The sequence below is a fragment of the Dryobates pubescens genome, chromosome 18, assembly GCF_014839835.1.
Source record: "Dryobates pubescens isolate bDryPub1 chromosome 18, bDryPub1.pri, whole genome shotgun sequence".
Classification (NCBI taxonomy): Eukaryota; Metazoa; Chordata; class Aves; order Piciformes; family Picidae; genus Dryobates; species Dryobates pubescens.
In genome coordinates, this window is record NC_071629.1 from 23635842 (window position 1) to 23760284 (window position 124443).

The following is a 124443-nucleotide window of genomic DNA, read 5'->3' on the forward strand; positions in this document are numbered from 1 at the left end:
AATGTGTCCCTGCCTGGCCCTGGGGAAGCTGAGCTTTGGATTTTTATACTCATGCACTTTTTTTTTTAAGCAGCTAGGAAGAATAAGCAGCCAAGAGCTTTGTCACTGCTGCAAAGCAGACCTCCACCAATCTCTTCTTCCCTCCCACAGGTAAGGGCAGGCAGCCCAGGCAGTGCTGCAGTGCTGGCTCGTTCAGAGCTGAGGTATCTACAGCATTCCAAGCCCCTTCAGCTGAGGAGCAGCTAAGGAGCCGGCAGGCATCCTGCTCTGCTCAGCCTGCAGTGTGGGGCAGCCAGGGCAAGGGAGCTTAGGGCAGCAGATCTCTGCTTGCTGCAGGTCTCTCTCTGCTTGCTGCAGCCCTGCAATTCCTCCCTGGGCATCTCCCAGGTTGTTGTGCCCTGGGCATGGCTGCCCCAGGCTTTCAGCTTTTCTTCTGCTCTGTACTGGGCAGTGTGCAAGGCAGGAACTCCCCTTCTGTCTTTCTGGAAGACCTGGAATATGGCCTGCATTCTTCACCTGGAAATAGCAGGCATGGCAAAGCAAAGGCATTGTCTGAGTGGTTTTATGGATGTGCTTCTGCTGATATTGTATCACAGCATCACAGAGCATTAGAGGGTGGAAGGGACCTCCTGAGACCATCCAGTCCAACCCCCTGCCAGAGCAGCATCACCCAGGGCAGTCTGCACAGGAACACATCCAGGAGGGTTTTGAATGTGTCCAGAGCAGGAGACTCCACAACCTCTCTGGGCAGCCTGCTCCAGGGTTCCAGAACCCTCACAGCAAAGAAGTTTCTCCTCATGTTGAGCTGAAATCTTCTTTGTTCAAGCTTGAACCTGTTGTTCCTTGTCTTATTCCTGTGCACCACCCACAAGAGCTTGGCCCCCTCCACTTGCCCCCCAGCCCTCAGCTACTGATAGACATTGATCAGATCCCTCTCAGCCTTCTCCTCTCCAGACTCAACAGCCCCAGGGCTCTCAGTCTCTCTTCACAGGGCAGATGCTCAAGTCCCCTAAGCATCCTCCTGGCTCTCCCTTGGACTCTCCCCAGCAGGTCTCTGTCTCTCTTCACCTGGGGAGCCCAGCACTGGACCCAGGATTGCAGCTGTGGTCTCAGCAGGGCAGAGCAGAGGGGCAGCAGAACCTCCCCAGCCCTGCTGGCCACACTTCTCTTGCTGCCCCCCAGGACCCCATTGGCTCTCTTGGCCCCCAGGGCACATTGCTGTCCCATGCAGAACTTGCTGCCCACCGGCACTCCAAGGTCTTTCTCCATGGAGCTGCTTTCCTGCAGGGCAGCTTCTAACCTGTCCTGGTGCCTGCTGTTGTTCCTCCCCAGATGGAGGACCCTGCACTTGTGCTTGTTGTCCTTCTTCTACATGTATCTCCTGCCTTGTCAGTTCTGTTCCCACTCTTACTGCTTGCTAGGTGAGATAAATGAAGCAGGCTTGCAAAGCAGCATCTTCAGCAGGCACAGCTCATGCCAGGACAGGCTTTGTGGCAGCTCCCCCTCCCACAGCCCCACAAGTGAGTTGTGTGCGGCCTCTACAGGACCTGGAGCAGAATCACAGAAAGGGAGGGGCTGGAAGGAGCCGCTGAAGATCACCCAGTCCAACTCCCCTGCCCTGCAGGCTCAGCTGAAGCAGGTCGCACAGGAACACATCCGGGTGGCTCTTGTGATTGTCCAGAGAAGGAGCCGCCACAAGCTGCCTGGCAGCCTCAAAGGCAAGCAGCTCCTTCTCATCTTTAGATGGCAGTTCCTATGCTCAAGTTTATTCCCATTGCCTCTTCTCTCATCACTGGGGAGCGCCGAGAAGAGCCTGGCCCCATCTCCCCGATGCCCACCCCGTGGCTATTTGTAAGCCTTGATAATATCCCCTCAGCCTCAGGGTCCTGCTCAAGAGCTGCTCCGGATGAGGGGCAGGGCACCAGCGTGGCAGGGGGTGGACAATTCATCCACTGCCACCCCCCTGCTGTGGGCAGTCATGCACAGGCTCAGACTGTGCACTTCATTTTGCATCTTGAGCAGCAGGAGTAAAACCTGCCACTGTGGCAGGAAACACAAAAAGAAAGGGGAAAAAGAGAAAAAGAAAAGGGGGGGAGAAAGAAAAAGTAATGGGGAGGGGAAAGGCAAAAAGGAAAACCCAGAGAACAAAGGAAGGGGAAATAAAGGGAGGCATCAACAAAGAAAAGAGAAAAAGGAAGGAAGGAAGGAAGGGAGGGAGGGAGGGAGGGAGGAAGGAAGGAAGGAAGGAAGGGAGGGAGGGAGGGAGGAAGGAAGGAAGGAAGGAAGGGAGGAAGGAAGGAAGGAAGGAAAGGAGGAAGGAAGGAAAGGAGGAAGGAAGGAAGGAAGGAAGGGAGGAAGGAAGGGAGGAAGGGAGGGAGGGAGGGAGGGAGGAAGGAAGGAAGGAAGGAAGGAAGGAAGGAAGGAAGGAAGGAAGGAAGGAAGGAAGGGAGGGAGGGAGGAAGGAAGGAAGGAAGGGAGGGACGGAGGGAGGAAGGAAGGAAGGAAGGAAGGGAGGAAGGAAGGAAGGAAGGAAAGGAGGAAGGAAGGAAAGGAGGAAGGAAGGAAGGAAGGAAGGGAGGAAGGAAGGGAGGAAGGGAGGGAGGGAGGGAGGGAGGAAGGAAGGAAGGAAGGAAGGAAGGAAGGAAGCATGGCAGTATGGGAGGGAGGGAGGGAGGAAGGAAGGAAGGAAGGAAGGGAGGAAGGAAGGAAGGAAGGAAAGGAGGAAGGAAGGAAAGGAGGAAGGAAGGAAGGAAGGAAGGAAGGAAGGAAGGAAGGAAGGAAGGGAGGAAGGAAGGGAGGAAGGGAGGGAGGGAGGGAGGGAGGAAGGAAGGAAGGAAGGAAGGAAGGGAGGGAGGGAGGGAGGAAGGAAGGAAGGAAGGAAGGAAGGAAGGAAGGGAGGAAGGAAGGAAGGAAGGAAAGGAGGAAGGAAGGAAAGGAGGAAGGAAGGGAAGGAGAAAGGAAGGAAGGAAGGGAGGAAGGAAGGGAGGAAGGGAGGGAGGGAGGGAGGAAGGAAGGAAGGAAGGAAGGAAGGAAGGAAGGAAGGAAGGAAGGAAGGAAGGAAGGAAGGAAGGAAGGAAGGAAGGAAGGAAGGAAGGAAGGAAGTCTCTATTTTTCAAGCCCAGACTGATCTCTTTATCAGTTTATGTTCCCCCAAAACCCTGAATCCAGGTAAGACTGAAAGCTGTAGCACGCTGTGTCTCTCACACACACACCCCCCTGGGTCATTTAGAAGCGGTCTCGCTGTGGTGCTCAAGGATGTGCTGTCCTGATGGCCCTAGCAGAGTTTGCTGATGGTTGGAGTTGATGATCTTAGAGCTCTTTTCCAGCCATGGGGATTCTATGATCCTGTGAACACAGAATCCAAACTGGCTGATCAGGATGAGGCTCCTGGGTCCAGTGCTGTTTAACAAAGGCTGTGGCTATTGTCTAAAGGCTGTGGCTATTGTTTAAGGTATTGTCTACCTAGGCTCTGGGAAAGCCTTTGACACTGTTTCCCTCAGGGTTCTCCTGGGCAAACTGCCTGCTGATGGCTTGGCTGGCACAGGCTCTGCTGGATAAAGCCCTAGCTGGCTGGACAGGCCCAAAGAGTGGTGCTCAGCGGAGCTAATGCAGGCAGTGGCCAGGCAGCAGTGGTGCTCCTCAGGGCTCAGTGCTGGGACCACTTCTGTTTCACATCTTTATTGATGACCTTGATGAAGGCACAGAGTGTGCCAGCAGTGAGTGTGCTGGTGGCACCAGCTGAGGTGCAGAGCTGATCTGCACCAGGGCAGGGAGGCTCTGCAGAGGGGCTTGGAGAGGGTGGATCCATGGCCAGCGTTCCCAGGAGGAGCTTCATCAAAGCCAGGTGCCAGGGCCTGCACTTGGGTCCCAGCTGAAAGTGGCCAGAAAGTCCAACAGTTACTTTGGAGAGGAGGGGAAGCACTCAGGCAGCCCCCTCCCTGCCCCTCCAAACTACAAACAAATACCCACCCCCCCATTTGCAGAAGTGAAACTTGGTGCCAGGGTGAGCAATGGGCAGGGAGCGGCAGGACGGCCCCGGGCGCGCTGCTCTCGCCAGACCAGAGGGCACAGGGCTGGCGTCATGTGCAGCATGCAGGGGGCTGCTGTGGCTGTAGGGTTTGGGTTGAGGTGGGATCCCTTGTTTTGGCGGGGGGGCTGTTGGAATTGCGTTTGGTCTGTGGTGATTCGGGGTGTGAGTGGGTGGGGGGCTCCTTTGCTTGGCTAACTGCTGTTTACAAAGCTGTCCTAGCGAGGTGGGGGTTGGGCTCTTCCCCCTAGCAACAACTGACAGGAGGAGAGGAAATGGCCTCAAGTGGCCCCAGGGGAGGTCTAAGTTGGACATGAGAAGAAACTTCTTCCCTGAGAGGGTTCTGGAAGCCTGGCACAGGCTGCCCAGGGAGGTGGCTGAATCCCCACCCCTGGAGGTGTTTCAAAGAGGCAGAGCTGTGCCGAGCTGAACTCGGCAGAGGTAGAGAATGGTTGGACTGGATGACCTTGACAAGCTGCTGTGACTGTGCCCACAAAGCGCAGCGCGGCCGGCAGCGGGCAGCGCAGGCAGCGCAGGCAGAGGGGAGCGCAGGCAGCCGAGGGAGCGCAGGCAGCGGAGGCAGAGGGGAGCGCAGGCAGCGCAGGCAGAGGGGAGCGCAGGCAGTGGAGGCAGAGGGGAGCGCAGGCAGCGCAGGCAGAGGGGAGCGCAGGCAGCGCAGGCAGAGGGGAGCGCAGGCAGCCGAGGGAGCGCAGGCAGCGCAGGCAGAGGGGAGCGCAGGCAGCCGAGGGAGCGCAGGCAGCCGAGGCAGAGGGGAGCGCAGGCAGCGCAGGCAGAGGGGAGCGCAGGCAGCCGAGGGAGCGCAGGCAGCGCAGGCAGAGGGGAGCGCAGGCAGTGGAGGCAGAGGGGAGCGCAGGCAGCGCAGGCAGAGGGGAGCGCAGGCAGCGCAGGCAGAGGGGAGCGCAGGCAGCCGAGGGAGTGCAGGCAGCGGAGGCAGAGGGGAGCACAGGTAGCGCAGGCAGAGGGGAGCGCAGGCAGCGCAGGCAGAGGGGAGCGCAGGCAGCGGAGGCAGAGGGGAGCGCAGGCAGCGCAGGCAGAGGGGAGCGCAGGCAGCCGAGGGAGCGCAGGCAGCGCAGCGCTGTCTGGAGCTGACACTGGGGGGCAGGAGCCTCCCGCGAACAGGTCCTGCCTGGGCCGTCCCTTGCCGGCCTGTCGCCAGGGGGTGAGCTCTCTCTGCACCCCCTGGGCATGCCCAGGACCCCTCACGCACATCCGGCCACCCCCGCAGATGCCCTGGCACCCCCCGCGCACGCCGAGCCCCCGCCCCACGCGTTCCCGGGCAGCTGGCAGCCCGGGGGGCTGGGTGTGCAGCTGCGCCCACGGGCGGGCAGCGCTGCTCGGGCGTGCAGCTGTGCGCCCACAGCACGGCCGGGGCTGGGCAGGCGAGCAGGGGGAGCGCCCCTCCAGCTGCTCCAATAAACCGGAGGTTGTCTGGCCCGGAGGGATTGGCAGCTCCAAGAACTCCTCAGAGTAGAGGACCTTCCATCTGGGAATGAGCCAAATCTGCAGCCTCCTGCCAAACTCCTGCTCTCCCCACTTCTCCACTCAGCCACAGCCCTGGTCCCAGACACCGAGTGGCACCTGGAGAGACTTTGGTCAAGGGGCAAAATGCAGCCCAAGGGTGAGAGGAGAGTAGATGGATGGATGGAACTGGAACAGCAGAAGTTCCATCTAAACCTGAGGAATTTCTTTAACTTTAGGGTGCTGGACCCCTGGTGTGCAGGCTCCATCTCTGGAGACATCCCAACCCCTCCTGGATGCATTCCTGCGTGACCTTCTCTAGGTGCCCCTGAGTTGGCAGAGGGCTTGGGTTTGATGATCTTCAGAGGTCCCTTCCAACCTCTCCCTCACCGTGATGCTGTGATGGGGCCCTCATGGTGTGCATGAAGCCAGAAGCCACCCATGGATCCATCTCTTTTTAAGTGACTGCAGTGGCTGAAAGTTGCCCATGGCTGCATTAGGCCAAGAGTTCGCTGCTGCCAGCAGCAGGTCTCTTGTTCTGCTTTGCAGAGAGGGCTCTTGCAGTCCCGTTTCAACCTCTTCTACCTGGCAACAGCCAGCCTGTGAGCTTCAACACAATCTGTTTTCTTTGTTTCACTGAATCTGTGTTTTCTAACAAGCAGGACTGAGCAGGCTGTGGCCTGGGACCAGCCACTCTTGGACGTTTGACCACATGCTGCACCCTGCTTTAGGGCTCGCAGGAGCTGGGATGCTGCGGTCACGCAGCATGTGAGAGTGAGGAGCCCCCCCTGCTGCCGCAGCTGGCAGGTTACCTGTGCACCGCGGCTTCTGTGCTGCGTTGAAAATCGCCCCCAGCATCAGACTGCCAGAGCAGCTCTGCTGCAAGCAAATGAAGCACGACTGCAATCTGCAAGGAGATGCAAGGAACACCTACAAACCACTCTGTGTTTACAGGTACTTAAAACTGATAAGCAGCACAAGAACCCCCCTGGACAAACCAGGGGAGCCAGCAACAGCTTCTCCACTGCCTGCCCGCTCCCCCTGTACACAAGGGACAAGACAAAGAGCAGAGGGTTGGTTGTTAAGATACTGAGCCACAACAAAGAGCACAGCCAAGGTCAGCAAAGCCAGCAGAAAGCACAGGTTAGTGGCTCCCAGAGCGAGGAAGCTGAAAAGAGAGAAAATTCATTTACCTATCTAAGTTTTCTGGCAGATAGCTGTCCAGAGGGATTGTTCAGAGCTGACCATCAGTTTCCTTTTCACACCCAAGAGTAATGGATTTGTATTCTACTACCTCCTGTTCAGCATCTGTGGAGCATTCTCTAGGCACAGCCTAAAACTACCACAGCTTCCCACAGGGCTGTGGACATGCAGTGCTGGCACCTGGAGGAACACAAAGGGGATTTCTGCTCCTGCCAGGTCAAGAGAAATCAGTGCAATGGGACAGATAAATAGGAAAGAGCCCGGGGCTGCTGCACCTGCACAGCCTGAAGTGGTAAGGACAAAGCACATGGGTGCCATGGATGGACCCTTCAGTGGTTACAGAGCTGGCTTGGTGGCCACACCCAGAGAGTGGCTGGCAATGGTCTGTTCCAAGGGGAGGCCAGGGACAAGTAGAGTCCCTCAGGGATCAGTGCTGGAACCAGGCTTGTTCAGCATCTTTGTGGGTGCCATGGGCAGTGGCACTGAGGCTCCCTCAGCACCAAGCTGTGTGGTGCTGCTGACAGCTGGAGGGAAGGATCCATCTAGAGGGACCTGGGCAGGCTGCAGAGCTGGGCCCAGGACCACCTCAGGAGGTTCAACAAGACCAAAGGCAAGGTCCTGCAGCTGGGGCAGGGCAATCCCAGGCACTGACACAGGCTGGGCAGGGACTGGCTGCAGAGCAGCCCTGCAGAAAAGGCCTTGGGGGTGCTGGGGGAGGAGAAGCTCAGCAGGAGCCAGCAGGGAGCACTTGCAGCCCAGAGAGCCAAGCAGAGCCTGGGCTGCAGCAGCAGAAGTGTGGCCAGCAGGGCCAGGGAGGGGATTCTGCCCCTCTGCTCCACCCTGCTGAGACCACAGCTGCAGCTCTGGGGCCAGCTCTGGAGCCTCTGTGCCAGGAAGGATCTGGAGGGGCTGGAAGGTGTCCAGAGAAGGGCCACGAGGAGGAGCAGAGGGCTGGAGCTGCTCTGCTCTGGAGACAGCCTGAGAGAGTTGGGATTGTGCAGGCTGCAGAGGAGAAGGCTCCCAGGAGACCTTCTGATGGCCTGCCAGGATCTGCAGGGGGCTGCAGGAAATCTGGGGAGGGACTTTGGAGGGTGTCAGGGAGGGATAGGACTGGGGGGGATGGAGCAGAACTAGAAGTGGGGAGATTGAGATTGGCTGTGAGGAAGAAGTTGTTGCCCATGAGGGTGGTGAGAGCCTGGCACAGGCTGCCCAGGGAGGTGGTGGAAGCCTCCTGCCTGGAGGTGTTTGCAGCCAGGCTGGAGGTGGCTGTGAGCAACCTGCTGTGGTGTGAGGTGTCCCTGGCCATGGCAGGGGTTGGGACTGGCTGAGCCTTGAGCTCCCTTCCAGCCCTGCCAGCTCTGTGAGTCTGTGACACTGGGGAAGTCCCTGAGGGCCAGAGGGCCTGTTTGCAAGCCTGAGATGCCAGGGAAGGGTGCCATTTCGTTCATCAGCCACTAATCACCATCTCTTTGGCATTTCCTGCCAGCTTCCTGGGGTGGCTCTGCCCTGCTGCCTGTTGGGGAGCTCTGATCTCAGCCGCCGGCAATGCTGCCCAACCGGCCCGACCGGCAGGGACTGAGAGTCAGCTAATCTGCTGCCTTATCTCCCCTCCGCCCCCGAATCCCCATCCCCTTCAGACATCAGAGGGAAGCTAATTGACTCTTGAGCTTCCTTTTGGTGCCCAGACACCTCGGGTGACTTGCTCAGCTTCTCTGGGCTTTTGTTTCCTGAGCTCCGGCTCCAAGGAGGCTCTGCAGCAGGTGTCCCTGCTAGCTGATAAGCATCTGCCAGAGGGAGAGGCTTTGCCTTGCTCCACCAGGTGCTCTCCACCTCTTCCAGACATCTGGCTGCACTTCAGCTGCCTCTCCCAGCTAACCACAGCTGGGCAGCCTGCTGCCCCAAGTCCCTTTCCCCTTTTTCCCCCAAAGCAGAGGAAAGTGGAGACCTCTGGGTGGAAAGGGACCTTGTGCAGTGGTTTCCAGGGGCTGGGCCCTGTGCAGGGACGTGCAGCGTTCCTCAGAGGAGGTGTCCTGGGAAGGGCAGATCTCTATGGGGGTAGTGCCCTGCTTGGGGACTACCCCACACAGGAGTGCTTCCATCTCCATCTTGCCTGACTCTGAGTAAGGTCTGACTCTGACCCTTGCTCTCCTCCAGCCTACAGGGTGCTGGCCCAGGCTGTGTTTTCCTTTCCCAGCTTGGAGATGCAGCAGACCTGTGGAGGAAAGTGGGACATACTGAGCTCTTGCCCTGGCATCAGCTGGGGCAAACTCAGCAGTGTCTGGTGACTGGACAGGGGGCAAAGGACACAAAGTGGAACACAGAAGGTTCCTGGTAAACCTCTCTGGGCAGCCTGCTCCAGGCCTCTGCCACCCTCAAGGTGAAGAATTGTTTGCTTATGTTTATGTGCAATCTCCTGTGCTCCAGTTTGTGTCCATCACCACTCATCCTGTGCAAGGGCCACTGCACAGCCCCTTGGTGCTGTGGAGGGGACAAGGAGATGGGGGAGAAGCAGGATATGCTGCCAGTTGCTGTTGACACTGCCTGTGCCAGGAGCAGGAGGGACAGGAGGCATATGGGCAGGGAGAGCAATAGGACTGGCATGAGGAATGCCGGTGCCCTGGCTAGTGCAAACCTACAGCCCCTGTGGAACAGTGCCATGGTCTCTGCCAGGGGTCATCCACAGCTGCTGGCCATGTCCCCAGTCCCTCTACAGCCCATCACCAGAGAAAAGATTTCCTTCCTCTTTGACCCTCACAGCAGGGAGAGGTGACAAAGCACTACAGACCAAAACACAGGGCAGAGGTCTTCCCTCCCTGTGGGATAACAGGGCTTTGGCAATAGCAGGCAGGTCAAACCCTGCTCATCAGGTTGGCATTTTCACAGGGGCAAACCATAACAGCAGCTATGAACCACCAAAGCACAGCACTGGAAGATGTGCCACAGAAGGCATCTAGAACAATAAACAGCCCAGGTGGGACCTACCCAACCCCTGGGGGCATCAGAGCAACTATCTTCATGGTTGGGCTTGTTCTTCAGGGCTTGGTACTGCCCTCAGCAACTCACAGGCTGAGGAAAGCCTGTGGGAAGCAGCTGAAGTGTGAACCTCTGCAGCCTGGAACCGAGTTGGGCCAGCCTGGGGACATGGCTTGGCCTTTCTGACCTCACACTTGCAGACCTGTGTTTTTCCCTGAGAGCTGGCAGGGCAGGCAGAGCACTTTGCAGGGTTTCCCCTTCCTGGCAGCATGATGTGGGGCAGGGAGGACATTTGGGGGTGTCTGCTCACCCTGCCCAGCAACATGTGTGCCAGTCCTTTGTCCCCGTGGCAGTGGCATAGGTACAGGCAGCATGGATGGACAGTGGAGCTGAGACATCAAGTACACCACATTCCCCTTACTGGGCCCCACTACCCAGGCTATTGCCTCCTGTCACCACCAGATTTTCCATCATGGAATCATAGAATGACAGAGTCAGAAATGGCTCAGATTAGAAGGGACTGGGGAGATCATCTACTCCATCCTCCACAGGCAGGGAAACCTCTCAGCTAGCCCAGGCTGCTCATCCAATCTGACCTTGAACACTTCCAGGCAGGAGGCAGCCACAGCCTCCCTGGGCAGCCTGTGCCAGAGTCTCCCCAGCCTCACTCTCAAGAACTTCTTCCTCAGCTCCACTCTAACCCTGCTCTGCCTCAGCTCCAAACCCTTCCCCCTTGGCCTGGCTCCAGACCCCCTCAGCAAAAGTCTCTCTGCAGCTTCCTGCAGGATCCCTTCAGGTCCTGGCAGCAGCTCTGAGGTGCCCCTGGAGCCTTCTCCTCTGCAGGCTGCACAGCCCCAGCTCCCTCAGCCTGTGCTCCCAGCAGAGCTGCTCCAGCCCTGGGAGCATCCTTGTGGCTCCTGCCTGGTACTCAGCCTGCTTCTGCAGTCTCTGCATTTGATACAGGTCTACGTGGTCTGTGCCAAACATTTCATCCTTTTGGCCCATACAAACCCTGTCAGGAGGCTCTCTTTGTCCTCTTCTCTGTCAGTTGATGGAGAACCAATTTTGTTACTCTCTTTCTGCCTTGGCTCTGTTGCCCTTGAGCCTTCCCTCTTCTCCTCCCCTGATTTTTTTGTCATTCTCTCAGCATCTTCCTCGACTTGCTCTGCCAGGAGCACAGGCTTTTCAAGGTGCCACTGTACTTCATGTCCACATTGTCTGGAGTATGTCTGGAAAGTGGAAAGATCTGCTGGGGAAGGCTCCTGTGCAATCCCAGGCATTTCCCACACCATCCATAAGCTGCCATGGCAGCTGCAGAGTCTTGGTTCCCTTTCAGGGCAAAAATGAGAGGGCAAGTGCAGGAGAGGTGCAGTGGAATCACAGAGTCATAGAACTGTTGAGATCACCAAGCCCAAGCTCACCCAGAGCTCACAATCCACCACTGCTGCTGAGCCACTGCCACTGCACCACAGCCCTCAGCATCACCTCCAGGGAGCCTGTGACAGTGCCTGAGAACCCTTGCTGGGAAGACATTTTTCCTAACACCCAACCTGAACCTTCCCTGGCACAACTTGAGGCCATTTCCCCTTGTCCTGTCACTTATGTGTGAGCAGAGTCCAACCCCCACCAGGCTCCAGCCTCCTCTCAGGGAGCTGCGGAGAGCAATGAGGTCTCCCTCAGCCTCCTCTTCTCCAGGCTGAACACCCCCAGCTCCCTCAGCTGCTCCTCCCCAGCCCTCTTCTCCAGACCCTTCCCCAGCTTCATTGCTCTTCTCTGGACCTGCTCCAGCTCCTCAATGTCCTTCTTGGAGTGAGGGGCCCAAAACTGCACCCAGAGTCAAGCCATGGGGGGGCCCAAAACTGCACCCAGAGTCAAACCATGGCCTGACCAGTGCTGATTAGAGGGGAACAACCACATCCCTAGAAGTTGTGGGCACGGTGTTGCCGCTCCAGGCCAGGATGCCATCGGCCTTCTTGGCCCCCTGAGCCCAGTGCTGGCTGCTGTTCCGGCGGGAGGAGCTGTGCTGCTGCAGGGCCTGGCGGCAGGCAGGCAGGCACGGTGCGGGCACGGTGCACACCCAACCTGCTTTCCTCACGCTGCCAGCAGCAGAGTGCTTCGTGCGCAGCTCTGCCAAGCTGCTTTCCTCCTCAGGGTTACAGGAGCTGCCCCCAAGGCCCTGTGTGCCCCTCGGCGGCGCAGGCACCTCTGTGTTCCGCCGGCACCGCTGTGTTCCGCCGGCACCGCTGTGCTGCGCCGGCACCACTGTGCTGCGCCGGCACCGCTGTGCTCCGCCGGCACCGCTGTGCTGCGCCGGCACCACTGTGCTGCGCCGGCACCGCTGTGCTGCGCCGGCACCGCTGTGCTCCGCCGGCACCGCTGTGCTGCGCCGGCACCGCTGTGCTCCGCCGGCACCGCTGTGCTGCGCAGGCACCGCTGTGCTCCGCCAGCACCGCTGTGCTGCACAGGCACCGCTGTGCTCCGCCGGCACCGCTGTGCTGCGCCGGCACCACTGTGCTGCACAGGCACCGCTGTGCTGCACAGGCACCGCTGTGCTCCGCCGGCACCGCTGTGCTCCGCTGGCACCGCTGTGCTGCGCAGGCACCGCTGTGCTCCGCCGGCACCGCTGTGCTGCGCAGGCACCGCTGTGCTCCGCCGGCACCGCTGTGCTGTGCAGGCACCGCTGTGCTGCGCAGGCACCGCTGTGCTCCGCCGGCACCGCTGTGCTGGACAGGCACCGCTGTGCTCCGCCGGCACTGCTGTGCTCCGCCGGCACCGCTGTGCTGCGCAGGCACCGCTGTGCTCCGCCGGCACTGCTGTGCTCCGCCGGCACCGCTGTGCTGCACAGGCACCGCTGTGCTCCGCCGGCACTGCTGTGCTCCGCCGGCACCGCTGTGCTGCGCAGGCACCACTGTGCTCCGCTGGCACCGCTGTGCTCCGCCGGCACCGCTGTGCTCCACCGGCACCGCTGTGCTGCGCAGGCACCGCTGTGCTCCGCCGGCACCGCTGTGCTCCGCCGGCACTGCTGTGCTCCGCCGGCACGGCTGTGCTGGACAGGCACCGCTGTGCTCCGCCGGCACCGCTGTGCTGCGCCGGCACCGCTCTGCTGCGCCGGCACCGCTGTGCTCCGCCGGCACCGCTGTGCTGCGCCGGCACCGCTGTGCTGGACAGGCACCGCTGTGCTGCGCCGGCACCGCTGTGCTGCGCAGGCACCGCTGTGCTGCGCCGGCACCGCTGTGCTCCGCCGGCACCGCTGTGCTGCGCCGGCACCGCTGTGCTGCACAGGCACCGCTGTGCTCCGCTGGCACCGCTGTGCTCCGCCGGCACCGCTGTGCTGAGCCGGCACCGCTGTGCTGCGCAGGCACCGCTGTGCTCCGCCGGCACCGCTGTGCTGAGCCGGCACCGCTGTGCTGCGCAGGCACCGCTGTGCTCCGCCGGCACCACTGTGCTCCGCCGGCACCGCTGTGCTGCGCAGGCACCGCTGTGCTGCACAGGCACCGCTGTGCTCCGCCGGCACCGCTGTGCTGTGCAGGCACCGCTGTGCTCCGCCGGCACCGCTGTGCTGCACAGGCACTGCTGTGCTCCGCCGGCACCGCTGTGCTCCGCCGGCACCGCTGTGCTGCGCAGGCACCGCTGTGCTCCGCCGGCACCGCTGTGCTGCGCAGGCACCGCTGTGCTCCGCCGGCACCGCTGTGCTCCGCCGGCACCGCTGTGCTGCGCCGGCAACCCTGTGCTCTGCCGGCACCGCTGTGCTGCGCAGGCACCGCTGTGCTCCGCCGGCACCGCTGTGCTGCGCAGGCACCGCTGTGCTGCGCCGGCACCGCTGTTCTGCACAGGCACCGCTGTGCTGCGCAGGCACCGCTGTGCTGCGCCGGCACCGCTGTGCTGTGCAGGCACCGCTGTGCTGCGCCGGCACTGCTGTGCTGTGCAGGCACCGCTGTGCTGCGCAGGCACCGCTGTGCTCCGCCGGCACCGCTGTGCTGTGCAGGCACCGCTGTGCTGCGCAGGCACCGCTGTGCTGCGCAGGCACCTCTGTGTTCCGCCGGCACCGCTGTGCTGCGCCGGCACCGCTGTGCTGCACCGGCACCGCTGTGCTGCACAGGCACCGCTGTGCTCCGCCGGCACCGCTGTGCTGTGCAGGCACCGCTGTGCTGCGCCGGCACCGCTGTGCTCCGCCGGCACCGCTGTGCTCCGCTGGGAGGTTCTGACGGCGGGAGGCCTCTCGGGGAGCATGCTGCAGCCTTTCAAAGGAGCGCCGAGGCTGCCTCTTTGCAGCTCTGCTGTGCCTTTTGTCCTGCATGCCCTAAGTACGGCTTTGGGCAATAAACTTGGTGTGTGGGACAAGGTTAGCCACAGGACTTCCTGGCAGGGCAGCTCACAAACAGGCTTCCCTCACTTGCCTCTTGGGAAAGCTCAGCCCTCTTCTGCTGCACTGGCTTCTTCGTTTCCCTCTTCTCCCCTTTACCCTCCGGTTCCCATTCGTGTCTGAGTCAGCCTGGTACACATTTCACCCTGTGGCAGCCTCTCCAGATCCACCAGGAAGATCAGGCTCCGGGCTGCACTCTTGACGCTCCCGGGGTTCCTTCGGCACTGGCCGCCGGGTTGTGTCGCTGTCCTTCCTCGCTCGCACATCGAGAAGGGGGAGCCGACGGCCCAGGTACTCCGCAGCTCATTAGCAGTGAGTGGTAGCAGGGCCTGCGAGGCTTCCTCTTCTCTCCCCTTTCTCATGCATCCTCCCCACAGTTTAACCTTCCTAGTGGCAGGCTCCTGGGCAGAGAGTGCTGATCAATACCTGCTGCTAGAAAGCTAGGTCTGACCGTGGAGAAGGGGCAATGGCTTTGGGCTGGGAGAGGAGAGATTGAGACTGTTCAGCCTGGAGAAGAGAAGGCTGCATCCTAGAGCAGTACCTGAAGGGCTCCAGGAGAGCTGGGGAGGGTCTTGTTACAAGGGCTGGGAGTGCCAGGCTGAGGAACAATGGCTTTGAGCTGGGAGAGGGGAGACTGAGCCTGGAGATGAGGAAGGAATTGTTGAGAGTGAGGCTGGGGAGACTCTGGCACAGGCTGCCCAGGGAGGCTGTGGCTGCCTCCTGCCTGGAGGTGTTGAAGGCCAGGCTGGATGAGGCCCTGAGCAGCCTGTGCTGGTGGGAGGGGTCCCTGCCCATGGCAGGGGGCTGGAGCTGGATGGTCTTGAAGGTCCCTTCCAGCCCAAGCCACTCTGTGGTTCCATGACTGTTTCAGTGAAAGCCACACACCCTTTCCTGGAAGCAAAGGTGTTCCTGCAGCAGCACACACAAGGGACACTCCAAGTGGTGTCCTCTAGCACATGGGTCACCCTGGCACCACCAGAGCATTTACAGTCTCACCAGTAGCCTTGCTGGCCTCAAGCCACATATTTATGTGTGACCTGATGGCTAAGTGTACATAGCAGTTGGACCAGAGAGAGGAGAGCTCCCAAAGCAGCCTTTGGAGTGATGTGCACTTATGAGTCATCTGCTCTTTGGTTTGCTTCTAGCTGGCAGAAAAGTGACTCTGTACACACAGGGCAGTAGTGGAAATTTCCCTTCCTTGCTGCAGCCTCTGTCGGTGAAGCCACTCAGGTCCACACAGTCCAGGGTGCTGGTGCCTTGGAGTCACACAGTGACCTGGAGAGCCCCTAGCCCTTTCCTGGAATTACATCTTACCTCCCAGGCTTTGCCTGTGCTGGTTGGATGGCTGAGCCTGGTGTGAGGCTCCTCACCCCTGTGGTTGCTGCCTCTGCCCCCAGCTGGCTGCAGCAGCGCTGGCAGCTGGGCCGGTTTGCAGCCTTGCTTGAGGCTTCGTCTCCTAGAAGCGAGAATCCTGACGGCAGGAAACCTTCCAGCTCACCCACTGGTGTGTTCACATGGAGATGGACCCCTGGCAGACCTTTCCTTTTGCCCTCTTGCTGCAAACCTGGCACAGCTCTGGGCTGCCCTCACCTCATCTTCACGCTGCCCTCCCTTGCCCTCTGGCTGTCCTGGCTGAGGTCTGGAGCACCTGCTGATGCCCTCTGTGCAGGAGCCACCACCCGTGATGGCCATGCAGCACACCCAAAGCTGGGTGCTTGCTGTTCCTGTCAAGTGCCAGCCTGGCTGGGACACAGATGTTGAGCCTCAGTTCCCACAGCCCAGTGGCTTTTGGACACTTTCCCAAGAAATGTGTTCCATCCTCCCCCCCTGCTCAAGCTCCTTTTTAACAACCAGCTCCACTCACTGCAGCTTTCATGCACACAGTTGTTTCCTTTGGAAGCTCCCAGTGAAGGCTTTGCTTGGCACTCTGGGAGGGTTCTGAGTGAACTGCACTGGAGGCAAAACCCTTTCTGTCCCCTCTGCCTAGGAAGGTATCAGATTCCTGCATTTCATCTGCAGTTCTGCTCTGAGCAGGAGCTCAGCAGCAGCAGTGCTATCAGGCTGCCCCTTCACCTTCACCCCTGCCTCAGCCATGTCCAAGCCACTCACTGAAAGGACTTTGTGCCATCATTACTAAGTTCCACCTGGAGGCTCAATCAGGTGGGTCTCCAGGAGCCAGGCTATGGCTTTGCCCCCACCTAAGGCATCATCATTGATGGCAAAGGCTGTGCACAGCAATGCAGTGCTTGGCTGTGCTGGCTGTGACAGGGACACCATCCCAACAGTGCTCAGAGCTCACTGCCCTCTTTGGACACAGCTCAGTGCTGTGTCCTGGTGCTGTTCTGCAGGGCTACCCGAAGGCAAAGCTACAAACAGGGAGGAGAGAGGCTTCCATTCAGAGTCCCAGTTTGGCCAGTACTGGGGACAGACACCAGTGCTGGGCAGTGACACCAGTGCTGGGGAGAGACACCAGTGCTGGGGAGAGACACCAGTGCTGGACTGTGACACCAGTGCTGGGGAGAGACACCAGTGCTGGGCAGTGACACCAGTGCTGGGGAGAGACACCAGTGCTGGGCAGTGGCAGCAGTGCTGGGCAGTGGCAGCAGTGCTGGGCAGTGACACCAGTGCTGGGGAGAGACACCAGTGCTGGGGAGAGACACCAGTGCTGGGGAGAGACACCAGTGCTGGGCAGTGACACCAGTGCTGGGGAGAGACACCAGTGCTGGGGAGAGACACCAGTGCTGGGGAGAGACACCAGTCTGGGCAGTGACACCAGTGCTGGGCTGTGACACCAGTGCTGGGGAGAGACACCAGTGCTGGGGAGAGACACCAGTGCTGGGGAGAGACACCAGTGCTGGGCTGTGACACCAGTGCTGGGGAGAGACACCAGTGCTGGGGAGAGACACCAGTGCTGGGGAGAGACACCAGTGCTGGGGAGTGACACCAGTGCTGGGGAGAGACACCAGTGCTGGGCAGTGACACCAGTGCTGGGGAGAGACACCAGTGCTGGGGAGTGACACCAGTGCTGGGCAGTGACACCAGTGCTGGGCTGTGACACCAGTGCTGGGGAGAGACACCAGTGCTGGGGAGAGACACCAGTGCTGGGGAGAGACACCAGTGCTGGACTGTGACACCAGTGCTGGGGAGAGACACCAGTGCTGGGCAGTGACACCAGTGCTGGGCAGTGACACCAGTGCTGGGCTGTGACACCAGTGCTGGGGAGAGACACCAGTGCTGGGCAGTGACACCAGTGCTGGGGAGAGACACCAGTGCTGGGGAGAGACACCAGTGCTGGGGAGAGACACCAGTGCTGGACTGTGACACCAGTGCTGGGGAGAGACACCAGTGCTGGGCAGTGACACCAGTGCTGGGCAGTGACACCAGTGCTGGGCTGTGACACCAGTGCTGGGGAGAGACACCAGTGCTGGGGAGAGACACCAGTGCTGGGCAGTGACACCAGTGCTGGGGAGAGACACCAGTGCTGGGCAGTGACACCAGTGCTGGGCAGTGACACCAGTGCTGGGCAGAGACACCAGTGCTGGGGAGAGACACCAGTGCTGGGCAGTGACACCAGTGCTGGGCAGAGACACCAGTGCTGGGGAGTGACACCAGTGCTGGGCAGTGACACCAGTGCTGGGGAGAGACACCAGTGCTGGGGAGTGACACCAGTGCTGGGGAGTGACACCAGTGCTGGGGAGAGACACCAGTGCTGGGGAGTGACACCAGTGCTGGGGAGAGACACCAGTGCTGGGGAGTGACACCAGTGCTGGGCTGTGACACCAGTGCTGGGGAGTGACACCAGTGCTGGGCAGTGACACCAGTGCTGGGCAGAGACACCAGTGCTGGGGAGAGACACCAGTGCTGGGCAGTGACACCAGTGCTGGGCAGAGACACCAGTGCTGGGGAGTGACACCAGTGCTGGGCAGTGACACCAGTGCTGGGGAGAGACACCAGTGCTGGGGAGTGACACCAGTGCTGGGGAGTGACACCAGTGCTGGGGAGAGACACCAGTGCTGGGGAGTGACACCAGTGCTGGGGAGAGACACCAGTGCTGGGCAGTGACACCAGTGCTGGGGAGAGACACCAGTGCTGGGGAGTGACACCAGTGCTGGGCAGAGACACCAGTGCTGGGGAGAGACACCAGTGCTGGGCTGTGACACCAGTGCTGGGGAGAGATACCAGTGCTGGGGAGAGACACCAGTGCTGGGGAGAGACACCAGTGCTGGGCTGTGACACCAGTGCTGGGGAGTGACACCAGTGCTGGGCTGTGACACCAGTGCTGGGGAGAGACACCAGTGCTGGGGAGTGACACCAGTGCTGGGCAGTGGCAGCAGTGCCGGGCAGTGCCTGCAGTGCTGGGGGCAGTGCCGGCAGTGCCTGGGTCAGTGCCGGCAGTGCCTGGGTCAGTGCCAGCAGTGCTGGGCTGTGCCAGCAGTGCTGGGGGCAGTGCCAGCAGTGCTGGGGGCAGTGCCGGCAATGCTGGGGGCAGTGCCAGCAGTGCTGGGGGCAGTGCCGGCAATGCTGGGGGCAGTGCCAGCAGTGCTGGGGGCAGTGCCGGCAATGCTGGGGGCAGTGCCAGCAGTGCTGGGGGCAGTGCCGGCAATGCTGGGGGCAGTGCAGGCAGTGCTGGGCAGTGACGGCAGTGCTGGGGGCAGTGCTGGCAATGCTGGGGGCAGTGCCAGCAGTGCTGGGCAGTGCTGGCAGTGCTGGGCAGTGCCAGCAGTGCTGGGGGCAGTGGCAGTAGTGCTGGGGGCAGTGGCAGTAGTGCTGTGGGCAGTGCCGGCAGTGCTGGGGGCAGTGCCAGCAGTGCTGGGGGCAGTGGCAGCAGTGCTGCGGGCAGTACCAGCAGTGCTGGGGGCAGTACCAGCAGTACTGGGGCAGTGCCGGCAGTGCTGCGGGCAGTACCAGCAGTGCTGGGGGCAGTGCCAGCAGTGCTGGGCAGTGCCAGCAGTGCTGCGGGCAGTACCAGCAGTGCTGGGGGCAGTGCCGGCAGTGCTGGGGGCAGTGCCGGCAGTGCTGGGGGCAGTGGCAGCAGTGCTGGGGGCAGTACCAGCAGTGCTGCAGGCAGTGCCTACAGTGCTGGGGGCAGTGCCAGCAGTGCTGGGGGCAGTGGCAGCAGTGCTGGGGGCAGTGCCAGCAGTGCTGGGGCAGTGCCGGCAGTGCTGCGGGCAGTACCAGCAGTGCTGGGGGCAGTGCCAGCAGTGCTGGGCAGTGCCAGCAGTGCTGCGGGCAGTACCAGCAGTGCTGGGGGCAGTGCCAGCAGTGCTGGGGGCAGTGCCTGCAGTGCTGGGGGCAGTGGCAGCAGTGCTGGGGGCAGTACCAGCAGTGCTGGGGGCAGTGCCAGCAGTGCTGGGGGCAGTGCCGGCAGTGCTGCGGGCAGTACCAGCAGTGCTGGGCAGTGCCTACAGTGCTGGGGGCAGTGCCGGCAGTGCTGGGGGCAGTATCAGCAGTGCTGTGCAGTACCAGCAGTGCTGGGGGCAGTACCAGCAGTGCTGGGGGCAGTATCAGCAGTGCTGGGGGCAGTACCAGCAGTGCTGGGGGCAGTGCCGGCAGTGCTGGGGGCAGTGGCAGCAGTGCTGGGGGCAGTGCCTACAGTGCTGGGGGCAGTGGCAGCAGTGCTGGGGGCAGTACCAGCAGTGCTGGGGGCAGTGCCAGCAGTGCTGGGGGCAGTACCAGCAGTGCTGCGGGCAGTACCAGCAGTGCTGGGGGCAGTGCCAGCAGTGCTGGGGGCAGTGCCTGCAGTGCTGGGGGCAGTGGCAGCAGTGCTGGGGGCAGTACCAGCAGTGCTGGGGGCAGTGCCAGCAGTGCTGGGGGCAGTGCCGGCAGTGCTGGGGGCAGTGCCGGCAGTGCTGGGGGCAGTGGCAGCAGTGCTGGGGGCAGTGCCTACAGTGCTGGGGGCAGTGGCAGCAGTGCTGGGGGCAGTACCAGCAGTGCTGGGGGCAGTGCCAGCAGTGCTGGGGGCAGTACCAGCAGTGCTGCGGGCAGTACCAGCAGTGCTGGGGGCAGTGCCAGCAGTGCTGGGGGCAGTGCCTGCAGTGCTGGGGGCAGTGGCAGCAGTGCTGGGGGCAGTACCAGCAGTGCTGGGGGCAGTGCCAGCAGTGCTGGGGGCAGTACCAGCAGTGCTGCGGGCAGTACCAGCAGTGCTGGGGGCAGTGCCAGCAGTGCTGGGCAGTGCCTACAGTGCTGGGGGCAGTGCCTACAGTGCTGGGGGCAGTGCCGGCAGTGCTGGGGGCAGTATCAGCAGTGCTGTGCAGTGCCAGCAGTGCTGGGCAGTGCCTACAGTGCTGGGGGCAGTACCAGCAGTGCTGGGGGCAGTGCCTACAGTGCTGGGGGCAGTGCCGGCAGTGCTGGGGGCAGTATCAGCAGTGCTGTGCAGTACCAGCAGTGCTGGGCAGTGCCTACAGTGCTGGGGGCAGTGCCTGCAGTGCTGGGGGCAGTGCCAGCAGTGCTGGGGGCAGTACCAGCAGTGCTGGGGGCAGTGCCGGCAGTGCTGGGGGCAGTATCAGCAGTGCTGTGCAGTACCAGCAGTGCTGGGCAGTATCAGCAGTGCTGTGCAGTACCAGCAGTGCTGGGCAGTGCCGGCAGTGCTGGGGGCAGTACCAGCAGTGCTGTGCAGTACCAGCAGTGCTGGGCAGTACCAGCAGTGCTGTGCAGTACCAGCAGTGCTGGGCAGTATCAGCAGTGCTGTGCAGTACCAGCAGTGCTGGGCAGTGCCTGCAGTGCTGGGGGCAGCTGCTGCCTCTCACGCCTGCCCCCTGGCGGTGTGTGCAGCCCGGCCGGCGGTGGCTGTGAGCAGCCTGCTGCGCTGTGAGCTGTCCCTGCCCGCGGCAGAGGTTGCGGCTGGCTGAGCCCTGGGGTCCCTTCCCGCCCTGCCAGCTGTGTGATGGTCGCTGTGGTTCCTTGGGGCTGTCGATTGTCGCTGTGGTTCCTTGCGGGGCTGTCCTTTCCGCCTCCTCTCCGTTCCCCGGTGCTGTGCTCTTTCCTCAGCCTCTCTCTTTTCTGTGCATGTCCCTCTGCAGCCCTGCCTCGGTGCTGCAGCCGCCGGCGCTGGGAGCAGCCTGCCCCTGCAGGCAGCCTGCCCCGGCCCCGCCTGGGGCTGTCAGCCTCTGCCTCTCTGGAGCAGGGGCCGTGCCCTTGCAGGAGCTGCAGCCTCTCTTGCTGGCTCCTTCATGCACAGAGCTGTGGATGCTCAGAAACCAGCCAGACAAACCCCACACCCCGCCAGGCCTCAGCTGAAGAGCAGGAGTGGTTGGGGCAGCTTTGCAGGGGCAGACTGCCCCTGGGGCTGGCATTCTGTCTGCCCACTGGCAGGGCCTCTCTCTTGCTTCCTTCGCCCCTTCCACTCCTGTGGCCAAGCTATTTCTGGTATGTGCAGCGTGCAGGCTCTGCTGAGCTGCTGGTGTCCTGCTAAGGGGAGCCTGGAGCAAGGAAGAGGTCTTTAGAAGAATGAAACCTCTTTGCCAGCAGGAAGCTATGAGGTCATTGCTGAGACAGGCTCCAGGCTGTGTGATGTGAAAGCCCCTGAAGCTGGACACAAGTCCTGGAGGGGTTGGTTTGTCTCACAGGTGGAAGTGTAAGTGGAGTGTGTTTGTAATGGGGAAGTCAGAAACATAACCCCAGCCCCACCTGCTTACAGGACCAGAGGCTCACAGAGTGCCAGGGCTGGGAAGGGACAGGGAAGAGGTCCTTCTGACTTCCTGACCCCCAGCCCTCAGCTATTGATAGACATTGATCAGATCCCTCTCAGCCTTCTCCTCTCCAGACTGAACAGCCCCAGGGCTCTCAGCCTCTCCTCCCCAGGCACTGCTGCAGTCCCTTCAGCATCCCTGGAGCCTCCCTTGGACTCTCCCCAGCAGATCCCTGTCCCTCCTGAGCTGGGCAGCCCAGAGCTGGATGCAATACTCCAGGGGAGGTCTCAGCAGGGCAGAGCAGAGGGGGAGGAGAAGCTCCCTGGCTCTGCTGGCCACACTCCTCTGAATGCCCCCAGGACCCCCTTGGCCTCCTTGGCCCCCAGGGCACCTTGCTGTGCCCTGCAGAGCTTGCTGCCCAGCAGCACTCCCAGCTCCTTCTCCTTGGGGCTGCTCTCCAGCAGATCCCCTCCCAGGCTGTGCTGCTGCAGTTTCTTCTTCCTGCCCAGCTGCAGGACTCTGCTGCTGTCCTGGTGGAGCCTCAGCAGGTTCCTCTCTGCCCAGCTCTCAGCCTGCCCAGCTCTCACACAGCCCTCAGGTGTCTCAGCCGAGCCTCCCAGCTTGGTGCCATCAGCAAACCTGCTGAGCAGCCTCTGTCTGTCTGTCTGTCATTGCCATCAATGCCATTGATGAAGATGTTGCCCAGGACTGGACCCAGCACTGATCCCTGGGGGGCTCCACTGGTGCCAGCTCTGCAGCTGGGCTTGGCCCCACTGAGCACCACCCTTTGCACTCTATTTTGTAACCAGCTTCTAACCCCTCTCAGTCTGCTCTTCCATCCCACCCTTCCTGAGCTTGCTCCCTTGGCTTCCAATCTTAGAAGTACAGGACTCCCCTACAGGAGATTGGCTTCTTTAAGCCAAAGACTATATGGAAACAGAAAGTCCACTAGGACAAGGATCTGTTTTTGCAGTGAAGGTGAAAAGCTTGCCCTTGAACTTGTGAGCACTCCACTCAGTTTATCACAGCCCTTAGTCAGGCAGTGACTCACCAGTCACCACACCAACCCAACACACACTCGATGTTAGCTTAGCACCTGTGCAAAGACAACTCATTGGTTTCTTTATTTTTCATGTGATGGAAAACTAAAGGTTACAGCATCACAGGACCACAGGATGCTAGGGATTGGAAGGGACCTCTGGAAATCTTCCCCCTGCCAGAGCAGGAGCAGAGAATCCAGCACAGGGCACACAGGGACACAACCAGATAGGGCTGGAAAGGCTCCAGAGCAGGAGACTCCACAACCTCTCTGGGCAGCCTGCTCCAGGGCTCTGGGACCCTCCCAGTGCAGAAGTTCCTCCTCCTATTCAGGTGGAACCTCCTGTGCTGCAGTTTCCATCCATTACCCCTTGGCCTATCCCAGGGCACAGTGAGCAGAGGCTGTCCCTGTCCCTTCCTTCGTGACCCAAAGCTCTCAGCTATTGAGAGACATTGACCAGATCCCTCTCAGCCTCCTCCTCTCCAGACAAACCACCCCCAGGGCTCTCAGCCTCTCCTCCCCAGGAACTGCTGCAGTCCCTTCAGCATCCTTGGAGCATCCTTGGACTCTCCCCAGCAGATCCCTGTCCCTCCTGAGCTGAGGAGCCCAGAGCTGGATGCAATACTCCAGGTGAGGTCTCACCAGAGCAGAGCACAGGGGGAGGAGAACCTCCTTCAAAGAACTCATCCATGAAGAACTCCCAAGAAAGAAACAAATCTGTGCTGTGGACTCACCGAGTGCCATGGGCACTAAGTCTGCTTTCCCTGTCCACTGCTGCAGGACACTTCTCCCCAGCAGGGATGGGTACAGGTTGGCCACATCTGAGCCCTCCAGGGTGGAATTTGAACAGAAGGAGTCAAGCATGTGAGAACACAACCTGTCTGCCACAGCAGTGGTGGGATTAGGAGCTCCAGGTGAACAGTTAGACTTGGTGATCTCAAAGGCCTCTTCCAACCTCAACAGTTGTGTGTGTCTATGGTTCCATGGCTCTGTGCTTGTATGACTCTAGGTGCCATGGCTGTATGTGTCTATGGTTCCATGGCTCTGTGCTTGTATGACTCTAGGTGCCATGGCTGTATGTGTCTGATTCCATGGCTCTGTGCTTGTATGACTCTAGGTGCCATGGCTGTATGTGTCTGATTCCATGGCTCTGTGCTTGTATGACTCTAGGTGCCATGGCTGTATGTGTCTGATTCCATGGCTCTGTGCTTGTATGACTCTAGGTGCCATGGCTGCATGTGTCTGATTCCATGGCTCTGTGCTTGTATGACTCTAGGTGCCATGGCTGTATGTGTCTGATTCCATGGCTCTGTGCTTGTATGACTCTCGGTGCCATGGCTGCATGTGTCTGATTCCATGGCTCTGTGCTTGTATGACTCTGGGTGCCATGGCTGTATGTGTCTGATTCCATGGCTCTGTGCTTGTATGACTCTAGGTGCCATGGCTGTATGTGTCTGATTCCATGGCTCTGTGCTTGTATGACTCTAGGTGCCATGGCTGTATGTGTCTGATTCCATGGCTCTGTGCTTGTATGACTCTAGGTGCCATGGCTGTAAGTGTCTGATTCCATGGCTCTGTGCTTGTATGACTCTAGGTGCCATGGCTGTATGTGTCTATGGTTCCATGGCTCTGTGCTTGTATGACTCTAGGTGCCATGGCTGCATGTGTCTGATTCCATGGCTCTGTGCTTGTATGACTCTCGGTGCCATGGCTGCATGTGTCTATGGTTCCATGGCTCTGTGCTTGTATGACTCTAGGTGCCATGGCTGTATGTGTCTGATTCCATGGCTCTGTGCTTGTATGACTCTAGGTGCCATGGCTGTATGTGTCTATGGTTCCATGGCTCTGTGCTTGTATGACTCTAGGTGCCATGGCTGTATGTGTCTGATTCCATGGCTCTGTGCTTGTATGACTCTAGGTGCCATGGCTGTATGTGTCTGATTCCATGGCTCTGTGCTTGTATGACTCTAGGTGCCATGGCTGTATGTGTCTATGGTTCCATGGCTCTGTGCTTGTATGACTCTGGGTGCCATGGCTGTATGTGTCTATGGTTCCATGGCTCTGTGCTTGTATGACTCTAGGTGCCATGGCTGTATGTGTCTGATTCCATGGCTCTGTGCTTGTATGACTCTAGGTGCCATGGCTGCATGTGTCTGATTCCATGGCTCTGTGCTTGTATGACTCTAGGTGCCATGGCTGTATGTGTCTGATTCCATGGCTCTGTGCTTGTATGACTCTAGGTGTCATGGCTGTATGTGTCTATGGTTCCATGGCTCTGTGCTTGTATGACTCTAGGTGCCATGGCTGTATGTGTCTGATTCCATGGCTCTGTGCTTGTATGACTCTAGGTGCCATGGCTGCATGTGTCTGATTCCATGGCTCTGTGCTTGTATGACTCTAGGTGCCATGGCTGTATGTGTCTGATTCCATGGCTCTGTGCTTGTATGACTCTAGGTGCCATGGCTGCATGTGTCTGATTCCATGGCTCTGTGCTTGTATGACTCTAGGTGCCATGGCTGTATGTGTCTGATTCCATGGCTCTGTGCTTGTATGACTCTAGGTGTCATGGCTGTATGTGTCTATGGTTCCATGGCTCTGTGCTTGTATGACTCTAGGTGCCATGGCTGTATGTGTCTGATTCCATGGCTCTGTGCTTGTATGACTCTAGGTGCCATGGCTGCATGTGTCTGATTCCATGGCTCTGTGCTTGTATGACTCTAGGTGCCATGGCTGTATGTGTCTGATTCCATGGCTCTGTGCTTGTATGACTCTAGGTGCCATGGCTGTATGTGTCTGATTCCATGGCTCTGTGCTTGTATGACTCCAGGTGCCATGGCTGTATGTGTCTGATTCCATGGCTCTGTGCTTGTATGACTCCAGGTGCCATGGCTGTATGTGTCTGATTCCATGGCTCTGTGCTTGTATGACTCTAGGTGCCATGGCTGTATGTGTCTATGGTTCCATGGCTCTGTGCTTGTATGACTCTGGGTGCCATGGCTGTATGTGTCTATGGTTCCATGGCTCTGTGCTTGTATGACTCTAGGTGCCATGGCTGTATGTGTCTGATTCCATGGCTCTGTGCTTGTATGACTCTAGGTGCCATGGCTGTATGTGTCTGATTCCATGGCTCTGTGCTTGTATGACTCTAGGTGCCATGGCTGTATGTGTCTGATTCCATGGCTCTGTGCTTGTATGACTCTGGGTGCCATGGCTGTATGTGTCTGATTCCATGGCTCTGTGCTTGTATGACTCTAGGTGCCATGGCTGTATGTGTCTGATTCCATGGCTCTGTGCTTGTATGACTCTAGGTGCCATGGCTGTATGTGTCTATGGTTCCATGGCTCTGTGCTTGTATGACTCTGGGTGCCATGGCTGTATGTGTCTATGGTTCCATGGCTCTGTGCTTGTATGACTCTAGGTGCCATGGCTGTATGTGTCTGATTCCATGGCTCTGTGCTTGTATGACTCTGGGTGCCATGGCTGTATGTGTCTATGGTTCCATGGCTCTGTGCTTGTATGACTCTAGGTGCCATGGCTGTATGTGTCTGATTCCATGGCTCTGTGCTTGTATGACTCTTGGTGCCATGGCTGTATGTGTCTGATTCCATGGCTCTGTGCTTGTATGACTCTAGGTGCCATGGCTGTATGTGTCTGATTCCATGGCTCTGTGCTTGTATGACTCTAGGTGCCATGGCTGTATGTGTCTGATTCCATGGCTCTGTGCTTGTATGACTCTGGGTGCCATGGCTGTATGTGTCTGATTCCATGGCTCTGTGCTTGTATGACTCTAGGTGCCATGGCTGTATGTGTCTATGGTTCCATGGCTCTGTGCTTGTATGACTCTAGGTGCCATGGCTGTAAGTGTCTGATTCCATGGCTCTGTGCTTGTATGACTCTAGGTGCCATGGCTGTATGTGTCTGATTCCATGGCTCTGTGCTTGTATGACTCTAGGTGCCATGGCTGTAATGTGTCTGATTCCATGGCTCTGTGCTTGTATGACTCTAGGTGCCATGGCTGTATGTGTCTGATTCCATGGCTCTGTGCTTGTATGACTCTAGGTGCCATGGCTGTATGTGTCTGATTCCATGGCTCTGTGCTTGTATGACTCTAGGTGCCATGGCTGTATGTGTCTGATTCCATGGCTCTGTGCTTGTATGACTCTAGGTGCCATGCCTGTATGTGTCTGATTCCATGGCTCTGTGCTTGTATGACTCTAGGTGCCATGGCTGTATGTGTCTATGGTTCCATGGCTCTGTGCTTGTATGACTCTGGGTGCCATGGCTGTATGTGTCTATGGTTCCATGGCTCTGTGCTTGTATGACTCTAGGTGCCATGGCTGTATGTGTCTGATTCCATGGCTCTGTGCTTGTATGACTCTAGGTGCCATGGCTGCATGTGTCTGATTCCATGGCTCTGTGCTTGTATGACTCTAGGTGCCATGGCTGTATGTGTCTGATTCCATGGCTCTGTGCTTGTATGACTCTAGGTGCCATGGCTGTATGTGTCTGATTCCATGGCTCTGTGCTTGTATGACTCCAGGTGCCATGGCTGTATGTGTCTGATTCCATGGCTCTGTGCTTGTATGACTCCAGGTGCCATGGCTGTATGTGTCTGATTCCATGGCTCTGTGCTTGTATGACTCTAGGTGCCATGGCTGTATGTGTCTATGGTTCCATGGCTCTGTGCTTGTATGACTCTGGGTGCCATGGCTGTATGTGTCTGATTCCATGGCTCTGTGCTTGTATGACTCTGGGTGCCATGGCTGTATGTGTCTGATTCCATGGCTCTGTGCTTGTATGACTCTAGGTGCCATGGCTGTATGTGTCTAGGGTTCCATGACTCTGTGCTTGTATGACTCTAGGTGCCATGGCTGTATGTGTCTGATTCCATGGCTCTGTGCTTGTATGACTCTGGGTGCCATGGCTGTATGTGTCTGATTCCATGGCTCTGTGCTTGTATGACTCTAGGTGCCATGGCTGTATGTGTCTATGGTTCCATGGCTCTGTGCTTGTATGACTCTGGGTGCCATGGCTGTATGTGTCTATGGTTCCATGGCTCTGTGCTTGTATGACTCTAGGTGCCATGGCTGTATGTGTCTGATTCCATGGCTCTGTGCTTGTATGACTCTAGGTGCCATGCCTGTATGTGTCTATGGTTCCATGGCTCTGTCCTTGCATGACTCTATGCTTCTGTGGGTCTATTTTACAACTCTCAGCTGGTATGGGAGCTCTGGTCCCCTGCTGTTGTGTTTGTTACCCCTTGTGTGGCTCTTGTTGTTAACCCTTGAGAAACTGAGGCATTGCTCAGGTGAAAAGCTCTAGTGAGAGAGGAAATCCTGTTTCAGCTTTGGATTTCCCTCACACAACCTTTGCTCTCAGCTGGTCATTGCTTGGCTGAAAGCCTTAAGGTGTCTAAGGTAAGAGATGGAACTATGCAGCTTCTCTCCTCTGTGCAGTCAACCACTTGTGAAGCTGCTCCTTTTCTGGGGAGAGGATTTGATGAATTCACCTCTGGCATTTCCTGGAGAGGAAGAGGCTCAGAGGAGACCTCATTGCTCTCTAGCTCCCTGGAAGGTGGCTGCAGTGAGGTGGGGGTTGGGCAGGTGACAGGATGAGAGGAAATGGCCTCAAGTTGCACCAGGGGAGTTTGAAGTTGGAGGTTTGAAGACATTTCTTCACTGAAAGGGTTCTCCCAGCCTGCACAGGCTGCCCTGGGCTGTGGCCGAATCCCCACCCCTGGAGGTGTTTCAGAGGCAGAGCTGTGGTGCTGAGGGCCAGGGCTTGGCCCCAGCCTTGGAAAAGTTAGAGAGTGGTTGGACTGGGGGAGCTGAAAGGGCTTTTGCAACCCAAATGATTCTGTGGCTCTCTGATAAGGAAATTATTCTGTGGCTGTGTTAAAAGCAAAATGTGCCAGTCTGGGCTTTAAGCTGCCTGATCTCTGCTCCCAGTTCAGCCTTGCCTTGGATCTCTCCTGATCTCTTTGTCTTTCTGCTGACATTTGAAACGTCCCCGGAGGTGCTCAAGAAACCTGGCACTTCAGGACATGCTTTAGTGGCCACGGTGGTGCTGGCTTGATGGTTGGACTCAATGATCTTAGAGGTCTCTTGCAACCAAAACAATTCTCTGGCTCTGTGATGTTATGATGCTATGATCTCCGAGGACTTCTCCATGCAGCAGGGGCTTAGGGGAGCATCTGAGGAGGGAGTGAGCAGGGGCAATGCCTGCGCTGGCCTGCAGGGATTTCCAGCTCACAAACTTCCTCAACCAGAGGTGCTAGTTTTAGAAATGGTATTTCCCAATGCTGAATGTATCCCCTTCCATTACATCATCCAGGCACTTTTGGCCTGTAGGAAGGAGCTCACCAGCTTAACTACCCCCTGTGTGAAGAAGTGCCTGCTGCTGTTTGCTTTGAACCTGGCACCTGCTTGTTTCAGTTAATGATCCTTAGTCCCTGCACTGGATGAGATGGTGAAGCAGCATCCCTCACCCATGTTTTCCATCCTAGGCATTTACCTCAGCCTGATGATGTCCCTTGAAAGCACAGAGAGTGTCAATTAAAAAATAGCTCAGCCATCTCTAAGAAGATCTCTGGAAGATGCATCATTTTGCCCTGCTAAGAAGTAGCATTTTGCCCCCTTGCTTGCGAGGGAGGATGTGGAATGTTGGTAAAGTCTTCATCCTGGTGTCAGGGATGTGCCAGTGCTGACTCCTGGGGAAAATGCACAGGCTGCCCACAGGGCAGGAAAATCTCCATTCCTGAGCAGCTGCTCGACCCTGGCAGACTCTGGCAGGTGAATTCTCTAAGCCTTTTGTGCTGAAGGAGCTCCCTTCACCTGCTCCAGGAAAATGGTTGAGCTGGCTCCTCCAGGGGAGCCCAGAGCTGGAGAAGGCTTTTCCCAGCTAATTCTCCTTGTGGCACTGGGCTGCTGTCACTGTGCTGAGAATCACAGAATGGTCCAGACTGGAAGGGACCTCCAAAGCTCATCTAGCCCAAGCCCCCTGCAGGCAGCAGGGACATCCTTCATCGGATCAGGCTGTGCAGTGCCTTGTCCAGCCTCACCTTGAATATCCCCAGGGATGGGGCCTCAACCACCTCCCTGGGGAAGCTGTTCCAGTGTTGCAGCAGCCTCATAGTGAAGAACAACTTCCTGATATCCCACCTAAATCCACCCTTCTCTAGTTTGAAGCCATTATCCCTGGTGCTGTCCCTGCAGGCCTTTGGGAACAGTCTCTCTCCAGCCTTCCTGGAGCCTCTTCAGGTACTGGAAAGTTGCTATTAGGTCTCCCCAGAGCCTTCTCTTCTCCAGGCTGAACACCCTCAGCTCCCTCAGCCTGTCCCCAGAGCAGAGCTGCTCCAACCCCCTGAGCATTTTTGTGGCCCTCCTCTGGACCCTCTCCATCAAGTTCATGTCCTTCCCATATTAGAACAAGGAAACCCTCTGCTTTCTGTCCTGGCACTCACCTGCATGCTCCCAGGCTGCAGGAGACCGAACAGCCATGCCATATCTCCCTGGAGATATTCAAGGTGAGGCTGGACAGGGCTCTGATCTAGTTGAGGATGTCCTTGCTTACTGCAACGGTGGTTGGACTGGATGAGCTTTGGAGGCCCATTCCAGCCCAGACCATTCTGTGATTCTATGACTCTCTAATTCTATGACTCTCTGATTCTATGCTAAAGAGCAAGGACAACAGGGAAAGTCAGGTGAGGGGAGGCAAGGGGGGGTGGATGTTGAGCTTGGGAAGGAAAGTTGTAGGCAGAAGTGGCTGAACTGTGGCACTGCTTCTAGTCCAGCTGGAAGGGATTCTTATTTCTAATTACTAACTGGCAACAGAAATATCAAAGCTGTAAAACAGGGGACAGCTGTCAGCTACATCTCCCTCCCATGTCAGTACCAACAGCATCCAGGGGTAGTGTGCAGAATTCTGCAGCTGCTGGATAAGTTGTCTCTGAGACAAAGTGATTTCCCTACTGCCAGTGCATCAGAGACTGATTTATGTTGAAGAATGGAGAAATTGTATCCTTGCAGAAATATTTCCATTCTTCCTTTTCTCTCTCTGATGTTCTTGTTAATAAAATCAATTTGCAGCCATTTTCCTCCTGATCCCAGCCAACTCCACAGCTGCTGTGGCAAGGTGTTTGAATGCAAAACCATGAAAGGCCTTGAATGTTACCAGTTTGGGAAGGTATCTTCCACCTCTGTGTGATGACCTATTAGCTGTGCTGCTTGTGTTGAGAGAAAGGGGCAGGGAGAACTCTGGAGTTGCCTCTAAACTCATTGCATGGGACTGCATCCAAAGCAGTGTGACCAGCAGCACAGGGAGGGGATTCTGCCCCTCTGCTCTGCTCTGCTCAGCCCCCACCTGCAGCACTGCCTCCAGCTCTGGGGCCCCAGCACATGAAGGACCTGGAGCTGCTGGAGAGGCTCCAGAGGAGGCCACCAAGATGAGCAGAGGCTGCAGAACCTCCCCTGTGGGGCCAGGCTGGGAGAGCTTGGGCTGTTCAGCCTAGAGAAGAGAAGGCTCCAGGCAGACCTCAGAGCAGCCTGCCAGGACCTGAAGGGCTCCAGGAGAGCTGGGGAGGGACTTGTGACAAGGGCTGGGAGTGCCAGGCTGAGGAACAATGGCTTTGAGCTGGGAGAGGGGAGACTGAGCCTGGAGATGAGGAAGAAATTGTTGAGAGTGAGGCTGGGGAGACTCTGGCACAGGCTGCCCAGGGAGGCTGTGGCTGCCTCCTGCCTGGAGGTGTTGAAGGCCAGGCTGGATGAGGCCCTGAGCAGCCTGTGCTGGTGGGAGGGGTCCCTGCCCATGGCAGGGGGCTGGAGCTGGATGAGCTCTGAGGTCCCTTCCAACCCAAAGCATTCTCTGATTGCCTGGTTCTATGTCACCACGAGCCTGGGTCAGTGCTGCATCAGCCAGCTGAGCTTTGTCAGGAGGCACTAAAGGTTTCAAACCCAGATGCACCCAGATGTGTGTGCACTGGGCATCACATTCCCTAGGCAGATGTGTGACTCTGATGGGATCTTTCCTAATGTGAGTCTGCACCAGCTCTGCTGGCAGCAGATCAGACTCCCTCCCCTCACCCCAGCAAATCACTGGGAGGAGTCCCTGGAGCCCACAGCTGCCAGGGGCAGCATTTTTCTGTTTAGCAGTGTCAGTAATTTAATTTTCTTCATTCAGGTTTGGAAATTTGAGAGCAAGGAGGTAGGGCTGAGCAACTCACCTGCTGCAGGCTCTCTCACAGAGCTCAGTGTGTTTATTAGCTGCTTGCAGCCTTCTGGTGGAAAAACAATTCTATTTTCACACCAGCAACACCAGAGTGGGGGTAGTGAAATGCAGGAAACAGCAGGAGGTCTGCTGTGGGTCACAGTGCTGCTGCTGGCCCCTGAGACCTGCCCTGGGTGAGTGACAGACACATTCTAAGCCTCGGAACACAGCAGCAACAGGTGTTTACACAGAGCAGGATGCGAGGGGGTAGGGAAGGTCTTTCCCCCAGCAATATCAGCAGCTGACCCTCAGAGTGTCTTAACACACCAATTAGAGCTGGCTAATGACAGAGTGGCAGGCAACATTACAGCCCTTTCCTGAGAGCTTGTGGTGCCAGCCTCCCTCGCTTCACAGCCTGGCTCCATGATTCAGTCACTACGTGACCGGCTGATTACCTAAGGTTCTCTGACAGATCTCCCTCCCTGGCTCTGCTCACCACATCATCCTGAGGCTTTCTGAGCCGCTGTGGCCTCAGCAGCACTGCCCTGTGCAGACACTGCTGTTTGCTTTTGTCCCTGCAGTGCTCTCAGCCAACCTGCCACGGTGGCAGCTAACTACGGACACATACACAAATCCAGGCTGGGTGAGGAGTGGCTCAAGAGCAGCCTTGAGAAGGAGGCCTTGGGGGTGTCAGGTGGTGACAATGTCCCTAGGAGCCAGCAGTGGTCCCTGGCAGCCCAGAGCCAGCTGTGTGCTGAGCTGCAGGCAGAGCAGGGAGAGCAGCAGCACAGGGAGGGGATTCTGCCCCTCTGCTCTGCTCTGCTCAGCCCCCACCTGCAGCACTGCCTCCAGCTCTGGGCCCCCAGCACAAGAAGGACCTGGAGCTGCTGGAGAGGCTCCAGAGGAGGCCACCAAGATGCTCAGAGGCTGCAGAACCTCCCCTGTGGGGCCAGGCTGGGAGAGTTGGGGCTGTGCAGCCTGGAGAAGACTCCAGGGAGACCTCAGAGCAGCCTGCCAGGACCTGAAGGGCTCCAGGAGAGCTGGGGAGGGACTTGTGACAAGGGCTGGGAGTGCCAGGCTGAGGAACAATGGCTTTGAGCTGGGAGAGGGGAGACTGAGACTGGAGATGAGGAAGGAATTGTTGAGAGTGAGGCTGGGGAGACTCTGGCACAGGCTGCCCAGGGAGGCTGTGGCTGCCTCCTGCCTGGAGGTGTTTCAGGCCAGGCTGGATGAGGCCCTGAGCAGCCTGTGCTGGTGGGAGGGGTCCTTGCCCATGGCAGGGGGCTGGAACCAGATGGTCTTCAAGGTCCCTTCCAACCCAACCCATTCTATGTCTTTATGATAATTACTGGAGAACACCTTATCACATGCATAGCCATTGCTCTGCTCTCACTCTGTTCCACACACTTGCAGGAGTCCCTTCCATGGGATATTAAGGCTGCCTGCAAGTCAGATATACATAAAATCAAAAGCCAGCAGCATTTGGTCCCAAACCAGGAGGAGTGGATTGGCAATTAGCACTCCCCTGATACACAGCAGTCAGGTGCCTTGAGACTAAATACCTGAGGGCGACTATAAAGTGCAGACAAGCCTGAGGTAAGCAGTTAGCAGGATCTGGGGAGAAAAATCAAGGTACCAAATGGACAGAAAAAGAAAGGCAGAGCCTCAGGGACAGAAGAGGAGCAGAGGGAAGCTGATGCATTAGCAGAGTGAAACAAAAATGCTCCTGTTTCATTGCTCAGGATGTTTTCAGGGGTCATACTCCAAAGAGCATTAAAAAGTAAGCTGAGAGGTGATTTAAGTGTGTCAGCTCTGGAGCCCTCAATGCAGGAAGGACCTGGGCCTGATGGAATGGGTACAGAGGAGGCCATGAAAATGATCAGGGGGGTTGGAACACCTCTGCTACAAGGACAGGCTGAGGGGGCTGGGGATGTTCAGCTCTGGGGAGACCTAATAGCAGCCTGCCACTATCTGAAGGGGCTACAGGAAGGATGGGAGAGACTTTTTACAAGGGCCTGCCATGATAGGTTGAGGGACAGTGGCTTCAAATTAGAGTAGAGCAGATTAAGACTGGATGTGAGGATGTGGGCCTCAGCCTCTTCAATATCTTCATTGATGACCTGGAGGAGAGGATTGAGTCCATCAGCAGGGAGTTTGCAGCTGACACCAGGCTGGGGGCAGGAGTTGGTCTGTTAGTCTGTTGGTCTGTCCCTCTGCTCTGCAGAGGGACCTTGCCAGGCTGGGCAGATGGGCAGAGGCCAAGGGCAGGAGACTGAACACAGCCAAGTGCCAGGGGCTGCACTTTGGCCACAGCAACCCCAGGCAGTGCTACAGGCTGGGGGCAGAGTGGCTGAGAGCAGCCAGGCAGAGGGGGACCTGGGGGTGCTGGTGGACAGCAGCTGAACAGGAGCCTGCAGTGTGCCCAGGGGGCCAAGAGGGCCAATGGCATCCTGGCCTGCATCAGGAACAGTGTGGCCAGCAGGAGCAGGGAGGTCATTCTGCCCTGTGCTCAGCACTGCTCAGGCCACACCTTGAGTCCTGTGTCCAGTTCTGGGCTCCTCAGGTCAGGAAAGAGGTTGAGCTGCTGGAAGGTGTCCAGAGAAGGGCAACAAAGCTGGGGAGGGGTCTGGAGCACAGCCCTGTGAGGAGAGGCTGAGGGAGCTGGGGTTGCTTAGCCTGCAGAAGAGGAGGCTCAGGGGAGACCTCATTGCTCTCTACAGCTCCCTGCAGGGAGGTTGTAGCCAGGTGGGGGTTGGTCTCTTCTCCCAGGCACCCAGCAGCAGAACAAGAGGACACAGTCTCAAGCTGTGCCAGGGGAGGTTTAGGCTGGAGGTGAAGAGAAAGTTCTTCCCAGCAAGAGAGATTGGCCATGGGAATGTGATGCCCAGGGAGGTGGTGGAGTCCCCATCCCTGGAGGTGTTTAGGAAGAGCCTGGCTGAGGCCCTTGGTGCCATGGTTTAGCTGATCAGATGGTGCTGGGTGATAGGTTGGACTTGATGATCTCTGAGGTCTTTTCCAACCTGGTTAATTCTATTCTATTCTATTCTAACTTCTGCACCATGAGGGCGGTGGAACACTGGAACAGGTTGCCCAGGGAGGTGGTTGAGGCTCCATCCCTGGAGATAGTCTAGGTGTGCCTGGACAGGGCTCTGGGCTACCTGATCTAGTGGAGGATGTCCCTGCTGACTGCTGGGGTGTTGGGCTGGATGCGCTTTGGAGGTCCCTTCCAATCCAAACCATTCTGTGACTCTATGGTTCTGTGATAGATGAGAATGAACTGGGCAGGGTGCAGGAGTTCCATGAGTGGATGCTCATTCATTTATTGGCTGTAACACTGCACAAGAACTGAGCAAGCTTTTTGCCAGCAGAAATCCCCCTTTCTTCCCTCCCAGAGGTTTATTAATAAAACCCCCTTTTAAAACTTCAAGGCTATGGTCTAAACTTGCAGAAAATACTGACCTGAAAAATTCCACCCATCCAAATGAACTCCTTCTGGGCTCTTGGGTAAGTCAGGCACAGAAGTAGCACACAGAAGTCTAGTTATGTTTTAAAGGGTACAGAAGAAAGTAAACATTTTAGTAACAGTAAAGGCTTAACAAACTGGCATGTGGGGGGAAAAAATCCTATTCCAGCATGAGCCACAAGCCTGTCCTTAACTAACACCACTGTGAGTTTGGGTTTTGGACAAAACCACAGTGAGTTAAGGATGGAGACTGCCTGGCTTTGAAACGTTTGGCTTTAGTCCCTTCTAACACAACCTTACCTTGAACAGAGACGTTTTGTGCTCACTGCCACAGCGCAGTGCTTCTCTGAGTTGCAAGGGAGGAAGACTGTCTTCTGACACATCCTTTCTGAGCCAGGCAGGACAGCTCAGCTATGGCCAGCAAGCCAACATCTCCAGCTTGCTTTCTGTTCTTTTGGCTTTTAGACATATAAACTGTGAATCTGACTTAGATAATGGTTGGACTTCACACTCTCAAGACCCCTCTTGAAAACATTTCCTATGAGGAGCAGCTGAGGGAACTGGGGTTGTTCAGTCCGACCTGCATCAGGAACAGTGTGGCCAGCAGGAGCAAGGAAGTCATTCTGCCCTGTGCTCAGCACTGCTGAGGCCACACCTGGAGTCCTGTGTCCAGTTCTGGGCTACTCAGGTTAGGAAAGATGTTGAGCTGCTGGAAGGTGTCCAGAGAAGGGCAACAAAGCTGGGGAGGGGTCTGGAGCACAGCCCTGTGAGGAGAGGCTGAGCGAGCTGGGGTTGCTTAGCCTGGAGAAGAGGAGGCTCAGGGGGAGACCTTCTTGCTCTGTGCAACTCCCTGCAGGGAGGTTGTAGCCAGGTGGGGGTTGGGCTCTTCTCCCAGGCACACAATGACAGAAGGAGAGGACACAGTCTCAAGCTGTGCCAGGGGAGGTTTTGGCTGGAAGTGAGGAAGAAATTCTTCCCAGCAAGAGAGATTGGCCATTGGGATGTGCTGCCCAGGGAGGTGGTGGAGTCCCCATCCCTGGAGGTGTTTAGGCAGAGCCTGGCTGAGGCCCTTGGTGCCATGGTTGAGTTGATCAGATGGTGCTGGGGGATAGGTTGGACTTGATGAACTCTGAGGTCTTTTCCAACCTGGTTAATTCTGTGATTCTGTGAAGGGTAGGCTGAGGGGAGACCTCATTCCTCTCTACAGCTCCCTGAAAAGAGGTTGGAGACAGGTGGGGGCTGGGCTCATCTCCCAGGTTACAGGTGATAGATGAGAGGAAATGGCCTCCAATCACACCAGGGGAGGGTTAGGTAGATGTTAGGGTCGTTGGGCACTGGGGCAGGCTTCCCAGGGAGGTGGTGGAGTCACCATCTCTGGAGGTGTTTCATAGCTGTTTGGATAAGGAACTCAGGGACATGGTCTAACAGCTGTGTTGCAGGGAGATGTTATGGTTGGCCTTAAGGTCTTAAGGTCTTTTCCAACCAGGCAATTCTGTGATTCTATCTTAAAGGTCTTTTCCAAGCCAGGTGATTCAGTGGTTCCGTGAAGCCCTTGCAAACACAGCAGGGTATTTGCTGGGCCCATGGGGAGCGAGGTCCATTTGATGGGAGGTGGTTGAGTCACCAGCCCTGGATGTGTTTAAAGGTAGTTTGGATGTGGTGCTTGGGGTGAACCTTGTAGAGCAGGGTCATGGGTTGGACTTGGTGATCCTGAGGGTCTTGTCCAATCTGAATGTCTCTGTGATTCTTGCTCAGAGGGGTGAGGGAAAGACCAGTACCATAAAAGCTGTTTGGTTTAGCTTTGCCTGGGTAACTGGCAAAGCCTCCGTGCACAGGAATGTGAATCATGCACACTCCTAGGTGACTCATGTATGAATGGGGAAAATGTCACCCAAAAACACTGTTATTTTCTGCTCCCCAGGCCCTGGTAGTTATACCCCTGAGAGCATTCCAGGTCAGGTTGGGCAGGGCTTTGAGCAACTCCATCTAGCTGAAGATGTCCCTGCTCGCTACAGGGGAGTTGAACTCTACAGATGACCTTTAAAGGTCCCTTCCAACCCAACCCATCCTGTGACTCTTACGATTTTTCTCCCCTCCCCCTGGCAGCCCACCCCAGCCCACTAGGGAAGAAGGTGGTGGTGAGGGACAGAAGCAGAAGCCTGCGTCGGGAGAGCCCTGCAACAGCTGGGGGAGGGCTGGTGGAGGGGTGGCGAAATCCTTCATCCAGCCCCCCCCCGGCTGCGAGCTGAGCCTCCACAGCCACGTCGGACTTGCTCACACGGCTGGCTGCCGGCAGCTTCCTAAGGCACCGCTTCTCGGTGTCACGAAAGCAAACAAGCCCCAAATACCCGCTCGATTATCTGCGCTCCTGGGTCCCCGGAGAATGGGAGCCAGGGGTGCAGGCAGGGTGGTGACAGACTGCTGGGGTACAAGGGGCCGAGGCCGTGTGCACAGCACGTGTGTGGGAGGCCGGGACCCCGAGGCAGGGCCTGAAGGGGTTCAAGAGCAGCGTGACAGCCCCCGAGGCGCCCGGGCTGCAGCGACAGCGCCCGACGGGCCCGCGGCGCCGCGCAGCGCCCGGCCCGGCCCCACGCCCAGGGGCCGCCGCCGCCGCTCGGGGCCCGCCCTCGCCCCGCCCCCCGGCCCCGCCCCCGCCCCGGTCCCTGCCCACCCGCCGCGGGCGGCCCGAGGCAGGCAGGAGGCGGGGGAGGCAGTGACGCCGGGGCCCGTGCGGCGGCGGCTCCGCCCCACAAGGCCGGAGCCGAGACGGAAGAAGCCGCCGCACAGGAGCCGCCGACGTCTCCTCCTGCTGCCGGAGCCTGACATGGCGCTTTGAGCCCAGCCCCGGCCGTCCCGAGAGCCGCCGCTCCGCACGCTGCCGCAGTGCCCAGAGCAGCCACGTCCGCGCAGGCACCGGGCAGGGGGGGAATGGGCAGGGCGAGCGGCGCTAGCCGGCGGGGCCGCTGCTAGGAGCCCGGCGGGCATGGCAGAGCGGTGCTAGGGACTCCCCCTTCCCGCCCGCGTCGCGCAGCTCGGCCGCGGCCCCGAGGTGAGCCGGCGGCGGGCGGGGGTTGCCGGGCAGGGCGGGCCGCGGCGTGGGAAGGAGGGAGCGCGGCCCGCGCTAAAGCCGCCTCCCCGCCGCTTTGTCCTTCCAGGCCCCGTCGCCGCCGCCCAGGAGCAGGGAGGCCGAGAGAGGAGCAGCGGGCGGCGCCCGGCCGCCGCAGCCCGCCATGGCCCACTCGCCCGTGGCGGTGCAAGTGCCCGGTATGCAGGTGAGCGCCGCGCCGGACCCAAAATGGAGGCCGCGGGCCTGGGCTCGGCCCCGGCTCCGGAAGCGGCGCTTGCGGCCCCGCCGGCTGGAGGCCGCCGCCGGAGCGCAGGGGCCGGGGGACGGCGGGTGGGCGACGAGGGGCGGCTGGCGCGGCCTGGCCGCGGAGAGGCCTCCTTCGGCCTCGGGAGGAGCGCGGCCCGGAGCCGTTGCCGGGCTGGGGGTGCTCTGAGGCGAAGGGAGGCCCTGGAGGGGCCCCGCTCCCTCGGCGTGTCCCGGCGGCGGCGGCTGGGGGGCCGCGTACCCGCAGCCAGCCCCTCGGAGGCGAAGGGTTCCCCCTGCCTCCCTCACTCTTTCCCCTCTTTGTTCAGGGCTGGCCACTCTGCATACAGGAGCACGTAAGAGCTTCTAAAACCGATTAAAGACGAAATGAAGTTAATCGCAGGGCGTGTGGGTGTGCTGTAAATGACATCTCAGGCTCGCTGGCAAAGAGAACCTCCTTGCAGGGCTTCCCCACCAGGCTGCACTCGGTGCTGGGCCTGGGCTCCTCTAAGAGCTTGCGTTAATGGAAAGGTGCTAGAAGTGAGGCCCAGGAGCGGCAGAGCACGGCGGCCGCCTGCCAGAACCGTGTCCGTCTCTTCGGCAGGGAGTGAGGCCTGGTGGCACTTCTGTGTGTTCCGGCTAACTGCTTAGGAAATAAACAAGCTTGTAGGTCACTGATTTTCATAGGAAAGTTGGAATACCTCTGCCTCTTGGTTCTCGTTCTGCTGGGCAAGCTCATCAAAGCTTGGTCAGAGGTCTGTGTCAAAGCTGAGGGAGCCGACCACGTTTTAGTGTTGATTGTTTGCTTGTCCAGACCCTGTTAGCTCAGCCAGCTGTGAGCTTTCTCCTCTGGGCTAGCCATACCTGTGTGACTTTGGAAGCTTTTTCAGTTCAAACCACGCAGGAGACTGTGTGTGAGAGAGAGATGTGCAGTACACAGTTCAGGAGGTTTCAGACCCAGTTTCTGGGTCAGGTATTTTCAAGAGTAGCACTGATGTTTCAGCAACATTTTAGACTGATTGCAATACCACGGTTTGGTTTCCTCTCTGATCCCTACTAATCTGCAGACTTTCTGAAACAGGTTACGTTTCCCTCAGCCTTTGACTTTACGTTGATGCAGGAGGACGGGAGCCACATTTCCTCAGCCTCCTTGTCCCATTACCGTGTCAGGGTTAGTGTTGCATTGTGACACCCTGCAGAAAGGTTGTGCTAAAAGCTTCAGAGCTTTAGCCTTCGCTGCTTTTTGGACATCTCTTGAGGGTTTTTGGTGTCTTTGCATTCAGAGGATTTTATCTTAAAGTCCAAGTTTGAGAATGTCTTCATTTTAGAGCTGCTGAGTGTGTTCCTCTCCTGTTTTCTGTAGCTGCCCCTATCAGCACAAAAAGACCTTGAAATATTACTTCAGGTCCTGTTTTGCATTTTTCTAGCAATGAGCTTTCTGTAATGGCCTCCTCAGTTGCACAGCTGGGGCTGTTTCAACCCAGCCTCCTCAACGTACAGCTGTAGAGCGTTTTTGAGTGCCAGGTAGCTGCACACTACATGCATCTTTTTTGCCCCTTGGTGACATTTTCAATGGAGACTGTTGCACAAGTCCTGAAGGTCTTCAAATGCAAAGAAATAGAATTTGTGGCAAAATGATTCTGCTGACTCTTAATAAAAGAAGAGTCAGAATACACATTTGGGGGGGGGTGCGTGTGTGTGTTTTAATTAAAACCCCCAAACCAACCAACCCCTTGGTCTGGAGGAGTGTGGGAGTTTGAGGTGTAAGGGTTGCTTCTTTTGGAGGGGGTGGGGGTGTGTGTGTTTTCTTTAAGGTGGTTGAATGACTCAGTGAGGCCCATCCAGTGCTGATAAATGTCCCTGCTTTTGTGCAGTGTGAGGTTAAAGGCATGGTGATTGATTGAGAAAAGCTCTTCCTGCATCACAGAAGAATCTGAGTATTCCTATAAGTTACATTAAAATGAGCACAGTGGGGAGGTGTCTGTAGTGTCAGAGCCCTCCTTGTGCAGTCTGTTGAGGGAAGCATTTTATTGACTGTAACAGCTGGAAACTGAACTGCCCAAGGAGGTGGTGTTGGAGGTTTGATGCTTTCAGTTCTGTTGTGATCTTCTATTTCCCCTCCCATTTCATTGCACAAGACATGCAGGGATACTGGATTATGGAATTCCCACACTCCAGAAAGAGGACTTTGGCAGTTTAGCACCAAAGCATGACAGAGGCTGTTTGGGACTATTTTAAGGCCTTTCATTTTAGGAAGCATCAGGTTCCCTTAAAAAAGCCCAAACCACCACCACCAAAAAATATCCAAACATGGAAAATTACAGAAAGTCACAGAGAGTTATTTTGGAGAGCTTGGAGTCAGGCTTGGAGTCCCCTGGCAGCAATGGAAGGCCCAAAGGTAGCATTATCTGTTGCCTTAGGAGTAGTTACAGAGCCATCTGTGTGCATGGTGGTTGTGTCCTATTTGACCTGTCTTGTGTCCCTCACAAAACCAACTTCCATACCTAACAATTCTTGCCTGTGCAAACAACTTCCTAAACACCTTCATTTCCCTCACTCCTCTGGAAAGCCTCCACTTGATGCAGCTGTGTGATGCTGACTTACCCAGCTGCTAAATGTCAAAGGCCATCCAATAAAATGGAAGTGTTTAGTGAAAGCTTCACAGGAGTGCCCTGAAGCTGAGCACCATGCTCCCAAAGGATGGCATTTTGCATAGAATCCAAGGTGGGGCTGTTCAGCCTGGAGGAGAGAAAAGCTCTGGGGAGACCTTAGAGCAGCCTTCCAGTACCTGAAGGGGGAATACAAGAAGGCTGCAGAGGGACTGTTTCCAAAGGCCTGTGGTGATGGCATGAGGAGCAAGGTTTGAAATTAAAAAGAAGATTTAGATTAGATGTTAGGAATAAGTTTTGCACCATGAGGCTGCTGGAACACTGGAACAGGTTGCCCAGGGAGGTGGCTGAGGCTCCATCCCTGGAGCTATTCCAGGAGAGGCTGGACAGGGCTCTGGGCAACCTGATCCAGTGGAGGATGTCCCAGCTGAGTGCAGGGGGTTGGGCTGGATGAGCTCTGGAGGTCCCTTCCAGCCCAGACTGTTGTATGGTTCTGTGAGAGGGCAAAATGGAAGGTTGGTGGAGCTATGTGAGCACAGTGAGGAGAGCAGTGTGCAGTGAGTTAGAGCGTCAGGTGGGAGTGTTGGGTCAGTAGTGTCACTGGAGCGGTGTTCCTTGTGTTAGCAATGTTGCAGTGCTTTGAGCTCTCACAGTGAGGAGCTTGTCCAGTGGGCCCTGTTTCCAAGGAACCCTGTTGAGCTCACACACAGCATTTCTGCATGGGGCTTGCAAGAGAGATGTTAGAGCCTGCCTGTGGTGGTCACCAGCACAGGCCCTGTGCCGAGAGCAGAACTGAAGGGGTTGGCCTCCTAGGGTGCTGCTTTTCCCTCGCCCGGCAGGCAGGTTGCATAGTTCAGAGGGGTGTGCTTGTGTCAGGTGATTGGAATGTTTCAAGGGTGTCATTAACTTTTGGATAAATGTGGTTGCACCTCTGTCTTGCAGTACCCCAAAACTTACTTCTCTTTACCTCTGCTCTCTTGCTCATCTAAACACTTCTTGCTCTCTTTCTGATGGCTGTGCTGCTATCTTCTGATACTGTATGGCAGTGCTCTTGAGTGCAGTCAGGGAGGCTGTTCAGACCTGATCTGCATCTGTTTTTATTGGCATTTAGATTGTCTTGCAATAAAGAGCCTAACTTCCTCTAAAAGCAGAGCAGCCAGGAGCATGTGACCTGTCAGCCAGTGCACTCTGATTCACAGCTGAAGGCTTGCTGGATTAAAGACAAACTTGGATGTAAAGGTGAGCTTTGCTCTCTGTGCTGCCAGGGTGCTGCAGCCTGGGAGCTGGAGAGGTTCTTCCTGCAGCATGCTTGGAGACAGAACAGTTCATGTGGCTCTTGGATGAGTGTAGACAGAGTAAAGGAGAGGTAACAGTGCATTTTCATAGAGTAATCTGGGTTGGGAGGGACCTACAAAGGTCATCCAGCCCAACCCCTGCACTCAGCTGGGACATCCTCTGCTGGATCAGGTTGCCCAGAGCTCTGTCCAGCCTGACCTTGAATATCTCCAGGGATGGGGGCACAGCTACTTCCCTGGGCAACCTGTTCTGGTGTTCTACCAGCCTCATGGTGCAGAACTTGTTCCTGGCATCCAATCTAAACCTGCTCTAGTTTGAAGCCATTGTCCCTCATCCTGTCACTGCAGGCCTCTCTGCAGCCTCCCTGTGGCCTCCTTCAGGTACTGGCAGGCTGCTGTTAGGTCTTCTCCTCTTCAGGCTGAACCATCCTGGCGCCCTCAGCCTGTCCTCACAGGAGTCATCTCCAGGTCCCTAATCATCTTTGTGGCCTCCTCTGAACTCACATAGGCCTGGGGAGAAAAAGTTTTCTCTTGAGTTGGTGCATCTGTAGACTTGGGCTCTTTAGTGCCTAAAGCTAGTCTGGAACCTTAGGAGTTGTAGTTAGAAGAATGTGACTTCTACCTACATGTTTAGAGGGTGGGCATTGGAGGTGCTTAAACCTTCCAAGAAAGATCCACTCAAGGATCTGTTAATTTATTCCTCTCCTGGGAACTCAGCTGTGTCCAGGTGCTGCTTCTACAGTGAATCTGAAAAGGCTTTGCACTTTTTTTACTTAGAGACATGGCTTTCCTCAAGGAAGTGAGGAAGTCTGACACTGGCAGGTGCCAGGAGACTGCCACAGTGCCTAGAAGACAGTGATTTCTTAGGATGAAGCTAGGATGGATTCCAGAGTTAGGTGATGAAGACCTGATCCAATGTCAAGCCCTTGATGTGTCCTGGGAGCCACAGTGCAGGCAGACTGCAGAAGATAGCTTTGGAAGACCTGTGCAGTCCATCCCTCTCCCCTGCTTGAGGCAGAAATGCATTCAGGTATTCATGGAGTTCAGCACTGGGGCTGTTCCTTTCCTGGCTGCACATGATGTAAAGCTGTGTGCTGTCTAACAGCCTGAGCCAAGTTAGCAGGCTGCCTTGTCAGTTGAGCTGGGCTCTTCCATCTCAGGCACTGTGAGAAGTTTCTGATGAGAAAGAAAAGTAGGGCTCAACTGTGCATGCACTGTCCTTCTGTTGGCAGGAAAGGAGGCTAGAGCAAGCTTTGGGAGGTGCTTGGTAGCTGGGTAGGTATAGTCACCAGCAGACACTGTTATCAGGCAGAAGGGAAAAGCCCACAGCAGTCTCCTGCTAGCAGTTTCTTGTGCAGATTTTCCAGTTTTATACTCACTTCAAGGGCACTGACCTGGAATTCAGAGGCAAATCTGCTGAAGCTGCAAAGAGCACATCAGCTCAACTCCTCTCACCTGCTCTGCCCTTCTGTCACTCCTGGGCAGAGGATAAGTTCCCCAATTCATCAGAAACCAGGCTCTTCACTTCTAAAAATCCAGAGCAGTTAACTCAATCCTGGGCTGCTTCTGCTGGCAAGGATCCATGCTGGGTGTTTTCTGAGGCCCAGTCTCTGTTTTACAAGGCTTGGGCAAGCTTTATTTTTCTTTTCTCCTTTTTCTCAATGCACAGCAAGTAACAGCTCAGGAACAGACTGCAGTGTGTTGCTAAAAAATGGCACCATTGTAGTTTGCATCTTTATCTTGAGGAGGGGATTGTTTCTTTCTGGTGCCTTTGTGGCACACCGTGAGTGTATCATAGACTGATATTCAGAAGATTGAGTCCAACCCCCCCTTGCCAAAGCAGGGGCACCCAGGGCAGGGCACACAGAACACATCCAGGTGGGGCTGGAAAGGCTCCAGAGCAGGAGACTCCACAGCCTCTCTGGGCAGCCTGCTCCAGGGCTCAGCAGCCTCACACCAAAGCAGCTTCTCCTCATGTTGAGATGGAATTTCCTGTGATTGAGTTTGTCCATTGCCCCTTGTCCTATCCCTGGGTATCCCTGAAAAGAGGTTGGTTCCATCCTCTTGACACCCACCCCTCAGATACTTAGAGACATTAATGAGATCCCCTCTCAGTCTTCTCTAGGCTAACTAGCCCCAGGTCTCTCAGCCTGTGACTGAATGTGCCTCCACAGCAGCATTGGTCACATGAGACCAAAGAAGCATCTTAGTGAAGCCAGGCAAGAGGATTAGCTTCAGTATTCATTGTTCTGAAGGCCTTGCAAATGTGCTTTCCAGCCACCTGCACAAGTGGAAGGGTGAGGTTTTCAAGCTGTCAGTGAAAGTGCCACCAGGTATAAGAGAGGGTCAGAAACTCTTGGAAGTGATGAGGGGCTGTTGTTTTGCCTGTGGTTTCTCTTAGGGACTGCATTTAATTGGCAGGGATGAGTTTGGGTGGGATGGGGTTGGAGATGAACAGTACCAAGCTGGGTTTGTACCAGTTTTCTGACATGCTGTGATTAGTAGCTTCCACATAGGTTGTTTCTGAAGAGATAGAGAGTTGGTGAGCAGTCTATCCCAGCAGGATTCACTGCTCCAAATCCTGCCATTTCTGTCTAACTTCCAGTAATGGAAAGTCAAATTCCTTCCTCATGCTGCCTCACCACTCTTGACTCCATTTCAGAGCTCTCACTTGCTCTTTCAATTGGAACTTCTGGCAGGTCTTCTAGAGCAAGTCTATTCTGCTGCTTAGGTGAGGATCACTAAGCACACTCCTGAGCTCTGAAGGAGACTTGAAGTTTTGTGGGAAGGATGCCCTTCCAGTGGGCATCTCTGAAATCCACCCTGCCAGAGGGATTCTGCCACAGGCAACTGCTAGAGAGTCCAGCACAGAGCCACGAAGCTGCTGCAGGCAGTGCAGCATCTCCCCCTGAGGACAGCTGAGGGAGCTGGGGCTCCAGGCCCTGTCAGAGCAGCAGAGGAGCCTGAAGTCTGCCCTCATTGCTCAGGGATGCCCAAGGACAGCACTGGGGGCAGGCTGGAGCAGAGGAGGGAAAACTGTCCCTGGGAGGCTGCTGAGCCCTGGAGCAGGCTGTCCAGAGAGGTTGTGGAGTCTCCTGCTCTGGAGACTTCCCAAACCCTCCTGGATGTGTTCTGGGTGACCTGCCCTGGGTGATCTTGATGATCTCTTGAGGTCCCTTCCAACCCCTACCATGCTGTGGTTGCTGGCCAAATACCCAGGGAAAAGGCCTCCACCAGAGGAAGCAGTAACAAAGCAGTGACAAGCTGACAGCACCTTGCTGATCTCGTTCTTCCTTGGGTCTTACACATGTGGCTTTGGAGGGGTAGGCTGTGCTGATTGGGTCCATGGCTTGGGAAACAGCCTGGCTTCAGCTTGGATCTCTATGAAGTAAGCTGTGAAGAAGTGTGGGTGACACCTGGAGGTGTAAAGCCAGGCCTGGGTTTGCATGGCCTCGGCTGAGGCCCCTTTGTGTGGAAGAGCTCTCTGCTGGGATCTGCCTCGGTGCTGCAGGGACTCAGGGGGCAGCAGTGAAAGAGAGCAGAGAAGGAGAAAAGTCATCTGCAGTTTTCACACATGAGCTGGGGAGGAGGGAGTCTGTGGGTCTAGGGTGGCTTCACTGCTTTCAGGAGCCATGTGTTCAGCCCTGAAGAACATGAAGTGTTTTCTGTTTCCCCCCTGCTTCCAACTCTGCAGGCTTCCCTTTCAGCTGGGCATGCTGAGGGGTGCTGAGCTGCTGTGCTAGATGTGCTTGGCTAGATGTCAGGCTGTAGTTCAGTGCAGGCTTCTGTGTTGGGAGCTGAACACAGGGGAAGAGCAGCATTGACAGCACACAATGACCAGGAGTAGTGTAAAGCAAGGTGTGAGCCCTGAATGTGCTCTGATGTGAATGGATCAAACCCATGGAGTTCTGAGGGGAGCAGGACACCTAGGGAAGGCCATCTGGCAAGCAGTCGTGGCAAGAGCATTTCCCATCCCTGCACAGCTTTGCTCTAGCCCAGCTGGCAAGAAGCAGCTGAATTTCTGCTCGGGGTGTTTCTCTTCCTGCCCTCCCCCTGCCCATGCTGTCTGGAGTGCGGTGCTTGCCCTGCCGGGAGGTTGCCGCAGGGCTGTCCTGCAGCCGGCAGGTGCTGGCTGGCAGCCAGGCTGCTCGCTGCCTCTTGCAGTTCAGTTCCAGGCTTTCTGCCCTGAGTGCTCCTTGGAGCTTCAGGTGCAGTGTGGTTGATAGGGCCAGTGGTGCAGTGCAGAGCACAGCTCCAGCCTTGGGGAGAGGGCAGAAATCTTCCTCTGTCAGGATGGTCCCTGCCCGAGCTGAAGGAGCGGTGTGATGTGCTCTGACCATGGCTTCCCCCTTGGGCTTCACTGCAGGCAGTGCTTGTGCCTGGAGACATACCTGTGGTAAATGACCTTGTCTGCTCTCTAACTGCACTGTGGTGTGGAGCCATCCTTTTTCACCTAGCATTGTTCTACTGTGTGGCCTGTAAATAAGTAATAACTGCTTCAGCAGAGCCACTTAACAAAGAGAAATGTGCTTAAGCACTGGCTGTTATTTATGGGGGAAACTTGAAGTTAAAAGCTGTGTCATGTGCTGGGCTGCAGCCAGAGCAGGGTGGGCAGCAGGGCAGCAGAGGGGATTCTGCCCCTGGGCTCTGCTATGCCCAGACCTCACCTCTAATCCTGCCTCCAGCTCTGCTGTCCCCAGCAGAGGAAGGACACAGAGCTGCTGCAGTGAGGCCAGAGGAGGCCACAAGGATGCTCCCAGGGCTGGAGCAGCTCTGCTGTGAGCACAGGCTGAGGGAGCTGGGGCTGTGCAGCCTGGAAAGGAGAAGGCTCCAGGGGCACCTCAGAGCTGCTGCCAGGACCTGAAGGGATCCTGCAGGAAGCTGCAGAGAGACTTTTGCTGAGGGGGTCTGGAGCCAGGCCAAGGGGGAAGGGTTTGGAGCTGAGGCAGAGCAGGGTTAGAGTGGAGCTGAGGAAGAAGTTGTTCAGTGTGAGGCTGGGGAGACTCTGGCACAGGCTGCCCAGGGTGATTTTGGATACCTCTTCCCTGGAGGTGTTGAAGGTCAGATTGGATGAGGCTTCCAGCAACCTACTGTAACTGAGAGGTGTCCCAGCCCCTGGCAGGGGATTGGACTGGATGATCTCTGAGGTCCTGTCTGTGGTTCTAACTTGTGGCTCACACAGGGCAGTGAGGAGGCTGTACAGTCCGAGGCAGATGCCAGGTATAAGCTGTAAGTAGCAGGAGAGTGCTCGGAGCGCTGCGATGAGCTGGTGTCTGGCTGGCAGGGTGTTGCTGGGGCTGTTCCTTTCCATGGGTGTGGCAAACCCGAAGCCCCACCCTGTGGTGCCCAGCAGGCTGCTTGCAGAGGGGAGGAGCACCCTGCCAGGGTGAGTGCTCCCTGCTCCCTGCAGCTTTTGGGAGCTCCCTGCAGCTGAGGTTTTTCCTAAGCGCTCCAAATGTGCTTCAGCAAGGAGCAGTCACAGCTGTGCCCTCTCCTGACCCAGGGGAGCAGGCAGCTAGGTCACTGAGGTGGGGTAGTTAGCCACTGAGCAGCCTCCTGTCCTGATGCTCAACAAATGAGGGGAGGTTGGTTCTGCAAGACCAGCAGAAGGGAGCTGGGATGCTCTGGGGTGCCAGAACCTGTTGGTTTCATCATAGAATTGCAGACTGGCTTAGGTTGGAAGGGACATCAGAGATCAGCTACTCCAGCCCCCCTGCCATGGGCAGGAGAGCCATTCTTGAACTGACTTCTGCCTGCACCTGAGAATGTCCATCTTGAGCAGTCTGCTCTAGTGGAGGGAGTCTGTGGAAGGAGAGGAGTGTGGTCCTCTAGTCTGCACATTTGGAGTGCTGTATCCAGATCTGGGCTCCCCAGCTCAAAAAGGACAAAGAACTACTGGAGAGAGTCCAGCACAGGGCCTCTGAGATGCTGAGGGGTCTAAAATAGCTCTCACCTGAGGAGAGCCTGAGGGAGCTGGGGCTCATCAGCCTGGAGGAGGCTGCTGTTGCTCTCTACAGCTACCTGCAGGAGGTTGTAGCCAGGTGGGGGTTGGCCTCTTCCCCCAGGCACCCAGCACCAGAACAAGAGGACACAGTCTCAAGCTGTGCCAGGGGAGGTTTGGGCTGGAGGTGAGGAAGAAATTCTTCCCAGCAAGAGAGATTGGCCCTGGGGATGTGCTGCCCAGGGAGGTGGTGGAGTCCCCATCCCTGGAGGTGTTTCAGATAAGACTGGCTGAGGCACTCAGTGCCATGGTTTAGCTGATCAGGTGGTGCTGGGTGAGAGGTTGGCTTGATGGCCTTGAAGGTCTTTTCCAACCTGGTTAATTCTGTGATCTTCAAGGTCCCTTCCAACCCAAAGCACTGTGTGATCTGTCGAGCTGCAGACCACTCAGCCGGCTAAGTCTTGTTCAGAGCCCTGGACATGCAGCTAGTGCTCCTTCCCCCCAGTCCTGCTGACAGCTTTGGCAGGCATTGCTGGGAGCAGGCTGAAGGTTGTGCAGCTGCAAGCAGGGGTTTGGGGATGTTTTTAACAGATCCCAGGCAGGTTAAGAGCAGAATGGAAGCAAAGTGGGCCTGCATTTGAAAGGGAAGGCAGTTCAGTGGCATGGGAAGCTTGGGGGTTGTTTTGCTCAGAGTCCTCTTCACAGCTGATTTGTGTGAAGTGTTGGTAGTGCCTGCCTCCAGGAGCAAAGCTTTGGGAGCAGGGTTGTGATTCCTTCTCTCTGCTTCTTTGTGCTGTTCCCTCATGCTGTGAGCCCAGAGAAAGAAGGGCTGGGAATAGAAGCAGCAAGTTCAGGCATTTCCATTTCCAGCACAATGTGCTCTTGACAGCTTGCATCTGCTGCAGGGCAGGGATGGTGTGAAGGTGAGGGAGATTCTCTGCTTACAGCTCTGCCAGGGGCTGGGCTGGAATGCTGGGGTTGGATAGCCAGAGGGATTTGTGAGCAGCTCACCTCACTTGGAATCATGGAATTGTCAGGGCTGGAAGGGACCCCAAGGCTCAGCCAGTCCCAACCCCTGCCATGGGCAGGGACACCTCACAGCACAGCAGGCTGCTCACAGCCACCTCCAGCCTGGCTGCAAACATCTCCAGGCAGGAGGCTTCCACCACCTCCCTGGGCAGCCTGTGCCAGGCTCTCACCACCCTCCTGGGCAACAACTTCTTCCTCACAGCCAATCTCAATCTCCCCACTTCTCCTTTTGCTCCATCCCCCCCAGTCCTGTCCCTCCCTGACACCCTCCAAAGTCCCTCCCCAGCTTTCTTGGAGCCCCCTGCAGATCCTGGAAGGCCACCAGAAGGTCTCCTGGGAGCCTTCTCCTCTCCAGCCTGCACAACCCCAACTCTCTCAGGCTGTCTCCAGAGCAGAGCAGCTCCAGCCCTCTGCTCCTCCTCCTGGCCCTGCTCTGGACACCTTCCAGCCCCTCCAGAGCCTTCCTGGCACAGAGGCTCCAGAGCTGGCCCCAGAGCTGCAGCTGTGGTCTCAGCAGAGTGGAGCAGAGGGGCAGAATCCCCTCCCTGGCCCTGCTGGCCACACTTCTGCTGCTGCAGCCCAGGCTCTGCTTGGCTCTCTGGGCTGCAAGTGCTCCCTGCTGGCTCCTGCTGAGCTTCTCCTCCCCCAGCACCCCCAAGGCCTTTTCTCCAGTGCTGCTCTCAAGCCAGCAGCTGCCTCAGCTGCTCCTCCCCAGCCCTGCTCTCCAGACCCTTCTCCAGCTTTGTTGCCCTTCTCTGGCCATGCTCCATCCCTTCAATGCCCTCCATGGAATGAGGGCCCAAAAGTGAACCCAGTATTCAATGTGTGGCCTCAGCAGTGCCCAGTGCAGGGGGCTGCTCCCTGCCCCCCTGCTGCTGGCCACCCTGCTGGAGCTGCAGCAGTGGGGTATGACAGCAGGGCCACCTTTAGGCAGCTGGAAGGTTTCCTCTTGGTTTTGGTGGGGTTCTGTCACTCCTGACACCCTAAAACCTGATCAAAACAGAGCCCAATAGTTTTATCTTTTTGGCTGCTTTTTGCTTTTGTTTCCTACTGAAGATCTCCAGGTTCTCACTCAGGGTGGCTGAGCCTGGGCCTTGTCAGGTTGAGGAAACTCTTCATGAAGGGTGTAATGGAGGTCAGGTCCCATTTAAGCACAGCAAAGCTCAGATCTTCCTTTTGAGCCTGCTGTGACTTGCCCCAAATGGTAGGGCTTGGAAGGGACCTCTGGAGATGATCCAGTCCCAGCCCTGCCAGAGCACAGCAATGTGTCCAGGTGGGTTTTCAAAGCCTCTGGAGAAGGAGACTCTGCAGCCTGCTCCAGGGCTCTGCCACCCTCAAAGCAAAGCAGCTTCTCCTCCTGTTGAGGGGAAGCCTCCTGTGTCCCAGGCTGTGCCCATTGTCCCTTTTCCTGTCAGTGAGCACACTGGGAAGAGCCCAGCCCCCTCCTCCTGACCTCCACCCTTTAGGTGCTGAGCAGCATTGGGAAGACCTCATCTCAGTCTCCTCTTTTCCATGCCACACAGCACCAAGTCTCTCAAGCCTTTCCCCCTCACAGGGATGCTTCAGTCCCCTCAGCACCTTTGTGGCCTCCATTGGACACTCTAGTAGTTCCCTGTCTCTCCTGACCTGAGGAGCCCAGGACTGGACACTGTCCAGCAGGTGGGGCCTCACCAGGGCACAGCAGAGGGGCAGAAGAACCTCCTTCAACCTGCTGGCCTCTCTCTTCCTCATGCACCCCAGAATAAGGCTGCCTTGTCCACAGGTGCACCTGGCTGGCTGCTGGTGACCTTGGCCACCAGCACCCCCAGCTCTTCCTCCACAGAGCTGCTTCCCAGCAGGCAGCCCCTCAGCTGTGCTGGTGTAGGGGATGTTGTCCCTCCCCAGGTACAGGAGCCTACACTTGCCCATGCTGAACTTCTCAGGCCTCCCAGCCTGTGCAGGTCTGGCTGGGTGTCAGCCCCCCCTCCCAGCTGGGTGTCCCCAGCACACTGCTGAAGGTGCACTCTGGCTTTTCATCCAGCTCCTAGATGGAGGTATTGAAGGAGCCTGGCCCCAGCTTGCTACTGTGGCAGCTTGATGCTTCATACAATGACACTGTGGTGCTGGTAGGACAGTTTCCTCTTCAGCATGTGTCAGACAGCTGCAGGAAGCAGGGCAGCAGAGGCTTCGTGGTGCTAGCTGGGTCTTGCCCAGGACTGCAGGGCAGCAGTCACAGCTGGGTTGCAGGTGGAGGTTGCTGAGAAGCAGGAGTGTGTGTACAGGCTGGAGGAAGAAACCATCTCCAGGCTGCACCTTTGGTTTGGCTCGCTGCTTTTTCCCTCTGTAAGTTGTGCTGGGGCTGCACCTGAGCCTGCAGCACCTGCAGCCTCTGCACGTTGCTGTGTGTGCACACAGGCCTGGGGGTGGTGGGGTGCTTCAGCTGGAAGGGTTTTAAAGGAGAAGTGGTGGGAGGAGGAGGGGGGGAGGAGCTGCAGGAATCTTTTGCTCCCCGTGGGGGGGGTGTGTGACTGTAAATGGGTAGAGCATGTGTGGTGTGTGTTAATGGGTGTGCTGGAGAGCTGAAACTCCCTGCAGGTAGTGCCTGGAAAGAGAGCAGAGAATCACAGGATGCTGGGGGTTGCATTGAGTCCAGGGGCAGCCAGGGCAGGGCACACAGAACACATCCAGGGGGGTTGGAAAGGCTCCAGAGCAGAGACTCCACAGCCTCTCTGGGCAGCCTGCTCCAGGGCTCAGCAGCCTCACAGCAAAGTTTCTCCTCACATTGAGTGGAACCTCCTGGGTTCCAGTTTGTGTGGTTGCTCCTTGTCCTGTCACAGGGCAGCAGTGGAAGAGGCTGGCCTCTTCTTGCCCCCCACCCTGCAGGTGCTTAGAGACATTCACCAGATCCCTCCCTGCCTTCCCTTCTCCAGGCCAAACGTGCAGCAAATGCATCCCAAGTGCAGCCATGCTTCATCAAACCTCAACCCCCTGTGGGAGCTGTGGCTTCACCTCTGCTGAGCACAGGGTCAGATCCCTGCCCTGCTCCTGCTGGCCACACCATTGCTGCTCCAGGCCAGGCTGCTGGTAGCCTTCTTGGCCACCTGGGCACACCCTGGCTCATGTTCAGCCGGCCATCAACCACACCCCCAGGCCCTTTGTTGCTGCTCTCTTGATGCAACTGTTGCAGCTTGTTGGCACAAAGGATGCTGCAGTGTTCCCATCAGGCTAGGGGTTTGTCTGGGGCTCCTGAGCAGGAGGGTGGGTGAGGTGACCACCTGGGGTCCCTTCCCAGCTGAGTTGTGCTCTGATCCTGTGACTGTGCATACACATGAATGGACCCATACAGAGGGCAGTGACCTGTGGTTGTGTAAGAGAGGAGGAGAGATTCTGCTGGTTCTGGGGACTTGAGCATCTGCCCTGTGAAGAGAGCCCTGGGGCTGTTGAGTCTGGAGAGGAGAAGGCTGAGAGGGATCTGATCAATGTCTCTCAATAGCTGAGGGCTGGGGGGCAAGGGGAGGGGGCCAAGCTCTTGTGGGTGGTGCACAGGAATAAGCCAAGGACCAGTGGATACAAACTGGAACAGAGAAGGTTTCAGCTCAACATGAGGAGAAACTTCTCTGGTGTGAGGGTGCTGAGCCCTGCAGCAGGCTGCCCAGAGAGGCTGTGAGGTCTCTGGACACATTCAAAGCCCTCCTAGATGCATTCCTGTGCCAGACTGCCCTGGGTGATGCGCTGGCAGGGGGTTGGACTGGATGGTCTCTGGAGGTCCCTTCCAACCTCCAGTGTTGTGTGATGAGTAGCACAGGCTGTAGAGTTGTGGCCTGGTGAAATGCTGGAGCTGCTGAGCTCTGCAGAGGCCTTGCAAGAGGGCTGCTGCTGGGGCTGGCCAGGCTGGAGCTGGCTGTGCCAGTGTGCCTGTGCTTGGCAGACTTGCTGCTGCTTTTGTCTGTGCAAACAGGCCTGGGCAGAGCAAGAGCTTCCCTGCCTCTCTGTCTGCTGAGAGGTGTTGGGAGAGGTGGTGGAGGAGGCCATGCAGTGTCTGTTGTGTTGTCACTGTCTGCTGCCCAGCAGAGCCCCCAGAGGAACCACTTTGGTTTGCTTTGTGTCTCTTGAACTACCACAAGTATTTGTGCAGGCAGCTCAGCCTTGGCCATTCAGGGCAGGATGGGGATAGCAGCTGGGGCTTCTGCTCGGGAGTGTTGGTGTTAGGCATCTGAGTTTGTACCAGAGTGGGGCTCAGCTGGGAGCTGTGCTGTAAGAGCTGCCTGGTGTGTGTTGGAGGTGTGCAACAGCCAGTTCCATTTCTGTGAGCTTTATCTCCAGCCTTTTCCATGGCAGGAGGAGGGTAGGCAACCTGATCTCATGGAAAGTGTCCCTGCCCATGGCAGGGGGGTTGGAACTAGATGATCCCTGAGGACCCTTCCAACCCTGCCAGTTCCATGATTGCTTCACAACAGAGAGCCATGGAAGTGTTTGGGTTGGGAAAGCTCTCTAAGATCATCAGTCCAAGCATTACCCTGAGACTGCCATGGCCACTAAAGCATTCTGTCTGCTCACCTCTGCTCAAGCAAACTAGGTGTAGAACAGCAGCCCTGTCAGACAGTCACTTGGAAGGCAAGGGGATTGGGAGAGCTTCAACAGGGCTTAAAAGACAGCCTCAGAACAAAGAGTGAGCTGGGAAAGAGCTTTGCTGCTGCCTCTCTCAAAGGACATGATCCCCCTCTGAGCCAGAGCTGCTCACAAATACCTGCCCTGCTCCTCCAGTGTCCTGCAGTCCCTTGCCAGCCTTGGTGAATCACAGGAGCTGTGTGAAGCTGACTTTGCTTGCTGGGAGAGGATTTTCTCAGAACAGAAAGATGGGACTCTTCCCTCTAGTAACCCTGCACACTTTGTTCTCCTCTGATGCCCCTCTGTTCCACCTCTCCCTCCTGGGGATCTACCTGGAGTTGCACAGTGGTGGAGAGTCCATCTCTTCCCTCTCTCTGCCTGTACTGCAGCACTCCCATCTAATGGCCTTAGGACTTGTTGCAAGTTAAAATAGGTTTTAAGGCTCTGATTCACCTGAAGTAGCTTGGAGGAGAGTTTGGAGGCCTGGCTTGTGTGGTTGGTAAGAGTGAAGTGGGTGCAGAGGATTGTGTCCACTCAGGAGCCCAGAGGATGTGCTGCTTAAGGCTAGTCTCCAACAAAACCCAAGTTCCACAGCTTGCCCTGGCTTGGAGGGGACTCTCAAAGGTCATTCTCTCCAAGCCCTGCAGGCAGCAGGGCCAGCTCCAGCCAGAGCAGGCTGCACAGGGACACAGCCAGGCTGAGCTTGGATGGCTCCAGGGATGGAGCCTCAAGCACCTCCCTGGGCAGCCTGTGCCAGTGTCTCCCCACCCTCCCTGTGCAGAGCTTCCTCCTGATGTCCAACCTACCTCTGCCCTGCTCCACTGTCAAACCATTCTCCCTTGTCCTGTCCCCACAGCCCCTTCTGAACAGTCCCTCCCCAGCTGCCTGCAGCTCCCCTGCAGGTACTGAAATCTTGTCCTTTGAGTTCATCAGACACTTGTGAAGGGTTGGATGAGCTGGTGGGCTTGTGATTAAATTGTTGGTTGTCTGCTGTGGCTGGAAGTGTCAGACAGGTTTCAGCTCCAATCAGCAGCAGCTGCTGGGTAGCCTGAAGGATTCCTGGGCTCTCAGCTGCCAAGGTCTCCAAAGGAGGATTAGCATTGTGGGGTTACTGACAGCTTTTGCTAGGCCTCTCTTAGCTCTGCTGTGTGTGTTGGGGGTGCCTCTGTTGGTTGGGAGGGGAGAGCTGTCAGGGAACTATTCCTTACTGCAATTCAAGTGGTCTAGGAACACCCTTAGGTGGGGAGCAGCTTAACTAGCAGCAGGGACAGGCTGGGTGCCAGTGCTTGCTGCTTCTGCCACACCTGTCCCTGCAAGAAGGCTTTTAAGCACCTGTGAGCATAGATGTTACAGACCTCAATAGATTTGCAAGGTGGGGTTTTAATTCAAAAGGAACAAGTGACAGATCAGAGAATTGTTTGGGCTGGACAAGGCCTCCAGGAGCTCCCACAACAGCCAGCAACCCAAGCCTGCCATGGCCACAGGGTTCCTGAGCACCTGCAGGGATGGGGACTGTGCCAGCCCCTCACCACTCTTGCAGCAAAGACCTTTTTCCTCCTCTCCAACCTAAGGCTCCCCTGGCACAACTTCAGCCATTTCCTGGCCTTCAGTCACCTGATGCAGGGCAGAAGAACCCAAGCCCCAGCTCACTGCAACCTCCTGTCAGGGAGCTGTAGAGAGCAATGAGGTCTCCCTCAGTCTCTTCTCCAGGCTGAACAACCCCACATCATGGAATTGTCAGGGCTGGAAGGGACCCCAAGGCTCAGCCAGTCCCAACCCCTGCCATGGGCAGGGACACCTCACACCACAGCAGGTTGCTCACAGCCACCTCCAGCCTGGCTGCAAACACCTCCAGGCAGGAGGCTTCCACCACCTCCCTGGGCAGCCTGTGCCAGGCTCTCACCACCCTCATAGGGCAACAACTTCTTCCTCACAGCCAATCTCAATCTCCCCACTTCTAGTTCTGCTCCATCCCCCCCAGTCCTATCCCTCCCTGACACCCTCCAAAGTCCCTCCCCAGCTGTCTTGCAGCCCCCTGCAGATCCTGGAAGGCCACCAGAAGGTCTCCTGGGAGCCTTCTCCTCTCCAGCCTGCACAACCCCAACTCTCTCAGGCTGTCTCCAGAGCAGAGCAGCTCCAGCCCTCTGCTCCTCCTCCTGGCCCTGCTCTGGACACCTTCCAGCCCCTCCAGATCCTTCCTGGCACAGAGGCTCCAGAGCTGGCCCCAGAGCTGCAGCTGTGGTCTCAGCAGAGTGGAGCAGAGGGGCAGAATCCCCTCCCTGGCCCTGCTGGCCACACTTCTGCTGCTGCAGCCCAGGCTCTGCTTGGCTCTCTGGGCTGCAAGTGCTCCCTGCTGGCTCCTGCTGAGCTTCTCCTCCCCCAGCACCCCCAAGGCCTTTTCTGCAGGGCTGCTCTCAAGCCAGCAGCTGCCTCAGCTGCTCCTCCCCAGCCCTGCTCTCCAGACCCTTCTCCAGCTTTGTTGCCCTTCTCTGGCCATGCTCCATCCCTTCAATGCCCTCCATGGAATGAGGGCCCAAAAGTGGACCCAGTATTCAATGTGTGGCCTCAGCAGTGCCCAGTGCAGGGGGCTGCTCCCTGCCCCCCTGCTGCTGGCCACCCTGCTGGAGCTGCAGCAGTGGGGTATGACAGCAGGGCCACCTTTAGGCAGCTGGAAGGTTTCCTCTTGGTTTTGGTGGGGTTCTGTCTAACTAAAAGTTTTCTAAGCACCCCCAAGTCCTTCCCTGCAGGGCTGCTCTCAATCTCACCACCCCCAGCCTGGCTTGCTGAGGGCTGTTCTGCTCCAGGTGCAGGACCCTGCACCCCCAGGAGGCTTGCATCAGATGAATGTGTTCCCTGCACACTAAGTTGCAGTTCAGCCATGAATTACAGACATGCATTATGCAATTCAGTCAAACCATGGAGGGAGTCAGCTACAAAACTCATTTCACTTTCCTGTGTTCCACCACTTCAGAATGGAGCTGCTCTTCATGTTCATCTTCCTGGTGCAGTAACACAGAAGGGGGAATGCAGTGCTGGCACAGCAGCACTAACATCATCACCCAGGCAGAAAAGGCTGAACCTGATAGCTGGCCTCAGTCAGGTGAAACCTCTCCAGTCCTGCAGTGGGGAGGCAGTTGTGAAAGGCCTGCAGCACCCAGTGCTTAGCAGCAGGTTCCCACATCTGCTCAGACCCAGCAGCCTCAGGGCAGCTCCCAGTGCTGGCAAGCCATGCAGAGAGGGACAGTGCCTTTGAGCTGGGAGAGGGGAGCTGGAGGCTGGAGAGGAGGAAGCAATTGTTGAGACTGAGGCTGGGGAGGCACTGGGGGGAGGCTGTGGCTGCCTTCTCCCTGGAGGTGTTCAGGGCCAGGCTGGATGAGGCTCTGAGCAACCTGCTCTAGTGTGAGGTGTCCTCACCCATGGCAGGGGGTTGGAACTGGATGGTCCTTGAGATCCAGCCCACACAGTGACCCTCTGAAAAGGCACTGAGTGATGTTCAGAGAAGGAATAAGGAGGCTGGAGCAGAATATTGAAGCAGGGTGCTGACCAGGACTGGCTGGTAACATCCAGGCATGCCAGGAAAATGGGAGCCCAGCAGCAGGCAGCACAGCACTGCTGAGGACACCTACCCTGCTGAGCAACTACACCCTGGCTGGGACACAAAGAGCTTCCATTTCTCAGCTCCATTTGAGCAGCCCTGCAGGGAAGGCCTTGGGGGTGCTGGGGGGGGCAGAAGCTGGGCAGGAGCCAGCACTGGGCACTGGCAGCACAGGAGGCCAAGGGCAGCCTGGGCTGCAGCCAAAGCAGTGTGGCCAGAGCTGGAGAGAGGATCCTGCCCCTCTGCTCTGCTCTGGGGAGACCTCACCTGCAGGGCTGGGGCCAGCTATGGGACCCCAATGCAGGAGAGACCTGGAGCTGATGGAGAGGGTCCAGAAGAGGTCACCAAGATGATCAGATGGGAGGAGAGCCTCCCCTGTGGGGCCAGGCTGGGAGAGTTGGGGCTGTGCAGCCTGGAGATGAGAAGGCTCCAGGGAGACCTGGAGCAGCCTCCCCCTCTCTGAAGGGCTCCAGGAGAGCTGTGAGGGCTGTTTCCACAAGGGCTTGTAGAGCTAGGTTGAGGGACAGTGGATTGGGATTAGAGAAGAGACTGAGATCGGATGTGAGGAACAAGTTCTGCCCCAGGAGGCTGCTGCAACACTGCAGCAGGCTGCCCAGGGAGGTGGTTGAGGTCCCATTCCTGGAGATGCTCAAGGTGAGGCTGGGCAGGGCTCTGGGCAGCCTGCTCCAGTGGAGGATGTCCCTGCTGCCTGCAGGGGGCTGGGCTGGCTGAGCTCTGGAGCTCCCTGCCAGCCCAAACCACACCATGGTTCCAGGAGAGCAATCATTTGAGCTAAGGCAGCTCAGCTGCTGCATCACTGGGCACTGGCACTGCCAGGGGTACCCTCCACAGCCAAGGTTTCACCTCCTGAGCTGTGCTGTTAGTTGCAAGCAAAGGGCAGCCTGGCATGGGGAGACTCTGTGCTTGCCCTGGTGTGAACATCTGCAGACACAGCTGGAGACCGCAGCCCATGTCTGGGGCTCCCTTCCCCCCACGGCCATTCTAGGGTGGATCTGGATGATGTGCTCCTTGGGGAGTGATGAGGGGCAGTGACTTGGGGGCCCATGAGGTGAGTGTTGTCTTTCATTGCTCCCCCTTCCTTTTGTGCCTAGAACCACAGGGCAGACCCCGAGGAGCTCTTCACCAAGCTGGAGCGCATCGGCAAGGGCTCCTTCGGGGAGGTCTTCAAAGGCATCGACAACCGCAGCCAGCAGGTGGTGGCCATCAAAATCATCGACCTGGAGGAAGCAGAGGATGAGATAGAGGACATTCAGCAGGAGATAACTGTGCTGAGTCAGTGTGACAGCCCCTATGTAACCAAGTACTATGGATCATACTTAAAGGTAACGTGCAGCACCCGGCTGGGCTGAGTGCAGCTGGGAGGGAATCAGACCCCTTGCCAGCCTGCCCTTTCATAGCAGCTTCCTGATGGGTTTTACACAGAGCTTTGCTCTTTGATTTGCTCCTTCTGCTGCTTGCTTCTTGAGCACTTACACACAATGGCCAGAGAACACCAGAGCTGCTGGAGTGCTCCTCCTGCCGTGCCTATGGCATAGGGACCTGGGGTTTTCCCTCACTTTCGTCTTCAGATTCACTGATTGTGTCAGGTTGGAAGGGACCCTCAAAGGGCATCTTGTCCAGCTCCCTGCAGGCAGCAGGGACAGCTCCAGCTAGAGCAGGCTGCCCACAGCTACATCTTGAATGTCACCAGGGATGGGGACTCAACCACATCCTTGGGCAGCCAATATTTCACCACCCTCCCTGTGCAGAGCTTCCTCCTGATCTCCAACCTACCTCTGCCCTGCTCCACATTCAAGCCATTCTCCCTTGTCCTGTCCCCTTCTGAACAGTCCCTTCCCAGCTGCTTGGAGGTCCCCTGCAGATACTGAAATGCAGCTCTAAGGTCTCTTTGGAGCCTTATCTACTTCAGGCTGGGCAGCCCCAACTCTCTCAGCCTTTCCCTGTAGCAGAGGTACTGCAGCCCTTTGATCATCTTGGTGGCCTCCTCTGGACCCTCTCCAGCAGCTCCAGGTCCTTCTTGTATTGGGGGCCCCAGAACTGGAGACAGTGCTGCAGGTGAGGTCTCCCCAGAGCAGAGCAGAGGGGCAGGATCCTCTCTCCAGCTCTGGCCACACTGCTTTGGCTGCAGCCCAGGCTGCCCTTGGCCTTCTGTGCTGCCAGTGCCCATTGCTGGCTGCTGCCCAGCTTCTCCCCCAGGCCTTCTCTGCAGGGCTGCTCTCAATCTCACCACCCCCATCAAAGCAGCTATCTGGGCTGCAAAGGGGACAGGAGGCTGCCCAGGGGCATTGTGGTGTCATTCTCTGGAGCCATTCAAAACCTGCCTGGGTTGATCCTGTGTGACCTGCCCTAGGAGACCCTGCTCTGGCAGGGGGGTTGGAATGGATGATCTCTGGCATTTCCTTCCAACCCTGCCATTGTGTGGCTCTGTGAGATTCTCTAATTATGCAGCATGGTAGGGCTGAGAGAAAGCAAAAGTGACATCAGCAGAGTTATGTAACCACTGTGTGAAATGGCCTCTGAGGCACCACTGGGACCTGACAAACACAACTGAAGAGCTGCAGAAATCCAAGCTGCTGAGTTGAAGCCTTTCCAGCCTGCAGGGCTGGCCAGGTGTGATCCCCTTGGCATGCTGCTGCAAGGGTTTGTTCTGCATGTGGGGCTCAGAGGAGCTAAAACTCAGCCCAAACCTTAGAGCCACTGAACCAAGCCTGAGGTGGTCCTTAGAGCTGTCTTGAGCAGCTGAGCTTTGGGGCTTGCTTGCACTGTAAGCTTCTGGGGGTCATTTCTTTTTGCTTGGTAGTTTGGGGGCTCTGGGGCTCTGGTTTGGAGTTTGTTTTCACTTGAGGTTGGATGTTTGGGTAGTTGGAGTGTTTTCTTGCTTGTGGTGGGGGTGGCTTCTGGGCTGTTTGGTGTGGGTTTTGGTGGGGTGGGGTGGTGGTGTTAGGCATTTCTGCTCTCCTAGAGTACAGCTGGATTTGGGATCTCTGAGCAGGGTTCCTGTGTCACACTTCTGCTCTGTCTTGTGGTGACACACAGCTGTTGGCAGAATTGACTGAGTAGTGCTCCTTGGAGCTACTTCCCTCTCTTGGTCCCTGCATTGTCAGATTCTGGGGCCTGCCAGGACCTGAAGGGCTGCAGGAGAGCTGGGGAGGGAGTTGTGACAAGGGCTGGCAGTGCCAGGCTGAGGGACAATGGCTGAAGAGTTTTCTTGAGAGTGAGGGTGGGGAGACCCTGGCACAGGTTGTGCAGGGAGGCTGTGGCTGCCCCCTCCCTGGAGGTGTCCAAGGCCAGGCAGCCTGTGCTGGTGGGAGGGGTCCCTGCCCATGGCAGGGGCTTGGAACTGGATGAGCTTTGAGGTCCCTTCCACACAAACCAATCTATCAATCTTTTGGTGGAGCTTACTCTTGGTTTTCAAACCAGTCTGAGGTAAGCTTGGAAGCAGCAGAGGCTTCTTCTCATCCCTTGTAGTCAGTGTCAGTCCTTCCTTCCAGGAGGACAGCAGAGTTGATAAGACAAGGTTGTCTGACTCCAACATGAAAGAGGAGATGTTGCCTGGGAGGGTTTTCCAATTGCACCCCTTTGGGATGAGAGATTTGGACTGCCTGCTCTCCAGAGCCTGCAGCTTTGCTGGCTGCTGGCACTTGGGGCTGCAGAGGCATCCTTGTGGCCACAGGGCTGGAGTGTTTCAGTGCTCCAGGTGCTCCAGCTGCTGAAAGGGAGAGTCTCTGTTTCAGCTACTTCACTTTGTAGCTTAGCTCAGCTGATGCCATATGAGACACTCTCCTGCTCTGCCCCCTCCTGCTGCTCAGCTGCAGCTTATACAGAGATGAGAGAAGGGTTGAGGTGGGAAGGCACATGCAGGATCATCCAGTTCCAGCCCCTGCCATGGGCAGGGACCCCTCCCACCAGCACAGGCTGCTCAGGGCCTCATCCAGCCTGCCCTTCAACACCTCCAGGCAGGAGGCAGCCACAGCCTCCCTGGGCAGCCTGTGCCAGAGTCTCCCCAGCCTCACACTGAGGAACTTCTTCCTCAGCTCCACTCTAACCCTGCTCTGCCTCAGCTCCAAACCCTTCCCCCTGGGCCTGGCTCCAGACCCCCTCAGCAAAAGTCTCTCTGCAGCTTCCTGCAGGATCCCTTCAGGTCCTGGCAGCAGCTCTGAGGTCCCCCTGGAGCCTTCTCCTCTGCAGGCTGCACAGCCCCAGCTCCCTCAGCCTGTGCTCACAGCAGAGCTGCTGCAGCCCTTGGAGCATCCTTGTGGCCTCCTCTGGCCTCACTCCAGCAGCTCTGTGTCCTTCTGCTGGGGACAGCAGAACTGGAGGCAGGATTGGAGGTGAGGTCTGGGCAGAGCAGAGCCCAGGGGCAGAATGCCCTCTGCTGCCCTGCTGCCCACCCTGCTCTGGCTGCAGCTTGGCACACAGCTGCCTGCTGGGTAGCAGGAGGCACTGCTGGCTCCTGGGGAGCTGCTCAGCACCCAGCACCCCCAAGGCTTTTTCTGCTGGGCTGCTCTCAGCCCACTCTGCACCCAGCCTGGATTGGTGCCTGGGGCTGGCCCAGCTGCAGGACCTTGCCCTGTGACTCGTTGACCCTCCTGCAGCTGGCCCTGGCCACTTCTGAAGCCTGTCAAGATCCTTCTGGATGCCATCCCTGCCCTCCAGGGAGTGCAGCTCAGCACACAGCTTGGTGCCAGCAGCAAACCTGCTGGGGCTGCCTCAGTGCCACTGCCCATGTGGCTGACAGAGAGGTCAGCCCTGGAGCCAGGACAGACCCCTGAGGAACTCCACTTGTTGCTGTGTCTGCAGATGTTCACACCAGGGCAAGCACAGAACCTACATTTGCCTCCTCATGCCATGCTGCCCTTTGCTTGCAACTAACAGCACAGCTCAAGAAGTGAAACCTTGGCTGTGGAGGGTACCCCTGGCAGTGCCAGGGCCCAGTGATGAAGCAGCTGAGCTGCCTTAGCTCAAATGATTGCTCTCCTCAAGAGTAATCCTGGAACCATGGCATGGTTTGGGCTGGGAGGGAGCTCCAGAGCTCAGCCAGCCCAGCCCCCAGCAGGCAGCAGGGACATCCTCCACTGGAGCAGGCTGCCCAGAACCCTGTCCAGCCTCACCTGGAGTATCTCCAGGGATGGAGCCTCAACCACCTCCCTGGGCAGCCTGCTGCAGTGTTGCAGCAGCCTCCTGGGGCAGAACTTGTTCCTCACATCCAATCTCAATCTGCTCTGCTCTCCTTTCAAACCATTGCCCCTGGTGCTGTCCCTGCAGGCCTTTGGGAACGTCCCTCTGCAGCCTTCTTGTAGGCCCCTTTCAGGCTCTGAGAGGCTGCTCCAGGTCTGCCTGGAGCTTTCTCTTCTTCAGGCTGAACACCCCCAGCTCCTCAGCCTGTCCTTGCAGCAGAGGTGTTCCAGCCCTGATCATTGTTGTGGCCTCCTCTGGCCTCCCTCCATCAGCTCCCTGTCCTTGCTGTGTTGGAGTCTCCACAGCTGGCCACAGCACTCAGCTGAGATCCCAGCAGAGCAAGGTGGCAGAATCAGCTCTTGATGTGCTGGCCATGCTGCTTCTGCTGCAGCCTCATGGCTGGTCCAGGTCTGCTGCTATCTTGGTTCAAGCAAGAAAAAGATGAAAGGCATTCAGAGTTCTCCTACTTCTGGAAGGTTTTGGCCACACAAACGTTTGAAGGTTGGTAAAATTCTTGAGCTGTAGTTCCCACCTGCTCCCACAGAGGCAGAGCTGCTCTTGCAATGGCATGTCCCTTGCCTGGGGGTTTCAGCATCTGTCCTGGAGCCCCCTGGGCTTGCTCTTCTGCAGCTGAAACAAGGCTGGGGCTCCCCTCAGCTGTTTAGATTTGCATCTGGAGAGGTCCTGTGGTAGCATCCAGAGAGCTCCATCAACATGAGCCAGCACTCTGTGCAGCAGGGCTTGGGGACCATCTGGAGGGGACTGCTTGTTCTTCATTGTCTGTTTATACTTGCTTGACCTAAAAGAGTTAGGAGCAAGGTTGTCCCTGCCTGGCTGGGAGGTGTCCACTCCCAGCTCCAGTGGGCCCTAGCAGCTTCTTTCCCCCACACTCACTCATTGTCACCTTAGGCTGTTTTCAAGTCGTGCTCCAATGCTCCAAACATGCCTGGTAACCACAATGTTTGCCTTCAGCTGGAGCTCCTTGCAGGTCTCCTCTGCTGACACAGTCAGGCTTTATAAAACCTGCTAAAATTAGGCAGCCCTTCCCTGCTGAGCTCATGGTGTTGGAACAGCCTCTGCTGCCTGGTGTGAGGCTGCAGTTCAGAGGGAAGGGAATAGAGCACCCTTTGTGAGGGCCATTGGATGTGGTGCTTTCAGAAGCTGCACCTTCATTTGCCTGGGCAGTGGTCTTCAGGCTTCACTCCCTGGTCAGGCATCAGCAGGGGGAAGCACAGAATGGAGAAGCCAAGAGGCCTGCAGAAGTGCTGGTGCTGACACCAGGAACTAGCACCAGCAAGGATGTGCTGGGGACTTAAACACTCTGAGTGGTGCTTCAGCAGGTCTGCTTCCTAGAATGGTTTGTGTTGGAAGGGACCTGAAAGCTCAGCCAGCTCCAGCCCCCTGCCATGGGCAGGGACCCCTCCCACCAGCACAGGCTGCTCAGGGCCTCATCCAGCCTGGCCTTCAACACCTCCAGGCAGGAGGCAGCCACAGCCTCCCTGGGCAGCCTGTGCCAGAGTCTCCCCAGCCTCACTCTCAACAATTCCTTCCTCATCTCCAGGCTCAGTCTCCCCTCTCCCAGCTCAAAGCCATTGTTCCTCAGCCTGGCACTCCCAGCCCTTGTCCCAAGTCCCTCCCCAGCTCTCCTGGAGCCCTTCAGGTCCTGGCAGGCTGCTCTGAGGTCTCCCTGGAGCCTTCTCTTCTCCAGGCTGCTCAGCCCCAGCTCTCCCAGCCTGGCCCCACAGGGGAGGCTCTGCAGCCCTGTGCAGCAGCTCCATCTCCCTCATGCTGGGGGCAGCAGCAGATTTGCTGTTGCAGTACTGTTGTGGAGGGGTGCAGGAGCTTTGCAATGTTACTGGAAACAGTAACAATAAATATTGCTTTGAGAGGTACCTTGAGCCCTGGATTTTATTGAACTGTGTTGCTCTTATCTTTGACCTTTCTGTGGCTAATTGAAACCTCTGCTCTGAAAGCTTTGCATGCCTGAACATCCTGGTAGGGTTCCAGGTGCAGTTTCTCCTGGCTGGTGGCTCTGTGCCTCAGCAGTGATTCTCAGCTGGGTTTCCCTCAGGTGAGAGGTGTGGTGATGTTACAAGGGAGGTTTGAAACTGGAACCCTTCTGTATCAGAGAATTCATTATGACAGTGCAGAGAGAGCTTCTCCTATGAATTGAAGCACTCAGCTGGAGCTGAAGCCACCCCCACAGCACTTCCTCTTTTTCTCCCAGCTCCATTGCTTCAGGTGGAAGCCTTTCAGACAGCAGCTACCAGAAGCTTGGTGGTGGCAGGGCAGTGGTGGTGGTTTTCCTTGTTGCTTTTTGGACTAGAGCAGTCAGACTTTCCCCTGCTGGTCAGATCTCTTGCACAGGAGACCATTTGTGATTTGGTGACTCATGGGATTCTGCCCTTGCACTCTTCTGACTGTGCTGCTCATGGAGTGAATGTTTGCCTTCTAACAGCTGCTTTTTGCCTTTGCAGGGCACAAAACTATGGATAATAATGGAATACTTGGGTGGAGGCTCAGCTTTGGATCTTGTAAGTATATGTTGGCTTTTTTGCCTTTCTCAGTAGTAGTGAAGCTGATTCTATTGTGCTTCCCTATTGCTTCATGGAATCTAGTCCCTGGAGGCAGCTCATCTCCCATCAGTGCTCTACTGTAATGCTCCAAAAGGTGTGAGTTTGGTAGGCCTGGGTGGTTATCTTGGTTTGATTGCTGCTTTCTTGTTTTCCCTGTGTCTCCCAGCATCAGGAGACATCCCTTTGTCCTCAGGCAAGTGTTTGTGGTGTTAGGCAAAGTGTTGTTTATAGAGTGCTAGAGTGGTTTGGCTTGGAAGGGACCTCTAAAGCTCCTCTTGTCCCCCCCCCTGCAGTCAGCAGGCCCATCTGTAACTGGATCAGGTTGCTCCAAGCTCCAGCAAGTTTGCCCTTGAAGGGATGGGGGTCTCAACTACACCTCTGAGCAACCTGGTGCAGTATTCCCCCAGCCTCCTGGCATGCATGGTGGGCTTTGGGGGTGTCTGTCCACTCCCTGCCCCCTCCTCCCAGGAGAATTCACTCCACTGGAGTTAAAAAAATCAATCCTGTTGCTGTGGGGCTGAAGAATGAATGAAGTTTGCCCACAGAGCCCAGGCTGCAACCACTGCTTAAAAGCCACTGGGCTTTGTGTTTCCAGCTAAGGTGAAAGTGCTTTTGACTTGAGCTGGTGCAGCATTCATGAAGGCTGCAGCTCAGAGCACCAGAGCACACTCCCCTGGAGGTGGATGTGGTTTGCCCCTACTTTCAGTACAGCTCTGCCTCAGCTGTAAGGCTCTGAGACCCACCCTTTCCTGTAAGCTGCCAGAGCTCCATCTCTGTGCTGCTGAGGGGCAGCTGTCCTGGCCTCAGTGCTGATTGCAGGGCTGCTAACACTGGACCTGTCTGCAGGAGCTCAACTATGTGCTCAGCTTCACAAGCCCTGAATGAGCACAGGCTGAGGGGGCTGGGGCTGTGCAGCCTGCAGAGGAGAAGGCTCCAGGGGGACCTCAGAGCTGCTGCCAGGACCTGAAGGGATCCTGCAGGAAGCTGCAGAGAGACTTTTGCTGAAGGGGTCTGGAGCCAGGCCAAGGGGGAAGGGTTTGGAGCTGAGGCAGAGCAGGGTTAGAGTGGAGCTGAGGAAGAAGTTGTTGAGTGTGAGGCTGGGGAGACTCTGGCACAGGCTGCCCAGGGAGGCTGTGGCTGCCTCCTACCTGGAGGTGTCGAAGGCCAGGCTGGATGAGGCCTTGGGCAGCCAAGTCTAGTTGAGAGGTGTCCTTGCCATGGCAGGGGCTTGGGGTAGAGGTTCCCTGAGGTCCCTTCCAACCTGAGCCATTCTGTGACTCTCTCCAACCAGGCTGTAGGCAGGCAAGGGCCCAGCAGGGATGTGCAGCACATAGGAGCTGGTAGCTCAGGAGCTTTCTGAGAAAGGTGCTGTGAGGTGTTTATGCTTTCATGGCCCTGGGTGATTCCTGATCTGGGGAGTGTCAGAAGTGCTGAAGCAGCTTTGACCAGTGACAGCTGAACCTCGAGATGAATTCACCTCCCAGTTTGCCTCATTTGCCACTCTCTGATCTCATGGTGCTCTCTGCTTCAGAGCTCCACTCATGGTTCTTCTGTTGTGCAGCAGAAGCACCAACATGAACTGCTTTGGGTTTCCTGCTGGGCAAAGCTTACCCTTCTTCCACACTAGCAGCTTTAGAGTAGCGTGGTGGATGCCAAAGCAGCCATGGCACCAGAGGAAAAGAAAGCATCAGCAAATTGCAGCCCCACAGCCACCAGACTGATTCAGTTTGAAACAAACTTAAGCTGAAGTCACCCAATCTGAAATGCAAAGTGCAGTCTGGCTGGAGGAAACTGGAACTGTGTGGAAGGAAAGTCAGTGCTGGCTTCTCCTGTGCTTTGCATGTGCATATGGTAGAGAGAGAGCAGCAGGGCATGACAGCAGGAGGTGTGAAGGATGAGGAGGGCAGATTTAGGCTGGAGATGAGGAAACAATTCTTGACAGTGAGGGTGGTGAGACCCTGGAACAGGCCTCCCAAGGAGGTTGTGGATGTGCCCTCCCTGGAGGTGTTCCAAGGCCAGGCTGGATGAGGCCTTGAGCAACTTGGGCTGCCCCTGGCAGGGGATTGCAACTGGATGATCTTTAAAGTCCCTTCCAACCCAATCTATTCTCCTCCCCCTCTGCTCTGCCCTGCTGAGGCCACAGCTGGAATCTTGTGTCCAGTTCTGGGCCCCTCAGGTCAGGAAGGAGCTCAGGGAGCTGCTGGACAGAGTCCAGCACAGAGCCACAAAGATGCTGCAGGCAGTGGAACATCTTCCTCAGGAGGAGAGCCTGAGGGAGCTGAGGGCTCTGGAGCTTGGAGAGGAGGAGCCTGAGGGTGAGCTCCTTGCTGGGGATAAAGCTGTGCAGGGGCAGTGCCCAGGGGCTGGAGCCAGGCTCTGCTGGGGGATGCCCAATGCCAGCACAAGGGGCAGTGGTGGAAGCTGAGGCAGAGGAAGTGCCATGGACACAGGAGGAAACATTTTGTCCCTGTGAGGGTGCCAGAGGCCTGGAGCAGGCTGCCCAGGGGGGCTGTGGAGTCTCCTTCCGTGTGATCTTCCAAGCCCACCTGGCTGTGCTCCTGTGTGAGCTGCCCTGGCAGGGGCCTGGGCTGGGTGAGCTCTGGAGGTCCCTCCCAGCCCCTGGCATGCTGTGACTCTGAAGGTGCTCATTCCAGTGGCACCTGTTTCTGACAGGAGGCTGACACACATCATTGAAGCTGTCATGAATTCTTACAGTTCTGTTCTTTCAGACACTCTCTCACCTTTTCAGCTGGAATTAAATCAATAGCAAGGTAAGAAACTGCTCCAAGTCTAAGATGATTTCCATGTCTGCTCTCTACAGCTGCGTGCTGGCCCCTTTGATGAGTTCCAGATTGCTACCATGCTCAAGGAGATCTTGAAAGGTCTTGACTACCTACACTCAGAGAAGAAAATTCACAGGGATATAAAAGGTTAGTAATGGTTTAAGTGGCACTGTTGAAAAGCCTTTGCACTTCCTCAGAGCAGCATTGTAATGCCAGTGTGCTGTGGTTTCCCCTTGGCAGCTGCCAATGTGTTGTTATCAGAGCAAGGAGATGTTAAGCTTGCTGATTTTGGAGTTGCTGGGCAGCTGACAGACACACAAATTAAGAGGAACACCTTTGTTGGAACTCCTTTCTGGATGGCCCCTGAAGTTATTCAGCAGTCAGCCTATGATTCTAAAGTAAGTATGAGAGCTTCTGTTTGTGTCTGCAGCTCCAGCAGAAACCAGCTGGGTGGTTTTGTGCTTTCGGTCCTGGCAGCACGGAGGGGGAAAGCCAAGGCTTTAGTTTCCAGGGTGTCAGGTAATAAGGGGGCCAGGAATGAATGGTGAGTAAGGTGAAGTTGCTTTCATGGAGTAGTTCCACATCCCTGTGCTCACATGCCAGAGCCCTGCAAGCTCACCAAGCAGCTTGATGCTTTCATGTTAAGATTCAGCCAGAGAAGCTCCCTCGGTGCTTTCAGCTTTGCTGACCTGCTTTTAATTTCAGTTCAACCTTTTTGCACCCATTGGAACAGTGACTGAAGTCTCCTGAGTGAGAATGCCCCCAGACCCTGCACTCTTCTGTAGAGCCAAGGGGGTGGCTGAAGCTGTAGCCTCTGGTTTTTATGAGGAGCTCTCATTGATTTATTTTAATTATTAGAGGTTGTGCTGTGTGCTGCTGAAAATTGCAGCACAAGAAACTGATCCTGAGAAGTTAAAAAGGAACTTCAGCTGCAGGATGGGAGCTGTGGTAGCATCATGGCACCTTGCTCTGCCATGAGAGCTGTTAAGGGATGACTAAGTGCCAAGGAGAGGTTCCTGATGTTGAACTGATAGTAGAAACCCAGATCTCCTCTGTGGCTTTGTGAGGATTGGCAACTCCTGCTACAAGTCATGATAAGGAGGGAACAGTTGAGGGCTGGGGGCCAGGAGGGAGGGGACAGGGACAGGCTCTGCTCACTTGTGCCCTGTTATAGGCCAAGGGGCACTGGATGGAAACTGCAGCACAGGAGGCTCCACCTCAACATGAGGAGGAACTTCTGCACTGGGAGGGTCCCAGAGCCCTGGAGCAGGCTGCCCAGAGAGGTTGTGGAGTCTCCTTCTCTGGAGCCTTCCCAGCCCTGTCTGGATGTGTTCCTGTGTGCCCTGTGCTGGATTCTCTGCTCCTGCTCTGGCAGGGGTTGGATTGGAAGATCTCCAGAGGTCCTTTCCAAGCCCTGGCATCCTGTGAGGCTGTTCCATCTTCTCTCATGTCTATACCTGCAAGATGACCTAGAGCACTGGGTGGTGAACTGCCAGTGTCCTTGGGTGCTGGCTCTGGGCTTTCTGCACTCTGATGCTGTGACTGAAGGCTGCATCTATATGGAAGGTTAGGGGTTGGAAGGAACCTTAAAAGACATACAGAGCAGGGTCACTCAGGGCAGGGCACACAGAACACATCCAGGGGGGATGGAAAGGCTCCAGAGCAGGAGACTCCACAACCTCTCTGGGCAGCCTGCTCCAGGGCTCAGCACCCTCACAGGGACAGAGGTTTCCCTCCTGCAGCAGCTCTGGGCTGGACTCTCTCAAGCAGTTCCTTGAGGTCCTTCTTGGACTGAGAGGCCCAGAGCTGGACACAATATTCCAGCTGTGGCCTTAGCAGGGCAGAGCAGAGGGTCAAGGAGAACCTCTCTGACCTACTGACCAGAGCCCTTCCAATCCACCCCAGGCTGCCCTCAGCCTTCTTAGCCACAAGGGCACATTGCTGGCTCATGAGCATCCTTCTGTGCACCAGCAGACAGGAGCCATCCTTCTGTCCCCAGGTCCCCTTGCCCTGTGCTGCTCTCTACCAGCTCAGCTGCCCACCAACACTGCTCCAGGTGGTGCTCATACCCAGACTCAGGACTCCTCTGTGTACTCTTCAAGCACAGAGGTCTTTCCCTGTGGCCGTTTTGGAGCCGAGGTGCCCAGAATTACTGCCTTCAGTTGTTAGAGAGGAGTCTTTGTGCATTATCTTTGCTGACCAGAATGAATTTCCTTCCACAGATGTGAAGCTTTCAGTTCTTGAGGAACACTTGGTCAGAGGAGCCCCTCATTTTGTACTAACAGTGACTTTTGCCTTTCTCAGGCTGACATCTGGTCTCTGGGAATCACTGCAATTGAGCTGGCCAAAGGGGAGCCTCCCAACTCTGACATGCACCCCATGAGAGTGCTCTTCCTCATTCCAAAAAACAATCCTCCAACTCTACTGGGAGAGTTCAGCAAACCTTTCAAGGAGTTCATTGATGCATGTCTGAATAAGGACCCCACTTTTGTGAGTACAGCCCTGTGTGCCTGGGGGTGGCTTGCTGCTTTCTCGCTCTTGGGGAGTGTTTGCTGCTGCAGTGCACCATCCCTGAAGTAATTTTAGCATCACACTTGACTGAAGTAATTTTAGCAACTGTACTGTGCACTGCACAAGGCCATGGTGCTCTCCAAGAGCTGGCTCTCCATCCTGGTCTTCTGTCTTTCTTGTCCAAAACACTCTGCAAGGAGGAGGGAGACAGCAGCATCAGCTTCCTGAAGAGCACTCGAGCTTTGGGGCAGTGGCAGAAGGGAAGCTGTAACGGAGGAGAGGATCTTGCCCGTTGGGTGTTTTCCTCCAGCAGAACTTTTGCTCTCTGTCTGAATTCTGCTTACAAGGAAATGTTGCATTGGAGAATTTTGCTTAGTCATTTTCCTGGGTGTGTACCTTCCAGCCCAGCAGGGCTGAGCACCAGGGGCTGTGACACACCAGCGTATTTTTAGAGTGCTTGTAAATGCGCATCGTTGCCTCCCCGGCTTCCTCCCTCGCTCATTTCCTGCTGCTGGGTGGCTTCGCTGCAGGAGCCACTCCTCTGGTTGAGAATCTCCCTGTTCACATCTCAGTGGTGCCAGGGCAGCAGGGCATTAAAGGTCTGGAGTGTCTCTTGCAGCGCCCCACGGCGAAGGAGCTGCTGAAGCACAAGTTCATCCTGAAGAACGCCAAGAAGACTTCCTACCTGACGGAGCTGATCGACAGGTTCAAGAGGTGGAAAGCTGAGGGACACAGCAGTGATGAAAGTGACTCTGATGGCTCAGACTCGTGAGTGGATCCTCAGTGGAGTCTCTCTGGGGCTGCTGCTTCAGTTATTTTGGTTTTAAATAATGCTTCCTAAAGCAGCTTTGTGGCAGCTCCCCTCTGTGGTTCACTCCTCCTCTGCCTCTGTCATTGGGCCACGTGGCTCTCACAGGATGGTTTAGATTAGAAGGGAACTCAAAGCTCATCTGGTTCCAGCCCCCTGCCATGGGCAGGGACCCCTCCCACCAGCACAGGCTGCTCAAGGCCTCATCCAGCCTGGCCTTCAACACCTCCAGGCAGGAGGCAGCCACAGCCTCCCTGGGCAACCTGTGCCAGAGTCTCCCCAGCCTCACTCTCAACAGTTCCTTCCTCGTCTCCACTCTCAGTCTCCCCTCTCCCAGCTCAAAGCCACTGCCCCTTGTCTTGTCAAAGCTCCCTCCCCAGCTCTCCTGTAGCTCCCTCAAAGGCTGCTCTGAGGTCTCCCTGGAGCCTTCTCTTCTCCAGGCTGCACAGCCCCAACTCTCCCAGCCTGGCCCCACAGGGGAGGTTCTGCAGCCTCTGCTCATCTTGGTGGCCTCCTCTGGAGCCTCTCCAGCAGCTCCAGGTCCTTCTTGTGCTGGGGCCCCAGAGCTGGAGGCAGTGCTGCAGGTGGGGGCTGAGCAGAGCAGAGCAGAGGGGCAGAATCCCCTCCCTGTGCTGCTGCTCTCCCTGCTCTGGCTGCAGCTCAGCACACAGCTGGCTCTGGGCTGCCAGGGACCACTGCTGGCCCCTGGGCACTTTGTCACCACCTGACACCCCCAAGTTTGGGCCTTGGTTTCTTTCAAGAAATCCTCTTGTAGGACACTGAGCAGCAGTGCTTAAGTCAAGCTCATTGCCTCTTTGAAGGTTCACCCTGAGCTCAATTTCAGCTGTGTCGAAGTGCTGAGTATTTCCCAGTCTGAGGCTCGTGCTTGTGGCTGAAGCCCTGGGTCACAATTAGAGAGGTTGCAGGGCAAGGCTGAGGGCTGTGAGGAAGCTTGCACAATGCCTGGGGAACAGCAGTGGTGCTGGAAGTCTCTTGCATTTCTGGCTATCAGATAACTGATTTAAATGGAATGGCAAAGGAGAAGGGAGGCTTTATGGGGAGATAACATCTTCCCTTTGGTCATGTTTCAGTTCATCCAGCCTCTGCAGGTGTTGGGTGGGAAGTTCAGGCAATCTTTTGATGCAGGTTGCCTTATTTTAAGGCATGCAGAACTAATCCCTGCTAGATGTGTGATGCTGGGTTAGCCACGTTGTGCAGGGTTGTGTGCTGGCTGGGATTGTGGACCTGCTGTCCCTTTCCCCTCAGGGAGTCCAGTAACAAGGAGAACAACTCTCACCCCGAGTGGAGCTTCACCACGGTGCGGAAGAAGCCGGACGCGAAGAAGCTGCAGAACGGGACGGTAGGTACAGCCTCGGGGCTCAGCGCAGAGCCAGGGCTGCAGCTTGGCCCTTCAGCAGCTCGTGGTACTTCAGGAGCTGGTGCTGCTTAGTGGTCATTAGAATCACAGAAGGGCTTGGGTTGGAAGGGACCTTAGAGCTCATCCAGCTCCAGCCCCCTGCCATGGGCAGGGACCCCTCCCACCAGCACAGGCTGCTCAGGGCCTCATCCAGCCTGGCCTTCAACACCTCCAGGCAGGAGGCAGCCACAGCCTCCCTGGGCAGCCTGTGCCAGAGTCTCCCCAGCCTCACTCTCAACAGTTCCTTCCTCGTCTCCACTCTCAGTCTCCCCTCTCCCAGCTCAAAGCCACTGCCCCTTCTGGAAGTTTACTCTGAGGTCTCCCTGGAGCCTTCTCCTCTCCAGGCTGCACAGTCCCAGCTCTCCCAGCCTGGCCCCACAGGGGAGGTTCTGCAGCCCTCTGAGCATCTTGGACCACTGCTGGATATTTTTGTGTTGTCTTTTCTGCCCTTTTCCCTCTTGCCGCTTTTATCTCCTTGCCGATGTGGTCACACCGCCGGCGTGACAGCCCAAGGTCAGTTGCAGGAGTGAGCTGAGGGCCTGCCTTGGTGAGGCTGAGGAGCACCAGCAGCCCCTAGAGGCGATGTTTCTGCTGGTGGTGCTGGGAGCAGGGAGGCAGGGAGCAGCCGGCCGCGGCGCACGGCGGGGCCGCCGTTGGTTCCAGTGCAGATCGTGTGCAGACGGTAGACTGACCCCGAGCAGTGCTTCCAGGACAAGACCTGCATTACCTTACACAGCAAGGTTATCCAGTCCATCAGGAGGCACAGGTGTCACCTCTCACTTGGTCATTCTCTGCTGGCCTGTGTGTAGTTAGGGCATGCAGTAGGTCAAAATACCCAAGCAGTACTTTAAGACAGCCAACCAAGCTCTGCCCAGCTTCTCTCCTTCAGTCACAAGGTGTTTACATTCCCCTCGGAGTCAAAGACAAAACATAGCTTCCTCTAACTGGAGCAAAGGCAACTCTTCCCTACAGCCTTCCAAAGCCATCTTGAGAACAACCTCTTCCCCCACCCCAACAGCTCAGTGTCCTTTGTGTGCTGCTGTTTTGGTGCCCGTGTCAGCTCCCCGTGCAGGAGACACTGCATGCTGGCCATGGGGATGTGCGCTTTAAGGACATGTACAATGTTGGAGAGGAAAGCCCAAGCTCTTTCTGATGATCTGTGATACTGTTTTAGATGTGTCATCAGGCCTCTGCTTCCATGTGAGATAAGGACTGTAGATGTCCTGTGCCTGCCTTATTTGGTGCTGCATTTCAAGCAGCCTGTTGAATGCAGGGAACTTCCCAAGTGCCTTGTGTTAAATGCAGCACAGACACTGGGCAGGAATCAGCTGATTAATGGAATCCTTCTTTGCCCACTTCTAGGATCAGGATCTTGTTAAAACCCTGAGTTGCTTAACCATGATAATCACCCCTGTGTTTGCTGAGGTGAGTCTGGACTTTAAGAAACCTCTTTGAAAATCACTTTCCAAGTGTCTGATAACTCCTCTGAGTTTTCTTTGCTTGGGCTTTCTCCACAGCTCAAACAGCAGGACACAAACAATGCAAGCAGGAAGAAAGCAATTGAGGAACTTGAGAAAAGCATCAATGTGGCAGAAGCAACATGTCCAGGAATCACAGACAAGATGGTGAAGAAACTTATGGAGAAATTTCAGAAGTAAGTGGTGTGGCATTGTTAAAACCAGGGTACCTTGAAAAGCACTTTGGGCAGCTGGGGGCAGCCACAAGGGGAAAGGTCACCCAGGCCACCCCTTTTCTAACGCTGCCAAGGCTGGTGCTACACCATGGCCCTCAGCACCACAGCTGTGCCTCTCTGAAACACCTCCAGCCATGGGGTTCAGCCACCTCCCTGGGCAGCCTGTGCCAGGCTTTGGGAACCCTTTCTGGAAAGAGAACTTGTTCCTGCTCTCCAACCTGGCACAATTTCAGGCCATTTCCTCCCTTCCTATCACCTGATAACAGGGAGAAGACCAACCCCCACCTCACTGCAGCCTCCTGTCAGAGAGCTAGAGGGCAATGCCATCTCCCCTCCCCTTCCTTTTCTCCAGACTGAACAGCCCCTGTTTTGCCTGCTCTCTGCCCTTCCAAACATGATGCAGGCACCTGCAGGTCTGCTCTCACTGCTGTAGCTGTGATGTACCAAGTAGTTTCCCAAATTGCACTGAAGTAGGGACAGCAACCCCCACCTGGCTCCAGCCTGCTTTCAGGGGGCTGTAGAGAGCAGGGTGGTCTCCCTTAGCCAACACTGAACTTCCTCTGGTGGGTGAATTTGAGCAGCTTGGTGCCAGGTGGGAGCTCTGCCATGGCCAGTGCTTTACACTTAGCTTGGCTGTGTGTAACACTGCTGTTTGAGGCTGAAGCACAGCACCAGGTACAGTGGGGTTGGTCTTCAGGGCTGCTTTGGGGCTGCAGTTGTTACACCTTGCCTTCTTTCCTTGAGCTGCAGCTGTGGTCTGAGCATGCTCAGAGTCAGTAAGGGAGCAGGATGCTGGGGATTTGAAGGAAGGAAGTCAGAGTTGTGGACAGGGGGGCAGCCTAGTGGAAGGCCTCTATCTAGTGGAGTCCCTCAGAGGTCAGTACTGGCATCAGGACTGTTCAGTGTCCTCATCACCCCCTGGATGAGGGCACAGAGGGCATTGTCAGCAGTGACAGCCCTCAGGCTGTGCTGCCGTTCAGCCAGGCCTGGACAGGCTGAGATTTGGGCAGGGAGAAATTGAATGAAATCCCCCAGTGTAGGTGAGGGCTGAGCTATTAGAGCAGCACAGGGGAAGGCGACCTGGGGCTCCTGGTAGAACATGACCATGAGCCAGCAATGTGCCCTCGTGGCCAAGAAGGCCAAGGCCATCCTGGGGTGGATTGGAAGTGCTGTGGTCAGTAGGTCAGAGAGGTTCTCCTGCTCCTCTGCTCTGCCCTGCTGAAGCCACACCTGGAATATTGTGTCCAGGTCTGGGCCCCTCAGCTCAAGAAGGAGCTCAGGGAACTGCTGGAGAGCGCCCAGCCCAGAGGCACAGAGCTGCTGCAGGAAGTGCAACATCTCCCTGGGAGGCCAGGCTGAGGCAGCTGGGGCTGGGAGCTGGGAGCAGAGGAGCCTGAGGGTGACCTCATGGCTGGGGATGAAGATGTGCAGGGCTGGAGCCAGGCTCTGCTCAGGGATGGCCAAGCACACCTGTGAGGCTGCTGAGCCCTGGAGCAGGCTGCCCAGAGAGGCTGTGGAGTCTCCTGCTCTGGAGCCTTTCCAACCCCCTGGCTGTGTTCTGTGTGCCCTGCCCTGGGTGACCCTGCTCTGGCAGGGGTTGGACTGGGTGATCTCTGGGGATCTCTTCCAACTCCCAGTGTTGTGTGATCCTGGGAATCCTTAAGTTTCCCTTCTGGGGACTGTTTTCTTGGCAGTGTCCCTTGTGGTGGCCTTGCCCTGTGAGCTGCTGAGCTGCAGTCCCTGGTGGTGATGCACTGCTACCCCCGCGCTGCTCGCCGGGCTCCAAGAATGGGATCGGCACCTTTGTGGTTTTTCTCTCCTAGGTTTTCTGTCAATGACTCATCCTAAGAACCTTCCCCTAAGTGACTGCTGTTTCATATGGACCCAGTGAAACCCACCAAAACTACTTCAAGCTTGGCAGTGCTTAGCTCATGAGCTCCTTGTGCCTTTTTGGATCTTTGCGACATTTATCGACGGCGATTCGAGGATTTGGAGGAACCTCCTCTCAACTATTTTGTGGCAGTGCACATGGTTTTATATATTTTCAGGAAATTATTTTGTAAAGGACAACTTTTAATATTGTAGTTTCACCTGTTTGGAAGCTGAGGAAAATGTCCAGGTGCAGTTTTGCTTTTAGGAATAGGACCACGACCTTTTAGTTGCCGTAGGCCGGTGCGAGTGCAGTCTGGGTTTCGATGCTGTTCTGTCCCTGTGCAGGGGCTGTGCAGGGTCTCTTTTGTATTAATGAGTTCCAAAAACCTTTTGTAAATCACTAACAAAGCTTCAGAGGGAATCAGCTTTTGGGGGGTTTTGTTTGGCGTGGGTGTTTGGGTTTCCTTCCTTCACAATGTGCAGCCTAGCGGCAAGGGTCTTGCTGCAGCACCTGCTTCAACCAGCACATGGTTACCCTCTGCCCTGACAGAGAGGCCTGCAAAGAGCAGCTCCTGAGGGAGCCTCATTGGTACAGTATTTTAGGCAGCTCTATGATGAAGTCTATTTGAGAGCAATATGTCCTTAGTCTGCAGGTGATATGTAGCAACAGGTTAGCTCCTGATGTACAGTCCTAGCTCTTACCTTCTACAAGCAGCTCTGGAAGTAGGGATTCAATCTCTTAGGCCTCATGGTAGGCAGGGCAAAAATAACCTTAGAGCAATACAGCTGGGGGGGAGGGGGGGTTGGCTTCTGGCAATAATGGACAAAACCTGAACTCCAGTTTCAACTTCAGTTCACAGTTTTTCATGGTTGTGGTTGGGTTGGTTGGTTTGTTTCCCCCCACCTCTGGGTGGAAGGGAGCCAGAGAATGCCTCCCAAGCAGGTGTCAGAGTACCTGCAGCCCTTGGCGTGCTGTGGGCTCCTTTCTCCTGTAAGATCCTCTTTGGGCTGGGGGGAGGAGGCTTTTGGATGGCTTTTGCTTCTTGAAAGACATGAAGTATGCATCAACCACCCTTCTTTGCTCATAATCTTCTGAGAGTGTATTTGCAACGTGTGTGTACCAGTTCAATATGCAAACCCCTGAGTTACAGATCCTCCTGCACCCCAAGGGAGTGCTCTGCAGTAGGCAGTGATTCATTCTGGGGGGAGGGGAGGGGAGGGCTTGGTTTGGTTTTGTTAATGAAAAGAAATAGTTGAAGCTTTCAGTTCTGTATTTATGGTACTGCTAGGTGAGTAATGTCCTCATTTCTGGTTTGTTTTGTTGGGGTTCTATTCCTCCTCCCCCCTTCCCCCCCCCCCAGTATGTATATTATGCTGAAGTCTTTCACCTGGGATTGCTCTGGTTTGGGTTTGGTTTGGTGGTGGTTTTCTTTCCTCCTTTGTCTGTCACTGCTTAGCTGTGGAACTGTTGGTGTAAATTTCTTTTTGATAAAGGCTGGGTGTGTTTATTTTGTGGTTCAGACCTGCACATGGTTTGGTTTGGTTTTGCACAAACAAAAGAAGAGTCCTTGTAAAGAATCAGAAGAAAATCTCTCTGCCAAATGAGGAAGCAGGAGGGGTGTGCCAGGAGGGCTGCAGGTGGAGTCAAACGTTGCCATTCCACGGGGAGGGGGGTGGGGGGGGACACACATAAAGGACACTCAGTGAGAGGTGGTGGGAGTTGGATATGCCAAGGACAATTATTTTCAATGGTGCCTACACTGTAAAGAAAAAGAACTAAATAAATCCATTGCTTTGAACTCCTTGTTTTAATTGAAAACAAAAAGCAAAGGTTTCTGTCTGGAGCTGCTCCTCCTCTGCCGTGGGACTGAGCCTCCGTTGGGACTTACAGCTGAGGACAGAGGTGGAAAAGGAAAAAAAAGCCTGGAAATAGTTTTTGAACACAAAGCAACAAAAAAAAAAGTTATGGCTGAAAGAAATATTTTTATAAATGTCAAGCAGCAGGATTGTAAATAGAGTTGATCTGAAGCTTCAGCAGGGACCTGCATCCCAGAAACCGATCCTAGTGCTCCTCTCTAGCTTCTTAGCTCTTAGTCTGTAAATCTGTTTATAGATGAAGCTTATTTCAGTGTTGGGGGAGGGCAGGGGAGGGTTCAAATGGTTTAAAAAAAAATAAACTATTTAAGTTCTGTAAACTTTGCCCAGCCTGTTCTGTCCTGCACTGCCTCTGCTGGCAGCAGAGCTCGGGGCTGCCAGCTGCCTTCTCGGCTTCAGCAGAGCCTCGGAGCTGGGAGCTGCCTTCTGGGTTTCAGTAGAAGCTCAGAGCTGTGAAGGTGCCACTGGCAAACCTGGTGCTTACTACAAGAAAGGTGTGCCTTGCACAGAGATGCCTGGCTGCTTTGAAGAGGTTTGGGTATCCCCCCTGTTCCTCCCCATGCTGTTCTTTCCTGGAGAGCACCTACCAGCTGCTACAGCACCCAACGGATGGAGCATCCCCAGGGGGCAGTTTGATGCTGAAGAGGAATCTTCAGGACCTGTGAGGGTGCTGAGCCCTGCAGCAGGCTGCCCAGAGAGGTTGTGGAGTCTCCTTCTCTGGAGCCTTTCCAAAGCCACCTGGATGTGTTCCTGGGTGACCCTGCTCTGGCAGGGGGGGGTTGGACTGGGTGATCTCCAGAGGTCCCATCCCACCCCTGACATCCTGTGATTCTGTGTGCTTGGACAGTGTACATGGCCAGTGGCTGTGGTTGAGGTGTCGGGGCACTGTGGAGTGAAGGTACAGACAGGCATGGTCACAGGTGTGAGCAGCAGCACAGGGAGGGGGTTCTGTCCCCCTGCTCTGGAGCAGAGGAGGTGCCAGGGGAGCAGGAGGGAAACCTCTGTCCCTGTGAGGCTGCTGAGCCCTGGAGCAGGCTGCCCAGAGAGGCTGTGGAGTCTCCTGCTCTGGAGCCTTTCCAACCCCCTGGATGTGTTCTGTGTGCCCTGCCCTGGGTGACCCTGCTCTGGCAGGGGCTTGGGCTGGATATCTTTTAAGGTTCCTTCCAACCCCTAACCTTCCATATAGATGCAGCCTTCAGTCACAGCATCAGAGTGCAGAAAGCCCAGAGCCAGCACCCAAGGACACTAACCACATGCTCTAGGGCATCTTGTAGGTGTACACTTGGGAGAGGATGGAACTGTTCCCTCCTTATCATCACTTGTAGCAGTAGTTACCAACCCTCACAAAGCCATGGAGGAGATTTGCTTTCCTACTGCTAGTTCAACATCAGGAAACTCCTGCACCTGCATTCCAGATCAGCTTTGTCTGGCAGTGAGAGGTGAGCCCTGTTTACTTCAGCCCTGAAGCTCTGAGTTGCTCAATGCTCTGACCCTATTGTTGCTGTGCCTCCTCCCCCTGTGCTACTCCTTGCTCATGCCAGGGCTGCACAAGTGTCCATTTTCCAGTTCTGCTGTCCCCCCTTTCACTGCCACCAAACCACTCTCTGGCCTCTCCCCATCCTTCTTTTCTCCCCTGGTGTCACTGCAATCCATGTTGTGACCTCTTTGGGATGAACAGAGCTGAGCAGGGCCTGTGGGGCAGGACTCACTCAAGGCTTATCTCAGTTGTTCCTTGCACCTGAGCCACAGCTCTCTGGGCTGGTTCCTTTCTTTCAGTCAGTCCCAAGAAAGCTAAGCCCTGGCTGGAGCATGGAGATGGTAATTGCTGTCCCTCACCCAGGAGCTGCTGTTGCTGACCAGGGGGTGGGAGGCTGTGCTCAGGCTGTGCATGTGCTGTGCCCCAGTGCTCTCTGCTCAATGGAAACAGCCAAAAATAGTTTCCCAAGTCCTTGTTTCTCCTTCCCAGGGCTGATTCCCAGCACACCCTGAACAGCAGAGCTGGCAGCTTCTGGAGCCCAGGGCAGAGTGGCTGCACGTTGATCCCAGTCCCTCTCTGGGGGACTGCATGTCCTGGGATGTGCTCAAGGTAGACCTGATCAGGGCCAGCCCTTACCTGTGTCTCCACGTGCTTTCAGGAGCTGTGTTACTGCAGCTTTCCCTGAGCTTAGGGTCCCTTTAGGGGCAAGTACAACAGTAACTGGGCTAAGAGTGGCTCAAGAGCAGCCTTGAGGAGAAGGCCTTGGGGGTGCTCCAAGTCCCCAGGAGCCAGCAGTGGTCCCTGGCAGCCCAGAGCCAGCAGTGGTCCCTGGCAGCCCAGAGCCAGCTGAGTACTGAGCTGCAGCCAGAGCAGGGAGAGCAGCAGCACAGGGAGGGGATTCTGCCCCTCTGCTCTGCTCTGCTCAGCCCCCACCTGCAGCACTGCCTCCAGCTCTGGGCCCCCAGCACAAGAAGGACCTGGAGCTGCTGGAGAGGCTCCAGAGGAGGACACTGAGATGAGCAGAGGCTGCAGAACCTCCCCTGTGGGGCCAGGCTGGGAGAGCTGGGGCTGTTCAGCCTGGAGAAGAGAAGGCTCCAGGGAGACCTCAGAGCAGCCTGCCAGGACCTGAAGGGCTCCAGGAGAGCTGGGGAGGGACTTGTGACAAGGGCTGGGAGTGCCAGGCTGAGGAACAATGGCTTTGAGCTGGGAGAGGGGAGACTGAGCCTGGAGATGAGGAAGGAATTGTTGAGAGTGAGGCTGGGGAGACTCTGGCACAGGCTGCCCAGGGAGGCTGTGGCTGCCTCCTGCCTGGAGGTGTTTCAGGCCAGGCTGGATGAGGCCTTGAGCAGCCTGTGCTGGTGGGAGGGGTCCCTGCCCATGGCAGGGGCTTGGAGTAGCTGATCCCTAAAGTCTCTTCCAGCCTAAACCATTCTGTGTGTGCCCTCTGAGGCACTGCTGCTTTTCTGCTTCCCCCCCATGACAGTGCCTATGGGCTGCCCCCACCGTGTTCAGGGGCAGCCCTTTCTCTATCCGAAGTGCAGAGCTTTGGGAACGGGAAGAAGCAACTCCCTTTTTTCCAGCAGGACATGTGCCAGAGCAGCCTGAGGGGGCCCTGCAGTTCACAGCTTCTCCAGCACAGGGTCAGCAGCAGTGAAAACAAACCTTAGAGCATCTCCTCATGTTGATCTGATCTATTCCTTTGTGCAACACGTGCAGAATGTGGCTGCTCGCCCAGCGTTCAGGGATCTCCTTCCCCTCTGCTCTGCCCTGCTGAGACCTCACCTGGAATATTGCATCCAGCTCTGGGCTCCCCAGTTCTGGAGGGACAGGGATCACAGTCTCACAGTATCACCAAGGCTGGAAGAGACCTCGAGGATCATCCAGTCCAACCTGTCACCACTGACCTCATGACCAGACCATGGCACCAAGTGCCACATCCAGTCCCCTCTTGAACACCTCCAGGGATGGTGACTCCACCACCTCCCTGGGCAGCACATTCCAATGGCCAATTCTTCTTTCTATGAAGAACTTTCTCTTCACCTCTAGCCTAAACCTCCCCTGGCACAGCTTGAGACTGTGTCCTCTTGTTCTGGTGCTGGCTGCCTGGGAGAAGAGACCAACCCCCACCTGGCTACAACTACCCTGCAGGGAGTTGCACAGAGCAAGAAGGTCTCCCCTGAGCCTCCTCTTCTCCAGGCTAAGCAACCCCAGCTCCCTCAGCCTCTCCTCCCAGGGCTGTGCTCCAGACCCCTCCCCAGCTTTGTTGCCCTTCTCTGGACACCTTCCAGCAGCTCAACCTCTTTCCTGACCTGAGTAGCCCAGAACTGGACACAGGACTCAAGGTGTGGCCTGAGCAGTGCTGAGCACAGGGCACAATGACCTCCCTGCTCCTGCTGGCCACACTCTTCCTGATGCAGGCCAGGATGCCATTGGCCCTCTTGGCCCCCTGGGCACACTGCTGGCTCATGTTTAGGCAGCTGTCAATCAGCACCCCCAGGTCCCTCTCTGTTTGGCAGCTCTCAGCCACTCTGTCCCCAGCCTGTAGCTCTGCAGGGGGTTGTTGTGGCCAAAGTGCAGCCCCTGGCACTTGGACTTGTTGAATGCCATCCTGTTGGCCTCTGCCCATCTGTCCAGTCGGCCGAGGTCCCTCTGCAGAGCCCTTCTGGCCTCTAACTGACCAACCTCTGCTCCCAGCTTAGTGTCATCTGCAAACTTGCTGATGTCTGACTCAACCCCCTCCTCCAGATCATCAGTGAAGATGTTAAAGAGCATGGGGCCCAGCACTGATCCCTGGGGCACACCACTGGTGCCTGGCTGCCAGCTGGCTGTGGCACCATTCACCACCACTCTCTGGGCTCAGCCTCCAGCCAGTTCCTAACCCAGCTCAGAGAGCTGCTGTCCAAGCCAGGGGCTGACAGCTTGGCCAGGAGCTTGCTGGGGGGGATGGTGTCAAAGGCCTTGCTGAGGTTCAGGCAGACCACATCCACAGCCTGCCCCACAGCCCCCAGGCAGTCACCTGGGCATGGAAGGAGATCAGGTTGGAGAGGCAGGACCTGCCCTGCCTAAATCCATGCTGGCTGGACCTGAGCCCTTGGCCATCCTTCAGGTGCAGTTATTGCCCCCAGGATAATCTGCTCCATCACTTTCCCTGGCACTGAGGTCAGGCTGCCAGGCCTGGAGTTTCCAGGTTCCTCCATCCGACCCTTCTTGTGGATGGGGACCACCTTGGCCAGTGTCAGTCACCTGGGACCTCTCCAGTGAGCCAGGACTGGAGGAGAATGATGGAGAGCGGCTTGGCAGCTCATCTGCCAGCTCCCTCAGCACCCTAGGATGGATCCCATCCGGCCCCATGGACTTGTGAGTGTCCAAGAGGCTCAGCAGGTCCCCAACTAATTCCTCATGGATTTCCAGGGCATCACACTGCTCCCCGACCCCATTGCCCAGCTCAGGAGGCCACTGGTCCTGAGCTCCTGCCTTGCTGTTAAACATTGAGGCAAAGAAGGTGTTCAGGACCTCAGCCTTTTCCTGGTCTTCAGTCACTGTGTTCCCCTCCAGCTCCAATAAGGAGTGCAGGCTCTTCTTGCCCTTCTTTTTAGGGTTAATGTATGTGTAACAATGCTTTTTATTGTCTCTCACAGAGGTGCTCAGCTTCAGTTCCAGCTGGGCCTTTGCCTCTCTAATTTGATTCCTACATAATCTAACAGCTTCCTTAAATCTGCTGGATCTCCTGGAGAGAGTCCAAGGGAGGCTACAAGGATGCTGGAGGGACTGGAGACTGCCTGGGGAGGAGAGGCTGAGAGCCCTGGGGGGTGTTCAGTCTGGAGAGGAGAAGGCTGAGAGGGATCTGATCAATGTCTATCAATAGCTGAGGGCTGGGGGTCAGGAAGGAGGGGACAGGGCCAGGCTCTGCTCACTGTGCCCTGAGATAGGCCAAGAGGCAATGGATGGAAACTGCAGCATAGGAGGTTCCACCTGAACAGGAGGAGGAACTTCTGCACTGTGAGGGTCCCAGAGCCCTGGAGCAGGCTGCCCAGAGAGGTTGTGGAGTCTCCTTCTCTGGAGCCTTTGCAGCCCTGTCTGGATGTGTTCCTGTGTGACCTGTGCTGGATTTTCTGCTCCTGCTCTGGCAGGGGTTGGATTGGAAGATCTCCAGAGGTCCCTTCCAACCCCTGACATCCTGGGATCTGTTGTCTCTGTGAGTCTCTCCAGCTTCTGAGACAGTGCAGGCACAGAGGGAGCCAGCAAGCTGTTGCAGGAGAGGCAAAGCAGCCCGACAAGCCCACGCAGCAAGGAGAGCTCCCTGGCAGCTGGGAGGCACAGGGGAAGGCGGCCTGGGGGTGCCTGCAGGGCTAGGGATGCAGATGCCACAGGGCAGAAAGAGGAACCCGAAACTCGGGTGTTAACAACTGAATTTTATTGTCCAGTTTCTGAAGCAGAGGGCAGTGATGCACAGAGTGAGCAGCAGCCATCACCCAGCTCCGTTTCTCTTCTCTCCTCTTTTCAGCCTTTCTCCCAGTTTCCTGGTTGCTGGGATGGATCCCAGCAGGCTGCAGTGGTTTCTCAGCTGTGGGTTTACTGGGTTCTCCCTCTCTTTGCAGCCAAGAATCTTCACAGGTATTTCTGAGGTTGTTCTTGAAGAGCAGCAACAAAACCCTCCCCTGAAAGCTTACAGAGGTGTCACCATCCTCCGGTTTTCTGAGTGGATTTTGTGTGGGATTAGGACAATGACTTCCTGCAGCAAAAGTAGTCCCAGGAAGTATCTGTATACATTTTCCCCCTGAGGGAGCAATGTGTAAGTCAGGAATCCCCCTCCAGCTGTCCCAGGGATGTGACCAACCCCTTCTCCTGCTCCTTCTCTACAGCTCCAGGCAGCCCTGGTAAGAATCACGTTGTGCTGGTGCGGCGGAGGAACGTTTGGAAGCACCATGGTTACGGCAGCCTTCCCATGCCAAGGGTGAGCACCAGCTGCCTGTCATTCTCCTGCCCCCTCAGGAGATCTTTTTTCCCCCAGGCTGCCTAACTGAGGCCTGATTTGGTAGAGCAAAGGACCCCCTTAGCTTCTTTGCTGCCCTGAATTTAGGCAGGGCACTGGGGTACCAGGGCTCTGGAGGTGCTGCCAGAGAATGGCAGCTAATGGGTGCAAGAAAGAGGATCTGTGCAGGATCCAGTGACCTGCTTGCCAGAGCCTCTTCTGGGATGCTGCTAAATGATTCACAAACACTGCAGAGATGTTTTCTGGGGAAGAAGGCAGGGAGGAGACAGAGCAGTTTCCTCTCTCCATGGCTCCAAGCATCACAAGGGGCACTCCACACATGCAACCTCATCCTCGGGGTGTTGGAAGGAGGAGAGGCAGGGGATGGGCTCTGTCGTGGGGCATGAGCCATGTCTGTGAGGGGGGCAGCTGCAGGAGCAGCCTCCTCTCACCGTTCTGCTCCTCACCAGATGGGCCTCAAAGCCCCCTCCCAGCAGTGTGCTTCCCTGCAGCTGGCAGAGCAGCTGCTCCGTTTTGGCTGTGCTCCATCCCCGCAGCAGAGACTCCAGCAGCCCAGCACCAAGCCTGGCCAGCAGCCACCAGCTCAGGCAGGACACATGAGCTGTGCAGGGCTTTAGAAGAGCCCTGGGCCCTCTGCCGGGAGCAGGACCCCCCTCAGTGTCGCACCAGCTTCGCAGCACGGTGCGGGGGATGGGTACTCTGCCCGCTGCCCGTTAACTCTACAGCTAGGAGCACTCACACAACACAAGCCCCGCCGCTGCCTCACAAGCAGCCCTCAATGTCAGTGTCACCTTCCGTGGCCCCAGGCCGGCGCTGGCCATCTCCTGCTTCCTCCGGCCACGGTCAGGCACCTAGGTGAAATACCTGCCGGTGCCCCTGGAAGTCCTCTCCTGGGCAGCAGCGCCAGTGGCAAAGGACACCTCCTCCTCTTCCTCGTCCAGCTGGAGGCTGCCCGAGGACAGGCGCACACGGGTCATGGGCGAGCGCAGCCGGTGGCCGTAGGGCGAGCAGTAGTCGGCGGCCAGGAGGTCGGAGTCCGAGTCGCTGGACTCGGTGCTGCTGCCCACGTAGCGCTCGGCGCAGCGCCGCGGCCCCGGCCGAAAGAGGCCAAGCCTGCGGCTGCTCAGCGCCGGGCAAGGGCCCAGGGGCCTGAACTCGGAGCCGTAGGGGAAGCGGATGGCTTTCATGTCCGACTGGCTCCACGACCGCTTGGGAGGTTGCTCCTGAAGGCCATAATCGAAGGAGCGAGCCAGCGGTCTGCTCTCCCCAGCTGCGACAACGTTTGTGCCCGCCGCCGTGCCCACCGCCGTGCCCGCCGCCTCTCGGTGCAGCTCCCTGGCCCAAGCGCCGCTGGGGCTCCGCCTGAGGGGCTGCGCGGCCACGGGGCTGTACCCACCGGCTGCGTCCTCCTCGCCGGGCACCGGCGCACGGCACGGGGGCTGCGGGGGCTTGTCCAGGTAGAAGAGGATCTGCGGGGCCGTGGCGGCTGCAGGCTGGGGGCATGGCACATCCGTGTACACCAGCGGCCGGGCGCTCACCTCCCGCATGTTGCCCACCGAGGTGCTTTTGCTGTTGCCGGAGAACTGGTGGTGGGGGCGGAAGGAGGTGAGGGGGTTCCTGGCACTGAAGGGGTCAGCCAGCTCCCATGCCCGCTCCAGCTCCAGCTCAGCATAGAGCACGGGGAAGGCAGAGGAGCTTTTGGAGTGGGGCAGGAAGGCGAGGGCCGGTTCGGGCTTGGAGCGCTCCAGCTCGGCAGCGAAGGTCACCTCCAGGGCAGAGTTGCGGCGCCGGCTGTCCAGCGTGGGCTCGGAGGCGTGCACCCCGTTGGCGTGGTAGGACCCCCGGCTGCCGTAGGCCAGGCGCAGCTCCTCCACCTGGGCAGGGGCAGAGGGTAGGGGGTGGGTGGGTGCCCAGACCCTCAACCAGGCAGGGGGGCCAAGCAGAGTGAGCCTGCAAAGCTGAGGGTTTGGTCTGACCTCCAGTCTGCTCCACCAAGGGCTGCTCCACCAAGAGCTGCAACACCAAGACCCGCTCCCCCCGCCAGAAAACCCCCACCAAACCCCAGACCAAACCCCTCTGAGTGTGCTGAGGGGAAATACCTGCTTGGAGACGTCGGTCAGGAGGTCCGGGGAGGAGCGGCACTGCCTCTCGTCGTAGCGGGATGCGTAGTGCTTCCTGCGAGGACAAGGGCCCAGGTGGGTGCACGCCCAGCCCCCACCCGGGCACCTTTCCCCTCCATGCCCCCCCCAGGTACCTCTCAAAGGGCAGACTCTTCATCTTTGCCTTCCTCCCATGCTCCAGCAGCTGCCTCTGTGTCCTCCCACTGCAGCAAGGGGGGAGAGGTATGAGCAGAATCACAGACTCACAGCCGAGATCACCAAGTCCAACCAATCACCCAACCCTAACCAATCAACCAGACCATGGCACCGAGTGCCTCAGCCAGGCTTTGCTTAAACACCTCCAGGGATGTTCACCCCACTACCTCCTGGGCAGCCCATCCCAAAGGGCAATCTCTCTTGCTGTGAAGAACTTCTAAGATCAAGCCTAAATGTCCCCAGCCCCACATCCCAGGGGAGGCAAGGGCACACGGCAGGAGCAGGGAGGTGCTCTCTCCAGGAAAAGCAGCTGGGCATCATCCCCTCACACCCAGACAGAACAGAAAGAAGCCTCGGAGCCATCCCCAAGCCCTTCCTCCCCTCCTGTGTTACCTGTAGCGGAAACTGGAGCCCTTGCTGCACAGGAGGGCTTTGGGCTTTGACTTGGGCTCTTCAGACAGCCTGAAGAAGGCGTGGTACTCCACACAGGTCTTCCAGAAAGCCTTGCAGGCATCCCGGCTCGCCATGGTGAACTCCAGCGTGTCCTTGCACAGCGCCTGCGTGGCCAGAGACAAGAGAGCCGGCGCTGGGCGCACGGGGCAGGCTCTGCCCTCCGCCTCCGCAGCCCCGAGGGATCACACCGGGCTTCGGCGGCCCTGGCCTCGGGCACATGAGGGGGTGGCACACACCACGCCCAAGGAGAGTCACCTGCGAGCTGCAGAAGTGGCTTTTATTCCAGATCAGAGGCCCTGGGGGCTGCCCCTCTGCCCAGCTGCGCTGAGCCTGGCTGCTGCCTGCAGCGTGGTACTCACAGAGATGTTTGGGTGCAGCTTGATGAGAAAATGCTTCCTCTTGAAACTCAGCTTGCGGATCTTGGACCAGTTGAATGTGTTGATCTTTGTATTGCCCTGCAGAGGATGGGCACAGCACTTAGAGCAGGATGGGGCAAGCCAGACTTGCAGGGCAACGACACAAGACGTCGACGTGGTTCTTGCTGCTGCTGAGGGTGGGACTTGCTGGTTGGGATCCAAAAGTAGGAACTGAGGTTCAGAGTTTAACTCATAGATTGGGTTGGAAGGGTCCTTCAAGATCATCCAGCTCCAGCCCCCTGCCATGGGCAGGGACCCCTTCCCCCAGCACAGGCTGCTCAGGGCCTCATCCAGCCTGGCCTTCAACACCTCCAGGCAGGAGGCAGCCACAGCCTCCCTGGGCAGCCTGTGCCAGAGTCTCCCCAGCCTCACTCTCAACAATTCCTTCCTCATCTCCAGGCTCAGTCTCCCCTCTCCCAGCTCAAAGCCATTGTTCCTCAGCCTGGCACTCCCAGCCCTTGTCACAAGGCACTCCCAGCCCTTGTCACAAGTCCCTCCCCAGCTCTTCTGGAGCCCTTCAGGTCCTGGCAGGCTGCTCTGAGGTCTGCCTGGAGCCTTCTCTTCTGCAGGCTGAACAGCCCCAACTCTCCCAGCCTGGCCCCACAGGGGAGGTTCTGCAGCCTCTGAGCATCTTGGTGGCCTCCTCTGGAGCCTCTCCAGCAGCTCCAGGTCCTTCTTGTGCTGGGGGCCCAGAGCTGGAGGCAGTGCTGCAGGTGGGCTCTGAGCAGAGCAGAGCAGAGGGGCAGAATCCCCTCCCTGTGCTGCTGCTCTCCCTGCTCTGGCTGCAGCTCAGCACTCAGCTGGCTCTGGGCTGCCAGGGACCACTGCTGGCTCCTGGGCACTTTGTCACCACCTGACACCCCCAAGGCCTTCTCAAGGCTGCTCTCAAGTACCGAAGCTATCCATAAACTCTGGGAGCCCGAGATGAACCCTACAGAGGTCAAGGCAGGAAGTCTCATCTGTGCTGACACAAATCAATGCAAAATGAGCTCCCTGTTGAGAGCAAGACCCTCCTCTCCTTTGCTGGCAAGTGCAGCAGAGTTCAGCTCCCCTTGTGACAGCCTGAGCAGGCAGCAAGTGGACCCTACCCCTCATGAGCATTGCCCATTCGTTTAGCTACAGCCACGCAGCACTCATGTCCCAGCAGGACCAGGTAGAGTTGTGGCCCCGAGACCCTGTCAGCTTTCTGAGCATGACCATATTTGAGTGGGATCACAGATGCTCTAATGCTGCCTGAGGGGTGTTTAAGCCTCTGAACAAACAGCTGGGGCTGGCAGTGCTCATTAGGAGCAGCAGAACCACGGTTAGGATTCCTTTTTTGCCTCCCTTTCTGCTCTGGTAAGACGTTCCCAGGTGGAAATGAGGTGGTGTGGGAGGCAAGCGCTGCTTCAGCCGGCTCTGACAAGTCTCTATTTACTCTGCAGCCCCGCCGTGATTGCAGCCTTGGGTAATTACCCAGGCAGGAGGTGGCTATTTGCACTGGGAGATTATACAGGGGACACATGTGAGCCAGCCCTGTCCCCCGCGGTGCTTGCGCAGCCACCGTCGCTGCGGCAAGAGCCAGCAGAGCCGCGGCAGCTCCGGCAGCAGGCAGCCGGCGCGGCTGGAAGCATCGGGGCGAGCCCCTCGGCAGCGCCCCGGAGCACCACCGCCACAGCGGGGGGCTGCCAGGGCACGCTCCCTCCCGGAGGGTTTGGGAGGGTTTGGTGTCCCTCCTGTGGCAGTTTCAGGCTATGCCTTCGAAATCTTTTTCACAGATCTTGAACAGAAAGCAGGAGAATGTAAATGGATCACTGCTGGGGGGCGAAGGACAACAACGATCGGGCTGAACAAAGCCATCGGGAGAGATAAAGGATTCAAACTCGCTGCACAAAACAGTATCTCGCTCTTCTTGCCTTCTTCGTTCCGAGACGTACTAACTGGCTTCTGCCTGACCGTGGCTGCATTGTCTGGGCTGAGTTCTAGTGTCTCTCTGCCCCTTTCTCTTGTGCCTTCGTGTACAGAGGGGGAAGAGGGAGGCAGGGAGGGAGAAGCTGTTAGCAGCTCCCCAGGTCTTTGCCCAGGGGCGTCCTGGTGCTGCTCATTGATTGTAAATACCTGTAAATATTGTAAACACTGTATGTGTGGTACCTACTCATTGCATTTCATTGTAGGGCATGCAATTGCCAGGGTTGGCAGGGACCTCAGGGCTCAGCCAGTCCCAACCCCTGCCATGGGCAGGGACACCTCACACCACAGCAGGCTGCTCACAGCCACCTCCAGCCTGGCTGCAAACACCTCCAGGCAGGAGGCTGCCACCACCTCCCTGGGCAGCCTGTGCCAGGCTCTCACCACCCTCCTGGGGAACAACTTCTTCCTCACAGCCAATCTGAATCTCCCCACTCCTAGTTTCTTCACTTGGAACTACAGCTTTCATTTGCTTCCAGCTGAGCTGGTCTGGCAAATGTAATGTCGGGGACGGGGGGAAGGAATTTCAACCCACCACCCCCTCCCCACCAACTGAAGGTGCTGCCCAAACCCTGCCTGGGCGCTGGCCGGTGGCCTGAGCCCTGTGCTCACCCTCAGGACCAGCACCCCCATGTGTGTGACGGCCAGGTTGATCTGGGTGCCCTCTCCGTCGCTGGCAGGGTGGGGGCGGATCCCATACATCTCCAGCTTCCTGGCCACGTCCAGCAGCTGCACGTCCGACTCGGCAGGCGTCTTCCCCCTGCAGGCACAGGCGTGTTGGGACTCGGCAGAGAAGCAGAGAATCATTAGGGCTGGAAACGTCATCGAGTCCTTGATGGCCGGCCAGCAACCCAGCCCCACCATGGCCACCAAACCATGGCCCCAGGTGCCATGGCCACAGGGTTCTGGAGCCCCTCCAGGCATGGGGACTCCACCACCTCCCTGGGCAGCCTCTGCCAGGCCCTGACCACTCTGGCACCAAAGACATTTTTCCTCCTCTCCAACCTAACCCTCCCCTGGCACAGTTTCATACCATTGCCTCTCCTATCACCTGAGAGCAGGGAGCAGAGCCCAACCCCCAGCTGACTGCAGCCTCCTCTCAGGGAGCTGCAGAGAGCAGTGAGGTCTCCCTCAGCCTCCTCTTCCCCACACTGAACACCCCCAGCTCCCTCAGCTGCTCCTCCCCAGCCCTGTTCTCCAGACCCTTCCCCAGCTTGGTTGCCCTTCTCTGGACCTGCTCCAGCAACAAGAGTGAGAAGGGATCTGCTGAAGTGGGCTGCAAAAATGTCACGGTGGGAGTGCCCACACTGGCATCGCCCCCCCGGCAGCCCTGGCTGCTAGTGGGAACAGCTCCTTCGGCAGGCAGCCAGCAGGTGCCGTGGGTGGCAGCTGTGGCAGGGGGCAGCCCTTACCCGTGCCTGCGGTGGTAGTGCAGGATTTTGTTGTCCAGATACTCCTGGTTGGGCAGGTACCTGTGCATCACCAGGTGCTGCTGGTCTGTCTCCTCGTGGAAGTCACCCAGCTCGGCTGCGGGGGAAGACATGAGGAGGGCATGGGTGAGGCTGTGAGGGGTGTCTGCCTCGGGGGGGGGGGACCCCTGGCAATGCAGCCAGAGCCCCGCTGCCCCCAGCTGTCCCGCAGGAGGAGGCAGCAGCCTTGCGGCGCTGCCCTGCCCTTACACTGCAGCAGGAGGGAGACGAGCAGCGCCGCGCTCTTGTCGCTGCAGGGCAGCCGCCCCAGGGCTAGGTCCTTCTTGATCTGGAGGGTGAAGAGGTACCTGCGGAGGGGGACAGGAGCATGCCCTGGTGGGGGGATGAGGGCTCAGCAGGGAGCCAGGGGCTGGGCTGAGCAGTGAGGGCTCCGTGCAGGCTGTCCCCGCACCTCTCCCTGCCCTTGGCACAGGTTTCAGCCCAAAGGACGCAGGTCCGCGGGGTCGCAGGAGGAGGGCACAGCCCCTGCAGAAGGCTGCGGCTGAGCACCCCCACGACCAGGATGTCCCTGCCACTGAAACCGCCACTGGGAGGTTTGAGCGGTAGCATTCCTCCGTGCTCTGGAGGGTGTTTGCACCTCCTGGGGCTGAGGTTGTCTTAGCGTTTGTCTCCATCCCTGGGCACAAACTTTGCCGTGAAGTGTAGGAGCTAGCAAAGTAATTTTTAAGGATGAAAACTAAAGTTCTTTCAGAAGGCAGCTTGAGGCAGGAGCTAGACTGAGCAAAGCCAGGCTTGGTGCTCAGCCCCTGAAGTGTTTGTCAGGGACCAAAGTGCAGCCCCCAAGGCAGCTAATCCTTCAAGTGGATTTGTTTAGCAACAGAGGATCAGGAAGAGACACTCTGTAAAGCACAGAGCTCTTCCAGTGCCTGGGATAATCCCAGCTCACAGGCAGGTGCAGGTGGGTGAAGATGGGGAATTCAATCCATCCTTCACAGCTGCCACAATTCAGGGCTGGGTGGTAAGAAGGCAACAGAACAAGGACTGTACCTGGTCAGCTCTTCTCTCAGGTGCCCGGGGTCCACTGGGAAAAATTTCACCATAAATTTGAAAAGAACCTCCTTAGGATCTTAAAACACAACACCTGCATGAGTTTGCTTTGCCATGGCTGTCAGAACACTCACAACTCACAACACATTGCTGTCCCCTTATGGAGTGAGTTACCCTTAAGAATCAGGCCTGGAACCCTGAACCTCAGGGACCCCAGCCTGCCCCCGCCAACCAGCCTGCCCAGCACCCCACCAGTGTTCCCAGTGACACCAAAACCACACTGAGAGAACGTGTCCCAGAGAGCTGCAAGAGCCAGGAGCAGGGCCTGCACGCAGTGGTGCCGGGGGGCATGGCCCCAGTGCATGGCTGTAGCTTGCCCTCCAAGCACTTGGGATGCAGCAGCTCCACAGGAGGCTGGCTGGGAAAAGCTTTATGGTAGGAGGAGTGAGGGCAAGCAGCAAAGGCCAAGCCAAGGAGTGTGGAGGGAGGCAGTTTCATAGGCACTGGCACGTTGTGGGATCATAGAATCTCTTTGGTTGGGGAAGCCCTTTAAGGTCACCCAGTCCAACCAGTCTCTAACTCTGCCAAGGCTGGAGCTGAACCATGGCCCTCAGCACCACACCTTCAGGTGCTCCTGGAGGCTCAGGTCAGAAGGAAGATGGGGAAGAAAATCAGTGCCTGAAAGAATCCCATTTCTGCTGCACCTAGAAAAGCTTTCCCTGGACAAGGCAACTCCTGCAGACACTGCCCTGCAGCCCCCTGCCCTGCAGCCCCCTGCCCTGGCAAATACTGGGGTCTCATGCCCTTGACCACCTCCTCATCACCCTAGCTTTGGGGAAATGATTGTTTGGTTCACTGCAGGGGGGAAGCAGGCATCAGCTGAAAGAGGCACCGTGTTCATGTTGGCTGTGGGCATGGCAGGAGATGCTGAGCCTGAATTCAGCATCTCCATGCAGTGGCATGGGGGAGGCTGGGGGGGCTAGGGCTGGAGGAGTGGCAGAGCCTGCGAGGTACAGGGCTAGCCCCAGCCTTCAGCTAACCCCACTGCAAGGACATCCTCCCTTCATGGCTAACCTCCCTTCATGGCTAACTCCACTTTAGGGCTAACTCCATTTCATGGCTAACCTCCCTTCATGGCTAACCTCCCTCCACTGCTAATTCCACTTCATGGCTAACTCTCTTCACAGCTAACCCCACTGCAGAGATAACCTCCCTTCATGGATGTCCCCACTCCACAGCTCACCCAGCTTTATGGCTCACCCCAGTTTAGGGATAACCCCAATTCATATCTAACCCCCACCCCAGGCAGGCATCTGAGCTGCAGAGGGGACAGGAGGGCAGGCAGGAGCGATGCCTGCACCTCTGCCAGCACAGCAATGCTCACACACATGCAGGCAGCTCCTCTGCCAGGCTGCCAGGTTGTTACCAGCACAGCCTAAGCTGGGGCAGGGAGCAGGCTGCCAAGGCAGCAGCTTTTCTGCTGTGTCTTTGCCACCAGTCCTGCCCTGCTATCAAAGGAGCTCAGCTGCACGCTGGAAAGCAGAGCCCTGTGCCCAGGCAGAGCCCTGACCCCAAGCAGAAGTGAGCCTGCACTGGCCTGCCACTGGCAGTGCTTTAGAAGAATCTTACTCTCAAAACACTTACTTTTGACTTGCTTTGTTATGGGTTTGAGTGGTTCCAACCAGACCTGAAATAAGGCAATTGAGAGCTGGGTAAATAAAGGGCAGAGCAGGCAGGGGAGAAGGAAAGCAGCAGCAGCAGTGTGGTGCTAGCAGGCAGCACACAAACGTGGGGCAGCTCAGCTGCTGCAGCAAGGGTCCTGCACAAATGCCAGCCAGCTCCTGGCTCCCTTTATAGCTAACTCCCCTCCTCAAGGGCTTTTGGCATCGGGACCGAGCTCTCTGCTGCCATTTTCCACCTGGTATTTCAGGGAGGTGCTAGGACGCCCCAGGCGCCGCGGGCGGCAGCAGGGTGCAGCACTCACCTGGTTCCCAGCCTGGCTGCGAAACTCCAGCCCAAAGTACTCCTTCTCCACAAGGTTGAGGTGGCTGCAGGTGAGGCTGAACAGCCCTTTCCCGCAGGATTTTTGCTGCCAAAGACAACAGAGAGGCAGCAGGTTAGGAACTGCTGAGAGCAGCGGTGACAGCACTTGCAGAGAGGTTTTCACTCCCTGCCTGCACTCCAAGGACTTTCCTGGCTTCTAACTTCCCAAACCTTATTCAATAAATGCTGCTGGGTTTGGCATCTGGGACAGGCCAGCTGCACACTGTGTGCTCTGGGAAGGGAAGGGAGGGAAGGGGAGGGGAGGGAAGGCAAGGCAAGGCAAGGCAAGGAAAGGCAAGGCAAGGCAAGGAAAGGCAAGGCAAGGCAAGGCAAGGCAAGAAAAGGCAAGGCAAGGCAAGGGAAGGCAAGGCAAGGCAAGGCAAAGAAAGGCAAGGCAAGGCAAAGCAAGGCAAGGCAAGGCAAGGCAAGGCAAAGCAAGGCAAGGCAAGGCAAAGCAAGGCAAGGCAAAGCAAGGCAAGGCAAGGCAAGGCAAGGCAAAGAAAGGCAAGGCAAGGCAAAGCAAGGCAAGAAAAAGCAAGGCAAGGCAAGGCAAGGCAAGGCAAGGCAAGGCAAGGCAAGGCAAGAAAAGGCAAGGCAAGGCAAGGCAAGGCAAGGCAAGGCAAAGCAAGGCAAGGCAAGGCAAAGCAGGGCAAGGCAAGGCAAGGCAAAGCAAGGCAAGGCAAAGCAAGGCAAGGCAAGGCAAGGCAAGGCAAAGCAAGGCAAGGCAAGGCAAAGCAGGGCAAGGCAAGGCAAGGCAAAGCAAGGCAAGGCAAAGCAAGGCAAGGCAAGGCAAAGCAGGGCAAGGCAAAGCAAGGCAAGGCAAGGCAAGGCAAGGCAAGGCAAAGCAAGGCAAGGCAAGGCAAAGCAAGGCAAGGCAAGGCAAGGCAAAGCAAGGCAAGGCAAGGCAAGGCAAGGCAAGGCAAGGCAAGGCAAGGCAAGAAAAAGCAAGGCAAGGCAAGGCAAGGCAAGGCAAGAAAAGGCAAGGCAAGGCAAGGCAAGGCAAGGCAAGGCAAGGCAAGGCAAGAAAAGGCAAGGCAAGGCAAGGCAAGGCAAAGCAAGGCAAGGCAAGGCAAGGCAAGGCAAGAAAAGGCAAGGCAAGGCAAGGCAAGGCAAGGCAAAGCAGGGCAAGGCAAGGCAAGGCAGGGCAAGGCAAGGCAAGGCAAAGCAAGGCAAGGCAAGGCAAGGCAGGGTAAGGCAAGGCAAGGCAAGGCAAGGCAAGGCAAGGCAAGGCAAAGCAAGGCAAGGCAAGGCAAAGCAGGGCAAGGCAAGGCAAGGCAAAGCAAGGCAAGGCAAGGCAAGGCAAAGCAAGGCAAGGCAAGGCAAAGCAAGGCAAGGCAAGGCAAGGCAAGGCAAAGCAAGGCAAGGCAAGGCAAGGCAAGGCAAAGCAAGGCAAGGCAAGGCAAAGCAAGGCAAGGCAAAGCAAGGCAAGGCAAGGCAAGGCAAGGCAAGGCAAAGCAAGAAAAGGCAAGAAAAAGCAAGGCAAGGCAAGGCAAGGCAAGGCAAGGCAAGGCAAGGCAAAGCAAGAAAAGGCAAGGCAAGAAAAGGCAAAGCAAGGCAAGGCAAGGCAAAGCAAGGCAAGGCAAGGCAAGGCAAGGCAAAGCAAGGCAAGGCAAGGCAAGGCAAGGCAAAGCAAGGCAAGGCAAGGCAAGGCAAGAAAAGGCAAGGCAAGGCAAGAAAAGGCAAGGCAAGGCAAGGCAAGGCAAAGCAAGGCAAGGCAAGGCAAGGCAAAGCAGGGCAAGGCAAGGCAAGGCAAGGCAAGGCAAGGCAAAGCAAGGCAAGGCAAGGCAAAGCAAGGCAAGGCAAGGCAAGGCAAGGCAAAGCAAGGCAAGGCAAGGCAAGGCAAGGCAAAGCAAGGCAAGGCAAGGCAAGGCAAGGCAAAGCAAGGCAAGGCAAGGCAAAGCAAGGCAAGGCAAGGCAAGGCAAGGCAAGGCAAGGCAAGGCAAAGCAAGGCAAGGCAAGGCAAGGCAAAGCAAGGCAAGGCAAGGCAAGGCAAGGCAAGGCAAGGCAAGGCAAAGCAAGGCAAGGCAAAGCAAGGCAAGGCAAGGCAAGGCAAGGCAAGGCAAGGCAAGGCAAGGCAAAGCAAGGCAAGGCAAGAAAAAGCAAGGCAAGGCAAGGCAAGGCAAGGCAAGGCAAAGCAAGGCAAGGCAAGGCAAGAAAAGGCAAGGCAAGAAAAGGCAAAGCAAGGCAAGGCAAGGCAAAGCAAGGCAAGGCAAAGCAAGGCAAGGCAAGGCAAAGCAAGGCAAGGCAAGGCAAGGCAAGGCAAAGCAAGGCAAGGCAAGGCAAAGCAAGGCAAGGCAAAGCAAGGCAAGGCAAGGCAAGGCAAAGCAAGGCAAAGCAAGGCAAGGCAAAGCAAGGCAAGGCAAGGCAAAGCAAAGCAAAGCAAAGCAAAGCAAGGCAAGGCAAGGCAAAGCAAGGCAAAGCAAGGCAAGGCAAAGCAAGGCAAGGCAAGGCAAAGCAGGGCAAGGCAAGGCAAGGCAAGGCAAGGCAAGGCAAAGCAAGGCAAGGCAAGGCAAAGCAAGGCAAGGCAAGGCAAGGCAAGGCAAAGCAAGGCAAGGCAAGGCAAGGCAAGGCAAGGCAAGGCAAGGCAAAGCAAGGCAAGGCAAGGCAAAGCAAGGCAAGGCAAAGCAAGGCAAGGCAAGGCAAGGCAAAGCAAGGCAAGGCAAGGCAAAGCAAAGCAAAGCAAAGCAAAGGCAAGGCAAGGCAAGGCAAAGCAAGGCAAGGCAAGGCAAGGCAAGGCAAGGCAAGGCAAAGCAAGGCAAGGCAAGGCAAGGCAAAGCAAGGCAAGGCAAGGCAAAGCAAGGCAAAGCAAGGCAAGGCAAAGCAAGGCAAGGCAAGGCAAAGCAAGGCAAAGCAAGTCAAGGCAAGGCAAAGCAAGGCAAGGCAAAGCAAGGCAAGGCAAGGCAAAGCAAGGCAAGGCAAGGCAAGGCAATGCAAGGCTTATCTTGCTTTTGGTTCAGATTTGCAGCCAGGACTGTCCAGGCAGCTCTACCCCAGGATAACCATCTGCCTGTTACAAATGTGTCTGATGTGGGGCAATGGGGAGCACCCCAAACTTGCACAGCAGGCCTGTGTGCCCTGACAGCGGTAGGCACAAGCTGCTTTTGCAGCTCATGGTCATCAACAGCAGCAGAAGCCTGTGGAGATCCTGGGCCTGGGGCCTTGGGCCAGCCCTGTGCTTTATAAGCAAGGTCAATTCAGTGGCACTGCGTGTCGATAAGGGAGCCCAGGCAGGAATTCTTCCCAGTCATCAGAAACACTCAGAGGGTGTTTCACCTGACTTGTTGCTGTGCTGTGTGACACTGCTGGGGAGCAACCCAAGAGGCCCCCAGCTGCTCCAGGGAGCACCAAGAATGAACCTGATGATGGAGGGCAGTGAAGGGGAAAAGGACCTGGGGGTCCTGGAGGTTGACCATGAGCCAGCAATGAGCTCTGGTGGCCAAGAAGGCCAAGGGCAGCTTGGGGTGGATCAGAAGGGCTGTGGTCAGCAGGTCAGAGAGGTTCTCCTCCCCCTCTGCTCTGCCCTGCTGAGGCCACAGCTGGAATACTGTGTCCAGTTCTGGGCCCCTCAGGTCAGGAAGGACCTCAGGGAACTGCTGGAGAGAGTCCAGCACAGAGCCACAAAGATGCTGCAGGCAGTGGAACATCTTCCTCAGGAGGAGAGCCTGAGGGAGCTGAGGGCTCTGTGGCTTGGAGAGGAGGAGCCTGAGGGTGAGCTCCTTGCTGGGGATAAAGCTGTGCAGGGGCAGTGCCCAGAGGCTGGAGCCAGGCTCTGCTGGGGGATGCCCAATGCCAGCACAAGGGGCAGTGGTGGAAGCTGAGGCAGAGGAAGTGCCATGGACACAGGAGGAAACATTTTGTCCCTGTGAGGGTGCCAGAGCCCTGGAGCAGGCTGCCCAGGGGGGCTGTGGAGTCTCCTTCTGTGGAGATCTTCCAAGCCCACCTGGCTGTGCTCCTGTGTGAGCTGCCCTGGGTGACCCTGCCCTGGCAGGGGCCTGGACTGGGTGAGCTCTGGAGGTCCCTCTCAGCCCCTGGCATGCTGTGACTCTGTGACCTACTCCAGCATCAGCCCTGGTACCCCTTTTATCAGCTCATGCAAAGCAGCCCAGGAATGATGAGAGGTTAGTGGCAGAGAGAGCTGGAGCAGAGGAGCCAGCTCAGACAGCTGTCAAATTGCAGCATTTGGAGTGCTGGAGGTGGGGGCAGGCTGCAGCTCCCTGTGCCAGGGACAGGAGGGAGCCTGCCTGCTGCTGCTGCCTCTGCACACTAATAAGCACCTTGCACAGCTCCTCCTGGGGTGGAATTGCTGGCTCCGTGCTGAAAGGCTGCTGAGAAGTGATAGAGTAACAGCAGCCTTGGCTCTGCAGCACTCCTGCTTCTCCTGGAAATCACCAGCTCACAGGGGGGATTAAAACTATTACAGATGGGGACTTCCAGGCCAGAACTGCCCAGCATGAAAGGCTTTGGCCTTTGTCAGGCATCCAGGAGAGACAAGCATTGCTTACTGGCTTGTTACCCACCACATGTCTGCTGGGAACCACCTGCTCTGCTCCCAGCCCAGCACTGCCTGGGGCAGGTGCTGAGGGAAGAGGGCAAGCCCCATTCCCAGTAAAACCTGCTGGCTGGGAAGACCCAGCCCTGGGGTGCAGAGCATGGGCTGAAAGCAGAGGCTTTCTTCTTGCAGAGTGGTGCTTGCAGGTGTCCCATCCTGGGGCTGTGTCACCACGTGTGACACAAGGTAGAACAACCACCAGAGGTATTCCCTCAGCTGCTGCTGCTGGGTTACATGTCCCCAGGAGCCCTTGCAGACCTCATGCTGAACTGTAAGCCCTCATGACAGTGTTATCTCCAGCTACTTTCCTCCTTCCCTTCCCACACTCCACTTGAAAGGTTGAGAATTCACCAACGTCTGAAGATGGTTCCTGGCTCAGGGCCCCGACCTGCAGTGCTGCAAGCACCAGGGGACAGCAGCAGGCAAGAGAAGTGTGGATGTGCTGGAGGGGCAGGGAGTGAGGCAGGAGCATGACCTGTGGGACTGGGCAGCCCTAAATGTGCCTTTGGTGATGTGGCAGCACCAGGTTAGCAGCCCCAGGCAGAAAGCTCCGTGGTGAGAGTGGTAGGAAGAAGAGACTGTGCTGGCTCCTGCTCCCCACGCTGGACATGGCTTGGCTGCCAGGAGGGCAGGAAAGCAAGAGGCAGAGAGCAATGTGAGTGCCACTGGGGACATCCCTGAAGGACACAGGCAGCACTCCAGGTCCAATGGCACAGCACAGCCACCTTCCTACAGCGCTCCCTGCAGCACCCAGGACTGTGGGTCACAGGGGAGCAACTGCCTGTGGGATTTGCTGTGGTCCTTCCCCACCAGCTCAGGAGATGTCACAGAGCCACAGCATGCCAGGGGCTGGGAGGGACCTCCAGAGCTCACCCAGTCCAGGCCCCTGCCAGGGCAGGGTCACCCAGGGCAGCTCACACAGGAGCACAGCCAGGTGGGCTTGGAAGGTTGCCACAGAAGGAGACTCCACAGCCCCCCTGGGCAGCCTGCTCCAGGGCTCTGGCACCCTCACAGGGACAAAATGTTTCCTCCTGTGTCCATGGCACGTCCTCTGCCTCAGCTTCCACCACTGCCCCTTGTGCTGGCATTGGGCATCCCCCAGCAGAGCCTGGCTCCAGCCTCTGGGCACTGCCCCTGCACAGCTTTATCCCCAGCAAGGAGCTCACCCTCAGGCTCCTCCTCTCCAAGCTCCAGAGCCCTCAGCTCCCTCAGGCTCTCCTCCTGAGGAAGATGTTGCACTGCCTGCAGCATCTTTGTGGCTCTGTGCTGGACTCTCTCCAGCAGTTCCCTGAGCTCCTTCCTGACCTGAGGGGCCCAGAACTGGACACAAGATTCCAGCTGCGGCCTCAGCAGGGCAGAGCAGAGGGGGAGGAGAACCTCTCTGACCTACTGACCAGAGCCCTTCTAGTCCAGCCCAGGCTGCCCTTGGCCTTCTTGGCCACCAGAGCTCATTGCTGGCTCATGGTCAACCTCCAGGACCCCCAGGTCCTTTCCTCCTTCACTGCTCTCCAGCAGCTCAGTCCCCAGCCTATTTAATCTCATTCCATTGCTCCCTGCTCAGCTCTCAGCCTCTCCAGGTCAGGGTGAATGGCAGCACAACCCCTGAGGGACTCCACTAGACACAGGCCTCCAACTAGACACTGTCCCATTGACCACAACTCTCTGACTTCTTCCCTTCAACCAGTTCTCAGTCCATGTCCCTCAGTTGGTGTCTTCTGCACAGCCACAGCTGCCACCCAGTGCCACAGAACCATGGAATCCTGTTGGTTGGTAAAGCCCTTGCAGATCATCCAGCCCAACCATCCCCTGACCCTGCCTAGGCTGGGGCTAACCCATGGCCCTCAGCACCACATTTCTGCAGCCTGCAGGGACGAGGCCTCGACCAGCTCCCCAAAGCCCCCAGCCTTCCTGCTGCCTGTGCCCTGCTGGCAGCGGCTTGTGTGCAGGCAGCGGTGCACACCTCCTGTGCACGGATCCCCACCTGCCTGCTCCCCACAGGGGACTCAGGAGCACAGCAGGGGTTGCCCTGCAGCAATTCATTTTTCTGGCCTTGTTTGGTTTGCTTTTTCTTTCTGCCTTTTCTGTTTCCTTCCCACTGCCTCTTGCCCTGGAGCAAATTGCAGTAGCAGAAGCTTTGTCTGCCCAGGCTGCAGAGTTGTTCACCCTTCTTGTGCTGCTGGGGGATGGCTCCTGAGGCTGCTCAGGCTCAGGGCTGCTTTGCATGAAGCCTTTCAGAGAGCAGGGCAGAGCAGTGACTTTGCTGGTGAGAGGTATGCAGGGTGTGCAGAGTGGGGGCAAGGAATCTTCTCACAGTGCAAGAAACCCATTAAAGGCTGACCTGTGACTGTGCTCAGGCAGTGGGGCAGAGCATCCTGGTGCCCTCCTGGTGCAAGGCACAGGGCTCACTGGGGTGGCTGGCAGCATCTCAGCAAAGTTGTTTCACTGAACATCAGGGGCTGGACCTCCAGAGCTCACCCAGTCCCAGCCCCTGCCAGGGCAGGGTCACCCAGGGCAGGGCACACAGAACACATCCAGGTGGGGCTGGAATATCTCCAGAGGAGACTCCACAGCCCCCCTGGGCAGCCTGCTCCAGGGCTCTGGCACCCTCACAGGGACAAAATGTTTCCTCCTGTGTCCATGGCACTTCCTCTGCCTCAGCTCCCACCACTGCCCCTTGTGCTGGCATTGGGCAGCACCTGGCAGAGCCTGGTAGGTTTGGAAATCTTCAGAGGAGACCCCACCACCCCTCTGGGCAGCCTGCTCCAGGCTCAGTACTCTCACAGTGACAAAGGTCCTCTCCATGCCCTGGCTGAACCCTGGGGGTGTCCAGCTGGGAGGGCTCAGCTGTGCCAAGCTCCCCTCACCCTGGGGGGCTCAGACTTGGCTTGTCAGTGCCATCCTGGGTACCAGCCAAAGGAAATCCTGGGAGCTCAGTGGCTGTGGGGAGGGTGCCAGGTCTCAGCTGTTGGTGAGGATGAGGATGGAGGCAAAAACCTTCCCAGGTCCACACCCAGCACTAGGAGAGGGACTCAGGCTGGAAATGAGACCTTGCCACAGTGTGTGCCAAGTGCAGGCAGAGGGTGAATCAGGCCTGCTGCCTTCTCCCTCTCTTGCCCTTTCCCCTCCCATTGTACTTAAGCTCTGCACATTCAAAAGAGCTTTCCAGAGTCAGGAGAGGTTTAGGAAGGGAGACTTGAAATATCCACTCAAAACTTAGCCCAGAGCAGTCCTTTTATGCTGGAGAAGTCACTCATTCAGTGACTCATTTATCCTACCCTTGCTGCAGCAAATGCACTAAATGCCTGCAAGGGGTTTCCAACACTGCTCAGAAAGGAGATGCCCAGGAGTTCCTCTAATGGAAGCTCTTTGTCAGAGCCATAGTGCTGGAAGTGTTTGGGGCAAATAAGAAAGCAGAGATGGGAAGGAAAGAGGAGAAAGCAGCAACGCTGTACCAGCAGCAGCTCTCAAATTGTCTCTCCCTGTGGCCTGAGCTAATCAGAAAGACAGACAAAGGCATTTCTGAATGACATGGCTCATCCTTGAGCTGACTCTCAAAGTCTAGGGTACATTAATTAAAGTCAATCACACAAGTTCCCTCCTGTGCCCAGGGATGGAATTGCCTTGCAGCTCTCCTCCCTGCAATTGCTGCTGAGCCGAAGGGAGGCTGAGCAGAACGCCTGAGACTGAGCAACTCTCAGGCTGTGCTGGGAGACCAGGGCTGAGCAACCTGACAGAGCCTGCAAAAAACCAAACCACAGGAAACTCTCTGGTCCCAGAGCAGGTGCAGACACGTGCTAGGATGGATCCATTGAATGACTCAAATCAGTTAGCTACTGTGATGGTCAGACTGTACTCTCCAGGAGACACTCGGTCACAGCTCTGCAGAGGTGCTCCCAACACACAGCTGCAGTTCCAGCAGCCCACATACATCTCTACATCCCACAGCACAGGTAGAGCTCTTTGCATTGAAAACCTGTTTCAGCAGGCAGCATTCAGAACTAGCAGTTATCAAGTGTGAGTTGTTGATGAGAGGATGCAGAAAACAAGAGGCAGCGAGGGGGTTTTCTCCTCAGCTCTTCGCAGGAGCTGCTTTTCTTCCCCAGCTGAATGCCCAGCTGGAGGTGCATGCAGATGGTTGGTAATTTGGTTAAAGATCCAGTTCCAAGCCTGTCCCCAAATTCTGTCTTGCCTGTTCAATGCTTATGCTGGCAGCCAGACAAAGGAGAACAGAACTCAACGCTTGTCAAGAGCATCCCACCCTGTTAGCAGGCTTCCAAAAGATGCCCCCAGATGAGCAAGAGCCATTCCTGCATCTCCAGAAAGAGGGGAGAGCAGGAGCGTGCTGGTGTTGGAAGACACTTAGCTACCAGTGCCCTAACCTCTTGTTAGGGACTTGAGCTTTAGTTTTGCTGTGGCTTTTTTATTCTGTTCTGGGTTTTGTTGATTGCTTGTTTCAAGCCTCCCCCCGGCAGGTATCGGAGGCCACGCAGCCCTTCCCCGCAGCAGAGCCTGCAAACAATTATCCACAGCACCCACCACGACAGCAATCATCCCCTCAAACCCAGCAAGAGCATGAAACCCACTTACATCCACCACAAAGATCTTCTGGGAGTCATCCAGAAACTGGACTTTGAGGTGCAGCATCCTGGAGCCCGTGGCTGAGCATGCAGCAGGCGCAGGGGTGCTGTGAGCGGCGCGCCGGGCAGGGAGCCCTGGCTGCTCTTGCACACAGGATGGTGATTCTCCTCTCAGCTGGATGGAGATGTGCAGCAGAGGCTGCAGCAAGGGAACTGAACCGCTCAAAGCAAGCTACACCCCCAGCAAAATGATACTTCCCCTGGCTTAGAGATCACCGCTGCGTTAGGGGAGGCTTCCCCCCGTGCGTTCCGGGTCTGTGAGCAGGGGGAAAGGCTGGGCAGCAGCTCTGCAAGAGTGGAGCAATGGAGCTGGGCTGAATGCTGAGGTTTTACAGCTGGGGGGGAGCAGTGCCAGCCCATGCTGCCTACCAGAGGGCAGGGAAGAAGAGCTGAGCAGCTCTCCTGCCAAAGTCACGGAGCAGTGAGCATTGCTGCTTCTCTGCTCTGCTTAAAGGGCACCAAAAGACCTGGAAGGTGTCCTCACCCCACGAGGTGGGCAGGTGGTCCAAGCTGCTGAGCAGGGCCAGGCAGGCAGCTTGGTGCTCTGCAGCACAGGAAGCTCCACCTCAACAGGAGAATTAACTTCTTCACTGTGAGGGTGCTGGAGCCCTGGAGCAGGCTGCCCAGAGAGGTTGTGGAGTCTCCTCTGGAGGGATTCCAAAGCCACCTGGACGTGCTCCCGTGTGACCTGCCCTGGGTGACCCTGCTTTGGCAGGGGGGGTGGACTGGAGGCTCCTTCCAATCCATTCTCTGATTCTGTGATTCCATGAAATGCTTCCAGCTGAACCCGAGACCAGGAGAGAGTCCTTCCTGCGGAGGGAGAGGAATATTCCTGACTGGCAGCCCGGTTTGGCAGCTGAGTGAAGTCTCACAAGCCTTTGAGACAACCTGAAAAGCCCATGTCCCTCTGCACCAGCTCATGCTCCAGCCACCAGAGCCAGCTTCCTATGCCCAGACCCCCTGGGGCTCAGCCCAGGCTGCCAGGTGGTGGATGCTTGGTGCTTGTACCCACCCTGCTTGTCTGTCCCAACCACTGTGTGATCTCTCTGGGCACTCTCGGCCAGCAGAGCCCCTGCACTGAGCATCTGGATGAAGGCAGCGTCTGGGCAGGGAATAAACGCACTGAGGAGTGCCCAGAAGGCAGGCACTAGGCTGTCTGAGAGGACCCTGCTGGAAGAACCACCGCGGGGGCCGGTGGGACCCAGAGCGACAGGAGCACATCTGAGCTGCGGAGAGCTTGCTGGATGCTCCCTATCCCAGCTTCCAGTGACACATCCACTCTGCGCCGCTCCAGGCCATCTGCTGTGATTCTTCGCTCCCCAGTGCCCCTGGGGCGGCCAGGACGCAGCCCGTCAGGGCACACGCACAGCGCCTCGTCCAGGGCGCAGAGAGGAAGCCCGCGGAGCTGCTGAGCCGCGCAAACGCTCGGTGTCTCCCGCTCAGCAGGGCAGCAGAGAAGCCTGTTCCAGCTTGCCGTGGTTGTAGCAAATCGTCCAAGGCAGCCTGCTTTTGCGTGGGACTGCTCCGGAGGGCGGCCGGGCTCATGCCCCAGCGGCGGCTGGGAGGGGCTGGCCGGAGCCAGCCTGTGAGCCCAAGTCGCAGCGCTGCCCCTGGCCCCGGCTGTGAGCATCTCGTGTGGCTGGAGAGGGCAGCGTCACGCACAGACCATCCGCAGGGGCTGACCGCACTTCCCCTCCGCAGGCTGAAACGTTCCTGCCGTCAGGCACCGGAGGGCAGCGAGGGGAAGGGCAGCGCTCCGGGCTGTGTCTCATGCCACAGGCACAGCTCTGCCGTGGCAGCGCTGGGAAGGCAGCCGCAGCCCCGGGGCAGCAGGCAGGAAGCGCAGGAGTGAGGTGAAGATGCCCCTAAGCCCCAGAAGAAGCCAAACCGCCCTGCTACAGGCTTCCCTGGCATGCCAGGGGCACCGGCCCTGGACCCTACGGGTGCTATGGAGCACAGCCCTGTGAGGAGAGGCTGAGGGAGCTGGGCTTGCTTAGCCTGGAGAACAGGAGGCTCAGGGGAGACCTCATTGCTCTCTCCAACTCCCTGCAGGAGGTTGTAGCCAGGTGGGGGTTGGGCTCTTCTCCCAGGCACCCAGCAGCAGAACAAGAGGACACGGTCTCAAGCTGTGCCAGGGGAGGTTTAGGCTACCTGGTTCTTCCCAGAAAAGAGAGACTGGCCTTTGGAATGCGCTGCCCAGGGAGGTGGTGGAGTCACCATCACTGGAGGTGTTTAAGAGGAGCCTGGCTGAGGCACTCGGTGCCATGGTCTGCTTGATTAGTTAGGGCTGGGTGATGGCTTGGACTTGGCGATCTTGGAGGTCTCTTCCAACCTGGCTGATTCTGTGATTCTGTGGATGCTATCAGTCATGGTAGGGCCAAAGGGCCCCAGCACAAACCCAGACAGACAGTAAGGTGTCTAGGCATGGTCCCTCTCTCTCCCCTCCTTCAGAGCCAAGCCTGCTTCCCCTTGCCACCAGGCTCCTGCAGTGCCTCAGTTGCCCCAGGACCAAGCAGCGTCGTTAGCAGCCTGCCGTCCGCTGGAGCCAGAGCAGCCCCGGGACCGCGAGGCCTCCCTGCCAGCAGCCTGCCCTGCCTGGCTCTTGAGCACCCCAAAGCCTCTCACACCCCAAAGCCTCTCACACACAGCAGCACTGCCTGCCTGGGTGCAGCCAGCTGTGGGTCATTGATCCACTGCCTCTCTGGCTGAACACTTCGGGTTGGGTCTCCCCGCGGTGAGGTCGAGGCCATCTCGCTCCCGGGGGTTCTCTTTCTGCTCTGTTCCTCCTGGGTTGCATGAAATGGTTAATGTGGAACAGGCTGAGGGTCTCAATGACTTCTTTACCTCAGTGTTCGCTGCCAGGGCCTCCAGCCACACTCCTGGAGTCATGGAAGACGATGCCAGGGACGGGGAGGAAGAACTGCCCATGGTCAGTGAAGATCAGGTTGGTGATCACCTGAAGAACCTGAAAGTGTTCAAGTCCATGGGACCCCACGGGGTACACCCAGGGGTGCTGAGAGAGCTGGCAGAGGAGGCTGCTAAACCCCTCTCTATTCTATTCCAAAGGTCCTGGCAGTCTGGGGCAGTCCTCACAGACTGGAAAAGGGGAAACATTACCCCCAGTTGCAAACAGGGTAAGAAGGAGGAGCCAGGGAACTGCAGGCCAGGCAGCCTCACCTCAGTGCCCAGAAAGATCATGGAGCAGAGCCTCCTGGGGGCACTGCTGACTCAGAAGAAGAGTGAAGAGGTGACTGGGAACAGTCAGCATGGCTGCACCAAGGGCAAATCCTGCCTGACCAACCTGGTGGCCTTCTCTGAACAGGTGACAACATTCATAGCTGAGGGGCAGCAGCTGATGTGGTTTGCCTGGGCCTGAGCACAGCCTTCCACACTGTCCTGCACCACAGCCTGGTCTCCAGGCTGCTGACACAGGGGTGTGAGGGGTGACCACTAGATGGATACAGAACTGGCTTGATGGCTGCACCCAAAGAGTGGCTGTCCATGGGTCCATGTCCCAGGGGAGGCCAGGGACAAGCAGAGTCCCTCAGGGACCAGGCTTGTTCAACATCTCTGTGGGTGCCAAGGACAGTGGCACTGAGTGCACCCTCAGCAGGTTTGCTGATGGCACCAAGCTGTGTGGGGCAGCAGACAGCTGGAGGGAAGGGATCCATCCAGAGGCACCTGGACAGGCTGGAGAGCTGGGCACAAGCCAACCTCAGGAGGTTCAACCAGACCAAGGGCAGGGTCCTGCAGCTGGGTGGAGGCAACCCCAGGCACAAATCCAGGCTGGGCAGGGACTGGCTGGAAAGCAGCCCTGAGGAGAGAGCCTTGGGGGTGCTGGGGGAGGAGAAGCTCAGCAGGAGCTCTCAGTGTGCACTTGCAGCCCAGAGAGCCAAGCAGAGCCTGGGCTGCAGCAAGAGAAGTGTGGCCAGCAGGGCCAGGGAGGGGATTCTGCCCCTCTGCTCAGCTCTGGGGAGACCCCACCTGGAGTACTGCCTCCAGCTCTGGAGCCCCTATTGCAAGGGGGATCTGGAGGTGCTGGAAGGTGTCCAGAGAAGGGCCAGGAGGATGAGCAGAGGGCTGGAGCTGCTCTGCTGTGAGGACAGACTGAAGGAGTTGGGGCTGTTCAGTCTGGAGAAGAGAAGGCTCTGAGGTGACCTCATTGTGGCCTTCCAGGATCTGCAGGGGGCTCCAAGAAGGCTGGGGAGGGACTGCTCAGGATCTCAGGCAGTGATAGGACTGGGGGGAATGGAATGAAGCTGGAGGTGGGGAGATTCAGGCTGGAGGTGAGGAGGAAGTTCTTCCCCATGAGAGTGGTGAAGCCCTGGGATGGGTTATCCAGGGAGGTGGTTGAGGCCCTGTCCCTGGAGGTGTTTAAGGCCAGGCTGGATGAGGCTCTGGGCAGCCTGATGTAGTGTGGGGTGTCCCTGCCCAGGGCAGGGGGGTTGGAACTGGATGTTCCTTGTGGTCCCTTCCAACCCTGACTGATTCTATGAGACTAAATTGTTATAGTTGCCCAAATCCTGCACATTCCCACTGTAAATCTATTCTGACCCTGCCTCCAGCCTTGGATCCACTTGGCAATTCTCATGTTAATAAAAGGTCATCAATACCGTGATTAACAGTGCCAGCTCGGGTACCCATCGAGGCAACACAACGTCCTGCCCACACTGCCAGCAGCTGAGCACTGCCCAGCAAGGGGCTTGCTTCACTCCTGGGCCATGCAGGCAGGGCTGTGCCAGGGTGGTTTGACTCCTGGGCCATGCAGGCAGGGCTGTGCCAGGGTGGTTTGACTCCTGGGCCATGCAGGCAGGGCTGTGCCAGGGTGGTTTGACTCCTGGGCCATGCAGGCAGGGCTGTGCCAGGGTGGTTTGACTCCTGGGCCATGCAGGCAGGGCTGTGCCAGGGTGGTTTCACTCCTGGGCCATGCAGGCAGGGCTGTGCCAGGGTGGTTTCACTCCTGGGCCGTGCAGGCAGGGCTGTGCCAGGGTGGTTTGACTCCTGGGCCATGCAGGCAGGGCTGTGCCAGGGTGGTTTCACTCCTGGGCCATGCAGGCAGGGCTGTGCCAGGGTGGTTTCACTCCTGGGCCATGCAGGCAGGGCTGTGCCAGGGTGGTTTCACTCCTGGGCCATGCAGGCAGGGCTGTGCCAGGGTGGTTTCACTCCTGGGGCCTGCAGGCAGGGCTGTGCCAGGGTGGTTTCACTCCTGGGCCATGCAGGCAGGGCTGTGCCAGGGTGGTTTGACTCCTGGGCCATGCAGGCAGGGCTGTGCCAGGGTGGTTTGACTCCTGGGCCATGCAGGCAGGGCTGTGCCAGGGTGGTTTGACTCCTGGGCCATGCAGGCAGGGCTGTGCCAGGGTGGTTTGACTCCTGGGCCATGCAGGCAGGGCTGTGCCAGGGTGGTTTGACTCCTGGGCCATGCAGGCAGGGCTGTGCCAGGGTGGTTTCTCTCCTGGGCCATGCAGGCAGGGCTGTGCCAGGGTGGTTTGACTCCTGGGCCATGCAGGCAGGGCTGTGCCAGGGTGGTTTGACTCCTGGGCCATGCAGGCAGGGCTGTGCCAGGGTGGTTTGACTCCTGGGCCATGCAGGCAGGGCTGTGCCAGGGTGGTTTCACTCCTGGGCCATGCAGGCAGGGCTGTGCCAGGGTGGTTTGACTCCTGGGCCATGCAGGCAGGGCTGTGCCAGGGTGGTTTCACTCCTGGGCCATGCAGGCAGGGCTGTGCCAGGGTGGTTTGACTCCTGGGCCATGCAGGCAGGGCTGTGCCAGGGTGGTTTCACTCCTGGGCCATGCAGGCAGGGCTGTGCCAGGGTGGTTTGACTCCTGGGCCATGCAGGCAGGGCTGTGCCAGGGTGGTTTCACTCCTGGGCCATGCAGGCAGGGCTGTGCCAGGGTGGTTTGACTCCTGGGCCATGCAGGCAGGGCTGTGCCAGGGTGGTTTCACTCCTGGGCCATGCAGGCAGGGCTGTGCCAGGGTGGTTTCACTCCTGGGCCATGCAGGCAGGGCTGTGCTGGGTCTGTCGGTGCCACCAGCCACCCAGGCACTGCGCTGGAGCCAGCGGAGGCTAACGACGCGAATGAGGACTTGAGGAGAACAGGAGGGTAAGGGGCAAGCAGAGGAGCTGTGGGACAAGCAGAGCCCACCTGGGACATGAGAACTGTTGCTGAGAGCAGAGGATATCCACCACCTGCACAGGCCAGAGACTCACCTCCCTCTCATCCACCTCCCTCCTCCTGGGGGTGACTCTGGGGCTTGCTGGAGCAGCACACAAGGAGCAGCAGCACCCCGGGAGAAGCCATCCTGCCTCCCAGCCCAGGCAGTGCTGACCTCAGCCTGGCACAGCCAACTCCTTGTCCCTGCAGGTGAGGTGACAGTGGTGTGGGAAAGCACAGAGCTGCTGAAGGGCAGCTGCAGCCACCCCAGCTGGCAGGGAGGGCACCCTGACGGCAGCACCACAGCACGGTGGGGTCTGAGCAGCAGCGTGCTGGAGAGAGCACTGCTGCAGGGCTGCTTGCTCAGCCAGCTCAGCCTTTGATTGGTGGTGTTCTGGACCATCCAGCATTGCACCAGCTCTCCTGGGAAGGACTGCAGTCCACTGAGTGCATCTGACCCTGTTAGGCTGCATGGCACAGCCTGGAATCAGCCTCCCAAACACCCTGGGGTTTGCCAGGATGGGCTGAGCAGAGACAGAAACAAGAAGCCTCCTTCCCCTGTTGTCCCTGTTCCAAGGTTAATGCCCATGCTGGTTTTCAGTGCCTGCTCTTCTGTTGCCTTGCTGGCCCCAGCAGTGGTGGCATGCAGGACACCTGAGGGAGAGCTGAGCCCCTGCACTGCTGCTCCACAGAGCCTCCCAGCTGAGCCACGGGCACCGGGCAGTGTTCAGCCACTGTCCTCCAAAAGGACTCACCCTGCACCCTGGGCATGGGCAAGGCAATGCCCTAAACCACCCCAGGCCTCCCTGAGTCACCCCTGAGAGATGAGCAGGCTCTGAGGGAGCAACGTGGCAGAGGAGAGGTCTAAGATGCTCCTCCTGCACCCCTGCAGCTCTGTGCACTGCTGTGCCCTGGGCTGTGGCATATTGGCCTTCAAATCTGGTTTGAGGGAAAGGAACAGAAGGCAGCTGGGTAAGGTCATGGGCAGGAGACCCTTCAGGGGCTTTCAAACACCACAGTGCAAGGATTTGAGCCTGGCTCACTGCTGGGAGGCAGAAGCACTTGTCCTGGTTTCCACATTCAGGACATTTGCTGTTGGTAGCTGCTGGGGACAGGGACTCACCAGGTGGGCTTTGGTTTGTGGTGGCCTTACAAACATCTGCATTCCACCTCCTCTTCCTCAGCCAAAGCTGCTGGGAGGACACAGAATCAGAACCATTAAGGTTGGAAAAGGCCTCTGATCTCACCCAGTCCAACATCAGCCCAGCCCCACCATGGCCCCCAGACCATGGCCCCAGTGCCATGGCCACAGGGTCTGGAACACCTCCAGGGATGGGGACTCCACCACCTCCCTGGGCAGCCCCTGACCACTGTGGCACCAAAGACATGTTTCCTCCTCTCCAACCTAACCCTCCCCTGGTGCAACTTGAGGTCATTTCCTCTCTTCCTGTCTCTTGTTACTACCCCAGTTTGCCACAGCCTCCTCTCAGGGAGCTGCAGAGAGCAATGAGGTCTCCCTCAGCCTCCTCTTCTCCACACTGAACACCCCCAGCTCCCTCAGCCTCTTCTCTCCAGACCCTTCCCCAGCTTTGTTGCCCTTCTGTGGACCCCAAAAGATATTGAAAAAAACCAACCCTAAGCTTGAAAGAGTTTGGCTTAAAAGAAACCAAAAAGGGGAGAGCAGTGGTCTCCTGGTGCAGGGAGGCCATGCCAGGGGAACAGCTCAGCTCTGCTCCCAGCCTGTGGGGAAAGCAAACTGCTGCAAATCACAGGGCAGGGCTGAGGGAGGCCCCAGGAGAGAGCCCAAAACTGTGAGACAGGAGAAATCCTGCAGCAGTCTGGAAAAGCCAGGGATGACTCAGACACCTCAGTAAGGGATGGTCCAGGTGCAAGGGTCCAGCCTCTGAACCTTGATCAATGTGCTGAGCTGCACTCCCTGGAGGGCAGGGATGGCATCCAGAAGGATCTTGACAGGCTTGAGAAGTGGCCAGGGCCAGCTGCAGGAGGGTCAACGAGTCACAGGGCAAGGTCCTGCAGCTGGGCCAGCCCCAGGCACCAATCCAGGCTGGGTGCAGAGTGGGCTGAGAGCAGCCCTGCAGAAAAAGCCTTGGGGGTGCTGGGTGCTGAGCAGCTCCCCAGGAGCCAGCAGTGCCTCCTGCTGCCCAGCAGGCAGCTGTGTGCCAAGCTGCAGCCAGAGCAGGGTGGGCAGCAGGGCAGCAGAGGGGATTCTGCCCCTGGGCTCTGCTCTGCCCAGACCTCAGCTCCAACCCTGCCTCCAGCTCAGGCCATGCCCTGATTTTTGTTTCTTTCTTGGTAAGTTTCTGATGCTCAAGGAGGCAGAACCAGATCAACTCTTGCTTTTGTGGCTGTCTTTTCAGCTCCAGCAGCTGAGAGAAGTGACTCTGTTTAGCCACCTGCAATGCCAGGCAGGAAGTCTCAGCTCACCTCAGCCATGCCCAGAGGCCCCCAGCCACAACCCTCCCTGCAGGCACCTGGCAGACAACGCACTGCAAGTGCCCAACCTTCTCTGAAGTCCTGCTAAGGGATGCTCAGAGCATGCTGCCAAAGTCCTGACAGACAGGGGGCTGGCCACTTTTCAACCTCTGCAGGACCAGGTTGGATGTCCAGGGACAGAGCACAGCCCAGGCTGAAGGCCATTGCCAGGCTATGGCCAGTGGCAGCCTGGGCTGCAGCCAAAGCAGTGTGGCCAGAGCTGGAGAGAGGATCCTGCCCCTCTGCTCTGCTCTGGGGAGTCCTCACCTGCAGGGCTGGGGCCAGCTCTGGGGCCCCAGCACAGGAAGGACCTGGAGCTGATGGACAGGGTCCAGAGGAGGCCACCAAGATGCTCAGAGGGCTGCTCTGCTATGGAGACAGCCTGAGAGAGCTGGGGCTGAGCAGCCTGGAGAAGAGAAGGCTCCAGGGAGACCTCAGAGCAGCCTGCCAGGACCTGAAGGGCTCCAGGAGAGCTGGGGAGGGACTTGTGACAAGGGCTGGGAGTGCCAGGCTGAGGAACAATGGCTTTGAGCTGGGAGAGGGGAGACTGAGCCTGGAGATGAGGAAGGAATTGTTGAGAGTGAGGCTGGGGAGACTCTGGCACAGGCTGCCCAGGGAGGCTGTGGCTGCCTCCTGCCTGGAGGTGTTGAAGGCCAGGCTGGATGAGGCCCTGAGCAGCCTGTGCTGGTGGGAGGGGTCCCTGCCCATGGCAGGGGGCTGGAGCTGGATGAGCTTTAAGATTCATGCTCTGACTGTGACCCATTCCTGCAATCCAGCAGTGCTGTGGAAGGGCCTCTGGCTGCTCAGGCTCTGTGCTTCCCAGCACTGCCAGGAAGCCAAAGCAGCCCAGCCCCTCGCTAGGGCTCTCCATGAGTCGCAGCCAGGGCTTCCCTAGGCTCTGCCCCAAAGGAACAGGCACAGCCACGGGTGGGCAGTGGCTGCCCTGCTCACACAGCTCTGGCAACAGTTATGAGCCTGGGAGCAGCAGCAACCCTTCGGACGGGGATGGTGGAAGCATTGTCTGGGCATCATCAGGAAGGATCCCACAGCAAGGGCTTCATGTGCCCGAGGCTGCAGTGCAGCCTGAAGAGAGTGGACCCCAGGGGCCTGCCTGTGGTTCTGAGGAACCTTCTGGCTTGTTTTGGTGGCAGGTGTGGTTTCCCTCTTGCCTCAGTCATCTAGCTCTGCTTGGGTAAGCCTTGATTGGGCTGGAGCACCTCTCCTGTGAGCACAGCCTGAGAGAGTTGGGGTTGTGCAGGCTGGAGAGGAGAAGGCTCCCAGGAGACCTTCTGGTGGCCTTCCAGGACCTGCAGGGGGCTGCAAGAAAGCTGGGGAGGGACTTTGGAGGGTGTCAGGGAGGGATAGGACTGGGGGGGATGGAGCAGAACTAGAAGTGGGGAGATTGAGATTGGCTGTGAGGAAGAAGTTGTTGCCCATGAGGGTGGTGAGAGCCTGGCACAGGCTGCCCAGGGAGGTGGTGGAAGCCTCCTGCCTGGAGGTGTTTGCAGCCAGGCTGGAGGTGGCTGTGAGCAACCTGCTGTGGTGTGAGGTGTCCCTGGCCATGGCAGGGGTTGGGACTGGCTGAGCCTTGAGGTCCCTTCCAGCCCTGATAATTCTGTGTGATTGCATCCAGGCAAAGAAATGCCCTTGTTCCCCAGGTGCCTGCAGGATCAGACCCATCTCACCACATGGATCTTGAGTCTGAGTTTTGTTAGCACGTTGCACTCCCTGACAGCCTCTCTTCCTCCACTCCTTTTGCCTTTTATTCTTCTTCTAAAGACCCTTCAGGCCCAGCAAGGCCTGCTAACCTCCAGTTGTGTAGCTCCAAGGTGATCTCCAGTTGTGTCAAACCATTCTTCATAGCAGAAAGTGAAGGACAGGATCCCCAGTTGAAGAGAGACAGTGATCTGCTGGAGAGAGCCCAAGGGAGAGCCAGGAGGATGCTTAGTGGACTTGAGCCTCTGCCCTGTGAAGAGAGACTGAGAGCCCTGGGGCTGTTGAGTCTGGAGAGGAGAAGGCTGAGAGGGATCTGATCAATGTCTCTCAATAGCTGAGGGCTGGGGGGCAAGGGGAGGGGGCCAAGCTCTTGTGGGTGGTGCACAGGAATAAGCCAAGGACCAGTGGATACAAACTGGAACAGAGAAGGTTTCAGCTCAACATGAGGAGAAACTTCTTTGGTGTGAGGGAGCTGAGCCCTGCAGCAGGCTGCCCAGAGAGGTTGTGGAGTCTCCTGCTCTGGACACATTCAAAACCCTCCTGGATGTGTTCCTTGCAGACTGCCCTGGGTGATGCTGCTCTGGCAGGGGGTTGGACTGGATGAGCTCAGGAGGTGCCTTCCATCCTCTAATGCTCTGTGATGCTGTGGCAGCAGAGCAAGCCTGGTACTTCTGCTAGCAAGCAAAGGCAAACTTCCATCCCATGGCTCCTCTTCCAAGCCTCCTGGCAGATGGCAGTAGCTAGCAGACACATTCCTACACCCTGGCTGTCCCAGGGTTCCAGGGGTAGATTCACAAAGTCCTTCTGAAATATGAATTTGAGCCCCAAGCTCAACCAATCTGGATGGCCTCAGATGCCCTGCTGAGGAACAGCTTAGTGTGAAGGAAAGGAAGCCAGCTGGACTCCAGAGCACTTCTGACCACAGTCTGCCCCTGGGCAGGCCCTGGAGCTCAAAACCTTTCCTCCAACCTACTCACAAATGCATCTGCATGCTGCCATCAGGCAGAGGGCATCTGGCAGGGCTGTGGTATCCCTGGCACAGCACCAACACCATTGTGAAGGTGGTGGGAGAGACACAGGGGTGCAAGGGGCTTGAGGGCACCACACAGAGCCTCCCAAAGCAGTGCAGGAGCTATGCACACCACAGATGCTCCTTCCTCCAGCAGTGGTTGTCCAGGGCCATCTCTGAACGTTCTCCACCACCTCCACACAGCTGCAGCTTGCTCCAGCTCTTGGCAAGAGGCTCTCTCTCTTTCCCAGCAGAACTCAGCCTTGCTCACAGCTCCAGTGATTGCTCTTGCTTTCCACAGCAGCCAGCACAGATTGGGAGGGCTTGGAAGGGACCTCCAGAGATCCCCCAGCCCAAGCCCCTGCCAGAGCAGGGTCACCCAGGGCAGGGCACACAGAACACAGCCAGGGGGTTGGAAAGGCTCCAGAGCAGGAGACTCCACAGCCTCTCTGGGCAGCCTGCTCCAGGGCTCAGCAGCCTCACAATGAAGGTTTCTTCCTTATGTTTCCATGGAACCTCCTGTGCCCCAGCTTGTGCCTGCTGCCCCTTGCCCTGTCACTGACACCCCTGGGAAGAGCTTGGCTCCATCCTCCCAATGCTCCAAACTTAGCTCTTGAGCAGCAGTGTTCAGATCCTCTCTCAGCATCCTCCAGGTAAGACAGCCCCAGGGCTCTCAGCCTCTCTTCTAAGGCTATGATGTTCCAGTCCCCTCAGCAGCTCAGCGGCTCTCCAGTGCCATCACAAGCTAAATGCTGCCCTCAGCAGCACCAGCAAACTACTACAGGCAGGACCTGACCTTTGCACTGAACGCTGGTGCTGACTTAAAAGCTGCCAGTCCATCTTCTCTGCTCCTTGCAGCTGTGTGGACCCAGCAGAGGCAAACCTGCCTGCTCAAAGCCCCAAATCCACACCAGGAGACCCTCCTGTGGCCTCCCAGGATCTGCAGGGGGGTCCAAGACAGCTGGGGAGGGACTTTGGAGGGTGTCAGGGAGGGATAGGACTGGGGGGGATGGAGCAGAACTAGAAGTGGGGAGACTGAGATTGGCTGTGAGGAAGAAGTTGTTGCCCAGGAGGGTGGTGAGAGCCTGGCACAGGCTGCCCAGGGAGGTGGTGGAAGCCTCCTGCCTGGAGGTGTTTGCAGCCAGGCTGGAGGTGGCTGTGAGCAGCCTGCTGTGGTGTGAGGTGTCCCTGCCCATGGCAGGGGGTTGGGACTGGCTGAGCCTTGAGCTCCCTTCCAGCCCTGACAGTTCTGTGCCTCTGTGATCACTGTACTTCTACAGAGCACAGAGCTCAGGGCCACCTCCTCTCTCTCGGCAGAGCTTGCCTGTAGCTGTGGGAGCTCTCCACACCTTTCCTGCAGCTGCCTGGGCAGCCAGCAGTGCCTCACCAAAGAGCCTCCCAGCAAACCAAGGCACCAGCACTGCCGGCTCCCCAGCAGAGATCACTGCAGCAGGTCAGCAGAAGCCAGATCTCATTTGAATTACGACCAGACACTTCCACTTACAGCTTCCAGCTGTAATCAACAGCCCAGCCTCCCAGGGCAGCTAAGAGCAGAGGCCACGAGGTGTGGCCAGCCCTTCACCCTCCACCCAGGCAGGGTAGCTGCTCTGCTTCCTGCTGGGGCTGTGCCCAGGGCAGGGCTCATGCTGGTGGTGGTTCACAGCCAGCCCTCCGGGGCCACCTCTGCCCTCCTTAGCTGTGCTTAACCCCGTGCTGCATGGGAGCAGGGAGGGGGCACAGCCCCCTGGGCTGGGCTGCAGTTACCTCTTGCTGTGCTTGGGGGGGGGGCACACACCTGCCCCCCCGGGGGAAGTGGGGTGCTGGGCAGCTCTCTGCAGAGCCTGTGCACTTTGACAGCAGCAACTGCTTAAGAGGGTCTGGAGTCTTCTCCGGAGCCTTTCCAACCCCCCTGGATGAGGTCCTGTGCAGGTCCCCTGGGTGCCCCTGCTCTGGCAGGGGGTGGACTGGATGGTCTCTGGGGATCTCTGCCAACCTGTAATGTACTGTGGTACTGTGATCCAGTATCAGCAGAGAGAGCTGCCTGAGACCCCTGGCTGTGCAGCCCTCAGACACAGCCTGGGCTGGAAGCAGCAGGGGGCTCTCACACCTACCGTGCCAAGGGTGCTGCTCCCCCCTTGGACAGCAGCAGCTGAGCTCACTCCCAGCACCAGGGCTGCTGAAAGGCAGCCTCAGGCAGAGAATCATGGACTGGGCTGGGCTGGAAGGGAGCTCCAAAGGGCATCCAGCCCAACCCCCTGCACTCAGCAGGGACATCCTCCACTGGAGCAGGCTGCCCAGAGCCCTGTCCAGCCTCACCTGGAATAGCTGCAGGCATGGAGCCTCAACCACCTCCCTGGGCAGCCTGCTGCAGTGTTCCAGCAGCCTCCTGGGGCAGAACTTGTTCCTCACATCCAATCTCAATCTGCTCTGCTCTCCTTTCAAACCATTGCCCCTGGGGCTGTCCCTGCAGGCCTTTGGGAGCAGTCCCTCTGCAGCCTTCTTGGAGCCCCTGCAGGTCCTGGCAGGCTGCTCTGAGGTCTCCCCAGAGTCTTCTTTTCTCCAGCCTGAACTCTCTCAGTCCCAACTCTCTCAGCCCCAACTCTCTCAGCCTGTCCCCACAGCAGAGGTTCTCCAGCCCTCTGATCATCTTTGTGGCCTCCTCTGGACCTGCTCCACCAGGTCCATGTCTCTCTTGTGTTGGGGCCCCATAGCTGGAGACAGCCCTGCAGGTGAGGTCTCATCAGAGCAGAAGGGAGGATCCCCTCTCTTCATCTCTGGCCCCCTTGGACCTGCTCCATCAGGTCCCTGTCCTTGCTGTGTGTGGGCTCTGGAGCTGGGTGCAGTACAAGCACAGCTCTTACACACTTCCTTCGAGGCCTCAACCCAGGCTGTGGTTTCTTGTCACTGAGACAACCAGCAAGTTGTCTGCTTGCACTTGCTCAGTGTCTCAGTGTCTGCTTGCACTTGCTTCCCAGCCTCCAGGGGGGAGCAAGCAGCAGCTCGGGCACAGAGTGCCACAAGGGGATGGGAATATTACTGCTGACTTCTGCCTGCCTTTAAACTCCACGGGGAAGCAGGCTGAGTGACCTGGGAGCAGAGCAGCCCTGGTGTGTCTGCTCCCACACAGTGACATGAGTCAGGGCAGAGCACACTTCAGCCCCAGCCTCTCAGCAGGGGGAAGGGCAGCAGAAGTTTCACCCAAGACCAGCCAGGAGGTCATAGGGGCCTCTCTCATCCTCCTCTCCAGACAGAAGCTCCTCCTCCTGCATCTGAGGGCAGGAAGAGCGAGCAGGAAGCGGCAGCACATGGATGGCTTTCAGCTGGAGGAAGGGTGCCAAGCATGCTGGGGGGCTGTGCCTGTTGCCACCTCACTGAGGACTCAAGGGACTAAGGGAGCAAGTTTAGGAGAACTTGAAACTCCCTTTGAGCTCAAGAGATGGCTTCAGATCAAGAGCAGTACCACAGGTCAGGACCAAGGCAAGCTTCTGAGGGAGAGACAATCTGTGACCAAGCCAGACAACAGCCATGGACTTGGCAAACCCAAGGCTTTCACTGAGCATTTCAGATCACTGCTCCCAAATAGCTTTGGGTTGTGGCAGCTGGAAGGCTTCCCAGAGAAATCTTCTGTCTCTCCTGCAGCAGAGCTCCAAGAGTGTTTGCTTGGCCAGCCTGCTGGAAAGAGTCACAGATTGCATTGGGTTGGAAGGCAGCCTCCAAGGGCATCTTGTCCAAGCCCTGCAGGCAGCAGGGACAGCTCCAGCCAGAGCAGGCTGCACAGGGACACAGCCAGGCTGAGCTTGGATGGCTCCAGGGATGGAGCCTCAAGCACCTCCCTGGGCAGCCTGTTGCATGCATTGGCTTGGCCCAAACCATCACATGCAATGGATCACAGAACCCCAGCATGGCTTGGGTTGGAAGGTGCCTCAGAGATCATCTACCCCAAGCCCCCTGCCATGGGCTGGGACACCTCTCACCTACACTTGGTTGCCCAAGGCCTCGTCCAGCCTGGCCTTGAACACCTCCAGGGAGGAGGCAGCCACAAACACTCTGGGCAGCCTGTTCCAGTCTCCCACCCTCGTTGTGCAGAGGCTTTAAACCAGTCATTGACAGGGCTTTAAACTAGATTTGAAGGGGGAAGGGGCTGAAACCAGTCCCTCCAGGCAGGAGTCTGGGGGTGATAAGCTGGAGCCAGGGGTGAAACCAGCAGCCCAGCTGCAGTGCATGGACACTAATGCACACAGCATGGGTGCATTAGTGGAGAGGAGCTGGAAGCCTTGCTGCAGCAGGAAAGTTATGATGTAGTTGCCATCACAGAGCCCTCATGAATGGAGCACTGCAATTGATGGCTACAGGCTCTTCAGGAGAGACAGGCAAGGGAGAAGGGGTGGAGGGGTGGCCCTGTACATCAGGGAGGCTCTAGATGCCATTGAGATGGAGATCAGGGATGATTGGGTTGAGTGCCTATGGGTGAGAATTAGAGGGAGGGCAAACAGGGCTGACATCCTGGTTGGAGTCTGTTACAGACCACCCAGCCAGGAGGAAGATGTTGATGAAGCATTCTATAGACAGCTTAAGGCTGTCTCAAGATCTCCTGACCTTGTCCTCATGGGCGACTTCAACCTGCCTGACATCTGCTGGGATCTCAACACAGCAGAGAGGAGGCAGTCCAGGAGGTTCTTAGAGTGCATGGAGGACAGCTTCTTATCCCAGGTGCTGGGTGAGCCTGCCAGGGGCAAAGCTATGCTTGACCTCCTCTTCACCACCAGGGCAGGGCTGGAGGGGATGTGGTGGTCAGAGGCTGTTCAGGGGCCAGTGACCAGCAGAGAATTGATTTGTCAGTACTCAGCCAAGCTCAGAGGGGCAGCAAGAAGACCTCCACTCTGGACTGCCAGAGGGCAGACTTCAGGTCACTCAAGGAACTCACTCAGAAGGTTCCTTGGGAAACAGCCCTTAGAAACAAAGGGGTCCAGGAGAGCTGGGCCTGCTTCAAGGAGGAACTGTTGAAGGCTCAGAACAGGCTGTGCCAATGTGCCGGAGATGAGCCCCGGGGCAGACGGCCTGGATGGGTGATGAGCTTCTGAAGGGACTAAGGGAAAGGAGAGGGTGTGTCATCTTTGGAAGGAAGGGGAGGCAACCCATGGAATGGCTGAGGATGTTGCTAGGTCTTGTAGGAAGAAAATGAGGGAGGCAAAAGCACATTTGGAGCTTAGCCTGGCCTCTGCTGTGAAGGACAACAAAAAGTCCTTCTCTAAATACATCAATGGCAAGAGGAGGGCAGGGACAACCTCCACTCCTTGGTGGACACAGAGGGGAACGCTGCACCAAGGGATGAGGAAAAGGCAGAGGTACTGAACACCTTATTTGCCTCAATTTTTGCTAGCAGGACAGAATGTCTTCCAGACAGCTGGGCTGCAGAGCTGGCAGATGGAGCCAGGGAGCAGCATAGTTCCCCTCTGTTCCAGGGGGAGGTAATTAGAGATCTCCTCAGCCACTTGGATCCCCACGAGTCCATGGGAGCGGATGGGATCCATCCCAGGGTGCTGAGAGAGCTGGCAGATGAGCTGCCAGGCTGCTCTCCATCATTTTCCACCAGTCCTGGCTCACTGGAGAGGTCCCAGAGGACTGGAAGCTGCCAGCGTGGTGCCCATCCACAAGAAGGGCTGGGAGGAGGAGCCAGGGAACTCCAGGCCTGTTCAGCCTGACCTCAGTGCCAGGCAGGGTTATGGAACAGATCATCCTGAGTGCAATCACACAGCACTTACAGGATGGCCAAGGGCTCAGGCCCAGCCAGCATGGGTTTAGGCAGGGCAGGTCCTACCTGACCAACCTGATCTCCTTCCATGCCCAGGTGACTGCCTGGTGGATGTGGGCAGGCTGTGGATGTGGTCTGCCTGGACCTCAGCAAGGCCTTTGACACCATCCCCCACAGCAAACTGCTGGCCAAGCTGTCAGCCCCTGGCTGGGACAGCAGCTCTCTGAGCTGGGTTAGGAACTGGCTGGAGGCTGAGCCCAGAGAGTGGTGGTGAATGGTGCCACAGCCAGCTGGCAGCCAGGCACCAGTGCTGTGCCCCAGGGATCAGTGCTGGGCCCTGTGCTCTTTAACATCTTCATTGATGATCTGGATGAGGGCATTGAGTCCATCATCAGTAAATTTGCTGATGACACCAAGCTGGGGGCAGGAGTTGATCTGCTGGAGGGTAGAGAGGCTCTGCAGAGGGACCTGGACAGGCTGGGCAGATGGGCAGAGGCCAAGGGCAGGAGATTGAACACATCCAAGTGCCAGGGGCTGCACTTTGGCCACAGCAACCCCAGGCAGTGCTACAGGCTGGGGGCAGAGTGGCTGAGAGCAGTCAGGTGGGGGAGGGACCTGGGGGTGCTGGTTGATGGTAGGCTGAACATGAGCCTGCAGTGTGCCCAGGCAGCCAGGAGGGCCAATGGCATCCTGGCCTGCATCAGGCACAGTGTGGCCAGCAGGAGCAGGGAGGTCATTCTGCCCCTGTACACTGCACTGGTTAGGCCACACCTTGAGTACTGTGTCCAGTTCTGGGCCCCTCAGTTTAGGAAGGAGGTTGAGCTGCTGGAAGGTGTCCAGAGAAGGGCAACAAAGCTGGGGAGGGGTCTGGAGCACAGCCCTGTGAGGAGAGGCTGAGGGAGCTGGGGTTGCTTAGCCTGGAGAGGAGGAGACTCAGGGGTGACCTTATTACTCTCTACAACTACCTGAAGGGAGTTTGCAGCCAGGCAGAGGTTGGTCTCTTCTCCCAGGCAGCCAGCAGCAGAACAAGAGGACACAGTCTCAGGCTGTGCCAGGGGAGGTTTAGGCTGGAGGTTAGGAAGAAGTTCTACACAGAGAGAGTGATTGCCCTTTGGGATGGGCTGCCTGGGGAGGTGATGGAGTCACCATCATTGGAGGTGTTCAGGAGGAGACTTGATGGGGTGCTTGGTGCCATGGGTTAGTTGTTTGGGTGGTGTTGGATTGGTTGCTGGGTTGGACACGATGATCTTGAAGGTCTCTTCCAACCTGGTCTCTTCTCTCCTCCCCTGTGAGCCTGGGAAGCCCTGTTGCCACGTGGCGGTGGTGTGCCGCTGTCCCCCGGCACGCTCCCGCACACCCTTTTGCTTTCAAAGATTCACAGATTGCATCTGGTTAGACCTCACTGGGAGTACTGTGTCCAGTTCTGAGCTTCCTCATGTCCAACTACATCTCTCCTGCTGTGCTTTCAACGCCTTGCCTCTCCTGCTACGCCCACAGCCCCTCCCAGCCTCCCTGCAGGGTGCCCAGCCGAGGCTGCCCGCGGCGGGCGCCGCTGCGGGGCCGGGCGGCGGTCAGCAGGCAGTAAGAGAGCAGCTGAGAGCAGGGTGGTAATACAGGTATCTATTTTATTAAAAAAGTTACAAAGAGGTGGAGTGCAGGGGTGTCTTACAAAATGACAAGAGTGAGTTCCACTGGAAAACCCCTCTGGTTTCACAAAGCACGACAGGGCCTTGCTCTGGGGTCTGTGGCTCGGGGGTGCTTTGCGCTTGCTCCTCCAGCTGCCCCTCTGGCGGGCGAGCTGCAGCCCGTCCAACACAGCACAGCCTTCCTGGAGCCCTGCTGCAGTGACCTGAACAACTCCTAACCAGCTGCCACAGTAAAGACAATCACACCTTGCATTAGCATCAGCCTCTTACTCTAATAAGCAACTTCACATGCAATCTATTAAGAAAGCCTAAAATAACTTTTGGTCCCTTTTTTCCCCCCAAAAGTGTGCTGCAGAAACCATCTCTCACTGTCCCCCTCCTGCCCCTCTAAGCTACTTCAAGTCTCACTTTGTTCTTTTTTTTTTTTTTTGTCTTTATTTTTTTCTTTTCCTTTTTTTTTTTTGTTGTTTTTGCTTTTCTCTTTGTCTGTGCTGAGGTCAATGACAATGAACTGAGTTGGTAACAGCCCCAGGAATGAGCCCCTGATCCATACTCACCCCCTACCAACCCACTGCTTCCTAATGGTAACCAGTCCTTGCCTCCCCCTTACACAAAGGGCATCGAAGATCTTCATCAGTCTCTCCTCTTCTAATCCCCCAATCTTCCCCATTCACCTCAGTGCCAAGATCCTGAGCCCTTCTTCTTGAACCCCAAAAGCTTGGCCAACCCCTTTGGGACTCCCCAGATCTTGGCCAATCTTTTTTAACTCCAAAATATTTGCCAAACTCTTTTTGAACCCCCAGATCTCAATCAATCCCTTTGGAAAGTGCCAACCTTGGCCAACCCCTTTTAAAATGCTAAGATCCTGACCAACCCCTTTCTAATCCCCAGTTCCTGATCAATGCCTTTAACCCCAAGATCCTGACCAACCCCTTTCTAATCCCCAGTTCCTGATCAATGCCTTTAACCCCAAGATCCTGACCAACCCCTTTCTAATCCCCAGTTCCTGATCAATGCCTTTAACCCCAAGATCCTGACCAACCCTTTTATAATCCCCAGTTCCTGATCAATGCCTTTAACCCCAAGATCCTGACCAACCCCTTTCTAATCCCCAGTTCCTGATCAATGCCTTTAACCCCAAGATCCTGACCAACCCCTTTCTAATCCCCAGTTCCTGATCAATGCCTTTAACCCCAAGATCCTGACCAACCCTTTTATAATCCCCAGTTCCTGATCAATGCCTTTAACCCCAAGATCCTGACCAACCCCTTTCTAATCCCCAGTTCCTGATCAATGCCTTTAACCCCAAGATCCTGACCAACCCCTTTCTAATCCCCAGTTCCTGATCAATGCCTTTAACCCCAAGATCCTGACCAACCCCTTTCTAATCCCCAGTTCCTGATCAATGCCTTTAACCCCAAGATCCTGACCAACCCCTTCTTTAATTCCCAATCACTTTTCTAATCCCAAGCCCTCTACCAATTTCCCCTCAGCCCCAAGGCTGCTCCCCAGCTCCCCTCGGCCCCAGGGCTGCTCCCCACCTCTTTTACTCCCAATTCCTTCCTTCCAACCTACCAGAAAGGAACAGATCAGTGACCACCACTTCAAAAAGTCCCCCAAGCCCTACTCTGAGCCCAAGGCCTGGTTTCATTTTGCTGTCAAGGTGCAAGCCTCAAGCTGCTCAGAAGCTTTGCACAAAGAGGGGATGGGGGCCAAACCAAAACCAGAATAGAATTCAAGTAACCCCAACAGGGGGGGGAAGAAAAATCAGAAGCAGATGTTTGAAATACCCAAGCTGAAAACTTGGTGTCCTCCTCTGCTCAGGACTGCAACTCAAGGCTGGATGCAGCCTCAGGATCTTTCCTTGTGCTCCCAGAGTGCCAAGTCAGC

General features: G+C 57.2%; 2 protein-coding genes across 2 annotated transcripts; one reads left to right on the plus strand and one right to left on the minus strand.

The window, feature by feature from the left end:
- Positions 1-38068: 38068 nt before the first annotated feature.
- STK26 (serine/threonine kinase 26) lies at positions 38069-77399 on the plus strand. The gene is made up of 12 exons (XM_054169673.1): positions 38069-38428; positions 38535-38651; positions 58858-59088; positions 65422-65478; positions 68342-68450; positions 68544-68701; positions 70608-70793; positions 71434-71582; positions 72889-72982; positions 74402-74464; positions 74557-74693; positions 76556-77399. The coding sequence occupies exons 2-12, from the start codon at positions 38610-38612 to the stop codon at positions 76578-76580; spliced, it is 1251 nt and encodes a 416-aa protein (XP_054025648.1). The 5' UTR covers positions 38069-38428; positions 38535-38609; the 3' UTR covers positions 76581-77399.
- An 8398-nt stretch (positions 77400-85797) lies between these two features.
- Positions 85798-103793, minus strand: FRMD7 (FERM domain containing 7). The gene is made up of 11 exons (XM_054169484.1): positions 103737-103793; positions 94542-94646; positions 94202-94244; positions 91760-91882; positions 91493-91607; positions 90693-90840; positions 88077-88172; positions 87658-87821; positions 87204-87272; positions 87049-87124; positions 85798-86823 (listed from the first exon to the last, which is right to left on the minus strand). Exons 1-11 carry the CDS (start codon positions 103791-103793, stop codon positions 85801-85803), a joined length of 2019 nt encoding a protein of 672 aa, XP_054025459.1. The 3' UTR covers positions 85798-85800.
- Between the last annotated feature and the right edge of the window lie 20650 nt (positions 103794-124443).

Bases quoted from the DNA above. Each gene is read 5' to 3' on its own strand.
- FRMD7 (XM_054169484.1), bottom strand. From the start codon at position 103,793: ATGCTGCACCTCAAAGTCCAGTTTCTGGATGACTCCCAGAAGATCTTT. The intron at 94,245-94,541 runs GTGAGTGCTGCA...GCCTTATTTCAG, and splicing joins GCAGCCAGGCTGGGAACCAG to GTCTGGTTGGAACCACTCAA. The intron at 90,841-91,492 runs GTAAGGGCTGCC...CTGTGCCTGCAG, and splicing joins CACTACCACCGCAGGCACGG to GGGGAAGACGCCTGCCGAGT.
- STK26 (XM_054169673.1), top strand. From the start codon at position 38,610: ATGGCCCACTCGCCCGTGGCGGTGCAAGTGCCCGGTATGCAG. The intron at 68,451-68,543 runs GTTAGTAATGGT...TCCCCTTGGCAG, and splicing joins AATTCACAGGGATATAAAAG to CTGCCAATGTGTTGTTATCA. The intron at 70,794-71,433 runs GTGAGTACAGCC...TGTCTCTTGCAG, and splicing joins TGAATAAGGACCCCACTTTT to CGCCCCACGGCGAAGGAGCT.